This window comes from Phoca vitulina, unplaced genomic scaffold, assembly GCF_004348235.1.
Source record: "Phoca vitulina isolate PV1807 unplaced genomic scaffold, GSC_HSeal_1.0 scaffold2, whole genome shotgun sequence".
In the NCBI taxonomy this organism is placed as follows: domain Eukaryota; kingdom Metazoa; phylum Chordata; class Mammalia; order Carnivora; family Phocidae; genus Phoca; species Phoca vitulina.
Genome location: NW_022589705.1, coordinates 73,850,474 through 73,982,003, shown reverse-complemented (window position 1 = coordinate 73,982,003; position 131,530 = coordinate 73,850,474). Strand labels below are relative to the sequence as shown.

General features: G+C 41.4%; 2 protein-coding genes and 1 pseudogene across 6 annotated transcripts in view; 2 read left to right on the top strand and 1 right to left on the bottom strand.

Annotated features, from left to right (window-relative positions):
• Positions 1-25,791: 25,791 nt before the first annotated feature.
• Positions 25,792-26,303, bottom strand: LOC116640446 (annotated as a pseudogene).
• Positions 26,304-32,520: 6,217 nt separating this feature from the next.
• Positions 32,521-69,601, top strand: LOC116621918 (protein argonaute-4). 3 transcript variants are annotated; one of them, XM_032387946.1, is made up of 18 exons: positions 32,521-32,598; positions 40,959-41,124; positions 44,814-44,934; positions 46,356-46,537; positions 46,726-46,862; positions 46,967-47,101; positions 48,043-48,130; positions 49,938-50,085; positions 50,556-50,675; positions 50,801-50,929; positions 51,182-51,315; positions 52,446-52,630; positions 53,642-53,801; positions 56,455-56,770; positions 56,910-57,044; positions 63,151-63,252; positions 63,522-63,721; positions 65,840-69,601. In XM_032387946.1, exons 1-18 carry the CDS (start codon positions 32,580-32,582, stop codon positions 65,946-65,948), a joined length of 2,586 nt encoding a protein of 861 aa, XP_032243837.1. In that variant the 5' UTR covers positions 32,521-32,579; the 3' UTR covers positions 65,949-69,601. The 3 variants fall into 3 exon arrangements, with proteins under 3 accessions (XP_032243837.1, XP_032243829.1, XP_032243847.1); XM_032387938.1 differs by having other exon boundaries at positions 32,574-32,652; XM_032387956.1 differs by lacking the exons at positions 32,521-32,598; positions 44,814-44,934 and having other exon boundaries at positions 41,058-41,124.
• A 26,762-nt stretch (positions 69,602-96,363) lies between these two features.
• Positions 96,364-131,530, top strand: part of AGO1 (argonaute RISC component 1) — a 37,278-nt gene continuing 2,111 nt past the window's right edge. The window contains exons 1-19 of one of the 3 annotated variants that reach the window (XM_032387895.1): positions 96,364-96,575; positions 101,758-101,941; positions 104,976-105,096; positions 105,529-105,710; positions 106,107-106,243; positions 106,468-106,602; positions 106,741-106,828; positions 107,483-107,630; positions 111,224-111,343; positions 111,710-111,832; positions 111,972-112,105; positions 115,206-115,390; positions 121,929-122,088; positions 122,274-122,364; positions 123,437-123,631; positions 125,741-125,875; positions 126,423-126,524; positions 127,235-127,434; positions 127,670-131,530. The exon at positions 127,670-131,530 is cut by the window's right edge and continues 2,111 nt beyond it. In XM_032387895.1, coding sequence (XP_032243786.1) covers positions 96,551-96,575; positions 101,758-101,941; positions 104,976-105,096; positions 105,529-105,710; positions 106,107-106,243; positions 106,468-106,602; positions 106,741-106,828; positions 107,483-107,630; positions 111,224-111,343; positions 111,710-111,832; positions 111,972-112,105; positions 115,206-115,390; positions 121,929-122,088; positions 122,274-122,364; positions 123,437-123,631; positions 125,741-125,875; positions 126,423-126,524; positions 127,235-127,434; positions 127,670-127,778 — 2,574 coding nt within the window. In that variant the 5' untranslated portion in view covers positions 96,364-96,550 and the 3' untranslated portion in view covers positions 127,779-131,530. Of the gene's footprint in view, positions 96,576-101,757; positions 101,942-104,975; positions 105,097-105,528; positions 105,711-106,024; positions 106,244-106,467; positions 106,603-106,740; positions 106,829-107,482; positions 107,631-111,223; positions 111,344-111,709; positions 111,833-111,971; positions 112,106-115,205; positions 115,391-121,928; positions 122,089-122,273; positions 122,365-123,436; positions 123,632-125,740; positions 125,876-126,422; positions 126,525-127,234; positions 127,435-127,669 lie in introns of those variants that run through there. The other 2 variants (XM_032387903.1, XM_032387909.1) reach the window with 2 other exon arrangements.

Below are 131,530 nucleotides of genomic sequence, written 5' to 3'. Positions count from 1 at the left end.
ATCCCACCTCCTGAGATACTCAGTCCCAGGCAAACCAGGATAGTTAGTTACCCTTATCCACTGGCCTCCTCTTCCAAGTTTCCAGCTCTAGCGGGTTCAGATAAACGTTCTCTTTCCTCATCTTTATTTCTTTACCTCCTCACCACTTCTCAACTCACTTTTGCCCCCCCCAAGATCCCATTATCTATCTTCTTCTCTCCCATCCGTCTAGCCACATTTCTACCCACTTCACTATTTCTACATTGATGATTTCCAAATATACATCTATAGCACTCCTTCATATATGGAGGGCTAACGTTTATCGGGGGCTTACTCTGTGACAGACACAGTTGCAAGAATTTTGCAAACATCTTATTTAGCCTTCAGAGTAAATTTGTAAGGTAAGTAATATATTATCTCCATTTTAGCAGGGGACTAAACCTTTAAAGGTAGTAACTGGTGGAGCCAATATTCACACCCTGCTCAATCTGACTCCAGAGCTCATACTCCTCAGGGAGACTTTGCCTGAGCCCCTTCTCCATTCTCCCTCCATCCCCTGTTCTGCTTTTCCCAATAACATCTCTGCCTGAAATTTTATTTTTATCTATTTGGATATTGTTGCTCCAAGAGGACAAGCGCTTTGTTTCCTTTAACACCATATCCTCACTATCTAGAATAGTTGTTCTCCAACTTGAGCATGCATTGGAATGATCTGAAGAGCTGGTAGAAAGGTTGTTGAACCCCACTCCCAGAGTTTCTGATTCAGTATGTCTGATGTGAGGCCAGAGAATTTTCCTTTTTTTTTTTAAGATTTTTAAAAAATTTATTTATTTAAGAGAGAGAGCAAGAGAGCACAAGTGGAGTGGGGGAAGGGGCAGAGGGAGAAGCAGGCTCCCAGCTGAGCAGGGAGCCTGACACAGGGCTGGATCCCAGGACCCCAGGATCATGACCCAAGACCAAGGCAGACGCTTAACCAGCTAAGCCACCCAGGAGCCCCAAGGCCCGAGAATTTTCATTTCCAACAAGTTCCCAGATGATGCTAATGCTGCATCGGTATGGAGACCACACTTTGAGAACCAAGGGCATAGAACATACCTGGCTCATGGTAGCAAATTAATATTTGTTGAACTAATTTGGTCACTTGACAACTATACTATTCTTGAACTCCCTTTGGAAGTGAATAAATGAGATAATACTCCTGATATTAGCATTTTCAGAAGTAATTGGCATTTTCCTTTCTTTGAAAAACACCTATTTAGTCACCAGAAAAACAAAGAAAGAGAGCTCTGATTTGGACAATGAGCGTAATGAGTGAGTTAGGAAGGGGAAACATTTTACTCTATACATTAACTTGTGCTAATCTAAAGCGAGTCTGATTTCTGCAAAGACATCCAAATGGACAACAGACACATGGAAAAGTGCTCAACCTCACTCGGCACCAGGGAAATCCAAATCAAAACCTCAATGAGATACCACCTCACACCAGTCAGAATGGCTAAAATTAACAAGTCAGGAAACGACAGATGTTGGCGAGGATGCGGAGAAAGGGGAACCCTCCTACACTGTTGGTGGGAATGCAAGCTGGTGCAGCCACTCTGGAAAACAGTGTGGAGATTCCTCAAAAAGTTGAAAATAGAGCTACCCTACGACCCAGCAATTGCACTACTGGGTATTTACCCCAAAGATACAAATGTAGAGATCCGAAGGGGCAAATGCACCCCAAATGTATAGCAGCAATGTCCACAATAGCCAAACTATGGAAAGAGCCTAGATGTCCATCAACAGATGAATGGATAAAGAAGATATGGTATATATATACAATGGAATATTATGCAGCCATCAAAAAATGAAACCTTGCCATTTGCAATTATGTGGATGGAGCTAGAGGGTATTATGCTAAGCGAAATAAGTCAATCAGAGAAAAATAAGTATCATATGATCTCACTGATATGAGGATTTTGAGAAACAAGACAGAGGATCATAGGGGAAGGGAGGGAAAAATGAAACAAGACGAAACCAGAGAGGGAGACAAACCATAAGAGACTCTTAATCTCAGGAAACAAACAGAGGGTTGCTGCAGTGGAGGGTGGTGGGAGGGTTGGGGTGGCTGGGTGATGGACATTGGGGAGGGTATGTGCTATGGCGAGCGCTGTGAATTGTGTTAAGTCTGATGAATCATAGACCTGTACCCCTGAAACAAATAATACATTACATGATAATTAAAAAATTAAAAATAAATAAATAAAGGAAGTCTGTATTTGGAATTAGCAATCTATATTCTCAATTTTGGTGGTTAGCACGATAATCCATCACTCACCAATTTAGAAACCTGGGAGTCACCTTGACTCCTCTCTGTCTCTTGACTCTCAAGGTTAATCATCCAACAAGCTCTGTTTATGAAGTTGATGGTAGTAAGGGAAATCTTTGCGGTGTTCACTTTGCAGAGATTAGCCTGAACCTGTCCAATAAAGGGCTTTGTAAACTTAGGTAAGTTGTTTAGCTTCTCAGAGCCTTGTTTTCATTATTTATAAGTAGAAAACACTGGATTCAATCCAATCAGATCAGATGGACTCTCAAATGGGTTTACTTGGCAGTATGGACGTATGGTAGTCTAAAGGAAATATTTTGCAGTACTGACCACACCTAATCTGGTCATAGAAATTAGGAAACATTTTCACTACTAGGATTTATCCTTATGTCACACAAAATCAATATAAAAAAGGAATTCTGAGATTACATGTCTATGAGAAAATAAGCCACAGGATTTAACATGGTCAGCCCATTCCGAAGTTATATTTATATTTGCTCGCTGGAAGACAAAAGCAGATTCCAAAAGCTTATGAAAGTTTGGAGGAGAAAGTTGATTAAATTATATATTTTGTTTCACCTTTTCTGCAAATTGAGAAAGCCTCCCATGTTAAAGTTTTAGTACTACGATTCTTCTGGAGTTGAGTGTGAGGAGTAGCTTGCTTTTCTCAAGTCCTGGGCCGCCGAGTCTTTATCCTTGGAGCAGCACTGCCACCATGTGGCAGTCCTTGGTCATGTCATTCCATCTATTGCCTGTAGCCACTCTACCCTAAAAAAAATTGTTGGATTTTTTTGTTTTTTTTTTTTTCATTTTAAAATTATTCAGAATTGTCTAAATTTTCCTTTGGTGTGGTGAAATAATTGCATCTCCCAGAATCTGCTTTCAAAAATAATTTCATGCCGGGGCGCCTGGGTGGCTCAGTTGGTTAAGTGACTGCCTTAGGCTCAGGTCATGATCCTGGAATCCTGGGATCGAGTCCTGCATCGGGCTCCCTGCTCGGCGAGGAGCCTGCTTCTCCCTCTGACCCTCCCCCCTCTCATGTACTCTCTCTCATTCTCGCTCTCTCAAATAAATAAATAAATCTTTAAAAAAAATAAAAAATAAAAATAAAATAATTTCATGCCGTAACTCCATACAGTTTAATCTTCTCCTGGAGAGTGCCCCATTGTAAGGCCAGGGCTGTTTTTCTGGCTTAATTTAAGTACCCCCTGACCTTTAAAAATGGCACAGGACCTGACACATAAGGGGTGCTTACTACATAATTGTTGAATGAATGATTAAAATACCGTGGCCTAAAAAACAAAACCAAAAACTCAGGGCCTTTTCCAAGGCACGACAGCACACACGCTCTCCACTATTTTGTATGCAGAAGCTCTTTTACTGCAACTTTTGGCAAGTTCAAGTATCTATCCAATATTCATCCGCTCATTTAACAGACCTTGAGCATCTATGTTAAGCCTAAACACGGAGACTATGAAGATAAATAAAACACAGTCTTGTTCTTGGAGAACTTCCCATTGTTGGTTGGAGACAGGCAAATAAATACGCATGTGTGATAGTAGAAGTGTGTACAGGTCGCTGTGGGGCCCTGAGAAAGGCAAGTGACTTTGCCTGGGGTGAGCCATGGGGAGATGACTCCTGAGCTGAGTTTTAAAGATGGATTGCAGCTCTCTGGGCTGGCAGAGGGAGGAGAAGGCGCTTAGGTATGCACAGGGGCTTGATAAAGCGTGTTCCGTTTGGGGAGCTGAAAGTAGGTCAGTATGACTAGAGCCCAGGGTATGTGTTTGCGGGGGGAGGGGAGAATGGCCAGAAAGAAGGTTGAAAGTTAAACAGGGGACAAAAAAAAGTCTGGCATGCTATGCTTACAGTCTAGTTTTTAGGCAAATATGAACTGGCCATCTGGGGTTGAGGGTGGGGGTTGTAAAGAAGGAGAGCAACGTGGTTCGATATGTGTTTGAGAAAGATTATTCTGACAGGGTATGAAGGCTGGATTGGAAGGGGATTAGACTGGAGGCAGGAAGACCAGTTGTCTAGGTGGGAGATTAGAGGGACCTAAACTAGGTCAGTGATAGTAGCAATGGAGAGAAGGAGATGGATTGGGAACAAAGAGCTTCCTAGCTCCCCCCTGTCCACACATTGTCCACATTGGAGCTCTCTCTCTTAGCTTTCCTGGTGGCTGAAGAGGTGCCCCCCTGGCACAGGCTCCTCTCTCCATTCCATTTCCAAACTGCTCTCTGTGAAGTACCCGGAACCTCAGCTCAGCAGCTTTTTGTTTCCTGTTAGTATAATTTCTCCTTAATTTTCTTTTCCTTTCTGGCTACATACCCAAGGGGGGGGGGGAATGTGTAAGAACAATTCCTCTGCCCTGCTTTATTGTCTTTTTTTCCTCAGGCTTTTGGCTTCAGTTTTTGTAAAAACCCAAGTATTTTCATGACCCAACCCTCCCCTAAAGCCCTAGAGACATTTAATTGCTTGGTGGTGCGAAGAGTGTTTATTTAGACATCAGCATCCTCAGCACTTGGTCAATTATACTTCAATCACATATTTCTCAACCAGTCTAGGGAGACTCTACGCATATATGTGTGTCTAGGGAAGGGGATTCCATCACAGAAGGACAAAGGTGATCTGCTCCACTCCTGCTTTCTATTAAATTTCAGCACCTGCTTTTGGGTAGGCTAATGCCTACTTGAGACATGTCAGATAATTGGACTGTACCTAGAAGGACAGAATCTTATAGTAATATAGTAACTCCTTCAAGCACAGTATAGTTGGGAAAGAAGCACTTCCTAAGACAGGAGATGGTACTGGACAGACAAAACAACATTTTTCCCACTATAAGCCCAAAAATGGTTTTATTAGTGGTATTCAACCAGGGGATTTATCACAGTTGTTATAATGCCCCCCTGGAATTTAGAGGGTAGGGCCAAGGTGGCTAAGTGAAATAAGCATAGAGGAAGAGTATTTTTTTTAAAGATTTTATTTTAAAATAATCTCTACACCCAACATGGGGCTCAAACTTACAACCCCGAGATCAAGAATCTCATGCTCTACCAACTGAGCCAGCCAGGGGCCCCAAAGGAGAGTATTTTCAGCAGGGAAGATGGAACGGGTAAGGGCACTGAGACAGGAATGATGATAAGATTTTCAGGGACTTGTTCAATCAGTGACTTCATGATGATGGAATGGAAGGTAGGGGATAGGATGTCAAGATTGTTGAATTAAATTCAACTCAAGGATCTATAGAGTGTCTTTTTGGAGACTGAATATCTGTTGGATACACAGAATATATGGAGAGAAAGAGACAAGGTAACTTCCTTTGAGGATAAAAAACACAGAGCAGATTGTGATGAGTGTTACGGGAAAGATATGAAATCTGTGCTCTGGGAAGTGTGATCACAGCAGAACTTGAATATGAAGCATGGAACTTCAGACAGTCATTCATTCACTCCACAAACCTTTACTGAACATTGTGATGGATTGCTAGAATAATCACAGCTCTTTGTGTCCTCTCCCTTCCTCAATGTGATTTTGCTAGACCTCCCATCTAATTCTCAGTCTCTTAAATCTGCCTGTCCTTGTTACTTGCAGTGATGAACAAAATATAGGGAGAGTATCATTGTATATAGAGCTTCTGAGACTAAGCTTTAAGGAACTTTGCAGGTTTTATTTTCATTATCTTAGAACACTGTGGCTACCATTTAAGAAACCTCAGGTATCTTAGTGTATGGGCCTCATAGAGGAGAATAAAGGCACTTCAGCCAACAGCTACCTGCTAGACTTGACCATCTTGGACTATCCAGCCCTATTGAGCCTCTAGATGAATGCAGCCATGTGAGTTACCAAAGATGAGACCAAGAACAGAACTGATCAACTAAGCCTAGCCAAATGACAGAATCATGGGCAAATAAATGAGCCACTACATTTTAGTATGGTTTGTTATGCAGTAATAGATAATTGAAACAAGCCCCTACCATGGGTCAGGCATAGAAGATATGTATTTAAACAATGTTTCTGCTCTTATGGAGATTATATTCTTGTAGCAGAAGATAGATAATAAACAAATAAGCAAATATAATGTCAGGTAGTCATAAATGTTTTGAAGAAAAATAAAGGATGATAAAGGATTAGAGAGTAGACCCCAAGTAGCCAAAGCAATCTTGAGAAAGAAAACTGTATTACAAAACTATTATAATCAAAACAGCATGGTATTGGCATAAAAACAGACACATAGATGAATGGAACAAAGTAGAGAGCTCAGAAATAAACCTATGAATGGGGTGCCTGGCTAGCTCACTTGGTAGAACATGTGACTCTTGATCTTGGGGTCATAAGTTCAAGCCCCGTGTTGGGTGTAGACCTTACATTAAAGGGGGTGGGGGGATGGAGAGGTAGAGAGAGACCTGTGAATATATGACCAATTAATTTACAACAAAGGAGCCAGGAATACAACAACAAGAAAGGACAGTCTCTTTAATAAATGGTGTTAGGGAAACTGGACAGCCACATGCAAAAGAATGAAACTAGACCACATTCTTACATTGTACACACAAAAAAAATGAACTCAAAATGGATCAAAGACTGGAATGTAAGAAACCATAAAACTCCTAAAAGAAAACATAGGTGGTGAGCTCCTTGACATTGTTCTTGATTATTTTTTGGATCTGACACAAAACCAAAGGAAACAAAAGAAAAAATAAAGAAGTGGGACTATATCAAACTAAAAAGCACAGCAAAGGTAATCATCAACGAAATGAAAAGGCAACCTACTGAATGGGAGAAAATATTTGCAAATCATATATCTATAAGGGGTTACTATCCAAAATATATAAATAACTCATACAACTTGATATAAAAACAGAACAAAAAATCCAATTAAAAAATGAGCAGGGGGCACCTGGGTGGCTCAGTCATTGGAGCATTAGACTTTTGATCTACGGGTTGTGAGTTTGAGCCCCACACTGGGTATAGAGACTACTTAAAAAATAAATTAAAATTTAAAAAAATGAGCAGACAATCTGAGTTGACATTCTTCCGAAGAAGACATACAGATGGCCAACAGGTCCATGAAAAGGTGCTCAACATCACTCATCATCAGGGAAATGCAAATCAAAACCACGATGGGATATCACCTCACACCTGTTAAAATGGCTATCACCAGAAAGACAAGAAATAACAAGTGTTTGTGAGGATGTGGAGGAAAGGGAAATTGTTCACTGTTGGTGCAGCCACTTCCTCAAAAAATTAAAAATAGAACTAGCATATGATCCAGCAATTCCACTTCTGGGTATTTATTTGAAGAAAATGAAAACACTAACTTGAAAAAATAGGGGCGCCTGGGTGGCTCAGTTGGTTAAACGACTGCTTTCGGCTCAGGTCATGATCCTGGAGTCCCGGGATCGAGTCCCACATCGGGCTCCCTGCTCAGCAGGGGGTCTGCTTCTCCCTCTGACCCTCTTCCCTCTCGTGCTCTCTGTCTCTCATTCTCTCTCTCTCAAATAAATAAATAAAATCTTTAAAAAAAAAAAAAAAAGAAAAGATATATGCACCCCCATGTTCATTGTAGCATTATTTAGAATAGCCAAGACAGGGGCGCCTGGGTGGCTCAGTCGGTTAAGCGTCTGCCTTCGGCTCAGGTCATGATCCCAGGGTCCTGGGATCGAGCCCCACATCGGGCTCCCTGCTCCGCAGGAGGCCTGCTTCTCCCTTTCCCACTCCCCCTGCTTGTGTTCCCTCTCTCATTGTGTGTCTCTCTCTGTCAAATAAATAAAAAAAAAATCTTAAAAAAAAAGAATAGCCAAGACATAGAAACAGACTAACTTTCCATTGATGGATGAATGGATTTTTAAAAATGTGATACACATACACACACAGGAACATTATTTGGCCATAAAAAAGAATGAAATGTTGCCATTTGCAACAACACGGGTGGATCTTCGGGGCATTATGCTAAGTGAAAAAAGTCAGAGAAGAACAAATACCATATGATCTCACTTTTATGTGGCATCTAAAAAACAAATTCATAGATCTCATGGATACAGGGAACAGATTGGTGTTTGTCCAAGGTGGGGGCGGGGGAGTGGAGAGTGTGTGAAATGGGTGAAGGGAGTCAAAAAATAGAAACTTCATGGGATGCCTGGGTGGCTCAGTCAGTTAAGCGTTTGCCTTCAACTCAGGTCATGATCCCAGGGTCCTGGGATTGAGTCCCACTTCGGGCTCCCTGCTCGGCTGGGAGTCTGCTTCTCCCTCTGCCTGCTGTTCCCCCTGCTCGTGCGCTCTCTCTCTCTCACAAATAAATAAATAAAATCTTTTTTAAAAAGGTACAAACTTCCAGGGGCACCTGGGTGGCTCAGTCGTTAAGCGTCTGCCTTCGGCTCGGGTCATGATCCCAGGGTCCTGGGATCGAGCCCCGCATCGGGCTCCCTGCTCGGGAGAGCCTGCTTCTCCCTCTCCCACTCTCCCTGCTTGTGTTCCCTCTCTTGCTGTCTCTCTCTCTGTGAAATAAATAAAATCTTTAAAAAATAAATAAATAAATAAATAAATAAATAAATAAAAAGGTACAAACTTCCAGTTATAAAATAAATAAGTCTTGGGGATATAACGTGCATCACAGTGAGTGTAGTTAATAATACTATATTGCATAATTGAAAGTTGCTGAGAGTAGATCTTAAAAGCTCTCATCACAAGAAAAAAAATTGTAACCATGCATGGTGACAGATTGTGGTGATCAGTTCAAAATATACAATTGCCCACTGAATAATGTGGGGGGTTAGGGGTGCTGACCTCCCCATGCATTTGAAAATCCACATATGACTTCTGACTCCCCAAAAACTTAACTGTTTTTTTTTAAGATTTTATTTATTTATTTGACAGAGAGATAGCGAGAGCAGAAATACAAGCAGGGAGAGTGGGAGAGGGAGAAGCAGGCTTCCCGCGGAGCAGGGAGCCCGATGCAGGGCTCCATCCCAGGACCCTGAAATCATGACCTGAGCTGAAGGCAGATGCTTAACGACTGAGCTACCCAGGCGCCCCAAAAACTTAACTGTTGACCAGAAGCCTTACCAATAACATAAACAGTACATTAACACATATTTTGTATGTTGTATGTATAATGTGTTGTATTCTTTTTTTTAAGATTTTATTTATTTATTTATTTGAGAGAGAGAGAGAGCTCAAGCAGGGGGAGGAGCAGAGGGAGAGAATCTCAAGCAGACTCTGCGCTGAGTGCAGAGCCTATGTAGGTACTCTATTCTTACAATAAAGCTAAAGAAAAGAAAATGTTATTAAGAAAATCATAAGAGATAATACATTTACAGCACTCTACTGTAAAAAATGCACATATAGGTGGGCCCACACAGTTAAACTCATGTTGTTCAAGGGTCAACTGTATACAAATATTGAATCATAACACTGTACACCTGAAACAAATATAATGTTATATGTCAGTTAAAACTCAGTTTTTAAAAGTTTATTAAAAAGGGAGGGTTAAAGGATGACAGGTGTGGTTGGGGGATAAGGAGAAGAGCTGCTATTTTAGAAAAATAAATCTTTTGGTTGGGGGGGTTGTTTTCTTTTTGGGGGGGGGTTGTTTTCTTTCTTTATTTCTTTCTCTCTCTCTCTCTCTCTCTTTTTATTTTTTGAGAAAGAGAGAGAGGGTGAAGGAGGGAGAGGGACAGAGGGACAGGGAGAGAGAGAATCTTAAGCAGGCTCCACACTGGGCATGGATGATTCGGGGCTTGATCTCCCAACCCTGAGATCATGAACTGAGCTGAAATCAAGAGTCAGGTGCTTAACCGACTGAGCCACCCAGGCACCCCAGAAAAATAAATCCTTTGAAGAAAATTTGAGAGTGTTCTAGAAAAGGTTTTCATGCTGATGACCCTCTACCAACTATCAGTAAAGTCTTTTCATGATCCTAACCCAGATCCTTACAACTGCATTAAATTCCATTTATAGAATCATGGAAGGGGGGACACCTGGGTGGCTCAGTCGTTAAGCGTCTGCCTTAGGCTCGGGTCATGGTCCCAGGGTCCTGGGATTGAGCCCCACATCAGGCTCCCTGCTCAGCGGGAAGCCTGCTTCTCCCTCTCCCACTCCCCCTGCTTGTGTTCCCGCTCTCGCTGCTCTCTCTCTCTCAAATAAATAAATAAAATCTTAAAAAAAAAAAAAAAGAATCATGGAAAGGGCACCTGGGTGGCTCAGTCGGTTGGGTGTCTGCCTTCGGCTCAGGTCATGATCCCAGCATCCTGGGATCGAGCCCTGCATTGGGCTCCATGCTCAGCAGAGAGCCTGCTTCTCCCTCTCCCTCTGCCTGCCTGTCTGCCTACTTGTGATCTCTCTCTCTGTCAAATAAATAAATAAAATCTTTAAAAAAAAAAAAAAGAATCATGGAAGAAACTTTAGAAGTCAGTTCATCCTATCTCCTCATGTAAATAAAATGAGCCCTAGAGGAGGTTTTATGTTGTAATTTACTTATATTGAATACAATAAGATAGAATATAGAATATGATATATTATATATTAATAAGTGTTAAAATATTTCAGACTAGAAAGTTTGATATACATGTATATTAACTAGCTTTAGTGTAAACCTATTAAAGTGTAAAGCTATTAGTTAACATTGAAGTACCCTAATAAGAAATATACTTTAGGAGTGGTTAGTTAGTATCTGAGAATGCTAGTCAATCATCTACATTCCAGTAGCAGTTATAAGAACTTCCACTATCTCCGTCTCCAATCAGCATTAGAAACCGTTAAATACAGTTAGATGTTAGATACAGTTTCTCATGGGTGAAATGAGTGGTGTCAAGATATGTGATTCGGGTAGAAGTATTATATTGTACAAGCATCCCCACCCTTGCCTAACCAAGATATAAGAATCTAGTGTGCCCAACAACAAGGTTCCTTTAGAGAGATGTTATGGGCTAGGACCTATTCGGTTTTTTTCTTCCCATTTAGTGGAGGATTGTGTTACCTGATTCTGACTAGCATGTCAGATAAATCCTGCTGCTAGAATATTTTCTTATTTACCTAAAGTAAACCTTCCATGCCAAGGGCTTGGCAAAGTGTCTCAAAAGATCGGGAGCTAAGACTTCATTGAGCTAACAAGTTGTATGACTGGTTTTGCCTGCTTGTTAATAAATATTTGAGCATGTGGCAGATTTCAGTCTGAGACTTGCTTTCACTGTAGCACACCACTTGGTGGTAAGGTTTGAGGAAGGAACATGTGACCCATCTCTTCCTGTTGAAGGCTACTGATAGCTGCCCCTCACCCTTGCAATAAAAACAACCCCCCCAAAAAAACCCCACTCAATAGTTAATAGTTTACTAATAGAATATAATTAATAAATGAACAAATTGGCTTGGGTCAGTATGCAACAGAAGATGATTTGCCTAAAATCACATAACAAACTGATTCTTACCACCATTAAATACCAAACAATTTGGACCCACATTACCAAAGAGAAGCCAGCCAATGTTAAGTCAAGGTAGACATGTGTTTCAGGAAGTTCAGCTTGCTATAGCCTAGAGAATGGGCTGAGAAGAGAAATGCTGGAGATAGGAATAGCAATGAGGAGGTTGTTGCTATAGTCCAGGTGAGGCAAGAGTCAGAGGAAACAAGCCTGGGCCCTGGCATCAGAGAGATCCTCATTCCAGTACTGGCCCTCCCATTTATCAGCTGTGTGACTGCAGGAAAGTTACTTCCCTTTTCTCAGATTCAATTTCCCCCAAAAGAAATAATGATTATATGAAGTGGTATGTGCTCAGACCCCTAACTCGCTGGTATGCAGTAGGCACTAAATAAATGCTAATTCCTTCCACCACCATTAAACAAAATGGAATGATGTAATGGATATAGAAAGACTAGTCTAAGCCTAAGCCCATATTATGTGGGCAATAATATAAATTTGTGGTCCAAATCACCCCTACCTACTCCATATACATACTCTCTGCCCAAAGTTCCCAAATATTTTCCCTATATAACTCGGAGAATCCTTTTTATGACTACCATCACTTTTAGGATTTAATACAGTTGGGCATATTCCTCTCATGTGGCTATTATGGACATAGAAGGCTTGACAACATGGAGGAGTCAATCTGAGTTGGCCCCTTGGCAAGTAGGAAATGCCTCCACAGTCAGGTAGTTGGAAAATAGATGGATGGACCAGGCAGAAATACTTCTGGTCCAGTTCTAGCCTCTGGGAAAAAGAAAACAAGAGATACTCTGGAAGACCAGAGGCACCAAGAACTCTAAGGAATGTGGCTTCTCTAGGGAAGAACTCTCATCTCTTCTAAAATTCTGGTCCCAGAACCTAGGACATTGCTATACATTTGATGATCTCAAAATACTGTTGTTGAGAAGGAGAACTGGTAGTTTGAACACATATGTTTATCTCTTCTCCTTCTTGGAGCCCCACAAAAATGACAGCAAGTGAATAAAACCAGAATAAACCCACAAGGATAAAGAGAGTGGGAGAGGAGGCATCAGAGGATAAGAAGATGGAAAGCCAAGTGGAAAAATTAGCAGGGCTGAGAAAGCTGCATACCAAGTGTCTGCAGAGGTGGTGCTAATGAGAAGCATGGCATTTCCTGCCACAGAACTCCAGCTAAGCTCACGTACTAGAGAGGACCCAGAAACCCAGGAAGAAAGACCCAGGGAGAAGAATGGATTAAAAACAAAGGATTGGATGAAAGTCTCTATGATCCATTAGCCCTTCAGGTCCATCTACAATCTTGCACCTGTGAGATGTCTGCCCCTGCCCGGCAGGAGTCTCGAGGGTTAGTCTGTAGAGCAATTGAACCGGAGAGGTGCCTCACTAGAAAAAAGGAAACTCATTGGAAGTCTATATACCGCAAAAGAGAAAACACACTCCTCTGTCCACTCTCACCGCAGTCTCTTTATTTGGTAGCTAGGTTAATCCCTTCCTAGGTATGAAAATGGGGACACTTTCTCTGGAGAGACTGAACAAGTTGTAGCTGCTATTATAAAAGCCACTGAAACTCCACACATAGATACAGAATTCAAATCAACCTTTTAATACCTGACTCTTCAACGTGAGTGGACAAAAAGATCAGCAGACATTTGATGAAAGCCCCCCAAATAAATGAAGGAGACCCAAACAAACAAAAAATAAGAGACTAATATTTTTAAAAAGGGACTAATATAACACTTGCCTCCCTTCATTTCTGGGATTTCACACACCCTTCTTTTCCTCCTACCTCTTTGGCCATTTCTTCTCAATCTCCTTTGCTGGATCTTCCTCATTTCTTTGATCTTTAAATGTTACAGTGCCCAGGGCCCTATCAATCCCAGAATCTCTTTTCTTCTCCATCTACACTCACTCCCTTAGTGATATTATCCAGCCTCCTGGCTTTAAATAATATCCAAATACTGTTGACTCCCAAATATATATCTTTAGACCAATCTCTTCCCTGACTCCAGATTGTGTATCTCTGTGTCTACTAAACCTCTCCACTTGGTGCTCTAATAGGCACCTCAAAACTAATGTGTTCAAAATGTACTACTGGTCTTCCCCCCAAGAATCTGCACCCACCAAAGTCTTCCTCATCTTAATAAATGTCAATTTATTAATAGATAAACATTAATAAATGTCTTTCCCAGCTGCTCAAGCTGAAAACCTTGTGTGTTAGTTTGAGTTTCCCCAAAAGCCGACTCTGAGATAAGGATTCAAGTACAAATAGTTTATATTTTACAGAAGCAGGATTCACTAGGAGGAGAGTGGGGAAGTGATATATGGAAGAGAAGGTGGCCAATGAAGATGTGTTGTTCAGCCAGCTACCACTGATTGGCTGGAGCTTAATCTTGTGGGAACTGATATAAAACACATGTGTCAGAATTATCCCATCTGAGGGACTAAGGAGCTGGGGTATTTATACACCAATTCCTGAGAATCACTGGTTGACCTAGCTTTCCATGGTCAGGGTTAATTTCCCAGCACTTCCAATCTAAGGTAGGAATTGTTAAGACTGGCTTTTCCTTTGCACTTCTGGGAAAGGCCTCAGGCACAGAGATGCAGACATCTGGGGGTACTAACAGCACTGAAACCTTGGAATTATACTTAATGCTTCTCCTTCTTTTATACCCTATATCCAGTTGATCAGTAAATTTTGTCTTCAAAACATATCCAGAATCCACAGCTATCACCCACTATGATTATACTTCCTTTCCTGTTTAACTTTTTTGTTCTTGTTAGAGTTAATAATTGCCTTGTTTTTCATTTTAAATAGTTCTTAATGTGATTCTCTTCCCCTCCTCTAGCTTTATTGAAATATAATTGACAAAATTGTAAGATATTTATTTATTTTTAAAGATTTTATTTATTTATTTGTCAGAGAGAAAGAGAGCACAAGCAGGGGGAGTGGCGGGCAGAGGGAGAAGCAGGCTCCCCGCTGAGCAAGGAGCCTGAGGCTGGACTTGATCTCAGGACCCCAGGATCATGACCTGAGCCAAAGGCAGATGCTTAACTGACTGAGCCACCCAGGCATCCCAGTTGTAAGATATTTAAAGCATACATCATGGTAATTTGATATACATATACACTGTGAAAGGATTTCCACCATCTAGTTAATTAACAGATACATCACTTCACATGTTTATTTGCATGTGTGTGAGAGAACATTTAAGATCTACTCTCTTAGCAAATTTTATTTTATTTTTTTAGAGGGGGTGGGGAGGGGCAGAGGGAGAGAGAGAATCCCAAGCAGGCTCCATGCCCAGGCCCAGCACAGAGCCCAACCTGGGGCTTGATCCCACGACCTTGAGATCATGACCTGAGCTGAAATCAAGAGTCAGACGCTCAACCTACTGAGCCACCCAGGCACTCCATTAGAAAATTTTAATTATATAACAGTGTTATCAACTTTAATCACCATGTTTTATATTAGTACATTAGACCTATTCATCTCATGGCTGGACGTTTACCGACCTCTCCTTATTTCCCTCATCCCTCAGCCCCTCTAGTTTAAAATGCCATCTTTTTCATGTACTAAATTTCAATAGATAGATAGATACATACATAGATAGACAGGAGAGAGGGAGAGAGAATGGTCTTGGATGCTTTATTCTGTAGTAAAAATAAGGCAAAATTTAAACAAAAAATGTAATATAACTCTATTGGGAAAATGGAAGGAGAGAAGGGGGTGTCAATAACAGTATTAAATTCACATCTTCCACAATAGTCATTAGATAGTTTTAGTGATTAATTGAACACTATTATAAGCACATTACCTAGAAATATGGCAGTAAATATCCAAAGAAACACCCAAAAGAATTGAAAATGGTTGCCTTTGGGAAGCAAGACTCTTGAGATGTAGCGGTATGGAAATCTAAACAATGGTCATGTACTACATGAATAAAATTTCCATTCTGATTTTAGATGGGATGGCTGTTTCTATTTATGTTCCAAACTTTCTATAATTATCTTTCATTTTATTACTCTTTATTTTAGTGTTATGCAAATACTATATGAATACATTACCTTTATTTTAAACATTCTATGAAAATGAATAGAATAAAATGTATAGGGGCGCCTGGGTGGCTCAGTCAGTTAAGCGTCTGCTTTCAGCTCAGGTTATGGTTATGGAGTCCTGGGATCAAGTCCTGTGTTGGGCTCCCTGCTCAGTGGGGAGTCTGCTTCTCCTTCTCCCTCCACCCCTCCCCCTGCTCATGCTCTCTCTCGCTTGTGCTCTCTTCCTCTCAAATAAATCAATGAAATCTTTTTTAAAAATTAAAAAAAAGAATAAAGTGTATAGTCCTCTTTAGCTGCCTCCTAATTCCCTCATTGAGGTAACCACTATTAATATTTTATGTGTACATATAATCCCTGACATTTTTCTGTGCATTTGTAGTTTTGCATATACAAGTACATATTATATTTTATATTAACAAGATCGTATTGTACATCTTATCCTGCAACTGTATTTTTTCACCTTAAGAACACATTTTAGGGGCGCCTGGGTGGCTCAGTCGTTAAGCACCTGCCTTCGGCTCAGGTCATGATAAGGGTCCTGGGGTCGAACCCCGCATCGGGCTCCCTGCTAGGTGGGAGGCCTACTTCTCCCTCTCCCACTCCCCTTGCTTGTGTTCCCTCTCTCGCTGTCTCTCTCTATCAAATAAATAAATAAAATCTTTAAAAAAAGAATATATTTTAGAGATCCTTCCATGCCAATACATATGGATGTATCTCATACATTTTAATTGTTACTTATTATTCTATAATAGAAATGTAACCCACTTTTTAACAATTCCCTTTGGTGAATGTTAAGGTTGTTTCTATTTTTTCCTATTGCAATCAATGCTGTAATGAACAAACATCCTTGTATGTGTGTACAAAAGTTCAAGTTTCTCAAAACAAAGACCAAGAATGGAATTAAGTGTTTGAGGGAAGGCACAATTAAGTTTTTAATAGACACTGACTGACTACCTTCCAAAAATGCTGTCCCAATTTACAACCCCACCAACATTGTTCAAGAATAGTAATTTCACTCACTCTTACCAACTGGTTGTAATAAATTTTTAAGATATTTTTCAAGCTAGGAATTTATTTTATTTTATTTATTAAAAAACTTATTTATTTATTTGAGAAAGAGAGTGAGCGAGAGAGAGAGAGCACAAGTGGGGAAGGAGTAGAGGGAGAGGGAGAAGCAGACTGCCCACTGAGCAGGGAGCCCAATGCGGGGCTGGATCCCGGCACTCCAAGATCATGACCTGAGCCAAAGGCAGACGTTTAATTGACTGAGCCACCCAGGCACGCCTGAAGCTAGGAATTTTTAGAATATCTCATTTTTGTACTTTGCTTTTCTGATTGCTAATGATTGCACACATTTTCATATTTGTTAGCATTTGTATTTCTTCTGTGAGTTGCTAATTTTTCTGCTGTATTGTTAGTCTTTTTTTTTTTTTAAAGATTTTATTTATTTATTTGAGAGAGAGAATGAGATAGAGAGAGCATGAGAGGGGGGAGGGTCAGAGGGAGAAGCAGACTCCCTGCTGAGCAGGGAGCCCGATGCGGGACTCGATCCAGGGACTCCAGGATCATGACCTGAGCCGAAGGCAGTCGCTTAACCAACTGAGCCACCCAGGCGCCCTGTATTGTTAGTCTTAAACTGACTGTTTTGTAGGAGACCTTTATAGTTAATTTTAGGGTGTTTTTTGTGAGAAGTTTTAATTTTTCATGTTATTAAATCTGTTGGTCTTTTTCCTTATGTTTTCCAAATTTTGTATTTTGTTTAAGAATGCCTTTCCTACCCCCTCAAAATTTGGAAATACTTTTCTTTTAAAGGTTTATTTATTTATTTTAGAAAGAAAGAGAGTGGGAAAGGGGCAGAGGGAGAGGAAGAGAAGTAGACTCTGTGCCGAGCATGGAGCCTGACGTGGAGCTCGATCCCAAGACCCTGAGATCATGATCCGAGCTGAAACCAAGAGTCTGACGCCTAGGCGCCCCCAAATTTGGAAATATTCTATAGTTTCTAGTATTACTTTGTGTTTGAAGTTTATCTATTTTAATCAACCTGGAATTTATTTTTGTGTATGGTGTGAGCAATGGTTGGAGCATATTATTTTTCCCAAATGAATAGCCAGTTGTCCCAACAACATTTGTTACAGACAATATTTTCCCCTCTAATTTGAAATGCCATCTTTTTCATACCAAATTCCAATAGATAGATAGATGGGGAAGAAAATCTGGTCTTGGACACTTTATTCTTTTTATGTTCATCTATTCTTGCGCTAATAATATTATATTTGAATAATTATAGCCTCATAGCACATTTTGATATCTGATAGGGTAAGTCCTTCCTCCCATTTGGTCAACATTTTTGGCTATTCTAACATTTTTTTGTCAACCTGCCAAATTTCATTTTTAAAAAGATCAATTTGAGTAGCAATAGCATCTTTAAAATAAGTGGTCTCCCATATGTCTTTATTTATTTGGATATTCTTTTATATCTTAGAGTAAAACTTCATAATTTTATTCATATAGGACATTCACATTTCTCACTAAGTTTATTTCTTGGTTCTTTATAGACATTGCAGCAATTGTGAATTGATTCTTTTCTGTGACATATTCTAATAAGTTATTGCTGGTCTATAGGAAAGCTATTGATTTATATATGATACTTTTATATATAACTATTTTATTAACATTCATTCTAATAATTTTTCAGTTGGTTCACTTAGATTTTGTAGGCACTATCTTTCTTCTTCAAATAATGCTTTTATTGTGTCTTTTTTCCCAATATTTATACCTTATCTTTTCTTGTCTCTCAGCAGTAGTTAAGTACTCCAATGCATTGTTGACTAGTACAGATGATCATTGACATGCTTTTCTTGTACTTTAACTTAGTGGGGTTTGCCATTTTTATTTTAACAGGTAATTTGGTGGGTAGATTCTCAATTATCAGAAGCATGAATGCATTATCTAAACAAATTGTTGACTTAGAGTTGCTTCATTCAACAGAGAGCAAGACATCATGAAAGATATTCTGCAGCTGACTTCCCTTTGTCCGCTAGAAATATCCTGACAAAGGGAACAAAATGTTAACAGTTTATTTGAGGTGAGTTTCATGGAGACTAAAGACCCGCCCAAATACTTTCTCACTTACTCCTTGCATGAGTGGCACAATTTGTGCATATTATAGTAACATGTTCAACTTAATAGGATGCACCTGCATTTAATATAAAGTATTTAATTTGATAGAATGTATCTTTATATAATATTTACACATTTAACTTTGGATGATTGCCTTTATAGGGATCATAGTGTGGGCATCCCCTTATGTGGAACCTCTACTATAAGTACAATGTTTGCCTTTGGTTTCTGGTAGATACTTTTTATGACATTATCGAAAGATAATAATAATAGCAGAAGTTACTATATATTTGTAATAGTTACTGTTGAAATTGCTTCATATATTAACTCATTTAGAAAATTTCCTTCTAGGGGCGCCTGGGTGGCTCAGTCGTTAAGCGTCTGCCTTCAGCTCAGGTCATGATCCAGGGGTCCTGGGATCAAGCCCCACGTTGGGCTCCCTGCTTGGCGGGAAGTCTGCTTCTTCCTCTCCCACTCCCCCTGCTTGTGTTCCCTCTCTTGCTGTGTCTTTCTCTGTCAAATAAATAAATAAAATCTTTTTAAAAAAAAGAAAGAAAATTTCCTTCTATTCCCAGCTTACTAATAATCATGTGTGTGTGTGTGTGTGTGTGTGTGTGTGTGTACGTGTGTGTGTGTTAACAGGAGTGTGGGATTTTACCGAATGGTTTTTCAGCATCTATTGGGATAATCTTATGACTTTTCTCCTTTATTCTGCCACTGTAAGGAATGAAATCAATACACCTCCTAGTGTTGAATCAGAACCTCATGGAGTCCCTTAATCTATCAACATCATCACTTTTCACTAATTATCCCACTCTCCTCATATTCTCATTTTTTTTCTCTCCCAGTCTAGATTCCATGGTACATCACTGCAATCACAATATTGTAAATATTCATAATTCTCTTGTCGCTTTCTTTTCATTACATTCACTGACAGAACTCCAAATCCCCTTACACCCAATTCACTGCGTAGTCCACGTCTGTACCTGAGCAGCTGGACATAGCTGGAGAAAATCACTCACCTGTGCTGTCTCAACTGAAATTTCTGACTACAAACCTTAAATGAAACTCAATACTTCCCAGTAATGCTGCTATACTCCCCCTGGTATAATTTTGTTTCCCCACTGTCCAATATGACCTTTTCTACTCCCTTCAAACCTCCAACATACTCCGTCCCCCTTCACTCTCATATGACTTCAATTTATAATTCATTGAGAAAGTAGAAGCATTCAGATTCATCTTCCTCCCACCTAATCTACCAACTTTTCTTTCTTTCTTTGACACAGAGAGAGAGAGTCTACCAACTTTTCTGATCTGCATGAGGATCCATATTCACTGCTTTTTCACCTGGGTCTACACTCTTATCCCACATTCCTGTGTCTTCCCAAGGATCAAATTCCTTCCCTCTGCTGTACCATCAATTTCTCCTTCTCTACCAGATCATGTCTATCACCAAAATCACATGCCTAAGGATCTCTCATCTTAAAACACACATAAACAAAATTCTCCCTTGACAGCATATGTCTCTTCAGCTACCATTCCACTTACTCCTACTCATAACCTTTCCATAAGTCTTCAAACTTATGGGAAGGTTGTCTATATTTGCTTTCTCTGCTTCTTAACCTTTCATAATGATCCAACCAACCTTTTAACCTCTTCACTCCCTGAAGTTGCACTTGTCAAAGCTACCATTGACCTCTAGTTTGCCAAATACACTTCTCTGTTGTTCTCATCTTGACCAACTTCTATGAAGTTTTCAACATGGTTAACCACTTCCTTCTTGAAACACTTTCTTTTATTAGCTTCAATAATATACCACTCTCCTCATTTCCTTCTACTTTATTGGCTGATGCTTCCTAGTCTCCTTTGCTGGCTTCTTGTTAAGCCAACCTCCAAATGTTGAAGTGATTCAGGACTCCATTCTCTGCCCTCTTGTCTTCTCACTCCTTTGTTGATCTCATCCAGCTCTAGTGATCTAGTTTTCCTTTCTTTCTTTCTTTCTTTCTTTCTTTCTTTCTTTCTTTCTTTCTTTCTTTCAGATTTATTTATTTATTTGAGAGAGAGCAAGCACAGGTGGGGGAGGGGCAGAGGGAGAGGAAGAGAGAGAATCTCAATCAGAATCCCCACTGAATACAGAGCCTGATGCAGGGCTCAATACCGAGACCCTGAGGTCAGGACCTGAGCCAAACACAGACGTTTAACCCTCTGAGCCACCCAGGCGCCTCATGTGTCCCAGAGGTTTTGAACAGATGTGTTTTCATTTTCATTTGTTTCCATGATTTTTTAAAATTCTTCTTTAATTTCCTGGTTGACCCATTCATTCTTTAGTAGGATGCTCTTTAGCCTTCATGTATTTGAGTTCTTTCCAAATTTCCTCTTGTGATTGAGTTCCAGTTTCAAAGCATTGTGGTCCGAAAATATGCAGGGAATGATCCCAATCTTTTGGTACCGGTTGAGACCTGATTTGTGACCCAGCATGTGATCTATTCTGGAGAATGTTCCATGTGCACTTGAGAAGAATATGTATTCTGTTGCTTTAGGATGGAATGCTCTGAATATATCTGTGAAGTCCATCTGGTCCAGTGTGTTATTCAAAGCCCTTGTTTCCTTGTTGATCTGCTTAGATGATCTGTCCATTGCAGTGAGTGGGGTGTTAAAGTCCCCTACTTATTATTGTATTATTATTGGTGTGTTTCTTTAATTTTGTTATTAATTGGTTTATATAATTGGCTGCTCCCATGTTAGGGGCATAAATATTTACAATTGTTAGATCTTCTTGTTGGATAGACCCTTTAATTATGATATAGTGTCCTTCCTCATCTCTTATTACAGTCTCTCGTTCAAAATCTAATTGGTCTGATATAAGGATTGCCACACCAGTTTTTTTTTTTTTTTTTGATGTCCATTAGCATGATAAATGGTTTTCTACCCTCTCACTTTAAATCTGGAGGTGTCTTTGGGCCTAAAATGAATCTCCTGCTGACAGCATATCGATGGATCTTGCTTTTTTATCCAATCTGATACCCTGTGTCTTTTGATTGGGGCATTTAATCCATTTACATTCAGAGTAACTATTGAAAAATATGAATTTGTGCCATTGTATTATCTGTAAAGTCACTGTTTCTGTGTATTGTCTCTTTTCCTTTCTGGTCTATGTTACTTTTGGGCTCTCTCTTTGCTTAAAGGATCCCTTTTAATATTTCTTGCAGGGCTGATTTAGTGATCACAAATTTTTTTAGTTTCTGTCCTGGAAGCCTTTTATCTCTCCTTCAATTTTGAATGACATCCTAGCTGGATAAAGTATTCTTGGCTGCATATTTTTCTCATTTAGCACCTTGAATATATCATGCCAGTCCTTTCTGCCCTGCCATGTCTCTGTGAATAGGTCTCTGCCAGCCTAATGCTTCTACCCTTGTAGGTTACGGATCTCTTGTCCCAAGCAGCTTTCAGGATTTTCTCTTTGTCTCTGAGATTTGCAAGTTTCACTATTATATGTCAGGGTGTTGACCCCATTTTTATTGATTTTGAGGGGAGTTCTCTGTGCCTCCTGGACTTGAATTCCTGTTTCTCCAGATTAGGAAAGTTCTCTGCTATAATTTGCTCCAATATACCTTCTGCCTCTCTCTCTCTCTCTCTCTCTCTCTCTCACTTCTTCTTCTGGGATCCCAATTATTCTAATATTGTTTCACTTTATGGTATCACTTATCCCTCGAATTCTCCCCTCATGATCCAGTAGTTGTTTATCTCTCTTTTTCTCAGCTTTTTTATTCTCCATCAATTTATCTTCCATATCACTAATTCTCTCTTCTGCTTCATTTATCCTAGCATTTAGAGCCTCCATTTTTTATTGCATCTCATTAATAGCCTTTTTTATTTCAACTTGATTTTGATTAGATTTTAGTTCTTTTATTTCCTCAGAAAGGGATTCTCTAGTGTCTTCTATGCTTTTTTTCAAGCCCAGCTAGTATCTTTATAATCATTATTCTGATCTCTAGTTCCAACATCTTACTTATATCCATACTGATTAGGTCTCTGGCAGTCAGTACTGCCTCTTGTTCTCTTTTTTGAGGTGAATTTTTCTGTCTTATCATTCTGACAAGAGAAGAATAGATGAACAAGAGAACAAAATGTTAAAATGGCAACAACAACCCCAGAGAAATACACACCAAACAAATCAGAAGAGAACTGAAACTGAAAAAAAATAAATAAAATTTAAAAAAGAAAGAATATAGGGGTGTCTGGGTGGCTCAGATGGTTGGGCATCTGCCTTTGGCTCAGGTCATGATCTCCAGGTCTTGGGATCGAGCCCCACATCATGTCATCAGGCTCCCAAGTCAGCAGGGAGTCTGCTTGCTTCTCTCTCTGCCTCTCCCCCTGCTCATGCTGTCTCTCTCTCTCAAATGAATAAATAAAATCTTTTTTTTAAAAAAAGAGAGAGAAATTGGGGTGCCTGGATGGCTCAGTCATTGGGCGTCTGCCCTTCAGCTCGGGTCATAATCCCAGGATCCTGGGATTGAGCCCCGCATTGGGCTCCCTGTTCTGTGGGAAGTCTGCTTCTCCCTCTCCCACTCCCCCTGCTTCTGTTCCCTCTCTCACTGTGTCTCTCTCTGTCAAATAAATAAATAAAAATCTATAAAAAAAAAAGAGAGAGAGAGAGAATATAATCAGACAGGTTCAACAGAACAGAGCAATACACTGGATCCTGTGTGTATTTTGGTCTGTTTGTTAGAAAACTAGATCCCAAAATTGTAAAGAAAGAAAAACTTGTATATGTACAAAAATAAAATTAAATACAATGAAAGGATAGAATGTAACTGTAAAAATGAAAATTAAAAGACAAAAAAAAAGAAGGAATATAAACAGGTGAACAGAACAGAGCAATACATATATTCTGAGTGTATTTTGGTTCGTTTGTTAGAGGAAATTACATCTCAAAATTGTAAAGAAAGAAAAACTTATATAAATAAAATTAAATACATTGAAAGGATAGAATATAACTGTAAAGATGAAAATTTTAAAATGTCAACCAAAAAAAAAAAAAAGAAGAAGACAAAAAAGAGAGCATATGATCAGACAAGTGAAGAATACAGAGCCAAACACTAGATTCTGGATGTATTTTGGTTTGTTAAAAGAAACTGCATCCCAAAATTGTAGAGAAAGAAAAATTTATATATATATATAAAATTAAATACAGCAAAAGGATAGAACTTAACTGTAAAAATGAAAGTTAAAAAAGATTTTTTAAAAAGAGTTGATAAAATAAGAAAATGGTTGAAAAAGGAAAGAGAAAAGGGGTGCCTGGGTGGCTCAGGTCATGATCCCAGGGTCCTGGGATCGAGCCCGCATCAGGCTCCCTGCTCAGCAGGAAGCCTGCTTCTCCCTCTCCCACTCCCCCTGCTTGTGTTACCTCTCTCGTGTCTATCTCTGTCCAATAAGTAAATAAAATATTTTTTAAAAAGGAAAGAGAAAAAAATTAAAATTCAAAGACTAAAGAATCATGGGGAAAAAACCATGAATTCTATATACTATTTTCCCCTAGCACTGGAGTTTTACAGTTCTCTATGATTGGAAAACTTGGTCTTATCTTATTCTTTTGGTTTATTTTCTGTTCATTATTAGTCTCATTTCAAGACTGAACTGCATGAGGAGAGGAACCCCACTTCTCTGGCTCACCCTTGGATCCCCATTACCTAACCCAGGGTTTGGCACATGACAAATATTCAATAAATAGTTGCTGAAAAAATTCAGTAACATATAAGTCAATGAATATTTTCATATTAACTTAATAGACTCTAAAGAACCACAAAAGTCATCTGACCTTACCTTTTTCATCATTTCAAACTTGCTTCAATACCCTCAGAGCCTGGAGCTCACTACTTCCTGAGAACCCTTCCCTTTGGATAAGTCTGGGTATTAGAAAGGTCTTTCCAAAATCAGTTATTTCCCCCCAACCTATAGATAAAGAAAGCTTGTTCTGGGCTAGGGCGGAAGTCAAAGGGATTGGGCTTTTTTTGAGCCCTTAAAGTGCCAGGCACAGTGTTAGGTGCTTTTCATTCATCATCTTCTTTGATCATCTCAGTAACTCTAAGAAACCGTGTCATCTCCATTTCACAGATGAGAAAGCTGAGGTTCAGAGAGATGAGGAGACTTACTCAATGTCACGTGGCCTATAGAATTGAAATTTGAGAATTACACTATAGATTTGAAATTCAAATTAGATTTATCTCATTCCCTAATTCATTCCCTTTATTTCATCTTGAAGAAGAAAGAAAAAAATCAATTGTCCCAGTTAAAAAGTGTAGTAGAAACAAAGGCTGGAAGTAAAAGCAAACATATTAATTGATTTGTTTGTCAAAGCCTCATGCACTGCCCTCCTTAGTAGTTACGCCATCTCGTAAAGATGGCAAAATCAAATATAGTTGGCAAGTCTCTCTATTCCTGGCCCTAGATCATGGATATGTAGAAAGCTGCCTGCTTGCAAAATACAAATGAGGGCCACTTTTTTTTTTTTTTTTAAGTTCCAGGAGTTCTTTTATTGTTTGACTGACAGGACAACAAAACCAGTCAGAGAAGTCCCCAAGGAAATGATGGTCATGTTTCATTGTTGTTTGCCCTCTGGTCTTTCATCTTCTAAACATTTATTATTTTTCTTTTACAGATATTAGACATTTATTTTTATCACAAATGCAATCCAAGTGTGAATAAATAAATGTATTATCTTTTAACATCTGCCCCCCACCATGTTCCTTTAAATAGAAAAAGGAGCTAAGTGTCTCTTCAAAGCCTGTGTGGCCATGTTGTCCCACCTATGGTTTTAAAAACAGACCATAACTTACCTTCTGAAATCCCTTCTTGAACTACAGCTCATTCTGTTAAAGAAATCCTGGGAAAGAAGTCCTATTGATATTGTCAATAGTCTCCAAAAGGTGAGGATGGTAACTGGGCTGAAGGCAACTGAGAGGGGTCTTCAGCAAACTGAGGACCATTGGGAAATCGTGCAGAGGCAAATCTTGTCAATGAGATACCAGGTCCTATAATTAAAGCTAGAATGCCACCCATCGCTGCTGACCCAACCATGGCCACTGGTCCATTTCTTGCTGTCAGTATGGCTCCTGTTAAGGCAACACTTGTGATGGAGTTCGAGGGATCTTCTTTTGCTCTGACTTGAACCACAGTTCAGTCAGTCATGAAAAATAAACCTCCCCAAACTGCAAAGCTACCTCCCAACCGCGGAGCCCTGGTTTTAATAGCTGTGAAACTCCCTTGTAGTCTGTGGTTTACTCCCACTGGAGAATTGTGAAAATCTTTGAGTGCTTGAAAGATACCACCATCTATGGTATCCATGGTAAAGGCCCCACCACAATCATCCACAGTTCGCAAGGGCAAGGCTCTCGCATATATTCCTCCATCTTGACTCCACCAAAAAAAAAAAAACCTGTTTTTTTTCTTAAGTTTTTATTAAAATTCCAGTTAGTTAACATATGGTATAATATTAGCTTTAGGTGTACGAAACTGTGATTCCACACTTCCATACAACACCTGGTACTTATTACAGCAAGTGCACTCCTTAATCCCATCACCATTTCCTCCATCCCTGTCCCTCCTCCCCTCTGGTAACCATTAGTTTGTTAAAAGGGCTACTTCTTAAAAAAAAAGAGAGAGAGAGAGTCACTTCTATTCAACATGGTACTGGAGGTTTAGGGCAATTAAGTAAGAATATAAAAGAAAAAGCATCTGTATTGGAAAAGAGAAAGTTAAAACTATCTCTATTTGCAGATAACATGATCTTATATATAGAAGATGCTAAAAAAATCCACACACACACAAATTAACTGCTAGAGGTAATAAACCTATTCAGTAAGATTGCAGATGCAAGATTAATATAAAAAAATCAATTGTATTTCTATATATTAGCAATGAACAATCCAAAAATGAAATTAAGAAGACAATTCCACTTACAATAGCACCAAAAAGAATAAAATACTCAGGAATAAATTTAACCAAAGAAGTATAAAATTTGCACTCTGAAAACTACAAAACATTATTGAAAAAAATTAAAGAAAAACTAAAGAAATGAAAACATATCCTGTGTTTATAGATTGTGATATTTAATACTATCAAAATAGCAATAATCCTCAAATTAATCTGCAGATTGAATATAATCCTTATCAAAATTCCAACTGCCTTTTTTTTTGCAGATGCAGACAAGCTGATTCTAAATTTCATCTGGACATGCAAGAGACCCAGAATAGCCAAAACAATCTTGAAAAAGAAGAACAAAGTTGGAGGACTGACACTTCCTGATTTCCAAGCTACAAAGCTATAGTAATTGAGACAGTGTGATACTAGCATAACAAAAGACAAAGATTGATAGAATTGAGAGTCCAAAAATAAACCCTTACATTTGCAGCTGATTGATTTTGACAAGGGTTGTAGGCCATGGGGGAAAGAAGTCTTAAACAAATGGTGCCTGGACAACTGTATCTACATGCAAAAGAATAAATTTGAACCCTACCTCCCATCATATACAAAAGTAAACTCCAAATAGATCAAAGACCTAAATGTAAGAGCTAAAACTATAAAATGCTTAAAAGACAAGATAGGAATAAATCTTCATGACTTTGGATTAGGTTTCTTAGATATGATAGCAAAAAACCACAAGCAATCAGAGAAAAATTAGATTGTTGAAATTAAAAACTTTTGTGCTTCAGGGGCACCTGGGTGGCTCAGTCGGTTGAATGTCCAATTCTTGATTTTGACTCTGGTCATGATCTCAGAGTCCTGGGATTGAGCCCCAGGTCAGTCTCCACACTCAGTGGGGAATCTGCTTGAGGATTTCTCTCCCTCTGCCCCTCCTCACCTCAAATAAATAAATAAATCTTTAAAAAAAATAAAAAGAACAGAAGATTTGAATCAGCATTTCTCCAAAGTTATACAAATAGACAACAAGTACATAAATAGATGCTCAACACCATCCGTCCTTAGGGAAATGTAAACTAAATACACAATGAGATACCACCTCATACCCATGAGGATAGGTATAATTTTTTAAAATCTGAAAATAAAAAATATTGGCAAGAATGTGGAGAAATTAGAGCCCTCACACATTGCTGATGGGAATATAAAATAGTGTAGCCACTGTGGAAAACATTTCTTCAAAAAGTTAAACATAGAGTTATCATATAACCTAGCAATTCTCCTCCTAGGTATATACCCAGAAGTGAAAAGTTATATATCCACACAAAACTTATATGTATCCACACAAAAACTTGCACATGGGTGTTCATAACAGCATTATTATAGCCAAAAATGGAGACAATCCAAATGTCCTTCAACTGATTACTGGATCAACAAAATACGGTGTATACATACAATGGAGTATTATTCAGCATTAAAAGCAATGGAGTAGTGGGGTGCCTGGGTGGCTCAATCAGTTAAGCATCCAACTCTTGATCTCAGCTCAGGTCTTGATCTCAGGGTCATGAGTTCAAGCCCCACATTGGGCCCCATCTTGAGCATGGAGCCTACTTAAAAACAAAACAAAACAAAACAAAACAATGAAGTATTGATGCATGCTACAATACGGATAAACCTTGAAAACATTATGGTAAGTGAAAGAAACTAGATGCAAAAGAGCACATACTGTATTATTCCATTTATATGAAATGTCCAGAATAGGCAAATCCATAGAGACAGAAAGTAAATTAGTGGTTGCCAGGGGCTGGGGTGTAGGGTTTCTTTTTGGATGATGAAAGTGTGTTGGAATTGGATAGTGGTGATGATTGCACAACTTTGTGAATACACTAAAAACCACTGAATTTTACACATTAAAATGGCGAATTTTATCATATGTGAATTTTATCTCAATTAAAAAAATGCAAAAGAATGAGGCTGCCAGTAGGAGCAGGTGGGCAGAAATTCCATTTGGATGCCAGGTGGTGTCTCTTGGCAAGCTAGTCTGGTTCAGTAGTGTCCAGTGCAGGTCCCTGTCCTCCTCAGCCAAGTGGCTCCACTTCAGCTCCCACTTAAGATTTTTGTTTGCATAAGGGGTTCCCCAGCTAAAAAAGAATGAAAGCCCTTGGCCCAACTGATCAACTGCAAAGAAGTTCCTCCCCGACTTCTAAGCTCCAGACTTGTGCAATGTTAGTATGAGGAGAGGCTGAGGAGTCAAAACATCAACAGAGGCCAGTGGCCCAGACAAGGGTTGGAGTGTCACAAATAGGGCTGCTGGCTGGAACCCAGCCTTCTGGCACAGTGTCTGATAGGAAGGCTCCCTCTGGCTCCTTCTGGTCTCAGGGGAGCATTGACATATTTGAGAGGTTTAGTTTCATTCATAAACCTTGACTGAGCATGTTCTGGCTCTCATCCCCAGATGGGTGAGCCAAGTTCCTGTCCTCAGGTGGCTCAGGCACAGGATGTGAAAACATGCTCAGTCCCTGACAGTCCTCTCCCCTCTCTTGGACTGAGCTGAGATCTTGGGTTCACTGTCTCTCAAAGGACAGCAAGAGAGTGGCAGGGGAGCAGCTCTTAGCCCAGGGAAAGGAGGGAAGGGATGAAAATTAGTGACTATTGGGCACATATATTGGGCCAGGCACACAGGAACATGCGCATATATGACTTGACTTCCTCCTTACCGACTCCTTTAGCAGTAGGTGAAGGGACTTGTCCCAGGTACTTGGAGCTAGTATGCTGTAGAACTGAGATTTGAACCCAGGATCATCTGATTTGAAAGTCGGTGCTCTGGAGAAGCTGGAAGTTCACCCAGAGTTTTTCACCTAGGCCCCTCCATTGGACCATTTCTAGCTCCCACTATTTACACATTACTTGCTCATTCATTCATTCATTCATTCATTCCATAAATTTCCCTGAGTAGGCATTTGGTGCCACATAATGTGTTAGGCAACAGACACACAAACCTGAATACCCAAATAAGGCATGAGCCCTGCCTTCAAGGATTTATAATGCATTGGGAGCTAAGCCTGGACTGAGATATAAGACCAGGGGCTGAGTTAATTATACCACCAAGGGAGGCCCTATGGTGGTTTGGCCAGATGGCAAGTGGTTTTAATATGAGAATGAGAATTCAAGGTTTGGGACAATGGGGGCAAATATATTGCTGATTCTCTACCCAGCCCCCACCCTGTCCTGTAGATATGTGGGGTGTGGGAAAATGAGCAGCCTCCATCAGAGAGAGCTGAGGGGGAAGTGGTATTCTGGGGCATGGCTTCTACTCAGCCACAGCAGGAAGTGGAGGGAGGGCTTGCTGAACAACAGGCCAAGGCTTAGGGGACTTTACTGACTATAGAACTTTGGTTTGGGAGGGCTTAGAAGGGTCTTTGGGAAGGGGCCAGTGGGTGCTAGAGTGGGTTTGGGAAGGAGAATGTAGATGATCAGAGTGGTCAAGAATAACAGAGTGAGAGACAGGGGATTGAGGCATCGCAGTCCCGACTGAAACAAGGTAAATACATTTCATACGCAGGTTTCTGAGGCTATTTTTGGTACAGGAAACAAGCTATCATCCTTGCTCAGGGTACCAAATAGAACATGGGGGAAATTTGTTAGGAAGTGGGAGACTGAAAATCAGCCTCAACTCAGGCTGGAAGCCACCAGCACTGTTTAAACTATGGGAGGAATTTAGCCTGGAGTAGAGAAGAAGGGAGGTGGCTACTAGGTTTAACTCAAAGCTTGATCTCTAGTTGGTTTTTCTTATACTCTTAGCTGTAAACCTGTCTGTTCATTTAGTGAATACTTCCTCCTCTTCAAACTTGCTGTCCCCTCTTACTGTTTCCAGTTAATATCTGATTTAACAGAGAAGTATGGTGCTATGGAAAGAACTTCGAATATAGTATCCGTCACTATAGAATCTAGTCACTCAATTAAAAGTCCCACTTCCATAGCCAGTCAGCGATGGAAGCAGCCAGAACTAGAATGCAGGATTTAGAACTCCAATTTTTCCATCCTTCACTGCGGTATCATATAACGCAGAGCCTGACTTCCTTAGCTTCCCTGAACTTCGGTTTCCTTAACAATACCTACCTTATAGTCACTGTGAAGATTAAATGACATGTGAAGCCCATAATACAATGCCTGGCCATGGTATGCCCCTAACATTTTTTATCATTACATGCAAAAATTACCTGGCTCTCTGGCTTTGATGCTCAAATGAACATCTCATTATACATGTTACAGGCTGAACATACGAAATTCATATACTGAAATCCTTACCCCACTATCTCAGAATGTGACTGCATTTGGAGATAGAGTCTTTAAAGGGGTAATTACGTTAAAACAAAGTCTGTAAGTTGGGCCCTAATCCAGCATGATGGGTGTCCTTACAGGAAGAGGACATTTTTACACAGACATGTACAGAGGGAAGATCATGTGAAGACACAGTGGGAAGACAGCCATCTACAAGCAAAAAAGAGAGATCTCAGAAGAAACCCGTCCTTGGACTTGGACGTCCAGCCTCCAGAACAGCCAGAAAATTAATTTCTGTTGTTTAGGCCACTCAGTCTGTGGTACTTTGTGATGGCAGCCCTAGCAAACAAGACATACACATTGTACCCTTTTAACTGGTGGGCAGAAGACTCCCTCGTTTTGCTGACTAGAAACTGCTTCTTGGGCTGTAGTGCTATGCTCTCCAACTCAAAAGTTCCAGCTAAAAGCCCCAAAGGCGCTGGTCCCACTGGGGGGGCCATGCTGCCTTGGAGTGGGTGTTGCTCCCTTGGCTCTTGGCGGCTAAGAGGAAGTCATGTGAGAAAGCAAGACTTGCCCTTCTGAAGTGCTTGGTGACTTGCTGACCAGAGGTGGTTGTGGTGTGACTAGCAAGAGAATGCATCATGCATCATGGTCCATTCCCGGGGTGCTTTCAGGCTGCATGGGGAGGGAAGGGCAACTGGGTGTGCGATCTGGATGAAGCAATGGAGGAAAAGTGTTCCGTCTGTGGTGACCCTGGTGTCCTCTGTCCTAGGACAGTAGAGAAAGAGGAGACAGAGGAGAAAGAAGGGGTCTGAGGTGGGAGGAAGGAGGAGAGGTGCCTGATGTGAATCATAGGGCACTTTCCACCGCCAGAAGTGGTGAACTGTGTGGATCAGCGGGGTCTGGAATCCCGATCTTTTGCGGGGTACCGTTTGCCGGGAGGCTCTGGGACCACCGCACGAATCACCCCCCGCCCCGCCAGCCTTTTGCCGGGTTGGCGGTCCTGGGCGACTGGGCAGTGCGAACGGGCGCGCGCGCACCCGACACGTCCTCGGGGCACTGCCCCCTCCGGGCGCGCGCGCGCCCCCGCCCCACCCCGTCCCGCCCCCCGCCGGGCTCCGTGGACCGGGCGCCCGGGGCCGCGCACGCCCCCTCCTCGAGCCGGGACCCTGGGTCGCGCGCGCCCCGCGCCTCCTCCCCGCCCGGCGGGCGCGCGCGCTGGCTCCCGCTCCCGCTCCCGCTGGCAGCGGCGGCAGTGGCGGCGGGGATTGTTTTTGTTGTCGCTGAGGCCGGAAGAGCCGCGGGAGCCGGGTCCCTGTCCCCGGGCCGGGCGCCGCCGCCGCCCCCTGCCCAGCGCCCGCGTCTCCGCGGCGCCCCCCCCCAGCGCCAATATTCCGGAGATCAAGCGTTACGCGGCGGCGGCGGCGGCGGCGGGGCCCGGAGCGGGAGGCGCCGGGGACCGGGGCGAGGCGGCCCCCGCCGCCGCCATGGAGGCGCTGGGACCCGGTGAGGAGCGCGCTCGGGCCGGGGCCGGATTGCGGCCCCGGGACTGGTGGGCGGGTGCGTCGCTCCGGGTCTCCCCCATCGGCTCTTGCTTACCTGGGTTCGGGCCGTCAGGCGTGGGGGAAGGGGATCCGTGCCCCATAGCACAGGGCGGAGGGAGCTGACCCGGGCCTTGGGGGGCGGAGACCGCGGTCCAGCCTGGAGAGACGAGGCAGGGCTCGAGGTCTAAGGGAGGCAGGCCCAGGGTGGTGACCCCCGTCCCCAGGGGGACGGGAGACCTAACCGAACCTCCGGGAGGTGGTCTGTGCTCCAGGGTTGAGGCAGGCCAGTTCGGGCCTCAGAAGGAATGATCTGTGCCGAGTGCTCAACTGAGGCCTGGCCTCTACTGGCCCGGGAAGGACACCCTCCTACTACCAGGGGACATTCTGGGCATGGGGCCACACCCGTGTTTTTCTTTGCACTGGTAGACGGTCCAGAGCCCTCAGATAAGGAAGAAGAACTTCCCCCAAACACTTCTCATGACCCCCCAAAGGCCAAGAGGCAAAGTACCCACCCTCTCAAAGGCCCTGAAGTCTCAGGAAATATGGTCCTATGTCTGTCAGTCTGTGCAACAGTCCGGGAGTGATCTGGGCTATCGCCTTAGTGACAGGCAAGTGTCCAGTGAGCCCCTTCTAGTATAGGCTTTAATGCCCTGAGTGCTCTTCTAACTGGGTTATCGTTGGTTGGGAGGATTAAATGAAGGTGAAAGTGCTTTGGAAACTGTAATTCCCCATCTTTTGGAATGACCTCTGTTTATCTCTCCCAGTCGGCCCAAACTAGAGGAACCATTCCAGGTTGTAACAAATGCTCTGCAGGCTGGGAACCTGGTGCTCCCTCCTCAAACCCCAACAGGTTTCTAATGCCTTCGCTAAGCAGGGTTTAGAGGCTGTGATAGAATTAACTTTATATCAAACCTTATCTACATAGTGGACTTAGTTGTAGGGCATTTCATTTTTTTAGTGTGCAGAAAATTCAGTTTACCATTTGAGTTTGGAAACTTTGCCGGTTTGTTTACTTAGAACTTGTTTACAGAACTGAATGATTAAAACCCACTTTAATTTGCTGCTTAAAATATTTTTTAAAGGCCCCCATAATCAAATTTCGCATGCCTTTTAAAAATAAATTGGTTTCGTGACACTAATATTATTTGATAAACCTCAATCTGAGTATTACTCTGGGTTTCTTCAGCTATGTCCCCCAGCCAAAGGCATGATCATGTCTTTAGGAATGTAACAGACTTCTGTTCAAATCCAATCTAGTAATTTAATAGTTGTATAACCTTGGGCAAATTACTTAATTCCTTTGAACTTTCATTTCCTCATCTATAAAATGAGGGTAATAATTATGTACTGCAAGATTGTTGTGAGAATGAAATGAGATAATGTATATGAGGAGTCTTATTGTGGAGACTAATGCTTTGTAGATATTCAACAAATGTTTCTTCTTCCCTCCCAGTTAGTAATTCATAATTGAAGCAACTGTTGCATTTATGAGCTGATGCTGGAAGAGACTATGTAACTAACTGTGTATACAAATTGAATTTCATGGAAAAGATCAACCTGGTAGTTAGGAACCTCCTAGGGACTTTTGGGGGGGCGGTGATTTTAGCTTTTGCAGATTTGAAGACTTAGCTCAGGATTGTAGAAAATTAATTCTCACTAAGCACAGTTTGAAGACACGAGTGTATAAATCAAAATGTCACATAGATCTTTTCTGTTAACTAGAATATTTTCTTGTCTACTGTCTAGCAAACCCCTTTTCAGGTGTCACGGTACCTTGGAAACCCAATTAATAATAAGCCGCTTGCTGAGCATAGAATTGGAGCAAAGGGAGTTGATAGTCTTGTGGGATATTTTATCCAGGCTGTTTTAGAACTTAGAGAAGCATTTCAGCTTTATTGAAGCACACCACTCTAGTGCTTTGTGCCCTCCTCACTTGAATAATCACTGACATATTCTTAGTCTTGCTGTGCTCTGTCCTCACCCCATTTTGGTTTCTGACAATAATAACTTAGAAATATAGTTAGTCAGATTACCATTTATTTTGGCTATATTAATGATAACTTTTATTTTTACAGGGCTTTATAGTTTGGAAGGTGCTTTCATAGCTCTTAGCTCATTTGATCTTCTGTGAGGTAGGCAAGGTAGCATTAGCCCCATTTTACAGATGAGTAAAGAGATTCAGAGAGCTGAAGTGACTTCAAGATCTCAAGGCTGAGTGGTGAAATGCAGATGAGTCTGGGTCATCTGAGCCCTAGTCTATTGCCCTCTTCTTCATTTAAGGCTGACTTCTTCCAATCGGTGTTGAGTAATATTTGTTTCCTTTTTGGAAGATGTAATTTTCTGACTTTGTCACCAACTTTTGGAGATATGCCCATTATAAAGCCCAGGACCTTTGAGCACTGACTATAACATTTCATGCAAGTACAATCATAATAGCTAACATTTATTGAGCACTTACTATTATGAGGCACTGTGTTAAGCTTTATGTATACATTATCTCATGGGATCTTCACAATTGCTTTATGAAATAGATGCTATTATTATCACACCTCCCATCTTTTATAGATGAGGAAACTGAGGCACGCAGTGACTAAGAAACTGGGCCAAGGTCATGCAGTTAAGGAGTGCTAAAACCAGGATTGAAACCTACACAGTTTGGTTCTGCCTTAGCCACCTTGCTTTATTTCTTTAAGTAGTTTGCTGAATTCAAAGAAACCAGCTTTTGGAAAATTTTAGATTATATTTTTCTAAATAAATCTCCTAAACTTACACAAAGAAGTGACCACTCACCTTCTAACTTTTCTTTCATATTACCAAAGAACAGGCACACACTACTTACATTTCTCCATCAATCCCACTTCTTTAATTTCCTCTGCCTCTGTCCCTTTGGCATCAAGTCTTCAGAGAGGTATAGATACCTTAGGATTGTGAAGTATGTTGGGGAAGAAAAAGCACTGGGCTGGAAATTAGGAAACCTAAATTCTAGTCACAATTTAAAATCAAGTCCTATGTCCTTGGGCAAGTCATTTGCTCCAAATTTCTGTTTCTGAATTTCTATCATAAAGCTGGATTTATGATACAATGATTGTTTAAATGTACCTTAGACTGTGCAGGGCTAACTTGTCCATATGATTTGATGGGGTTAACTCAGTACGCCTATCACCTCTGATATTATTTATTATTTACCTCTTACCTTGTTTTTAAATGTCTTACCACACCCAGAGTAGATCCCTTGTACACCAGAAGTGGAACTCAATTCCAAGCAGTCATATTTTTGGTATAAATTATGTGCTTTTGCTTAAGTGAAAAATAAGAGTCAATTCTTGGGTTTTAGGAATGACTGGGTTTCTGTTTGGTCTCTATCTGGGGCTGCTACAAAGATGACTGACACAGGCATACCCTGGGGATATTGTAGGTTCAGTTCCAGACCATCACAATAGAGTGAATATCACCATAAAGAAAGTCCAATGAATTTTTTGGTTTCTCAGTACATAGAAAAGTTATGTTTACTCGATACTGTAGTCTAAGTGTGCAATAGCATTAAGTCTAAAAAATGTGCATACCTTAATTTTTTTTTAAAGATTTTATTTATTTATTTGAGAGAGAGAGAGAGCACATGAGAAGGGGGGAGGGTCAGAGGGAGAAGCAGACTCCCTGCTGAGCAGGGAGCCCGATGCGGGACTCGATCCTGGGACTCCAGGATCATGACCTGAACCGAAGGCAGTCGCTTAACCAACTGAGCCACCCAGGCGCCCTGTACATACCTTAATTAAAAAATACTTTATTGCTAAAAAGTGCTAACCATCATCTGAGCTCTCAGGGAGTCATCATCTTTTTGCTGGCGGGGGCTCTCACTTTGATGTTGATGGCTGCTGACAGATCAGGGTGATGTTGCTTAAGTTTGAGGTGGCTGTGGCAACTTCTTAAAATGAGACAATGATGAAGTTTGCCACATCAATTGACTCTTCCTTTCATGAATGATTTCTCTGTAGTATGCAGTGATGTTTGATAGCATTTTACCCACAGTAGAACTTCTTTCAGAATTGGAGTCTATCCCCTCAAACCCTGTCACTGCTTTATCAACTGAGTTTGTATATTCTAGATCCTTTGTGCTCAGTTCAACAATCTTCACAGCATCTTCACCAGGAATAGATTCCGTCTCAAGAAACTGCTTTCTTTGCTCATCCAAAGAAGCAACTCCTCATCCCTTAAAGTTTTATCATGAGATTGCAGCCATTCAGTCCCATCTTCAGGCTCCGCTTCTAATTCCAGTTCTCTGGCTGTTTCCACCACACCTGCAGCTACTTCCTCCACTGAAGTCTTGAACCCCTCCCAGTCATCCAGGAGGGTGGGAATCAGCTTCTTCCAAACTCCTGTTTGTGTTGATATTTTGAGCACTTCCCCTGAATCTTGAATTTTCCTAATGGCATCTAGAACGGTGACTCCTTTCCAGAAGGTTTTCTCTTTGCTCAGATCTATCAGAGGAATCACTCTCTCTGACAGCTATAGCTTTACAAAATGTGTTTCTCAAATAATAAGTCTTGAAAGTCGAAATTACTCCTTGGTTTATGGGCTGCAGAATGGATGTTGTGTTAGCAGGCATGAAAACACCACTAATCTCGTTGTACACCTCTGTCGGAGCCTGTGGGTGACCAGGTGCATTGTTCATGGACAGTAATATTTTGGAAGGAAGCTTTTTTCCTGAGCAGTATGTCTCAACAGTGGGCTCAAAGTATTCAATAAACCATGTTATAAACAGATGTGCTGTCATCCAGGCTTTGTTATTTCATTTATAGAGCACAGGCAGAATAGATTTAGCATAATTCTTAAGGACCCTAGGATTTTCAGAATGAACATTGGCTTGAACTTAAAGTCACCAGCTGCATTAGCCATTAACAAGAATTGGTCCGTCCTTTGATGCTTTGAAGCCAGGCATTGACTTCTCTCCAGCTATGAAAGTCCTAGATGATCTCTTCTTCAGATATAAGGCTGTTTCAACCACATTGAAAATCTGTAGCCAGATTTTAATTATCTTTAATTATCTTAACTAGACCTCTTGGAGAACTGGCTGCAGCTTCTGTATCAGCACTTGCTGCTTTGCCTTGCACTTTTATGTCCTGGAGAGGGCTTCTTTCCTTAAACCTCATGAACCAACCTCTTCTAGCTTCAAACTTTTCTCTTTCTTTCTTTCTTTCTTTTTTTTTTTTTTTTTTGAGAGAGAGAGCGTGTGCGAGAGAACACAAGCAGGGGTGAGGGGGCAGGGAGAGAGGGATAGAAAGAATTTCAAGCAGGCTCCGTGCTCAGCTCAGTACGGAGCCCAATGGGGCAGGAGGTGGGAAGGTTCCAATCTCAGGACCCCGAGATCATGACCTGAACTGAAATCAAGAGTCAGATGCTCAACCGACTGAGCCACCCAGGTCCCCCTAGCTTCAAACTTTTCTTCTGCAGCTTCCTCACTTCTCTCAGCCTTCATAGAATTGAAGAGAATGAGGTCTTGCTCTGGGTTAGGCTTTGACTTAAGGGAATTTTATGACTCATTTGATCTCTCCAGACCACTAAGACTTTCTCCATATTAGCAATATGGTTGTTTTGCTTTCTTCTCATTTGTGTGTTGGCTATAAAGCACTCCTAACTTCCTTCAAGAACTTTTCCATTGCATTCACAACTTGGCTGACTCTTTGGCCCAAGAGGCCTACTTTCCACCTGTCTTGGCTTTTGACATGCCTTCCTCATTAAGCTTAATCATTGCTAGCTTTCGATTGAAAGTGAGACACATGTGACTTCCTTTCACTTGAACACTTAAAGGTAGGGTTATTAACTGGCCTAATTTCAGTGTTGTAGTGTCTCAGGGAATAGGGATGCTCAAGGAGAGGAAGAGAGACAGGGGACTGGCCAGCCAGTGGGGCAGTCAGAACGCACAACATTTATGGATTAAGTTTGTTGTCTCATATGGCTGCAGTTCGTGGCACCCCAAAACAATTACAATAGCAACTCAAAGATCACAAATATAATAATAATGAAAATGTTTCAGATATCGTGAGAGTTACCTAAAGGTGACACAGAGACGTGAAATGAGCAAATGCTGTTTGAAAAATAACACCGGTTGCTCAATGCAGAGTTGCCACAAACCTTCAATTTGTAAAAAATGCAGTATCTGCAAAGCACAATAAAGCAAAATGCAATTAAATGAGGTATGCCTGTATTGTTCAGTTCAACATTTATTGAATTCCTACAATGTGCTAGTCCTTGAATGAGGTATTGAGGAGATAACAATGAAACGGAGGTCCATTTCTTCTAAGAATTTACAGTCTACTGGATCAGACAATAACTAAATATTGTTTCTATGTGCTTGTGCTAAGTGCTCCCTTATACAGAGGGTCTTGGGTACACCAAGGATGCATCTTCCAGTCTGGGAGATTCCAGAAAGGAAGTCACACCTAACCTGAGTTTTGAAGGATGAGTAGAATTTAGGGAAAGATTAAACAATGAATTTAATATGTGAGATTTTCAATAACTTTAAGAATTAGTATATGGAGATCTGTCAACACATGTCTCATTAAAGTGTTTGCTTTGATTTTCCTAAGTGATGTTGGACTAGAATAGCTTCTTGCTTCAAAGTTTTCTCTCCTTAGTGAACTGTCTTTGTTCTTGGCAAAATGCTGTAGCAATAAGAACCTGTTGTAACTTTCCACTGTAATCACAGCCCACTTTACTCAACACCTATTCATAGCAGAAAAGATGTTTATTTTTTAGGCCAGTATCTACTTGACATTATCATCAGAAGGAAGTAAGGTTTTCTAGAGTCAAATATTTCCCAGTCTGTGTTTCCTCAATCCTTATCTCCTGAATATTGGTAGATATTTGATTCTAAAAAGAGAGAGTTTAGGGGAAAAAATAAGTTGGGTTAAATGATTAGTTAAATAGATTTATTTATTATAAAACTCATTAGAGAATTTAATACAATAATGTACATTGGAATTTTGAGAAGGGGAGAGAATACGCAGTTTCTTTAGCTTATTGATCCTTCCTTTTGTGGAATATTTTATGAACCCTCAGTGGAATAATTTGGAATGACTGCTCTGTCTAGACCAGGGTTTCTCACCCTCAACACTGTTGATATTTTGGATAGATACTTCTTTGTTGTGGGGGGCTTTCCTGTGTACTGTAGGATGTTTAGATGTATCCCTAGCCCCTAACCACCATATGTCAATAGCACCCTCTGAGTGGTGACAACCAAAATTGTCTCCAGACATTTGTCAGATCCTGGGGAACAATATCTCCCCCAGGTTGAGAACCACTGGTCTAGACTGTAAGTTCTTTTAAGGCAGAAGCTCTTTTTCCTGAATCTATAGAGCAGGTTAGACATGTAATAAGTGAATAAATGTTGAATAAATAAACAAGACATTATGATCAAGAAATGTCACATTGGGGACGCCTGGGTGGCTCAGTTGTTAAGCATCTGCCTTCGGCTCAGGTCATGATCCCAGCGTCCTGGGATCGAGCCCCGCATTGGGATCCCTGCTCCGCTGGGAGTCTGCTTCTCCCTCTCCCACTCCCCCTGCTTGTGTTCCCTCTCTCACTGTGTCTCTCTCTGTCAAATAAATAAAATCTTAAAAAAAAAAAAAAACCCACAGAAATGTCACATTGTCCAGATTCTACAAACATTAGGTTATAAACGATAAAGTCTAGCATTATTGGTATTGTTTCACTATCTAAATTAGCAAGTAAATTAATAAATGTAGCTGCTGTTAATCTCCTCCTGTCTGTACAAATTTTAATAATGTAGGCTAGTTTGTGAAGGATTAATGGATCTTCTCCAGCCTGAGCATGGTGATAGTCCCTAGAGCTTAGAGATGGTTTTATTTTAAAATGCATATAATTTTGGGGTGCCTGGCTGGCTCCATCAGTGTAGCATGAGACTCTTGATCTCAGGGTTGTAAGTTTGAGCCCCACATTGGGTGTAGAGATTACTTAAAAATAAAATCTTTTTTAAAAATGCATATAAATTTGTAAGCCTAGCTATAGATCTACTGATGCTCATAAGAGGTTTTCTACAGTAGCTTATATCTGAGAGGAGTTCATCATACTGTCTATATAATTTTAATGTCCCCCAGATTCAAAAGGATAGCCACATGGCAAAATATTTAGAAATCTAGAAAACCTTAGGTTAAAAGATATCACAAACTCTTTATATCAGAATATGTTCAGTGAATAATAAGATCTCAATAATTATATCTGTTGTTGTTATCATCATCATGATCATGAAGGGAATATTATCCTTTATGACCAAATAGTACATCAGATGTCTTTCAATCTCTTCAGGACCTCCAACCAGCCTGTTTCAGCCACCTCGTCGTCCTGGCCTTGGAACTGTTGGAAAACCAATTCGACTGTTAGCCAATCATTTTCAGGTTCAGATTCCTAAAATAGATGTGTATCACTATGATGTGGATATTAAACCAGAAAAGCGGCCTCGGAGAGTCAACAGGTAAGGATTAGAAAAAGTAGACTTCTATATATTTAAATGCATATAACTTATTTATTATGTATCATATTGTTCTCTAAATTCTTTCAACATGTAGGCTTTGTTTTCTCTCTAACATGGTAAGTTTCTTGATAGCAGCTTTGTTGTCTCATACTTGGTTATCCTCCACAGATTCTAGCAGAGTGCTGGATACATCATTGTTCAATAAGTAAATACTTATCAAATGAAGAATAAAGTCACTCTTATTGTCCAATGGTAGCAGAAATTTAAATAATAAAATAAATAAGTAAAAATAAGTGAAGTGTTAGTATCTGTGGGAAATTAGAACTATCTGAAAATTCAGGGGCATCTGGCTGGCTCAGTTCGTAGAGCATGTAACTCTTGATCTCGTTGTTCTGAGTTTGAGCCCCATGTTGGATGTAGAGATTACTTAAAAATAAAATTTAGAAAAAAATTATCTGTAAGTTCAAATTTTATTATTAAGTATTAGTATTGGACATGAGAAAAATATAAGTATAAAGGCAGAAAAATCATCTTGGAATATTGAAAAAAGTAAGCTCAGAGAGAAGCTCTGTTTAATTCTAACATTATCCAAGAGGGGTCTAGATGAGATGATTTAAGCCTTGTGGTCTGTGTGGCAGGAATTTACCAAGTGTGAAGACATAGTCCTGTAGTAGATATTTTTACAATGCTAAGAACACCTACTTACCTTTTCTCTGTTTTTATGCCATGATAGTTAAGCAGTCCTTAATATTAAGATTCTTGCTTTTCTTTTTTTTTTAATGAGAGCAGTTATTTTTTAAAGATTTTATTTATTTATTTGACAGAGAGATAGAGAGCACAAGTAGGCAGAACATCAGGCAGAGGGAGAGGGAGAAGCAGGCTCTCCGCTGAGCAGGGAGCCCGACGTTAGGCTTGATCCCAGGACCCTGGGATCATGACCTGAGCCAAAGGCAGCCACTTAACTGACTGAGCCACCCAGGCGCCCCAGATTCTTGTTTTTCTTAGAATGCCTGTGCTGTCAAGTACAATATTTTATGCTGCTTGATTTTTGTTTCTCATTATAGATCAATAATACGGCTTTCTGATACAGTTTAATCTCATGCAAGCCCATGATTGCTTGGCTATTGTATAACTGAGATCAATTGTAATAGAAATGGTGTTAATGGTTAACATTAATCCATTCAATGAATATTTTATTGAGTGCTTCCTATGTACCAGGTATTGTTCTATGCCCTGAGAATACAATATGAACAAAAAAGGCAAAAGTTTCTACCCTTGAGGAGCTTATATTCTAATAGGGGAGAAGACCAAAAATAAATGAATAAGCAAACAAAACATATTACATGTTAGTTGGTGATAAGTGCTATGAAGAAAAATAAATAAGGGAAAGAAGATAGAGAATGGGGGTGAGGGGAGCCACTGAGATATTTTTAATAATTTTTGGAGGTAGTGTCAGCAAGATGTGTTGATGGATGGAACATGGGGTATGAAGGAAGAAATGAGTCATGATCGATCCCAGGGTTTTTGTCCCATGCAAATAGAAAAATGGATTTGCCATTTATTGGGATGGGGAAAACTATGGGAGAAGTCAACAGGGCTGGCAGATCAGGAGATCTGTTTTGGACACATTAGGGCTGAGAGGTCTATTAGACATCCTAGTAGAGATGTTGAGTCGGGGGGGAGTTGAACAGATGAGGTTGGATTCAGGGGAGTGGTCCACGCTAGAGACAAACATTTGAGAGTCATCACCATATTGGTGGTAAAACCATGAGCTGGGTAAGATTATATGGGAAGTGAATGTGGTTAGAGAAAAGAAGACTCCAGGACTGAGTCCTGGGGTACCCCAATATTTTAAAATTGGGGAGGTGAGGATTATTAGCCAGGAGACTGGCATGGAGAGGCCACTGGGATAGGCAAAAACCAGGACTGAGCGAGGAGGCAAGGGAAGATGTGTTAAGTTGGAAGAATTTATCATTTAATGTTCAAAGAGCACTGAATTTAGGATTGTGGAGCCCTCTGGGGACCTTGGTAAGAGTAGTTTTGATGCAGGGAAGGTGGAGAAGGTTTAAGAGAGATAGGAGAAGAGCAATTAGAGACAACTCCTTTAAGGGATTTTGACACAAAGGGGAACAGAGAAGTGGGAGGTTCAAATGAAGAGGAAGTCGGGTCAGGGAAGTTTAATTTTTTTGAAGATGAGAGAAACTATAGCATATCTGTATGCTGAAAGAAATAATCTAATAAAGAGGAAAAATTTGATAATCCGGGAAAAAGGAAAATTCTTGGAGTCATATCCGTGAACACACCAGAGTAAGTAGGCTTGTTGTGTGACAAGCACTGTTCTAAATATTCTGTGTGTATTTATTCACTTAATACAACAAACTTTTGTAGTAGGTATTATGATTATTATAATTTTACAAATGAAAAGAAACAGATAGTGGAAGATTCAGTAACTTGTCCAAGCTCTGCCACTTAATCACTCTGTGACCAAGGGCAGATCACTTGCCTATTCTGAATTTTTTTTCTTCTTTTTACTATGGAAACAGTAATCATCAGCCTATTTGTCTCACAAAGATTAAGTGAGAATAGATGTGAAAATATCTCTTCACTATAAAACTATGTATGGTTATAATTTAAGAATATAAGATGAGAAATTATCCTTCCAATATGAAAATGTATTATTCTTAAGATAGTTTTTTTTTAAATTGGTAACATATGATACTACACTTTTCCATCAATTTTTTCAGTTGTGTGATTTGGTTTATAAATGTGTATCTTTTTCATAGATTTTATTTGCAGAATATTAATGCCTTAGCTAGTTGTGATATATTTTGGCTTTTAAGATACAGTTCCTGCATGTAGCACTCACTAAACATTGGTAAGATACAGTTTTCTATTAACTCTAGCATTCCAAAATCTCACAGACTCAGATCTGTCCATCTTAAACCATATACTCTAGTTATCCTGCAACTGCCTTTACTTCAGAGCCTGCATACGGTGTAGTCTGGCATATAGACAAGAACACTTAGGTAAAACTGTGCATGCTTGATTGAGGGAAAGGGCTTTCATTCCAAAGAAGAAACTACATTGGTAATCTTTATGGAATGACAATATTTTACATTTCCTTCTCTACACTGCTCAGGAGCACTTCGGAATAAAACAAGACAGTATGAAAAATAATAAATTACCAGCATTAGGCAAAGGGGTTGACTTACTCCTTTGTGTATGATGCAACTTGGATTTATTGGCCCTCACATTTCTGAATTTCTGCCTACTCTCTTTTCTGAAACCATGATACTTGAATGAGGATGTTTATTTGCTAACAAATTTATCATGGTTCAATTATGAATATTCATGCCAAACTTAGATACCTAAAATAGGTTATTCTGGTAAGGCTATATTGGTCATGGGAGAAGACCGTGAAAGGCAAGAGTTTGAGAGGATGCCGTAAGTGTTATGCTCTCTTTTTATTCCCTGCTTTTCTTATCATCTCGTAGCTGCTTTTGTTCTCTCGTTGCTACCTTTCTTTAGTTGACTGTTGTTAACTATTTTTTTAATTACTGAAGTCAATTTTAACTATAACTCTTACTTTTTCCAAGTAGTTTTGAACTCAGTTTAGGTGAGTAAGGTATGGTGATAGTTTTCTTACTGCTCACCATTTCTCAAAGCTAACTGCCACTCTCTCTGTTAAGAGAGGTAGTAGATACAATGGTGCGGCACTTCAAGATGCAAATATTTGGTGACCGGCAGCCTGGCTATGATGGCAAAAGAAACATGTACACAGCACATCCACTGCCAATTGGACGGGATAGGGTAAGTGTTAACAGCCAGAAGTGCATATTAGACTTAGGTCACTTACATAGGACAGAAATGTTTCCCCTTCCAATAGCAACTTGATTCTTAGAGTTGTTTCACATAGTGATGATAGATTTGTTACTGTGTCCATATTCTCTTGTCCTGTAGTTAATCAACAGTTGAAGATGAGATTAGCATTAGAATTTAGGTTGATTGTGATTATTAGAATTAGATTAGATTAGTTTGATTACATATATTCTGGTTTTCACATTGCTAATGTACTTGCTATGTGAATCTGAAAAATGGAGTTTTTATAGGTTATAGAAAATTATCTAACACCCACTTGTGGAAATATTCATAATACCACAATAACTTTTTCTTTTACAAGTTTAGTTTTTAAATTAGAAAAGCAATATGTAAACATATACTCCTTATAAACTTACTTAGACATCTAGAAATACTGTGATTTCCTGCCTCCCTACCTGCCTGCATCCCCCAATCCCATTTTCCTTTTTAGAGGAAACTACTCTAATAGTTTGGTATGTATCCTTTCAGATATTTTTATGTGCATTAGCTATTTATGCATACACCTATGTATATTCTTACTTGTTTGCACATCATTCTAGGATTTGCTTTTTCATTTAACAATGTGTCTGGGAGATCTTTCCATTTCTGTACATTTACATATAACTTATTATTTACTTAATTCAAATTCTTTTTTATTTGTGGTAAAATATGCATAACATAAAATTTACTATTTTAACCATTTTTAAGTGTACAATTCCGTGGCATTTAGTGTATTCACGTTGTTGTGCAATCATAACCACTATCGATCTCCAAAATTTTTTTATCATCCCAAACTGAAAGTACATAGCCACTAAGCATTAAGTTCTCCCGTCCCCTTCCCCCAGTTCCTGGTATCCACTATTCTACCTTAGGTCTTGGGGAACCTGGGTGGCTCGGTTTGTTAAGCATCTGACTCTTGATTTCGGCTCAGGTCATGATCTCAGGGTTGTGAGATCGAGCCCTGTGTTGAGCTCCGTACTGTGCGTGGGGCCTGGTTAAGATTCTCTCTCTCTCTCTCGCTCTTCTTCTGCCCCTCCCTCTTTCTGTCCCTATGAATTTGACTATTCTAAGTACTTCATATAAGTGGAATCATACAATATTTGTCCCTTTGTGTCTGGCTTATTTCACTTAGCATGATGTTTTCAAGGTTCATCCATGTTGAAACATAGACCTTTATTTTCAAACTATTACATAATAGTTAATATTATATTATTCCCTCTTGATGGACACTTAGGTTGTTTCCAATGCTTTACAATTACAGAAAGTCTTAAAAATAAATATGCTTATGCATATACTATGTTGAATATTCCTGGGATCTTTCTTTCATACTCTGTAAATATATATGTGTAACTATGATTTTTTTTTTTCCTTAGGTTGATATGGAAGTGACCCTTCCAGGTGAGGGTAAAGACCAAACCTTCAAAGTGTCTGTTCAGTGGGTATCAGTTGTGAGCCTTCAGTTGCTTTTAGAAGCTTTGGCTGGGCACTTGAATGAAGTCCCAGATGACTCAGTACAAGCACTTGATGTAATCACAAGACACCTTCCCTCCATGAGGTTAGTACCTTCGTTTGAGTTCGTTCCCACAAGTGTCAGATTTTTTTGGTAGGTCGCACTGGAGCCATTGAAAAGTTTCTGCGTAAGTCACAGTTTAAACTTGGTTTCAAGTTTGTTTATAAAGTTGAGAATAAAACGAAAGACCTTTTGAGTTTTTGATGGTGAAACATGCAAACTCATTTCTTCAGGTACACTCCGGTGGGTCGTTCTTTTTTCTCACCTCCTGAAGGTTACTACCACCCTCTGGGAGGGGGCAGAGAGGTTTGGTTTGGCTTTCATCAGTCCGTGAGACCTGCTATGTGGAATATGATGCTCAATATTGACGGTACGCTAGAATGCTCCTTTCACTCTTTACTCTTTTGGCTAGTTTTTTTAGTGCTTCCCCTTTCTCTGAACTGAAGCTAAGTATCCGTCCTCTCTGTTTGTTAGTGTCTGCAACTGCTTTCTACCGGGCTCAGCCTATCATTGAGTTCATGTGTGAGGTTTTAGACATTCAGAACATCAATGAACAGACCAAACCGCTAACAGATTCCCAGCGTGTCAAGTTTACCAAAGAAATCAGAGGTAGGTATTTGCATTACCGTAGTCTCAGCAAGGCAGCTCAGCGTAGTGCAGGGAGCAGGGTCTTGGAGTCAGACACACCTGGGCTTCCATCCCATCCCAGCCAGTTCTATCAGTGGGACCTTGGGCTAGTTACTTACTCATCATGAGTCTTAATTTATTCATCTCTAAGGTAAAGAAAATAATGTGTATCTTTAAGTTTGTTGTGAGAATTAAAATGCAATTAGATGTATAAAGCTTCTTGTCCCATAGCTGGCACCCCTCAGGCATGCTTACCCTTTACCCACTTAAAAACTTCCATTTTAGGGGCGCCTGGGTGGCTCAGATGGTTAAGCGTCTGCCTTCGGCTCAGGTCATGATCCCGGGGTCCTGGGATCGAGCCCCGCATCAGGCTCCCTGCTCGGCGGGGAGCCTGCTTCTCCCTCTCCCTCTACTGTTCCCCCTGCTTGTGCTCTCTCACTCTATCAAATAAATAAATAAAATCTTTAAAAAAAATAAAAAATAAATTTAAAAACTTTCATTTTATCTTATTTATGTATTTTATTATTTTTTTTTAAAACTTACCTTTTAATAAAGTAACACAAGTTTATTCTCCTTTGGAATTTCTTTTCTTCTTGTTATTAGCTGTCTTCTCTCACTACAACACAAGCTTCATTAGGGCTATCTCTAGACCCAATAATAAATACCAGAATTGTTGGGGTTTAGTAGATATTTATTGAACAAATTAATAAATTTATGTAGGTTGCACATTTTAAGTCATCTGGGTTCTAAGTTTTTCTTCTTAGCTGAGACTTTTTGCCTATACATGATGAACTTGTTCTCATATCCTTGCAACCTTAGTCCTGTACAATGCTGAAGTTCTGAAGACATTTGAACCTGTTTTTGTCACTATGATTTTAATTAATACCTGATGTTTTGACTTTTTTTTTTTTTTTTAACTTCAGGTCTTAAAGTTGAGGTGACCCACTGTGGACAGATGAAACGAAAATATCGAGTTTGTAATGTGACTAGACGGCCAGCCAGTCATCAAACGTATGTTAACCACGTTGAAAATGATACTGTTACATTTTTGGTAACAGAAGAAGCTGCTATGATTTGAGAAAATGGTATCCCATATTGCAAGTTTCAAAATCACTGAGATCATCCGTTTTAAGCCCCAGAGCTTTAAAAAGTGTTTTAAAAATTTTTGATAGAGACATTTAAAAAACATATTTCTTGCCTTTGATTCATTTCACCTCTTAAACAAAGGATGCCAAACACAGATCAACTTTTATATAACAATGCAGAGTCATCATTATAAGCATCATTTATTATACTGTTATAATTCTCAATGCATGTCCCAAAGGATCTGTTAAGTCCTATAAGTCATATAAGGCTGTCATGAGAAGATATTGCTTTGTGTTTTGTTTGGCTTTTTCTCTTTTTTGTAGCTGGCTGCCACTTCTTCCAGCTATCAGTATGTACGGCATGTCTCTAGCAGCTACTCATTTCCATTTTCCAATCTTATTTTTCTAATCACCCGACTTCTAATCCACTGTGAACTACGCAAAATGAGAAAATATATATGAAAGTATATATTTACTATATATGTAAGTTTTGTTCTTGTAATCAAGATTAAACTGATGTCTGACATAAATAAATATTGGCTCCTCCAAGTAAAGGGCATGAACTTAAATATATAAACTTTACATTATTTTGGTTAGTCAGAAGCCTTTTGTTTGTTTATATTCTAGTCTGACTTTGTTTTAGTTCCACGGTTCTCAATTTTTAAACTTTAGTGTACATCAAAATCATCAGGAAAGCTTTGTTCTAGATAGTAGAAGTTTTTGGGTGACCTCTGGATAAATGTGGTATAGTAATTCAGTATGATTTGAATAAATTCTTCAGTATGAACCCATATGCACCTGATGTAAATTTCTTAAGAGTTATAAAGTGATATTCCATGTATTCTTCATATTATACTATTGACTTCATTCTCTAGGAGGAAAAACATTACTGAAACCTTATGAAATCACTATTGAGAAGTGTAGCTTTTGTTTCAAGAACTGTATCTTTTTCATTAATTACTTCACATAACCCTGGAAAAATAATTATACTTATAGATTTGTATAATCTTTGCATGAAAATTAAAAGCACGTAGATTTAAATATCACATAGATGATCCTTGCTGCATTGTTATTTTGTGGGGCTGTAACAGTTAAGAAAGCAGGTTAAAGTTATTATTGTACTAAGTATTTAAGATAATTTGCCCACTGAAAGAACCAAAGAAAGAGAATCTCTTAAATCTTGTTCTCCAGTTTATATCAAATATCCTGGCACAGTCTCAGTTTCATGTGTTTGGTCTTGTTGCCTCTAAATCCACATATATTTGTCCTGGTTTGGGGATCTGGAAATGTGGCCCCAATAACTATGTTACACTCATTTTAACAAAAAGTTCCCTTAAGCAGATAAAACTCCTCTGTGGATGATCCCAAGTCCTTATTTGATTTTAATAATTTATAGGAAGCCAGCTAGAGATTATATATGTATCTGTAGGTGTAGATTATATATGTATCTAGTGAGTTTGTATTTTCCCATTCTGCAGCTTCTTCTCGTTTTAACTTCTTTTTAAGTTTTAATTTAATATTTTTCTCATCCTAGCTTCAACAAACATGGAAAATTCCAAGAGTCACTTTTCTCATTAAATACTAAAATGACTTAAGTGAAACTGGTCAAATAAAGATTGACCTTTGTTTTTTAAGTGACTGATCAAGGTAGAAAATGTTAGGCTTTTGTTTGTTTGCTTGTTTAAGAAAAAAAGAACTTGAAGACATTTCTAAAAAGGTATTCTCTCCCATAGTTTTCCTTTACAGCTAGAAAATGGTCAAGCTATGGAATGTACAGTAGCTCAGTATTTTAAGCAGAAGTATAGTCTGCAGCTGAAATACCCCCATCTTCCCTGTCTCCAAGTGGGACAAGAACAAAAACATACGTATTTGCCACTTGAGGTAAGCTAAACTGAATCTTCTTTTGCCAAATCTGCCAATCTCTTGAACGAGTTAAAAAAAAAAAATCATGTTCTAAACTAGTAGTAGAATTTAGTATTAATTTCTAAATTATTTTGGGCAGGGGCACCTGGGTGGCTCAGTCCATTGAGTGTTTGACTCTTGGTTTCAGATCAGGTCATGATCTTGGGTTTGTGGAATCCAGCCCAGCATCAGGCGGGCTCCTGGCTCAGCAGGGAGTCTGCTTCTCTCCCTCTCCCTCTGCCCCTCCCCGCTTTGCATGTTCTTGCTCTCTCTCTCTCAAATGAATAAATAAATCTTTAAAAAAATAAATAAAATATTTTAAGCAGGTAGCTTCCCTAGGTAATAGCATTTTCATGTTTTGGGGAATGGAAGAGGTAAGATACAGTTTAGCAAAGGCTTCCTATATAGAAACCCATTACACAAACAAATTTCTCTTTGCCTCTCTGTAGGTCTGCAATATCGTGGCAGGACAGCGATGTATAAAGAAGCTCACAGACAATCAGACTTCCACAATGATCAAAGCTACAGCAAGATCGGCTCCCGACAGACAGGAAGAAATCAGTAGACTGGTCAGTAAGGCATGGTCTTCACGATACGCTATAGCTTTCAGATGAGAAAACAAGACAATAGAAAACTCCTGGTAGGACACAGTTACTCTTTGGTTTTTATATGCGCAGGCTTTCCTGTTCTTTAGGTGAAGAGTAACAGCATGGTGGGTGGACCGGATCCCTACCTTAAAGAATTTGGTATTGTTGTCCACAGTGAAATGACAGAGCTCACAGGCAGGGTACTTCCGGCACCGATGCTGCAATATGGAGGCCGGGTAAGCTTTTTCTCTCATTCAGCAAAAGCTCCTTCCAACAACCAGTCAACAAGAGAATAATCCAGGGTTTCTCCACCGCACCGCACTGAATTTACCCGTAGTTTAGCTCCTTATTGCTTTTTGTCTTTTGGCTAATACCAAATAGAGTTTTGTTTATCCCCTCATCAACATTAACATGGCCTTAGATTGTAATGTCTTTTCTCTTTTCTTTTGTTTCTTTTCTTTTCTTTTCTTTTTTTTTTTTTTTTAAAGAATAAAACGGTAGCCACACCCAACCAGGGTGTCTGGGACATGCGAGGAAAGCAGTTTTATGCTGGCATTGAAATTAAAGTTTGGGCAGTTGCTTGTTTTGCGCCTCAGAAACAATGTAGGGAAGATTTACTAAAGTGAGTATCTTCATATTTTCAGCTTAGTAATATCCCTTCCAGATATGAAAATACCATCATGACGTGAATGTGCTGTGCACACTGGCACTAAATCCCTGACTCTTAGAGTGACGCCATCTGGCTGTAGGAAAAAGACCTTGTATTATAGTAAATTGCAAACTTGGGAATGACATTAAGAATCTGACTCAGCTTCCTTGCATTTAGAGCAGAAATCTGTGACTAACTAAAGGCCGAAGCAGAGACAGTTGGCAGACTCTTGAGTTCTTAGTGAAGCTTCCTTTGGTATTAATTGTATCTTTTCAGCTGAGATAAAAAAAAAAACCTCCTCTGTTTTTAATCATTGTAATTTACTAGCGAGCTTGTTTTCCTGCAGGGTCACTGACTGAGAGCATTGGTTCATATCTTCCAGATGCAGAGCTCTATCTATAGAAAGGAAGTTAGTGAGAAGGGTAGAAATATCAAGGCAGGAAAAGGGAACTGGATGGAAAAAAGGAATCTTGCAAAATATTTGGCAAATGCACAAAAATTATTCTGAAAGCTTTATACATAAAGTCACTTCTCATATCCAGAATTTAAAACTTCACAATGAATTTTGTTGTTTTTTTTTTCAAAGTGATGGTTTCTTTTGATATTGTTATTGAATCACGTAGGTTACAAGTTTGAACGTAATCCTAAATATGCCAATTTTGTGTTTCCAAGTTCTCAGCTGAACACAAGCTTATCCGACCATTCTTGTGCCAGGCTTACCAACATACACATTCTCTGAAATTTTGACTTTGCTTTTCTTTAGTTCAGAATTACGGACTTGAATGTTTAAAAAAAAAAAAAAAGAAATCTTTGAACAGAAATGCTATTCTGGTTCCTGGGGCCCAGTTGAGGCATAATTCTTTAAAAATTCAAAATGTTGATCTGAGAGCTTAATAATACAGATTCTTGTGCATTATAATCGCAGTGATACAATTGCCAGCCCATCTTTGGCAACCAGTTAAAGATTTTTTTCTTTGTTTAGTTGTTTATTTTTAATTTTGGCTAAGAATGTGCAGAACTAAAAGAAGTATCTTAGTGGAAAATAAATGCTAGGAACATACTCTGAAATGAAAGCATTGTGCCACTTGGTTCTATTTTAACAGGAGTTTCACTGATCAGCTCCGTAAAATCTCTAAGGATGCAGGAATGCCTATCCAGGGTCAGCCCTGTTTCTGCAAGTATGCACAAGGTGCAGACAGCGTGGAGCCCATGTTCAAACACCTGAAAATGACCTACGTGGGCCTACAGCTAATTGTGGTTATCTTGCCTGGGAAGACACCAGTGTATGGTATGGACCCCTTTAATATTGAACGAGGGATGATTTCAAGGAGTAGGTCAGGATAAGCTAGGTTATGCTGTAGTCACAAACAACCCCAGACTCCCGGTGGCTCAAAGCATCAAAGGTTGATTTTTTGCTTCTGCCGTGTGTGCATTGAGGTAGACTGTGGCCCCTGTTCCATGCCATCGTGTCATTTTCCCTCTGGGACCCAGAGGGAACAGGCAGTTGCTATTGGGAAAGTTGCTGGCCCCATGGCAGAGAGAAAAGAGAGCTCTGGAAGGCTCTTAACATTTGCAGCTTCTTGACCACAACCAGCCACATGGCTCTTCCCAACCTTTGTGTGGGGATCGAGAATGGGGGGGCCGGGAAATGCAGCGGGAACGAGTGTGCGGCATACAGTGGAATTCTACCATAGTCCTCAAAGCAGGAAGAACTGGAATGTTTGGTGAAAAGCACTTAGGAATATCAGAGTGGGGAAGAGTGGGGGAGCCTACCACTTCCAGAAAAGAAGCTGTTCAGTTTGTGTCTATTGTAACAAGAGTGATACAAAGTTCTTTTGGCTATCATCTAAATAAAGGATTTGGGAACTACAGACCAGCTGTTTGAACTTTATAAAACGTCTTCAACGCCTTCTGTAGTTGTTTCTTTTGTTACTGTCTGTTTATCTCTCCTGTTTAGAGGAAAAAGAGGGGGAGGGTGGGAGAAAAATACTTAAAAGTCAAAGAGCTGGCATGTATACTGAGAGGGAGGAGCTGAGAGATGGATTCCTTTGCCAGACCAGTCCTGTGGAAAAAGTAACCTCAGGGGACTGAGTTAGTGGCAGCAGGCAGCATCCAGGAGTAAAGGAAGTGGGCTACCTTCAATGCTTGCAGGAGGGAAGAAAAGGAAAAATTGCCCTGGGGGGTTAGCAGATAAAACCACCACTGTGTAAATGTTTATGTGTGGATTTTGGCCTCTACTCTTAGTAATTAGGAGAATATTTAACCATTTTTAAATTAATTAATGAATTTATCCTTGTAGCGGAGGTGAAACGTGTTGGAGATACCCTCCTGGGTATGGCCACACAGTGTGTCCAGGTAAAAAATGTGGTGAAGACCTCACCCCAAACCCTTTCCAACCTTTGCCTGAAGATAAATGCAAAGCTCGGAGGAATTAACAACGTGCTTGTACCTCATCAAAGGTAAGATTTTGAACTCTGTTTTTTCTACTTTTTTTCTCTACATTTTTATTAAGATCAAATGTAACGTTATTTACAGTAAAGCACACAAATCTTAAACATGCATCTCAATTACTTTTTCTTATATATGTATACACTCATGTAACCACACTCAGGTGAAGATCTAGAACATTTCCAGCACCCTGTCAGGCTTCCTTGTGGCCCCTCCCAATAGATAACCCCCAAAGGTAACCACTGTCACCATAGATTAGTTTTGCCTCTTTTTGAACTTCATATAAACGGAACCATACAATATGTAATATTTTGTGTCTGTTTTCTTTTGTTCATCCTTATGTGTCTAGAATTCATTCATGTTACTGTATTAAGTAGTAGTTTATTCATTTTCATTGTATATTATTTCATTATATGAATATACTCACAGAATTTTAATCTATTCTACCATTGATGGATATTTTTGTACATTCATTATACAATTTTTCTACATTTTTGGTGGATGTAAGTACTCTTTCTCCCGAGTATATATCCAAGAGTAGAATTGCTAAGTTACAGAGAGTATGTGTATTTAGCATTGAGAGATACTGTCAAATAGTTTTGCCGGGTGGTTGTACCAGTTTACATTTCCATGGAGGTTTCTGGTTGCTCCATATTCTCACCAACACTTGGTAGTATCAGTCCTTTTAACTTTAGCCATTTTATTTGGGATAATAGTATCTCATTGTGGTTTTAATTTGCATTCCCCTGATGATTAATCATGTTGAACACAAATTTCATATGTTTATTGGCTATTTGGATATCCTCTTTTGTGATGGGTTTTTCAGTTCTTTGCCCATTTCTTAGATTGGGTTGTCCATCTTTTCATTAATTTGTATTTTCCCTATCTATTGAGATAATATCTGACTTGCTAACTCTAAAATGCTTTCATGTGAAATTCTACATGTGAAAGTGATTTGAAAAGTTCAATTTAGGGCTGTGGTATTAGTGATTTCTATACGTGACAAGAATATGAAATTGAGTGCCTTGCTCTTATACAATCATATTCCAATCTTAATTTGCCCTTGAATAACATTTATAGGTAACAAAATCCTTCCTACACCATTGATGAATGAGGTATACAGGCCATATGGGAAGTTAACCTAAAATCTGAAATCATTTAATTTTACCCCAAATGTTTGAGACAATATAGCATAGTAGTTTAGGATGCATACCTCAGTGTCTGACACCCTAGGTTTGGATTCCAGCTTTCCTGCTTCCTAGTTATGTAAGCTTGGGCAAGCTCCTTAACCTCTTCTGTCTCATTTTTTAAATCTGAAAAATTGAGATAGTAATTGTACCACGCTCATGGGATTATTGTGAGGACTAAATGAGTTAATACAGGTAAAGTGTTTAGCACAGTGGCTGGTACATAGTATATGTAAGGTGTTATTATGTTATGCATATGTATGTTACAGATGTATGTTTGCTGTTGTATGATGATACATACAGAGAAATATAACACAGCCTCTGCCCTCATGGAGATATCTATTCTATTATAGAGATTTTCAGATTTGGAATGTCTCCTATATTATACTCTAAGAATCAGTACTCAGTTCCAAATCCTACTTTTAAGAATTTGCCAGAGAAGCATGCATGATTTTACCCCCCTTGATTCCTTAGAAAAATCAGTGCCAAATAAATGAGTTCATTCTTTCAACAAATATTTATTGAGTGCCGGCTGTGAGCTAGGCAATGTTCCAGGCACTAGGAATACTGCAGTGAATAAGACAAAACAAAACAAAATTCCTGCCCTTGTGGAGCTTACACTCGTGTGTGTGTGTGTGTGTGTGTGCGTGTGGAAAATAAATACAATTTAAGTTAAGTGGGGTGCCTGGCTGGCTCAGTCAGTAGAGTGTGTGACTCTTGATCTTGGGGTTGTGAGTTTGAGCCCCACAATGGGGGTAGAGGTTACTTAAAAATAGAATCTTTAAAAAAATAATTAAGTAAAATATGTGGTATAAGTGATGAATACTATAGATAAAAATAAAATAGGGAAGTAGGTAGACTCAATTCTCTTCTCTAAGCCTCACATCTTAAAGAGCATTGGGGGTTTTGTCCCCATTCCATGTAAATTCTGCAATTCTATATCTGTTGTAAGAATCCTAGGATCCCAAGAGAGTTCATTCTGGGAAAGTCTTCCATTCACACATAGAGATTTTATTAAATTTGGCTCAGGTCCTCTTTTTAAAGTCTTCCCTTCCTGCTATTATAGAAGAACCATGTTGATTTCTTTTTTAATATTTTATTTATTTCTTTTAGAGAGAGAGAAAGACAGCAGGGGGAGGAGCAGAGGGAGAGGGAGAGAGAGAGAATCTCCAGCGGACTCCTCACTGAGCGCAGAGCCCAACACGGGGCTCGATCCCAGGACCCTGAGCCAAAACCAAGAGTCAGACGCTTAACCGACTGAGCCACCCAGGTGCCCCAACCATGTTGACTTCCTAAGTCAATTCAGATTCATTGCAAAAGAGGCACAGACACTCAGTGGGCCTTAGAGTTCTCACCCAATGTGTCTAAGTCTTTATTCTGTCTTGTAAAACTATATCTGTGATTATATCTGGTGAGCTTGAAAGTACAGATTTTCATCCGTATGTCTGAGTGTCAGTGTCTCCTTCCATCTGAGCAGGCCCTCGGTGTTCCAGCAGCCTGTCATCTTCCTGGGAGCGGATGTCACGCACCCCCCAGCAGGGGACGGGAAGAAGCCTTCCATTGCTGCTGTCGTTGGCAGTATGGATGGCCACCCCAGCCGGTACTGTGCCACTGTTCGGGTGCAGACCTCCCGCCAGGAGATCTCCCAGGAGCTCCTGTACAGCCAGGAGGTGATTCAGGACCTCACTAACATGGTGCGAGAGCTGCTCATCCAGTTCTACAAATCTACACGCTTCAAACCCACTCGGATCATCTACTACCGTGGAGGGGTGTCGGAGGGACAAATGAAACAGGTACTCTGATGACCCGTGGTTGCCTTTGGGGTTCTAGGTGTCCGATGGAGCTTCCTCCCATCTGCCACTCCAGGTAAACCAGATCTGAGAGCTGCAAAGTGAGTTCTCAATCAAACGTCATTCTGTTTCTAACTCCTAGGTCGCCTGGCCAGAGCTAATAGCAATTCGAAAGGCATGTATTAGCTTGGAAGAAGATTACCGGCCAGGAATAACCTACATTGTGGTGCAGAAGAGACACCACACACGACTTTTCTGTGCAGATAAAACAGAAAGGGTAAGAAACTATGGCAGAAGCCTCATTAGCTGATGCAAGTGAATATGATTTCAAATGGGCATACATACAATTTTTTTTTCCTAAAAACAGGAGTGTAATAATAATTTAATAAATATACTAACTCCAGTTGAACATAGATGATCACTTCTGAATGATACAGGTTTCAAGACTGAATATTTCTCTTGTGTGACAGGAGTGCTGGCTTCTGGAGTTTTTAAGGGCCTCAAAAACATGCCAAAATACACGATGGTGATACAGGCAAATGCCAAAGGGATGGTTTATCTGTTTGGACTTTATTATCATTTGCTACTTTTGCTACCAGTTCCTAAGGCGTGGCTCTGGGAAGAATTTCTCTTTCAAATGATTTTGTATCAGTGCATATATCAGCGCAGGGGATTCTTGGGGTACACACTTTGACCACTTATAATGTCACACTTACTAACCATGAGCAAGTTAGCTTCTCTAAGCCATAATGTTCTCATCTGTAAAATGTAGTAAGAACAATACCTATCTCACAGGGGTGTTGTAAGGATTAAATTAGTAAATGAATATTAATTTGGGGTATAATTCCCAGCTTTTGATAAGAGGCATTTTGTATAATTGATTTATAATCTGTTATTTATGTATAAACTAGCTAAATTATAGGTACATAATATTGACTGACTTTGCTTCTATAATATTTTCTATGATGTTATTTCATCTTTTGCAGGCCCTCCCTGATCCACCCCCAGAGAGACCAGTTCTTTCTGTTGCTTAATCTTGTAATTTTGTGTGTCACTCCCATTATTTTCTAGTACACCTTTAGTTTTTGTCTCTAATCCAAGGCTGAGCTATTTTTTGTTTTGTTTTGTTTTCAGAATCATTGGAAAACTAAGGTTTTCCTTGGGCTCCGGTTCCACCAGTCAACTCAGATTCCAAGTGTTGTCTTCTGAATTGCCCAAACCCTGACTCAGTAGTACTTCTTAGACCTCCACTGATACAAATTCTCCAAACTCTTGCCCTCGCTCTGGTCACAGAACACCCTGCCACCCCCTCCTTAACTGCATTGTCACCTCTCCATCCCTCCATCAAATTGCTGTCCATGTAGCTCTAGGAGCTGGATTATCTTCCTAAAACCAGGCTATCTCATCATTTTGTTCTTTACCATCCCATGTCACTCCTGACCTTCCAGAGATTGATAATCCCGGTCCTTGGTCTGCCCTGCTCCCTTGACACTTACCAGCATCTCCAGTTCTCTAATCATGCCTCTTGCCAATGTCCAACTCTGGATTGGTCCACTTACCCATTTCCTTTGCTTCGACCCTTAGGCCAGTGGAGATTGCTGAGGAAGAAAGTCATTTGTTTAATGATGAATGATATTGCAGATTCATGATAGCAAATCTCAGCCAGCCTTTGACGCCGCAGTTTCTCCATTTATCCAGGTCCCCGTAGCATGTGTTCCAAACCTTCACTCCTCAACTCCCAGCCCACTCTGTGATGCCCTCTATTTCCCCAGAAAACAACATCGAGAAGGCATGAGTTTTCTCAGCTTCCTCTCCTCTTTTTTTTTTTTTTTAAGATTTATTCATTTTAGTGTGAGAGAGAGTGCAAGCTGGGGGGAGGGGCAGAGGGAGAGAGAGAAGCAGACTCCCCACTGAGCGTGGGGCTTGACACACGGGGGCTTGATCTCATGACCCTGAGCCGAAATCAAGAGTTGGACGCTTAACCAACTGAGCCATCCAGGCACCCCTCTCTCCTCTACTTTCAAATGTACTGAAATGTGTTTTCTCCTCTCCTTCCTCGCACATCTCAGAGGCTAATCTCTCCACCTATGCTTTTGTTCCTAAAGGTACGCTTCATTAATTACCCTTGGTTTTCAAAACTCCAGTTCCTTCTCCTCACCCTCTAAAGTTCCTCAACTCTTCCTAGATCACCCTAGTAAGCTTCCTTTTACTCTGTTTCTTCCTCAGTCTACCTGCCACCTTATCTTTGTTTTCTTTCATAACCAAACTTTTAGAAGAAAAATGACTTGACTTTCCATCTGTACCTTCTCACATCAGATATCCATTCTCTGGAGCCTGACTTCAGTTTCAATGATTCTACTGAAGTTGTTCGCTCAGTGACTTGCTCATTTCCAATCTAGTGCTATCTTGTCAGGTTCTTACACTGACCTCTTGGCCTGAACAATAATATGACTTTCCAGATTCACTACCCTCCTCTATAATCAGACTTTCTTTGACTTCTCTTCCTCCTCTGGCCATTAAATACTGATGTTTCCAGGCATTCCATACTTTTCTCTCCCTCTTCTCTTCTGAATTTCAACTCTCTTTAGTCTCACCCACTTTTCTGCGTTCACTGATCTGTTTATAGATTCCTAAATGTGTATTCCCAGCTGCAAACATTGCTGTGCAGTTCCTGATCTGCACCTCCAGTTGTCTACCAGACGTATTTACTCAGATGCTCTTTAGACATTGTATCAGTAAGATAGGTTAGGCCATGCTGTGGTAACAAAAAACCCTCCAAAGTCTTAGGGGCTTATAAAGATGCATTTCTTGCTCGTATTACACATTCACTCCACAGTGCTCCACTCTGCTGCAGCTGTGACCCTGATGTCCTCCTTTTGGAACCTAGGCTGACAGAGAACAATCTATCTGGAACATCACCAGTCGTTACAGCAGAGGGAAAGAAAGATCCGCACAATCCATATGTTGGCTCTTAAAGCTTCTGCCCAGAAGTTACACATTTCAGGCCACGCTCTATCACCCGAAGCACGTTACATGGCCACTCCTGAGTTAATTGGGTGGGGATATATAACCCTCCCACAGGGAGGGGCACGGGAATATTTGGCCCTAGTGATACAATCTACCACAGGCATTTCAAGCGAAACACGTCTAAACCTTCTACTTACTGTTCTATCCCCATCCAAAGCCTATTCCTCCCCCAATTTTCCTTTTCTTCTGTGACTTGGCATCATTGTATATTAAGTCAGCCAAGCTAGAAACTTCAGAGCTGTCTTTAAATTCTTCCCCCTTCTTGTCCCCCCATATCCAGTTCAAATAGTCTTCTGTGTTCTGCCCTGAACTCTCTTGTCTCAGTTCTTCCTCTTGTGTGTTACCTCTGTCCTCGGCAAAACCTCCTATATCGCATGTGACTCTTGATCTTGGGGTTGTGAGTTCAAGCCCCACATTGGGCTTAGAGCTTACTTAAAAAAAAAAAAAAAAAAATGCATATCTTACCTTGCCACTCCTTTATTCAGAAACCTTCACATATCCCCCATTGTCTACCAGATACTTCCCTTTGGTGGTCAGTGTTTTCCTAAGGTAGCCAAAACATTTTAGTTTCATCCTTCTACCATGCCCTCATACACTTTCCATTTCCCATATATATTATGGATTTGAATTCCCGAGATGACCACATCTGTCCCCCTCTTTTTCCCCCCACTATTCTTATTAAGGTATTATATAGATAACAGTAAAATCCACCCTTTTTAATGTACTGTTTTGCACGTTGTGACAAATGCATATAGTTGTGTAACCACCATGTCTATGAAGACATGAACAATCCATCATGCACACACATTCTTCCAAGCCCTCTGCAGTCAACCTTTTCTCCCTCACCTACAGCCCCTAGCAACCACTGACAGGCATTCTGTCCTTACAGTTTTGTTTTTTTCCAGAATGACATATAAGTGGGATACCATAGCCTTTGGTCTGGCTTCTTTTACTTAGCATAATGCATTTGAGGTTCATCCAAGTTTATTGTGTATATCACCAGTTTATTCCTTTTTATTGCTTAGTATTTCATCATATGGCTGAACCACAATTAGTTCATCTATTCCTGACTTTAGGGGATATTTGGAGTGTTTCCGGTTTTCATCCCATCCCCCCTTTCAACTCCTGCTTATCCTGCAAAGGATGGCTCAACTATTTCCTCCTACCAGCTTTTTCCAGTGCCTTCCATAATGCTCTTATCACACTACATTGCAGTTCATTGTAGATGGTGTTCATGAAGGGCAGGAGTGCAGGTTCATTAGTTCTCTCTGTGCCTCTATCTCTCATCAACATCTGCTGCAGAGCCTTCCTCACGGGTGCTCAAGTGGTAATTGTTGAAATGAACATGCCTGGATCTCTTTTTCCCCAGGGCATCATCTCCTTCCGTTCTCATCTGTAGATTCTAAGAGATTTGCTTTAAAAAAGATTCCATGCTGGGGCAACTGGCTGGCTCAGCCTGTGGAGCATGTGACTGTTGATTCTCTGGGTTGTGAGTTCGAGCCCCACACTGGGTATAGAGATTACCTAAACATAAAATCGGGGCACCTGGAGGGCTCGGTTGGTTAAGCGTCCATATCTTGATCTCAGCTCAGGTTTTTATCTCGGGGTTGTGAGTTCAAGCCCACATTGGGCTCCACACTGGGCATGGAGCCTACTTTAATTAATTAACTAATTAATTAAAATCTTTTTAAAAAAGGATTCTATGGTCAAATAAGTTTGGGAAATACTATTTACTCTATTTACTCCATCTCGCTCTTAAAGATTATACATCACTGAATAAAGGTTCTGAGAAGTCATACAATAGAAAAACTTTTTTTTTTTTTAAGGATTTTGTTTATTCATTTGACAGAGAGAGACACAGCGAAAGAGGGAACACAAGCAGGGGGATTGGGAGAAGGAGGAGCAGGCCTCCCACGGAGCAGGGAGCCCAATGTAGGGCTCGATCCCAGGACTCCAGGATCACAACCCGAGCCAAAGGCAGATGCCTAACGACTGAGCCACCCAGGCACCCCTAGAAAAACCTTTTTAACTTGAGTTCAACCCAGTGTTTCTCAAATGTGTTTGACCATAAAATACCTAAACACATCCTGCGGAACTAATATTCCTGAAGAACACACTTTGGGAAACGATGCCAGAACTATTATAACTCAGTTACATTTCCTCTTGTCCAGGTAGGTCCCCAAGTTCACATTTGAATTTGATGGAATGAGACTTTTCTGTACTCATAGATGTTCCTGTACGCATTGGTGCACAATTCAGCTGAAGGTAATAGTAGTTAGAAGGGAGCCAAATAAGCTCCTACCAAATTCATTGCCTCTATACGAAATAAAATTCCTCATCTGGAACCCTGCTGTACGGCACAAGAGGATGAAAACTGACCAAATAGCAAGGTTTAATTCCTTTCCTTGTAAATGCATTTCTGAAGTTCCCTTCTCTGCTTTCCTAGAAGGTTGATTTTAGAATTTTGACTGCAAGTGAGCCTTACAATTTCTGATTTTTTTTTTAAAGATTTTATTTATTTGTCAGAGAGAGAGAGAGAGAATGAGCAGGGGGAGCAGCAGGCAGAGGGAGAAGCAGGCTCCCCGCTGAGCAGGGAACTGGATGCGGGACTCTATCCCAGGACCCTGAGATCATGACCTGAGCCAAAGGCAGACACTTAACGGACTGAGCCACCCAGGCATCCCACAATTTTGGATTTTAAAAGTGTAAATGAACGTCACCTAGTTTTATAGCTGATCAGATTAAGACCCAAAGATATTAAGCTTTGTTAAGGTATGTAGTTGCAAGACTAGGCTTAGAACTGAAACCCCGGGTTTCCTAATTCCCATTTCAGTGCACTCTTCCTGATAATGCATGTGCTGGTGACTTCTTTTATTGATTCTATAAAAGCATTAATTTTGTTGAGCCTCGTGTACCAGTTCAAAGATTTATTCATCTTAACTTTTACTGAAAGTTGTGTGTATCTTTTTACTCCAAGTAAGGAATAAAGTTGAATTTTTTTCTCGGGAAGCTTATCCATTGTAAATGCCTTTTTTTCCCCCTCTGTGAACAATGCCGATATATCGTCTATAAATAGATGACAGTAATGCAACCCAGGTAAAATAATTATTTGTCTGGATTCCCCTAGAGAAACCACGGAGTATATTTGTTCGAGAAAATACTTAAGGACAAAGTGGTTGGGCTAAGAAACGTTACAGAAAATTCAACATGTTGAATTAAACTGATTTTCAAAACTTCACTTAAGAACAGTTTGCTAACTTGTTACCAATTAACACATAAGAGGAAAATACGGCCTGAGCTCAGTCTGGCATTTTGATGACTAATTATAACTACCCCTGCACCCTTTTTTTTGGTAGGTGGGGAAAAGTGGCAATGTCCCAGCGGGCACTACAGTGGATAGCACCATCACACATCCATCCGAGTTTGACTTTTACCTCTGTAGTCATGCAGGAATTCAGGTAATTTGGAAACTGGTTCAGATCTTCGACTCGATAGGGAGATGTTTGCAAATTCAGCAACTGGCTTGACTAGACTTGTTATTCAACACTGTACATTACTTTGTTAATTTAGTGCTTGTATTCCAGAACTGTTATCTTTTGGTCTGGGTATCTGCTGGTAGGTGGGCCAGGCAGGAATACTTCTGAATTTAAGGAGTGGATTTCAATTCTCTGCTCTCACATAGTCAACCCATGTCAGAAACATCCTAATCATAAAAGTCTCTCTGCAGGGAACCAGCCGTCCTTCACATTACCAGGTCTTGTGGGATGACAACTGCTTCACCGCAGATGAGCTCCAGCTCCTAACTTACCAGCTGTGTCACACGTATGTGCGCTGCACGCGCTCAGTCTCCATTCCAGCCCCTGCGTATTATGCCCGGCTTGTAGCTTTCAGGGCAAGGTATCATCTGGTGGATAAAGATCATGACAGGCAAGTTTCTCAGGCACAGTGAAATCTCTTTTTGTCTGAATTAGCAACATGTTAAAAAAAAAAAATGAGCGACTACAGAAAACTTTTTAGAAGAGGTAAACTTCCTTTTAGGGTTTAAATTTCAAGAAGCGAATAAAATTGAATGTGCCTTTGAGAGCTTATAATTTGACTTTGGGTCCAAGAAGTGCTCAGGCTTGCTCATACTTGCATGGTGTGTCTATAGTCTGCCCAAGGAAAAAAGTCTAATTTGGAGCTGCCTGTGGTTTTCCCATAGAGCCAAATGCATTCAGTTCTGCTCAGGAGTCCTGAGCATCCTCAAAGGTGGCCCACACAGTGCCCTGGCTCCAGTCCGAGCAGTCACGGGCCTGTGGATTCCACTTCATGCGAGGGGAAGTCCTGCACAGCTCACTTTGTTTTCAGTACAATTTGGAAGAATGCATCAGAGTGAATCTGGGGCATGTGTGTGGGAGAGGAGAGGTGCCAGACCATTTTCACCCCCAAATAGGGATCTCAGAAGCATCAGACATTTTGACCTGTTACTGAGCATGATTAAATAGCCGAACAAGCTCTCTGCATTAATTTTCTTTTCCAAATGACCATCTGTGAAGTGTAGCAGTTTCTGGGCTCTTCCCCAAGTCTGAATTCAGCTGCTAAATAGTAGACATTCCATTGCAAGTCTATTTCTGTAAGGGTTGAAAATACGCTATTATGGAAAATGCCCAGCTGTGGCTTTATACCTTCCATTCTGTAATATACGTTCATTCATTCGACACATTTATTAGGTATTGACTGTGTGCCCAGCACTGTGCTAGGTACTAAAAGTCCTAAGATGAGGAAGACCTGTTTCCTGGGATTTTCTGTTTCCGCATAGCAGACAATAGAGGCAAACTGAGCACTGACAATTAGCCCAAGGGAGTACAGGCGGAGGTGTGGTGGGACTTCAGAAGAAAGGTTGTTAGAGACGTTTGCATTGCTGGATGGGTGGGATTTGGCTCTAGAAAGAAGAAAAAAGGATTTTCCAGGCAGAGGGGAACAATGGACATAAAGAGAAAGCAAGTGACATGTTGAGACAATACCCAGTTTTCTTTGGCTGGAGTGTATGAAAGGGGAAAGCAGGCACGAAGCTGGCAAAGTATGTTAGAGCAGGTTTTCTTTGTTAAATGTAAAAGGCTACTTGGGGGATGAAATAGACAGCCCTTCACCGTTAGTTGGGTGTGAGTGGGAGAGAAGAGGATGAAGTGAAAGATGACTCAGATTGTGAACTTAGATGGTAAGGACAATAATAATTTAAGTAATAAAATAATTAAGTAGCAAAAGTAATAATTTAAGTCAGAAGAGGGATGGTGATTTACAGTTTACCAAGCCCTTTATATCCTATGGTACCCTTAAGAGGTATGTTCAGAAGTTGTTACTGTTAACCGTAAAAGACCGAAGTTTGAAGGAATTGTTACAACTTCAGGGTTATGTAGCCAGTGAGGAGAAGATGAGAAGAGACTCCTGGCACAGTAACATTTGCACAGCAACATAGTACGCTCAGCATTAGATGAGGTACAGGAATTCATTCAACAAATGGTTATTGAGACTGTACTATGTGCTGGGCACCAGGGGTTCAGTGGTGAGTAAGATAGACAAAGTCACTGCTTTCTTGGAGTTTACATTTCCTGGGGGGAAGGTATAACTATCCAATTAATAATTTACTTTCAGTCGTGTTTAGTACCATGAAAGAAAAGTAGAGGATTCTGTGAAAGTATGTTTCAGGTGGCTCTGACCTGAACTTCGGAAGCGGAAGATTTCTTTGGGGGAAATGACATTTGACTGAAGCCTAAAGGCCAAATAAGCAGTAACCAGACATAGCAGGCAGTGGAAATCCTAATGTAAGCACTGTTAAGGATTTGGGTCTTTGGAGACATTATTCTATTTAATTATTGCAACAGCCCATTCAATAAACTGTATGCATTTTTCAGTTGAGTGAGCTTATGTTTAGAGAGACACAACAAATTATTTAAGGAACCACAGCTTGAGCCTAAGATCTTCAATCCAGTAGTCTTTGTGCTATTTGAAACATGTGAAGTTTGAAGTGGTGTTTGTTACACCTGGTTTTTTGCATTGTCTTTACAGCGCGGAAGGCAGTCATGTGTCAGGACAGAGCAACGGCCGGGATCCTCAGGCCTTGGCCAAGGCTGTGCAGATCCACCATGATACCCAGCACACGATGTATTTTGCCTGAGAGTCTCAGAAAAAGAACTCAACCAATCTGGCACCCCCATGCAGCCTCAAAATGTTTCAAATGCCTACCGCCTCTGGAGAGAGCCAAGGTGACTTCAGGTGGTCTTCTACCAGCAGCTCGGAATAGTTGCACTGAATCTATACTTTGCAGCACTGTCTGATGCATCAACAAAATTGAGCCATTTTTTAAAAGTAATAGATACTCATAGATTGTCTTTTCTGATGCACTGGACTGAATTTTTACCTCATCATGCAAAGGCTGATCAGCCTGAACTTCCTTAAGGACTTTACAAGAAAGGTTTCTATGGAATATTTTGCTAGCTGTGGTGTTCACCGCATCCCTCTAGTCTTATAAGAGAAGATTATTCCTTGTTTTCTGTACTCATTGAGTGGGGTGTATGCATAAGTGGGAGAGAAAAACCAAACAATCTACTTCAGTTCAGCGTAACTTTTTAATTGTGTGGGTCCATAGACTTTTTAATGGAGATTTCTGACTTCACCACTGTAAATGCCTTTAACGAGCATTCATTTTTGAAAGTTTTACAGAGTTTTATTAGTTTTCCTACTTTATCTTCTTGATCTCTACAGACCTGAGCTGGTGCAAGTACAGGCTGCCAGGCAATTGCACTGTATTTGGTTGCAGATTCAGACCGGCAGTTCTCTTATTTGGTCGACTTTCATGAATGTGTAGCACAAACAGATATAATGCATGTCACGGTGACAGATAACACTGCCATGGTAAAAGTACTCATGTTTCCCCCTCTTTGAAAAAAAAATTAGCTTTTAGTATTTTTCAAAGTTTTCAAAAGTGCCCATTTTATGCTGCTCTGTGGTTTGTTAGATCTAAATGATTTTTAAACTCTTCTCATAGAAAATTAACTTTGGCAATAAGCATTTTTTTAAGGTCCCCTCTTTTCCTCCCCCAACAATGTAGTTTTCTAGATGAGATTTCAGTATGATTTTATCAGCTATTTCTTATAGATCATAATCTGGCAATTTCTGAAACTGGTCAGAAAAGACATATATTTCCATGACTTTAAAGAATTATTTTTATCTGTTTTGTAGTCACAGTTGGTGTCCTGTCACTATGTTTTAAAATAAGCTAGGACCATGATGCTTCCTTATCGGATGGGCTTTGCCAATCCTTAAGGTACATTGAGCGATGCTGCGACCTGCACAAATGTACCAGCATTTAAAACTTTTTTTCCCGGGAATCAAGGTCACTCACACAGTCATGTGCAGTGCAAATTTTTTTGCTTCTCTTTCAACCTGAAATGTACTTGGTGGGGTTTCCTTCCTTTCACTAAACTAAAACTGCATAGAAAAGGTTAATCTTTCTTAATAGATTCTAGATCCCACTCACAAGGAGACGGGTTCCTTTCTTGTCCAAACAAAAGGAGCTGATCTAAAGCAAGCATCAGTGAAAATGTAGGGGAAAAATGTATTTTGTATTTAGTGTAGATAACACTTTGTGAATGGACAACAGTTACATAGAGTCTTGGTAGTTCCAGCCAGTGTTTCCCAGCCCAGATTTTACTGACTTGTGATTCTCTATCCTGGAACCTCAGAAGTGAGAGCTGGAGAAGGAGATAAAAGCCCCAGAGCCACAGTCCATATGGCTGAGGAAAGTGCTGGTGGAAGAGACAGACACAATGTGGGAAAACGATTTTGCCCCTTCTGTCTGGAAACTGCTGGTGGGGAAACACTGGATCTGATGGTGAAGGGTGTTTGCTTGAACTCATTAGCCGGTCCAAATCTCTTAAACTAGCCTTCTCAAAATCCCAGCAATACAAAGCACTGTTTTTCTTCAGTCTTTCAAAGAAGCTTGTAAATACATTGAAGTTTACATTTCCATGTGCTGTTGATCAGCGGCGCCACCCGTGTTTGCTGAGACTGGTCTCTGAGAGTTCTATAATGTATATTGAGTCCTGTAGCTCATTAAGATGACTGCAGACATCCTTATTCTCCGCGTATAGTGGGATGAAAGCAAGCTCTGTAATTGAGGCACAACACAGGCAGGAGTGAAGAGATGGCAGATGTTAATTTCTTACGATTTTCCTTTTCTGCAAATACCTCACTTGGATACTACAAATCAGGACATGTTGGTTAGCCAGAGCTGCTGCTTTTATTCACACTTGTTCAGGGAGAGCTCAGAAAATACCCTTCAGCATGGCCGCCCTGGACCCAAGAGGAGGAAACAACAGAAGCTTCTTTAGGAGAAGGAGGACTGATTGGCGTCCAGGATGTGAAGAACTCTTGGTGGCTGGCTGGCTGGCCAGCGGGCACCACGCCTGCACTTGAGTGCCTGGGGCTTGCTTGTTCACGCACAGAAGTTCACTTCTCATCATCTCCTGGCACGTATGGAGCAGGGAGCAAGGCGGAGTGCCAGGAGGCCCTGATTCGTTTGCCGGCAGTTGGGCTATATGCTTGACCTTGAACTATATAGTTTGTACAACCTCAGTCAGTCCTGTACACTGGGGCAAATCAGCGTGGTGGTGGAGGAAAAGCCGGGAGGCCTATTTTTTATAGGAAACAGTACCTTTAAGGGGGCAAATGCTCTCATTTTGGATGAAAGGAAAGAAATATGGAAGAACTAGGATTATTGGGGGGAAAAAAAAGCCTGCTGAGGGGGTGAATCTTGAAGAGGTAATCACTACAGAATCAGAGTTGCAGCAATACCATTGCAAGCAAGTCTGAATGCATAATTTCAGTTTGGCTTGATGATTTGAATACCATAACCCCTTGGGACTGACTGAATCATTATGCATGTGTCAATCAATGGGAGGTGTGCATTCTCTAGAAGTAGATTTAGGCTGTTTGGTTTTGTTGTTGTTGTTGTTGTTGTTGTTTTTTAATGCAGCCTGTTCAGGCACTGTCATGTGGTGTGAAAGATTGAAGTATAGCAATGCGACAGAATAACAGGGGATGGGAAGCGGGGACATTGGGAGAGTGGTGAAGACCCAAATGTTGAACCAATTATGTTTTCTTACTGTCGTTAGCTGTTGAACCCTGAGTGGTTTCTAAAGTGAACTAGCTGGCCCAGTGCAGCTAGAGTCTGGGCAGGTAGAACATATTCATTCTTACTATAAATTTCATTTGCTGCTTCCAAAGGTAATGATTTACAGGTTCTATATGGTCTGTACTTTAGGATCTGGTGCCCAGCCTACGTCAGAGCTTCCCTACCTGGCTCAGCTATCTATCCTGCCTGTGGGAAAAGGCAACCCGCTGTATAGGAAGGCTCACCCTCTCCGCCCTGCCCTAGCGACCCTTTGTGGATGTGCTGTAAGATTTTCTTGCTCAATAGCGAAGTGGGAGCTCTGCTTTCATTTTAAGAAAGTGGAGGCTGAGGGCATTGTATCAATACTGCTTGAACTCCAGGGATTTTTCCTTGTCGAATTAAAGGGAAGATCTTGTTACTGATTAACCATTTTCTTATCCCGTGCTATTGACATTCATGCTCTTTCTATGTCTAGTGGCTGAAAATGTTTGCATTTGTTCATTTGACTAATGGTGTAATTTTGGTTTCTATATTGTTAGACCTGTAATGTTCTAAAAATGTATTTTATTAACTTTGGACTGGATGTATGTCTCTAGCAATACGAGGTACTTTCTAAACTATTAAAGGAGGGGTGGTATCCCCATGTTGAGATATGATGATGGTTGTTTAAATTTTGCGATTTTTTTTTTTTTTTTGGCCTGCAGGGATATTTTGTGTTCTTGTGTCCAAAAGAGAATAAATTGGCATTCTTGTGCCAAAAGTTGTTTTTCTTGTCAATTGTCTGATACATATGGAGTATACTGTACTTGTAACATGCATGGTTGCTTTTAAAAAAGTTTCCTCTATTTTAAGAAATTTGAGAAAAAACAGAGAGGAAACTTGGTGTTTTTAACTCCTGGGTCTCCTTATCTTTAGAAATTGATATTTGGGAATTTTGGAAGAGCTTCTTAGCAAAATTTCACATATGAAAACTTTTACAAGATTCATCAGGGTTCTGGGTATAGCTCTTAATGGGAAGATCTATTTAAGTGAAGTTTTGAGAAAAATCTGCAGTCTCCAGAGGGCGGTATGGCCCACATACTTTAAGACTGACTTCTCCAGAGGAGGAGCTCCCTAAATTCACCCAACCTGGGGCTATCCAGTCTCAAGTCTTTAAAAAATTCTCACCACATCAGGGTGAGTCACGGCAGAAATAATGCAGAGATTTACACTGTATAGCACTTATCCTCAGGGAATTTATGGTTTACCAGAGAAGCACGTTCTGCATACAACTAACTTTACTACAGGTAGTTCTTTTTTCCATCAGTACAATATCCCCCTCCTGTTTATCCATTGTCAAACATTTATCACAAACCCACTACATGCCAAGCTCTGCCTAGGTGCTGGGAACATAGAAGAGTAAAATTTTTTTTTTTTTTAAGATTTTATTTATTTATTTGACAGAGAGAGACACAGCGAGAAAGGGAACACAAGCAGGGGGAGTGGGAGAGGGAGAAGCAGGCTTCCCGCTGAGCAGGGAGCCCCATGCGGAACTCGATCCCAAGACCCTGGGATCATGACCCAAACCAAAGGCAGACGCTTAACCAACTGAGCCACCCAGGGTCCCAGAAGAATAAAATCTTAATCCTTCAAAGAGTTCATTCGAATATGGCATGGGGCAGGGAGGCAGTGAGATTAACATTGCCCGAGTGCCTAGTATAACCAGTCAATTTATATTGACGTCTTTAATCCCAGCGACAGTCCTCTGAGGTTGATAATGGTATCCCCTTTTTAAAGATGAGGAGCCCATTTCAAAGGGGTTAAATAACACAGTTTCTGGATGGCATAGCTGGCATTGAACCCAGGCCTGTCTAGTTACTACCCCTGCGGTTGAGCACAAAATGATGGGAACTTAGAAAGGGAAACAACTTCAGCTATGGGGAGTCAGGAAGGATTTTACAGTGGTGGTGAATTTGGGGATAGGTGAGTAGGAGTTTGCCGGGTGGACAAGGAGAGGATAAGGGGTTGCTAAACACACTATCCCTTTACAGTAGATTGTGGTAACTACAAGTTTTGTCTATCCAAATGCTTTCCCTTCTTCCTCCTTTGGGTGATTGAATATCTCTTACAGGAATCTCATTTTTTTGTGTGTTTCAGGTGAGTCTAAATGACCTTCCCGCCTTGTCCCCCACCATGTGTGTCATGTTCATGTCCATCCTTGAATCAGTCACTGGGGGATGTGCACCAGCTAGGAATGACTCGTGTGTCCATGCCTGTGAGAGTGTGTGTGTGTGTGTGTGTGTGTGTGAGGGGGTATGGCCAGCAAGTAAGGGAGACACAGACTGATCAGTACCGTTACAATCCATATGCCTCTCTCTTTCTCCATCTCTTGGCTCGAATTTCCTCTATGTTGACTTTATTCTCCAGAGGCTAGTGGCAAATATTTAAGGAGAAAAGAGACAAAGGCAGATGAGGAAAGTAGCAACTATATTACAAGTTGACTGGAGAAGAAAATAAATTAGTTTAACAAACATTTCTGGAGCTCCTATTATGCAGTAGGAACCATAAAGATGAAAGACACAAGTTCTGGCCGTGGAAAGGTTCATTTGTAAACTTGGGGCCACACATGTAACAAGGTAGCTTTGAGAGTTAAGTGCCATGAGAAATATACACATGGAACCATGGGATCACTTGGAGAGTTTCCTAACCCAGGTGGGGGATAAAGGAAGGCTTCTTTGAGGAAGTGATGACTGAGCTGACCCATAAAGAAAAAATACAAGTTTTATAAATGAACAAGGTGAAAGAAGGCATTCTAAGAATTCTTGTCATGGGCAAAGTCACAAGAGAAAAAAGAGATCATGACTTATTTGGATGAATTACAAGTGATTTTAGTACTCTTAGATTATAAAGGGTGAGGGAGGAAGAGGGGATGATAGGTTGGATGATGGAGGCAAGCACTAGTTCCTGACAGAACAGGACTTGAACGGCATGCTAAGGGGGGGCGGGTAGAGTTTATCCACACATGCAGGGCTATAACGCAGTCTGATTTGAGTCCGTTATGCCAGCAACAGTGCTTCGAGTAGGTTGAAGCTGAAGTTTTGCTGAAGGGAAGTCAGAGTTTTATTGTAATAGCCCAAGCAATAGATGATGAGGCTTGTACTTGAGCAGTGATAGTGCAGTTGGAGAGAAGGAATGAACAGAAGAGATATTCGGAAAGTAGAAAAAGTAGAACTTGTTGAAAGTGGACATAGAGAGTGAGAGGAAGAAGGCAGATTCCTTAGGACTCTCAGATTTCTGGCTGGCATAGCCCAATAGATAATAATGCCACTGAGAGAATGAACACAGAAGAAGCAGCAAATTTGTGATTTTTGAGAAGGAGGAAGGTTTTAAGTTCAGTTTGGGACAAACTGGATTTGAAAGCAGTGCATGCAGACTGGAGGAAGAGTTTGGGAGCCATCAGTATATAGGTGGTGATGAAAACCATTCATACATGTGTTCAGGGAGATTATTCAGGGCAAGAAGAAATGAGAAATATGGATTCCCAGGAAAGACAAATATTTAAAGGGTAGACACAGGAAGAAGCACATCCGAAGGGGAATAAGAAATGCACAAAGAAATGAAAGAGAACCAGTTGTCCTAGAAATCAAAGGAAAAGAGCATTTCACTAAATATACATAGGATAGGAAGTTGCTGTATGACACTAGACAAGTTACTTAACTTCTTCTAACCTCAATTTTCTCATTCATAAAATAGAAAGTACTAGTACTTTCATCCTGGGGTTTTAAGTATTAAATGAGATAATATATGTAAAATCTTGGAAGCACTTAGGTGTAAGCAACAAAGAAGGAAATGATCAACTATCCAATATCACATTGCAAGACAAAATCTGAAAAGTGTCCATTGACATTTGTAGCACGGAGGTCATGGGTGACCCTGGTGGGGTCACCTGGTGGGAGCACCATCTGAGGGTGGAGGGAACAGAAGCCCAAGCACAGAGATCTGAAGAATCTATAGAATATACCTTCTAGCTAGCAGATTGGATGTATGGGGGGAAATGAATTCTGATGTTGCCTGGAGTGAGAAGTATGTTCATTTTTCAGAATAGAGATTTGAGCACATTTACACACTAGGCAAAGAGTCAGTGGAGAGGGAAAAATTGGCAATATTGGAAAGAGAAAAGATGCATGTTGAAGGGAGAACTGGAAGGAAGTAGGAGGGAATGAGATCCAATGTACAAGTAGGAAAAACTGGGAGAGGGAGGAAGCCATACTATATAGTCTTCTGTAACTTTTTGGAGTATAATATAGTAAAGTATCCAGGTCTTAAGGGTATGTAGCTCAAATTTTCACAAAGCAAACACATTCATGTAACTCTGACCCATATTTAAAAACACAAGTTTACCTGTGCCCCCGAAGCTCCTGAAGACCCCTTCCTAGTCGTTACCTGAGCCCACTCTCCCCAAAGATAATCACTGTCTTGACTTAGATAGTTCTTCTTGTTTTGGAGTTCATATAAATGGGATCATTCAGAGTGTACTCTTTTGTTTCTGGCTTCTTTTTCTCAGTTATGTGTTTGTGATACCTATCCGTGTTCTTGCACATAATAGAAATGTGTTCGTTTTTTATTGCTGTGTAATACTCCATTGTAGGAATATACCACCATCCATTAGCCAGGTTGTAGACAGTTGGGTTGCTTCTCCTTTTTGGTTATTGTGCATAATGTTGCTATGAACATGGTTGTACAAATATCTCTTTGAGACCCTGCTTTCAATTATTTTAGATATATACCCAGAAGTGAAGTTGCTGGATCAGATGGTAATTCTGTGTTTAATTTTTTGAGGAACTACCATACTATTTCCCACAGCACATGGACCATTTTACATTCCCACCAGCAGTGCACAAGGGTCCCAATCTCTCTACCTCGTTTCTCTATTTCTCACTCCAACTTCTCCATTTCATCCTTATTGGGGACACTTGTTATTTTCTCTTTTTGTTTTCTTTGTTTCTTAAATAACGGCTATCCTAATGAGTATGAAATAGCATCTCATTGTGGTTTTGACTTGTATTTCCTTAATGATTAGTGATTGTCGAGCATCCTCTCATGTGCTTTGTATATCTTCTTTGGATAAATGTCTATTCTAGTCCTTTGTCCATTTTTGAATTGTGCCATTTAATTTTTTTAAAAGATTTTATTTATTTATTTGACAGAGAGACACAGCAAGAGAGGGAACACAAGCAGGGGGAGTGGGAGAGGGAGAAGCAGGCTTCCGGCAGAGCAGGGAGCCCGATGCGGGGCTCGATCCCAGGACTCTGGGATCATGACCTGAGTCGAAGGCAGACGCTTAATGACTGAGCCACCCAGGCGCCCCTGTGCCATTTAATTTTTGAAGGACAACTTTGATCGGTAATATATACTTTGATGAGTTTTTTCTTTCAGTTGTGAAGATGTTATTCTATTGTCTTCTAGCTTCCATTGTTCTGTTGGGAATTCAGCTATAAAAGCTGTGGTGGTTAATTTTATGTGTCAATTTGACTGGACTAGGGATGCCGAGATAGCTGGTAAAACATTATTTCATGGTGTGTCTTAAGGGTGTTTCTGAAAGAGTCAGCATTTGAATCAGTAGAATGAGTAAATAAATCTGTACTCAGCAATGTGGGCAGGCATCATCCAATATATTCAGGGTCCAAACAGAACAAAAAGACAAAGAACAGCAAATTTCCTCTCTTTCTTCTTGAGCTAAGACATTCTTGGACATAGGAGTTCCTGATTCTGGGGACTTACACCAGTGGCCTCTGGTTCTCAAGGCTTTAAGCTCAGACTGGTTCTTCAGCTTGCACAGGGCACATTGTAGGACTTTTGGGCCTCTACAACTGTATGAGCCCTACATTCCTATCATATATACAATTCCTATAATATATATAGTTCCTATTATACATATAATGCCTGTATTTATATCTCTCTCTGTATATCTTCCATTAGTTCTATTTCTCGGGAGATTCCTAATATAGTAGGTAACTGCCTTTTTTCCTCTGGCTGCTTTTAGTATCTTCTCTTTCTTTTTTATTTTCAATACTTTTACTATAAAAGGGCCTAGGTATCTTTATATTTAGCCTGCTTGGTACTTTGTCTTATTCATTTTTGTGAAATTGGCACATAGCGTCTGACATATAGTAGATGTTCTTTAATGTATGTTACACACATGAAACCCTCAGATTACCACAGATATTTAAGGAAGTAATACTTGAACACTGCTCCACCCTAAATTTTGCTCTCCCAGTGATCCTGTCTTATCTAATTCTGAACTCGAGTCTCTCTGATCTCTTTCCTTGACCCTGCTTCTGGCCCCTAGACTTGGTTGTCATTTGAACTTGGTTTGGTTTCTCTTATGTTTAATCTTGCTTTCTCCAATTGCCTTCACTTGGCTGCCCTCAGAGTCTCAGTGTCCTTTGTGACATTAATCCCCCACCCCCAAGCCTCTGTGTGTGTGTGTGTGTGTGTGTGTATGTGGCAATTCTGACATTAGGAATAATAGAAAGTTTTAAAATTCTTTTTTTTAAAGATTTTGTTTATTTATTTGACACAGAGAGAGACACAGCGAGAGAGGGAACACAAGCAGGGGGAGTGGGAGAGGGAGAAGCAGGCTTCCTGCTGAACAGGGAGCCGGATGTGGGGCTCAACCCCAGGACCCTGAGATCATGACCCGAGCCGAAGGCAGACACTTAACGACTGAGCCACCCAGGCGCCCCTAAAATTCTTGTTAAAAAAGATACCACACACCATGGCAATTTATTTCAAATATTACCTTTCAAGGCACACACATTTCTATATAGTTGTAATCTTAATGCATATAGGATTTTGTATTCTATCATTTCACTATTACATAACGAATAGCTTTTCTTTTTCAAAACTGAAGTCATGTCATTTTGCAGTCATAATAATTCATTTGGCAGACATTTATTGAATACCTACTGCTTGCCTGACATTGTGTTAAGCACTGGGGCTACAAAGATAAATAAAGTTCGGTGTTTCTTTATGCTTTTGAGAGTTTTGTTTTTCATGCTTTTGAGACTTTTATATGCTTAGAGGAGGGGGAGGAGGAGGAGGAAAGGGAAGGCTATGTCAAAAAAGGAGAGCAGCTAAGGGTTGCCACATATACCACAGGAAGTGCAACAGGGACACATAGGAGGGAATATCAGAAGTTGTCATGAAGGCAGGAAGCCTTGAGCTGAGTTTTGAAACACAAGTAGGTTTCACCAGTCAGATGGAGGAGACGTTGATGTTTTAGGGGGTTAATATATCATACCCTCTTCCCTACACCAGTTCAGAACCACCTGAAAGATGGACATAGATATCACATAGTTGGACAAAGAGTAAGGTGTCAGCTTTATTGCTGGTAAGACTTAGATAAGAGGCCTTGCTGAGAAGTGAGAACAAATGGGAGTGCTAACATTGCCCTTTATTTAACATGCTTACCTTCACAGCAAGCACAGGACAACCTTGGTTTTCCACACAAGGAAAGAGTCTACTTTTCCAAGTTTAGTGATTATAAACTTTAGAATAAAATTGAAATTAAAAAAAAAATCCCATTTAGGGCGCCTGGGTGGCTCAGTCGTTAAGCGTCTGCCTTCGGCTCAGATCATGATCCTAGGATCCTGGGATCGAGCCCCGCATCGGGCTCCCTGCTCGGTGGGAAGCCTGCTTCTCCCTTCCCCACTCCCCCTGCTTGTGTTCTCTCTCTCGCTGTGTCTCTCTCTGTCAAATAAATAAATAAAAAATCTTTAAAAAAAATCCCATTTGAACATCGTCAAAAATATAAAATGCTTAGGGATAAATTTGAAAAAAAGATGAAAAGATGTGCTAGATCTGTACATTGAAAACTAGAAAATATTGATGGTGGAAATTAAAGAAGGCCTTCATAAATAAAGAGATATATTATTATCATGGATCAGAAGACTTAAAAGACTCAAGGTGTTATGTGTACTCAAATCATTTTATAGCTCTAACACTATCCCAGTCAAAACTTGGCAGGCTTTTGGTAGAAATTTACAGCTGATTCTAAAATTTAGATTGAAATGCAAAGGACCTAAAAGAGCCAAAAACAATTTTGAAAAGAAAAACATTGTTGGAGGGGCGCCTGGGTGGCTCAGTCATTAAGTGTCTGCCTTCGGCTCAGGTCATGATCCCGGGGTCCTGGGATCAAGCCCCGCATCGGGCTCCCTGCTCAGCGGGAAGCCTGCTTCTCCCTCTCCCACTCCCCCTGCTGTGTTCCCTCTCTCGCTGTGTCTCTCTCTGTCAAATAAATAAAATTTTTTAAAAAAATTAAAAAAAAAAGAGAGAAAACATTGTTGGAGAACTTATGCTACCTGTGGACAATGGATTCTAAGATGGTCCTATGATCCCTAGCTCCTCATGTTCAGGTCTTTGTATAATCCCCTCCCCTTGAGTATGGATAAGACCTATAGCTTGCTTCAAACCAATAAAACATTGCAAAGGTGATGGGATGTCATTTTGTGATTTACATTAAGTTATATAAGACTCTGTCTTGCTAGCAGACTCACTCTAAAATGCTTCTCTCTCTGCCTCTCTCACTACCACCCCCCCCCCCACTGCTTTTAAATATGTTAGGAAAGCCCAGGTGGCAAGGAATTGTGAGGGGCCTCTAGGAGCCCATGGTGGCCTCTAGCTGCTAGCCAACAAAAAATGGAAGCTCTTGGTTATACAGCTGCAATGAACTGAATGCAGCTAACGAGCACAGAAGCAGGAAAGTAGATTTTTTTTCCTAGTCAAGCCTCTAGATGAGAACCCAGCCCTGGCCTATACTTTGCACCCTGTGAGATGCTGCTTAAGCAGAGGACCTAGCTAAGCTATGCCTGGACTCCTGACCCACAGAGAATTGAGAAAATAAATATATGTTATTTTAAGCCTCCAAATTTGTGATAATTTTTATGCACAATAGAAAACTAGTACAATACCTGATCTTGAGACATTATAAAGGTGCAATAATCAAGACAGTGCGGTATTGGCATCAAGATAGAGAGAGAGATACATGAAACAGAAAGAGACCCATATATATATACGGCCAATTGTTTTCTTTTTTTTTTTTTAATATTTTATTTATTTGACAGAGAGACACACAGTGAGAGAGGGAACACAAGCAGGGGGAGGGAGAGGGAGAAGCAGGCTTCCCGCAGAGCAGGGAGCCTGATGTGGGGCTTGATCCCAGGACCCTGGGATCATGACCCGAGCTGAAGGCAGATGCTTAATGATTGAGCCACCCAGGCGCCTTTTTTTTTTTTTTTTCCAATTGGTTTTCAACACAAGTGCCAGGACAATTTAATGGGGGCAATCTTTTCAACAATTGTATAGACTATTGGAAAAAAAGAAGAAGAAGAAGAAGAACCTTGACCTTTATTTCTCACTATATACAAAAAATAGCTCAAAATGGATCATAGACCTAAATGTAAAAGCTAAAAACTTCTAAAACTATTAAACTTCCGGAAGAAAACCTTAGTGACCTGGCATTTGACAAAGATTTTTTTTTAAAAGATTTTAAGTAACCTCTACATCCAACATGGGGCTTGAACCAACAACCCTGAGATCAAGAGTTGCATGCTCCACCAACTGAGCCAGCCAGGTAGCCCTTGGCAAAGATTTTTAAAACAAAATATAAGGGTGCCTGGTGGCTCAGTCGTTAAGCGTCTGCCTTCGGCTCAGGTCATGATCCTAGAGTCCTGGGATCGAGTCCCGCATCAGGCTCCCTGCTCCTTGGGAAGCCTGCTTCTCCCTCTCTCACTCCCCCCTGCTTGTGTTCCCTCTCTTGCTGTCTCTCTCTGTCAAATAAATAAATAAAATCTTAAAAAAAAAAAAACAAAAAATGTAAATAAATTGGATTCCATGGAAATTAAAATTCTTTTGCTCTTCAAAAGACATTGCTATAAAAACGAAGAGGCAAGCCATAACCTAAAGAAAATATTTGCAAAGCATATATCTGCTAAAGGACTTGTATCTAGAATATATGAGGAATTCTTATAGTTTAACAAGACAGATAACCCAATTTAAAAATGGCTAAAAGATTTGAACAGACACTTCACCTAAGAAAATATACAAGTAGCAAATAAGCACTTGAAAAGATGCTAAACATAATTTGTCATTAGGAAAGTGTAAATTGAAACCACAATGAGATACCACCACACTCCCACTAGAATACTAAAATTAGAAAGACTGAGCATACCAAGTGTTTGGGAAGATGTGGAGCACCTAAAATCCTCACACACTTCTGGTGAGAATGTAAAATAATGCAATCATTTGGAAAACAGTTTGGCTGCTTCTTAAAAATTTCTTTATGATTTTCTTTAAAAGTAGGGCACCCGGGTGGCTCAGTCTGTTAAGCATCTGACTCTTGATTTCGGCTCAGGTCATGATCTCAGGGTCATGGGGTCAAGCCCTGTATCAGGCTCTGCTCTCAGCGTGGAGTCTGCTCGTCCCTCTCCCTCTGCTCCTCCTCCTGCTCTCTCTCTCTCAAATAAATAAATAAAAATCTTAAAAAAAAAAAGATCTTGTTAAAAGTTATGCACCTGCATTAAGATCCAGCCATTCCGGGGTGCCTGGGTGGCTCAGTCGTTAAGCGTCTGCCTTCAGCTCAGGTCATAATCCCAGGGTCCTGGGATCGAGCCCCGCATTGGAATCCCTGCTCAGCAGGAAGCTTGCTTCTCCCTCTCCCACTCCCCCTGCTTGTGTTCCCTCTCTCGCTGGGTCTCTCTGTCAAATAAATAAATGAAATCTTAAAAAAAAAAAAAAAAAGATCTAGCCATTCCATTCCTAGATGTTTACTCAAGCAAATGTCCAAAAGACTTGTAGGCAAATATTCATAGCTTTTTGTTTGTTTGTTGTTGTTGTTTTTAATTCCAGTACAATTAAGGTACAGTGTTATATTAGTTTCAGGTGTAAATATAGTGATTCAACAGTTCTGTATGTCACTTGGTGCTCATCAAGATAAGTGTACTCCTAATCTCCTTCACCTATTTCACCCACCCACCCTATTTCACCACCAGTTTGTTCTCTATATTTAAGAGTCTGGGTTTTGTTTGTTTTTCTCTTTTTTCTTTGTTTTCCTTCTTAAATTCCACATATGAGTGAAATCTTATGGTATTTTTTCTTTCTCTGACTTATTTCACTTAGCATTATGCCCTCCAGATCCATCCATTTTGTTGCAAATGGCAAGATTTCATTCTTTTTTATGGCTGAGTAATATTCCATTGTATAACCACATCCTCTTTATCCATTCTTCTATGGATGAACACTTGGGTTGCTTCCATAATTTGGCTATTGTAAGTAATGTTGCAATAAACATAGGGGTGCATATGTATTTTTGATTTAGTGTTTTCATCATAGCTGTTTTATTTCTAATGACCTAAAACTGAAAACAACCCAAATATCCATCAATGTGTGAATGAATAAACAAATGGTCATATATCCATGTAATGGAATACTATTCAGCATTAAAAGTGGGGAATATTGATACAAGATGGGTGAATAGCGAAATAATTATGGCAAGTGAAAGAAGCAGCCAAAAAAGGAATTTTTTCTGGTTATATAAAATACTAGAAAATGGAAATGAAAACGTATGGTGACAGGAAGCAGATCAGTGTTGGGGTGGCAGGGAGGCCAGCAGGAATTAGAGGCAGCATTACAAAGGGGCAGGAGGAGACTTTTGAGGGTGATAAGATACATTCATTATCTGGATTGTGGTGACAGATTCGCCTGTGTATGCTTACATCAAAACTCATCGGATTGCACACTTCAAATATACGCAGCTTATTGCGTATCAATGGCACCTCACTAGAATGGGGTGGGGTGAGGGGGGATGCAAAAAAATCAAGCTTTCACGAGACCGGAGCGGCGGGAATTAGGGAATGGGGTGGAGCTAGGCCGCGCATGCTCAGTCCTTCCTCCTCGCTCACCAATCAGATCCCGGTTGGGCGACCTGGCACAGCTGCGGCGGTGTGCGGACGTGAGAGGACGCCATGGCGCGCGGGAGCTCTGCGAAGCGAGAGGTGCGGGGCTGCTTGAGGCCAGCCCGGAACTCGGTGGTCTTTAATCGTGAGGGCCCAGGGGAGCCATTGAAGGACTCCAACCAGGCAAGTGGTGTAACCTGTGTTCAGTTTGAAATGATATTTTGAAGCTGTGTGGAAAATGAGCTCAAGAGTGGGGAACAACTGGTTGTCGGGAGGCTGTGGTAATTTTTTTTCCTGTTGGTCTCCCCCTTCAACCATGAACTCGAGGGAAAGGACTGTTTCGCACTTGTCACCGAAGTGCCTCTTACGTGCGTCCCAGCCCCGTGGCTGGTGGTCAGTGAATTTCTGGTGAGGGCGTTGAAGATCCTCAGGTCGCACACAAATATAGCGCCTCCAGACCCCGAGGCCTTTCCTTCTAAGCGCGATGAAAAATCTGGACGATATTTGGGATTCATTTTGGGATTCATCCGTCTAGTCGATGCAACGACTTTTCCAGCTCTGAAATGCCTACCGTAAATCATGAGGGATTTCCGAGACGGTATGGAGGAGCTGGTGGATTTTGGAAATGACAAAAATTGAGTCAGCAATTATTAGGGCCCCTACTCTTTTCCAGGCTATGCGTTTGGCACTGAACGTGTCAGTGAGGAGGGTGGACATTGTCACTGCCCTCATATAAAACAGACAGTGTGAGAGCAAGATCTAAGCTCTCTTTTTTTCCCCTAAAATTTTGAAATTTGTGCTCTTATGCGAGTTTTTGTTTTGTTTTGTTTTTGTTTTTTTAAGTGGTCTCAGTGTGCTGAGCACAGAATGGCCTCTTTCTGGGCACTCGTGCCCTTTACTTATGAGAAGTTTTTTGTATTGGATCTTTGATGATTTCTTCTCCATTTTTTCCCCTCCTCCTTCCTCAGCTGGATCTTTTATTGTTCAGATGTAGGACCTAATGAATGGTTCTTCTAATTATCTTTCCTTTTTTAAAAAAAAATTTTAAAGATTTTATTTCTTTATTTGACAGAGAGAGTGTGCACTGGCACAAGAGAACATGAGCAGGGGGCGTGGCAGAGGGAGAGAGAAAGGGAGGCGCAGTCTGGCCCCTGAGCAGGGAGCTGGACTTGGGGCTCCATCCCAGGCCCCTGCGATCATGACCTGAGTTGAAGGCAGATGCTTAACCCACTGAGCCACTCAGGCACCCCTTAAACCACTATTCTATACCGCCTCATGTTTAAGAGTGAGACCTGGCTTCTGGTTAAAGAAGGTGGATTACACACACACATTGACCTGTTTCCTCAACTAACCCCACAAAAACAATAATAAATGGATTTTTTAAAAAAGGTACAAACCCATAAGGACATAGAGTAAAGGAGAGAAGAAAATAGAAACAAATTTTGGGAAGTTAGAAATCCTAGGGACCAGTGGTAACTGACTTTGTTCATCCTAGGAAGATAAATCCTAAAGCGATTTAAGAGAATCCCAAAAGGCAAACCAATTTAACCTGCATACCACATTCTTTCTGTCTCTCAAGCTCTTTCTTACACAGACATAGACACACAGAGGTTAGGAATTGGAGGCACATGGAACCTCTGGGCATGGATGTGAAGGTGGGGCTTAAAAAAGGAAGATATGTTGAAAGGATGGTAAAAGTCTCCCAGATCTTCTTCAACTTTACAGCAGTCAGCTGACTGCCCATTTGGGCTGTATCCAACCTGATAGAAGATTGAAGGTTTATTCTGGGGAGGATAAAACAAAATTTTAGTCTGGGAGATATTAAGTACATTTGAGGTAAGAAGGACCACACTGAAAATAGGCAGTGAGTGAATGTGTACACATTCAGTTGAGCCACTGCTCTAAGCATTTTATATATATTAAACAATTTCTTCTCCCAACTTCTGTATAGAGGTGGGTAATGTTTTTCTAAGATTTACAGATGAGAAAACAGATAAGGGACAGTGAGACTAAATTGGTTGTGTAAGATCACACAAATAATTATAAAAGAATATTTATAATGTATGGTATAAAGAAGAACGCTATAATGAACACCTATTACCATTTAGTTTATCAAAAAAAAAAAAAAAGGAAAAGAGGGAGAATATACTTTTACCTTGGTTTTTTGTTCTGTTTTGTTTTTAACTTACTCTTTCAAAATGTATTTCTTCAAAATCCAGTCCTATTTTTTCCTCTTAGATGTAACTACCATCTTGAAATTTGGGTTTACCATTCCCTTGCTTTTCTATATTGTTTAAAATATATAATTGTACCCTTAAACCATATAGTTTACTTTTGCATATTTTTATTATGTAGACTCATATTGTATGCATTCTTCTGCAGCTTGTTTTGTCACTAAATATCATGTTTCTGAGATTTATATATATATATCTCCTACTTTATTCTATGGATGGAGTTAGTGTTGTTTTAATATTTTGAATATTGAAAATAATAAACAGTGCTACTTAGATTCTTTTTTTTTTTAAGATTTTATTATTTGAGAGAGAGAGAGAGTGAGCAAGAGAGAGAGCACATGAGTAGGGGCAGAGGGAGAGGGAGAAGCAGGCTACCTTGCTGAGCAAGGAGCCCGATGCAGGGCTTGATCCCAGGACTCTGGGATCATGACCTGAGCTGAAGGCAGGTCCTTTTTTTTTTTTTTTTTTAAGATTTTATTTATTTATTTGACAGAGAGAGAGATAGCAAGAGAGGGAACACAAGCAGGGGGAGTGGGAGAGGGAGAAGCAGGCCTCCCGCTGAGCAGGGAGCCCAATGTGGGACTCAATCCCGGGACCCTGGGATCATGACCTGAGCTGAAGGCAGACGCTTAACGACTGAGCCACCCAGGCACCCCTGAAGGCAGGTCCTTAACGGACTGAGCCACCCAGGCGCCTTTGCTACTTAGATTCTTATGCATATCTCCTCTTGGTGAAAGCAGAAGTTTCTCTGGACCCAAACTGCTGGGTTGTAGGTTATGCACATTTTCAGCTTTACAAAGGTAGCGTGCTGGTTGTACCAATTCACACTCTCACCAACAGGATCTAGGAGTTCTCATTATTCTACATCCTTATGTTTTACCCACTTTAGTTAGGTGAAATTGATGTCTCACTATGATCTTACTCGGCATTTGCCTCATAAATAATGAGATTGAACTTTTTATATGGTTTTTCATTCTGCATGTTTCCTCTTCTGTGAAATGGTTGTGCATGAGTTTTGCCTATAAAAACATACACAGTTTTCTGTCTGTCTTATTGATTTGTAGAATTGTTACCATATGTTGGAAATTTACAATTTGATGGTTATATATATTGTAAATACTTGTTTTTGCCTTGTCTTCACTTTCTTTATAATGCCTTTTGATTCTTAAATTTAATCTAGTTGAACTCATACTCTTTTTTTAAAAAATGGTCAGTATGTTTTTAGTTACTGTTTTATGCTTAAGAAATTCTTCCTCTTCTCAAGTTACTTATATTTTTTCCTACACATTTTTGAAAGCTTGCCTTTCACAGGAGTTGATTTTTGTGTATGGAGTGAGGTAGGTCTCCAATTTTTAATTTTTCCATACAGGTAATCAGTTGTCCAAGTTCCATTATTATTATTATTTTTTTTAGATTTTATTTATTTATTTGTCAGAGAGTTAGAGAGAGAGCACAGATAGTCAGAATGGCAGGCAGAGGGAGAGGGAGAAGCAGGCCCTCCACTGTGCAGTGAGCCCGATGCAGGGCTCAATCCCAGGGCCCCGGGATCATGACCTGAGCCGAAGGCAGACACCCAACCGACTGAGCCACCCAGGCGCCCCGCCCCGTCCAAGTTCCATTATTGATTAGTCTTTTGCCTAGTGGTCCGAAATGCCATCTCCATCAGTACTGCATCCATACATGCATGGGTCTGTTTCCAGACTGCAGAGTTCTCTAACTTTAAGCCAATTTATCGAACCCTAAGCCCCTACCTCACTGTCTTTAATTACCACAGTTGTGTAATAAAACTTTGTTATCTGGTAGGACAAATTCCTCCACCTTACTATTTTTCTTCATAAGTGTCTTTGCTATTCTTTGGGATGCTATTCATCTATATAGATTTTAAAATAAGCTTTTCAAGTTATAAAACACAAAGTCACACAGATTTGATGGAACTTTTATTATGATTCTTCTGAATCTGTAGATGAGTTTGAGAATAAAATAATGAGACTTTCTATGTAGGGGCAGAGTTTTTTCCTCCATTTTTTAGGTCTTTTAAAATGTTTTTTAATAAAATTTTTATAATTTTTTTTCTATACAGGTCTTGTACAGCTTTTGTCATATTTATTCTTTGGTACCTACTTATTTCTGTTGCTATTCTAAGTTATTATCTTTTTCCTGTAGTGGATTTTTAAGAATATCAATCTCTTATTTATCAGTCTTGCTGAATTCTCCTTTTTTCATATGCTATAGTGTCTATAGATTATTTTTGTTTTTTTTATAGACAGTTGTATCATCTGTAGATAATAAGGTTTCTTTCTTTCTTTCCAGTCTTCTAACTTTTCCTTTGTTCCCGCTGTACTGGCTGGACCTGCAGTACAAAGCTGAAATAAGTAAGGGCCTATTTGTCTTGGTCCTGATTTTAAAGAGAATGCTTCTGATGTTTTACTATTAAGAATAAAGTTTGTATTTTGTAATTGTTATATCTGGATGATAGGTATATGATGGGTACCTGGGAGTTCATTATACTAGTCACTCTCAATTTGTGTATGTTGGAACATTTTCACAATATAATATTAATTTATTTTTTTTAATATTTATTTATTCATTTTAGAGAGAGAGAGCATGAGTGGGAGGGGCAGAGGGAGAGAGAATCTTCAAGCAGACTCCATGCCCAGTGCACAGAGCCCAGCTTGGGGCTCGATCTTAAGAACCTGAGATCACAACCTGAGCTGAAACTAAGAGTCAGATGCTTAACAGACTGAGCCACCCAGGCACCCCTATAATATTAATTTAAACAGTGTTTGTTTCAGGGGTTTAGTAGATACCTTAAAAAAAAAAAAAAGGCTCCACGCCCAGTATGGAGCCCAACATGGGGTTTGAACTCACAATCCTGAGATCAAGACCTGAGCTGAGATCAAGAGTCAGATGCTTAACTGACTAAACCACCCAGGTGCTCCTTGTTAGATACCTTTTAATTGTTTAAGAAACTCCCTTTTTCTTGGTTTGCTGAGATTTTTTAAAGATTTATTTATTTATTAGAGAGAGAGAGAGAGAGAATGCAGGGGGAGGGGCAAAAGGAGAGGGAGAGAGAGAATCCTCAAATCGACTCCCTGCCAAGCTTGAAGCCTGATGTGGGGCTCGATCCCAGGACCCTGAGATCATGACCCCAGCCGAAATCCAGAGTTGGTCGCTGAACCAGCTGAGCCACCCAGGCACCCCTAAGATTTTTTTTTAAATCATGAATAGGTGTTGAATTTTATTAAGTGATTTTTCTTTTCTTTTTTTAAGATTTTTTTTTCTTTTGGGGAGGAGGGGCAAGAGGAAGGAGGAGAGAGAGAATCTCAAGCAGGCTGTATGCCCAGTGTGGAGCCTGACGCTGGACTTGATCTCACGACCCTGAGATCATGACCTGAGCTGAAATCAAGAGTCAGTCATATAGCCTACTGAGCCACCCAGGCACCCCCTTTTTAAGATTTTTAAAAAATTTTTAAATAGTCTCTACATCCAATGTGGGGCTCAAACTCACAACCCTGAGATCAAGAGTCACATGTTCCATCCACTGAGCCAGCCAGGTGCCCCATTAAGTGATTTTTCTGCATCTGTAAGCTGGTCGTATTGGTTTTCTCCTTTAACCCAACATTTGCAGATTTTCTAATGTTAAATCACCTTGCATTCTTGGGATAAGTGCAATTTGGTCATGAGATACATATATAGAGATATAGATCTGGTTTCCCCCCTTTTTTTTTTTTAACTTTTACATTCTTGCTCATGACTGAGACTACCCTGTAATAATTCCTTTCCTGTGTAGCCTTTGTTGGTTTTGGTATCAAGATTATACTAACTTGGGGAGTATTCCATTTTTTCTTCTCTGGAAAAGTTTGTATAAGTTCAAAGGATCTGTTATTCCTTGACTGTTTGGCAGAACTCTCCTTTAAAACCATTTGATATATTTTTATTTTGTGGGAAGATTTTAAACTACTGACTCCATTTCGTTAATCATTGTAGAGGTATTTAGCTAATGGTTTGAATGTTCTCTTTCTATTCTATTCCATTTCTTTTTTTAATAGCTTTTTTGGGACATTTTACTATATATGCTTACCAATGTCTAAAGTGATTCAACACCTGTATCTTTGTCTAAACAGTAGGGATGCTTTAGAGTGCTTTAATTCTTATCACCGTGTCTCCAAACTTACATGCCAATGACCAATATTTTAGTTCTATCCTGTTAAAGAAATAACTCCATCTTTGTTGACAAGTGATATAAAATAGTCACCATCTTCTTTTATTATTATTGTGTCTTAGAGCAACCTATTCTTTTTGTTCAAAGCACTTATTTTGAAATATATATAAACTTTGTTTATTGTCTATGCCACTGTTTTCTTCATGAGAGCAAGGAACTACATGTTTACTTTGTTCACTAACTGGTAAGCATTGAGTAAATGTGTGTTGAATGGGTGAATATATGTTTGTATTTTGGAAAGATCACCCTGGACGCAATTAGAGAATGAATCTGAGGGTGCAAGACTAGATGCAGGGAGTTAGGAGGCTGCTGCACTTAATCTAGGCAAGGGTAAGTGGTGAGCTGGACTTGGACAATAGTCATAGAGATAGAGAAAAATAAAGAGGATTGAAAGATATTAGGAAGTAGAATCCATAGGATTTTATTACCATTTCAATATGAGGGCATGAATTAAGTGGTGTTTTTTAGGGTTTTGTCTTTGCTTTATTCTCTCTCCATGTAACATACTCTGAGAGTCTCATTGATGCCTGTGGCTTCAGTTACTCTCTGTATGTTTCTAACTCAAATGTGGATTTTTTTTTTTTAAGGTTTCAGATTAACTTTATTTGAAACAAATGTGGATCTTTTAAGTGTAACGTCTTTTCTGGATTCCACACCACGTATCCAACCAAGTATGAGACATCTGTACTAGGATATCTTGCAGGCACCCAAGCTCAATATGTCAAAAACCACACTAATATTCTTTTTTTTCCTTGTGCTTTTTAAATTTTTTTTTATTTTGAGATTTTTTTCTTCAGGAACATTTAACAAGAGATCCACCCTCACTTTTAACAAAATTTTAAGTGCACAGTTACTATTGTTAACTATAAGGATCTATGTTGTACAGCTGTTATCTAGAACTTATTCCTCTTTCATAACTGAAGCTTTATTTTTTTAATTTAAATTCAATTAATTAACATTAATGTATTACTAGCTTCAGAGCCACACTAATTTTCTTGCTAAACCTATTCCTCCTCTAGTGTTTTCAGTCTCAGGGTATGTCACCACCAACCTCCTACTTGCTTAAGCCAGAAACCTATTAGGAGTGGCTCCTGGAGCCCAGCCTAAGAGGAGATAGGGATATAAGTATCTGCCTTTTAAAGGGTGTGGCTCATTTTCTGTTTTTATTTACTTTCCTCTTCATTTTCCGTTTTTATTTACTATTTTTAAAAGGTTAAGGGAAAGTAAAATCATGAGAAAAGAAAACAAGGACCTGCCCCAGGAATAGAGCGGAGGATCATAGGACTTATCATATATTCAGCACTTATAAATACTAAGCTCTGTGTTTGGTGTTTGCCATTAATTAATTAATAATTTATAATAATAAATTCCCACAACTCTATGAGATTTGGTGTTTGCCATTTATTAATTAATTTAATTAAATAAATAAATAATTTATAATAATTCTAAATTAAAATTATATATAAGTATAAAAATTATAATAATCTATAATAATAAATTCCCATAACTCTATGAGATTGGTGTTTGCCATTTATTAATTAATTTAATTAATAATTTATAATAATAAATTCCCACAACTCTATGAGATTGGTGTTTGCCATTTATTAATTAATTTAATTAATAATTTATAATAATAAATTCCCACAATTCTATGAGATTTTTACAGATGAGGAAATTACAATTAATAATGGTACTATGGCTTGCTCAAGGTCACACATCCACATATGGTAGAGCTGAGATTTGACCCAGGTTTGTCTGATTCCAAGTGTTCAGTATGTAATTGGTGGAATTAGAAGTCAAAGAAACATCATTATGACTTGATAAATATTGCCAGATTGCTTTCCACAGGATCATACTGGCATAAAATGCCACTGTACCAGTTCCATCACAGTATCTTTAAGTAGGTAATAAGATTTTTTAAAATTGGTATATAATTATTATTCTATGTTGACTTTCTTTTGAATGAATGATAATTATATAGTCCTACTTGTACAGACTGTCTTTTCCTTGGCCCATTGATATACTGAGGCCATATTTACTGTAAATATTTTTCCATTGAGCCCCCTTGTGGATTAATGGAGGTGAAGGAAGATAGTGGGAATTAATTCTGCCCCTATCCTTACCACTAATCAACAGCTTGGTAACATCCACCCAGATAGATTCTGGGTTGAAAGTCAAATCGTTAGTTTACATTTTCTAAGAGGTAAAGATAGTACACCACAGGCTGACTACCATTTTCGGGGTTCATTTGTTATAGTAAATCTACATCTACTTTTATATCGAAGAGGACGCCTTTCTTGGTCATACCTGACTTCAGTATCCTAGAATTCCCTTCCCCTACTTGGATGTAGTTAAGATTCTCCAACCCCACAGGGCTAGCCTGTCCAAAGGGATCTCCTATTCTGCTAGGTCAAGTTTAGGTTTTGGGGACCTCCATCTGGGTCAGTTCACTTCCAACCTGGGTGGAAATGAACTCTGAGTCTGGGTGGAACTACATTGTGAGAACGCCTTGGGTGTCAGAACCAGGGACAGCTCCTCTGTCCCTCCCCCTACTGCCCCTCCCCTGGCTTGGGCTGCGGAGAGAGTGGGCATATTTGAGCATAGTATACTTCTCAGAGTTGCATTGAAATGGTCATGTGTTATCCAATATAATAGCCACTAGCAACATGTATCAAACACTTGAAATGTTGCTAGTCTGAATTGAGATGTGCTACAAATGTAAAATAAACACCAGATTTCAAAGACTTACATAAAAAGGAATGTAAAATATTAATAATTTTTTATATTGATGGCATGTTGAAATAATATTTTTGGATTAAATAGAATGTATTATTAAAATTAATTTCACTTGCTTCCTTTTTATTTTTTATAATGTGGCTACTAGAAAATCTAAAATTATATATGTATCTCACATATTTCCATTTGATAGCACTGATCTATATATTTATCTCTTCTTAGGGGGTAGGGACTGGCGGAATCCATCCTTATCTCTTTGTATTTCTGGAGTGCAATACATGGGGATGGGTGGGGATACCTGACGCTAGTCCTCAGAACTTGGGACTGGAGTAGCAAAGGTCTAAAAGACATTATTACATTATTTGGTTTTTCCATTCAGGAGCTTGGCCTCTCTCTACTTAGGCTTTTATATGTCTCTTTATTGCTTCTTATAGAGTTTCTCAATCGCAAATATATTGTATTAAATTTATTTCTAAGTATTTTGTTTTTTTCAAAAAAGAATTTATTTATTTGAGAGAGAGAGTGAGAGAGCATGAGCAGGGAGGAAGGTCAGAGGGAGAGGGAGAAGCAGACTCCCCGCTGAGCAGGGAGCCTGATGTGGAACTCGGATCCCAGCACCCTGGGATCATGACCTGAGCCAAAGGCAGACGCTTAACTGACTGAGCCTCCCAGGTGTCCCTTGAATTGGATGTTTTATCATTATATTTTCTAATTGTTATTACTTGTGTGAGCAGTGAATGCTACAGATTTTTGCTTATTTTCTTGAATCTTTCCACTTACTTAGTCTTACTAGTTTTAGTAAGACTGTATATTTTCTTGTTATATAATTGCATCAACTACAATAAAGATATATTCTTATATACTTAAGTTTATCTTTCTCTCTTCACCACCCTATGCCCCTCCTCTCTCTTTCCTGGCTAGAATATCTAAACCAGTATTAAAATAGTGTTAGTGAGGGGGAACTTGGATGGCTCAGTCAGTTAAATGTCCGACTTCTTGATTTTGGCTCAGGTCATGATCTTAGAGTTGTGAGATCAAGCCCTGCATTGGGCTCTGTGCTGGGCATGGAACCTGCTTAAAATTCTCTCTCTCTCCTTTTCCCCTCCCCTCCCTTCTAAACAAAAGAAATAAAATAGTATTAGTGGTATATAGTGACCTTGTTTATGCCTGTTTTAAAAGAAAAATATCTACTGCTTCCCCACTAGCTAAAAGTACTATCTTGTTAAGGATGAGTGATTTTAGTTATTAAGAATGGGTATTAAAATTTATAAAATATTTTTACCTATTACAATTATCATGTTTATTTTTTATTAATCTACCTTCATGGCATAATAAGGTATTTATTTTTTAACCGTCCCTGAATTACCCTTGTGTTTGTGTTATGCTTTTCGTTTAATAATGTCATATAGTGTTGTGGTTAAGAGTGTTGACCCTGGAACCCTCCAGCCTGAGTTAAAGTTCTGCTTCTGCTAGTTACAAGTTGTGTGATCTTTAGGCAAATTACTTATCTATGTCTCCATTTTTATTTATTTACTTTTTTATCTTTAAAGATTTTATTTAGAGAGAGAACATGTGCACAAGTAGGGGGAGGAGCAGAGAGAGAGGGTGAGGGAGAGAGAGAATCTTAAGCAGACTCCATGCCCAGTGTGGAGCCTGACATGGGGCTCTATCTCAGGACCCTGAGATCATGACCCAAGCTTAAATCAAGAATCTTATGCTCAGGGGCGCCTGGGTGGCTCAGTCGTTAAGCATCTGCCTTCGGCTCAGGTCGTGATTCCAGGGTCCTGGGATTGAGCCCCGCATCGGACTCCCTGCTCGGGAGGAAGCCTGCTTCTCCCTCTCCCACTCCCCTTGTTTGTGTTCCCTCTCTTGCTGTCTCTCTCTCTGTCAAATAAATAAATAAAATTATAAAAAAAAAAAAAAGAATCTTATGCTTAATCAACTGAGCCACCTAGGCGCTCCACTGTGTCTCCACTGTTAATAATAGTACCTGCCTATGCTGGTTATTTACCTATTGCTTCTCAGCCAAAACCCACCTATTTGTTCTATGATGCACCAGGATTTTTGTGAGGAGTATGTGAGTTAACATATGTAAAGCGTTGGAATCGTACCTGGAACTTAATATTAAGTAAATACCTAATAATGTTAGTTATTGTTGAGGCACCTGGCTGGCTCAGTTGGTAGAGCATGTGACTCTTGATCTCAGGGTTGTAAGTTCAAGCCCCATGATGGGTATAGAGTTTACTTAAAAATAAAATAAAAAAACAAAAAAATAATGTTAGCTGTTATTATAATAATTTTAATTAATTTCTTATAGAATTCTGTATGCTAATATTTGACTTGTGACATTTGCATCCTCCATATTCTTGAGATCTCTTTTTATAATATCATCATCTGATAAGAGATGAGATCTTTATCTACAACTGTGAACAAATTAGGAAAATTCCTCTTCCTCGCATGTCCTAGAACCATTCATATAACTGGAACAGAATTATTTCTTTCAGGAATGGTTGGAAGTATTTTTTTTAAAGATTTTATTTTTAAGTAATCTCTATACCCAACATGGCGCTTGAACCCACAACCCCAAGATCAAGAGTCGCATGCTCCACTGACTGAGCCAGCCAGGCGCCCCAGGAATGGTTGGAAGTATTCAACAGTGAACATTTTGGGCCAGATGTTCTTTGGTCGTTTTTGATAACTTTCTCAGTGTCTTCTATAATTGTTGCTCAATTTTTGTTTTTGAACCTTGTTTTTCATTTTTTGAAGAAAAAGTATGTATGTAACTTTAAATTTTACTTAGGGTTTCAAATTCATTAGTCTGTAGGTATGTAAAAAATTACCTTTTATTTATTCCTTGTAATAAGTTTTAAAATTTGAGAGTGGTAGATATGTTCAATACCCTGATTGTGGTGATGGTTTCACAGGTTGACACATAAGTTAGAACTGATTAAATTGTACACGTTATGTAGGTGCAATTTATTATATGTCATTTATAACCCAATTTAAAAAGAGTAATTTTGGGAGGTCTTCTCGGGGGGCTCAGTCTGTTAGGTGTTGGACTGTTGATTTCCACTTGGGTCACAATCTCAGGGTCGTGAGATAGAGCCCTGCCTCTGGCTCCGAGTTCTGTGCGGAATCTGCTTGAGATTCTCTCTCCCTATGCCCCTCCCACTGCTTGCATATGCACACTCTCTCAACTAAATCTTTTAAAAAAGTAATAATTTTTTAAAAGTCTACCAGTTTCATGTCTTTTTAAAGTACCAGTTGACATTTATTAATTCTAATGTTCATGATTTCTGATTTTTAAAATTATCTCCTGAAATATATGAGATATATTTTATTATAGGTAAAAAGAGATGGTGCATGCAAGAGCAGTTGGTGATTCATTTCCTGATAGTAGGGTATATGATTTGTTTTATGTCTATTACAATACCTTGATCTCATTGTTTTCAGACTGTTTTAAATATAAAAAGAGGAAAATATAGATGGACTTTGATCTCATTGTTCCCAGACTGTATTTTAGATATAAAAAAAGAAAACTATAGATGGAGATGCAATTTTTTTCCCAGGCCATTCTTGTTTTGTGGCCAGGAAACTCTGGCTGTAGAGAAGGTATATAAGTGGAAAGACCTGGGCTCTGGCCCACACAACAGAGGCCTTTGAGTGTGAGTTAGCGTGGACTGAGATGCAAGGATTGAACTGCAAATAGCCAAGGACCCAATAGCTTTCTGGGAAAAGTACATCAGGAGTTACTGGAAGAAGTTTGTGTGCATAAAAATACCAAAATGCTATGAGGATTTCCCTTAAACTCTACCTCTTTGCCTAGCCTAGAGTGAAATCCTTGATGATGGAGATGGTCTGCAGAAACAACAGACAGGCCAGGGCCAGGCTTGACTCCATTAGCCACTTTGGAGATGAGTCAGAATAGTGACCAATGCCTTTCCACAAAGTTAAGTGTGAGACTTGGTATTTAGAACAGGGGATTCCAACTCTTCTAGTGGAATGCTGAGCTTCTAGCTTAGTTATGCCAAGGCAGAGGTCCTGCTATTTCTGAGGATGTTTTGATGCCATCTGTTTGATTCAGATCAACCCATATTTACTGATCATTCTAGGCACAGCTTATGCCAGGCACTAAAAGGGGACGGAGATGCATCTGATTTGGTCTCTTTTCTTCGGGAACTTAGAATACAGTGCAAGAGGCAGATAGTGATTACAGTAGTGACTAATATTTTGTCTGCATTCTTCTAGGTACTGTTCTAAGGTCTTTATGTGTATTAACAGCAGACCAATGAGGTAGGTGCTATTTCTACCTCCTAAAATGGGGGAGGAGGAAATTGAGATACAGAGAAAGTAAGTAATTTGCCCGGTGTTACACAGCTAGTAAATGGCAGCACCAGGATTAAAGCCAAAACAGGCTGGCTCTGGAGTCTTTGTTCTTAACCCTATGCTTTAGAGCAGTAGTTCTCAAAGTGTGTTCCCTAGATCAGCAGCATCCGCCTCATCTAGCAACTTATTAGAAATGCACCCTGAAGGAAAAAAAAAAAAAAAAGAAAAGAAATGAACATCCTTGGGTTCTACCCAAGACCTACTGAATCACAAACTCTGGAGGTGGGGCTCGGCAATCTGTTTTAACAAGCTCTCCAGGTGATTCTGATGCTTGCTATTTGAGAACCTCTGCTAGAGAGAAGCAAGGCACACTATGGTAAGTGTCAGAAATTAATATCCCTGTGGGTAGGGACTGGGTATGATCTTTCTCTTAAGTTTCTAGCCCTCTGCACAGCATCTAGTGTAAAGTAGGCATCAAAAAATATATGTGGTTGAATACATACAAATATATGGGAAAGTGATGTTTGAGCCGGGTCTCTTACCACCTCCCAACTGCAGCAAACTGAATGAGAGAAATGTTCCCAGAAACTGTGAGACTAGCAAGAAAGTGGCTGTGTTTACTTTTGGCAAGGTATGCACCAGCATCAAGGCTCTGCAGGAGCACCAGGAGCCTGCAGAATGGTGGAGGGTCATGTGGGAGCAAGTCAGGAGGTAAACACGTCAGGACTTGGTGAACAGCTGAACGGGGGCAAGAAGCAAGGGAGAGAAATTGTCATTTCTGGAAACTGTCTCCATTTGCAGAGAAAGGAGGCATAGAACAAGTACATTTGTGGGGGAAAGATAAAGAGTTTGATTTTGGACTCCAAATTTGAAGTGCTGGAGATCCAGGTGGAGCTGTCCAGCATACACTTGGAAATACGAGTCTAAGACGTGGCTGGAGATAGAGATTTGGAGGGATAGTTGAGCTACAAGAATGGATGAGACCTTCATGGAAAAAGTAGAGGGTGGAATGAGAAGAGAGGTGGATTTGAAACCACAGTGAACACTGTTATTTAATGGGGCAAAAAAGCAACACGGGACCCTTGAAAGAAGACTGAAAAAGATTTAGGCAATAGGAGAGCTTAGAAAATTCTGAAGCCAAGTAAGGCTCAAAAAGGAAGGAGAGGTCAGTGCCACATGCTGCGGAGAAATAAGAATCGAAAATTATCCTTTGAATTTTGACACAAAAAGTATTTTAAGTGACGTGGTGAGGACAGAAGCAGATTGACAGAGTTCAGGGGTGAGCTCTGGATGAAAAAATGCAGGCAGGTGCTTCCCAGGTCCCGCAGATAGAACTCTGTAGCCGCACTTAAGTTGAGACTGTGACATCTTCCAGGGTAGGCAGGGTCTCTTTCGTCTGTGGTCCCAGCGCCCAGCAATCGGCCTGGAAGAGAGGGTGGCGTCAGTGAGTTCAGTGACTAGGGACGGAGAAAGGCTTCGCGGAGGCAGTCGCTTTGCAGCCGAGGCTTGAAGGATGAGGGTGATTGGGAGGAGAGGTGGGAGGCAGGGCCCCTGGGTGATGGGGCGCTCGGAGTGTGTGAGGGGGGTCTGGGAATGAGGTGGGTTCCTGTAATGTGCGTGTGGCTGTGCAAAGGGGGAAGGCTGTATGTAGGTTTGGAGGGACCTGTTTGGGGAAAAGACACACGGCCAAAGGCTGCTGCGGGGGGGTGGGGGCAGACCCCCCCCCCCACCGCCCCACCCCACTTACGCCGCTGCGCCGTTCCGCGGCGCCTCTACCGGAGCCCTCCCGCCGGGCTGCATGGCGACGGGTGACCGCCAGGGGCCGCTGCCTCGGGTCCCCGGTGCTCCCGCCCCTCTCCATTGGCCTTTGTTGCCGTCGGAGCGCCCCGCTTGACTCGTTCCCGTCCGCCCCCTGGGCCTGGCGGTCGCGCCTGCGCACTGGCAGCTGGCCGGGCGCTCGCAGGGGGAGCTGCTGCAGGCTCCGCGGCGGCGGCGGCAACGGAGGCTGCGGGGGCAGCGGCGCGAGCGGCCGGGCTTGGGGGGGGGTGCCGAGCCCGGCCCGGAAGCCCGAGCAGCTAGAGTGCGGGGTACCTAGGCCCCTCACTCTGGACTCCACAGTCTCCGGGCCGCCTGACCTCCGCACGGGTATATGGGATGGAAGCGGGACCCTCGGGAGCAGGTAAGGGCCCCCGGGAGTGGGGGACGGTGCGTGCTCCAAGGACCAGGGGACTCCCGCGTGAAGAACAGGATTTCCGAGTGAGGAAAGGCTTCCTGAGTGAGGAGAGGGGCTCTTATGGGATGGGGGGCCCAGTTTGAAGGGGGCTGTATGCAGTTCCGGGGGAAACCTTGTGAAGGAAGCCCTAAGAAGGGGGCTGTTTATGAAAGGAGACTGTATGCACTCCTGGAGGTGGGAAGTAATCTGGGAGAAGGGCCTGAACGCACGTAAGGACTCCCGGAGATCCCGGGAGGCCTAGGGAGAGGCCCGGCAGGTGGCAGGGGGCGGGCTCCAGGTGTCCAGGAGAGGAGGGGGTCGACACAGATGGGCCCAGTGCTGCTGCTTGCCGGGGGGCGGGGGTAGGCTAATGTCTCTTGGGAGAAGGCGCCAGAGCTGGGCTGTGAGCTCCGCCCCAGCCGGGCCTGACGCGGGGGCGAGGGTCAGGGGGCGGTGGGTGGGGATCCAGTCCCGGGATTCCCCCCCGTGAGTCTGGGGAGCTGGAGCGGAGGCGCCCGAGCATGCGCGGAGGTGGCAGCTGGAAGTGGCAGCCCGAAGTGGTGGGGGCGTGGCTGCCCGAATCCCCCCACCCCCCCACCCCGCCCGATTTGGCTTGGAAAAAGGAGCCCGCTGATGGGGCGCATTCTCTCTTAAGTTTAAGTTGGCAGAGTGCAAATAGAAATGGCCCCCTTCCCCATCTTTGGGGCTCTTACACTTGATCCTGGAAACCCTCAGTCACAATTTGCCAAGAAGGGGTTGAGAGAAACTGCCAAAATGCCGCCTTATGTCCCTGGGATGAGTAAAGACTGGGACCAAGGCAATGTCCTCCCCCTGAAGAGAGGAGTTAGAAAAGGTGTTGGTTACTGAGGGAGCAAGGCCAGGACCAGGTTTACCTGGAAGGGGTTGTCTACCTGGTTTCCTCATTTCTGGTCCAATACTTTGTAGAGATGGGATATTTTAATCCAAAGATAATGATTTTTCCATTGAAATGTCTCCTCAGGTGACAGCCTAGTCTCTTTCTATTCTTTAATATTTTTTGTGGGTCTATCCCCCACTAGGTATCTTTTCTTTTTCTTCTGTCTGCTCCCCAGAAACTGTCAGGGCCATGTTATTAGACCCAAGGTTGCCAAGTTAGCCTTTTGTCACAAGTAAGTTGTTTAGGGAAGGGGGAGCTTATAGCTTTCACGCTGGTGAGTCCCAGGTGATAGCTTAACTTCTTATTCACAGGCAATCAGAGAGAGGCTGGGAAAGATGAGAACAGAGGAGAGACTGGGTAGGGCTACCTCAAGATCAGAGTCTCCAGGATGGGCTGTGGGATGGTGGCACCTCCTGTGTCCTAGGTCTCTTACCCTTTGATCAGAGGAGCATTCTGGACCTGGGAATCCTTTAGGTCTTGTCTCACTACCTCCTTCCATTTGCTCTAGGGGTGGAAATAGGATTTCTTTTTTTTTTTTTTTAAGATTTTTATTTATTTATTTGACAGAGACAGAAAGAGACAGACACAGCGAGAGAGGGAACACAAGCAGGGGGAGTAGGAGAGGGAGAAGCAGCCTTCCTTCCCGCTGAGCAGGGAGCCCGATGTGGGGCTCCATCCCAGGACCCTGGGATCATGACCTGAGCTGAAGGCAGATGCTTGACGACTGAGCCACCCAGGCGCCCGGAAATAGGATTTCTGTTCAGGACATGAATTCCATTTCATTTGGGACATGAATTTCATTGCCAGTAGAATCATTCTTTTTATGCCAGATCTTACCCCATCCCCCCAAGGAGATAGTTCCTACCAATTTACTTAGCTCATCCTTTTAGTGATCTATAAGTACTTAGTGACTACTTTTCCCCAAACAAAAACGACCTTGTAAAGGCTGTGTAGGTCTTCATGAAGAGCACAGGGAGCAAGTGACTTCAGAAAACCATTTCTCATTCCCTTAGAATTCTTTCTCCATTCTAGGAACTCTCCTGGTTTTCTAGGCTGGAGACTATTTGAGCAACCTGTGTTCTAGATAGAGTAGGAGTAGGTCACAGAGGTCCAGATGGATTGCTAGGAGCCGCCACCCGTACTAGACTGCTAATGATTTCATTCTGATGAATTCCTAATGGACTGGAGGGATGAATAAACTGACTTTTTTGCTTGTTACAAGAGATAAGCTTCTAGGGAAGGGACTAGAGCCTGGTATCTGGAGTTGGCTGTAGCCTAATGGGACAGGCTTTGCGTCGTCAAAAGGTGTAATTGGAATTCAGTCTGGAAGCTGTGAATGGAGGGACCCCATAACTGCCTCCTTCCTAGGCCCAGACTATTGTCTTGGAAGTACACAAAACTAAAGGTACTGGTGGTGGCTTCACTGGGCTATGTCCTGATGTGCCTTCTGTGCTCAGGGGTGTTCTAAGCACATATACTGGATTGGGAGCTCCAGGAGGGTAGAGGTAATATCTAATTTATCTGTGGAAACAGTGAATGTCTAGGCCCTGACACAAAGTACACATTTAGTAATTGAATTGAATCACATTCCAGTGTAAACATAAATGGTTAAGCACATATATGGATATTTAGTAATTTTTGTATACTCACGTGTGGACAAATTTTTTTTAGGAGAGGTTGGCTTCTTAGTCTCTCCTTACCGGACAGCTAACCCAGCCTTGAGTTTGTGTTTTGAATAGGCAGTCTGGCTCCCAAGGAGGTATGTGGGCCTCAAAACTGCAGGGAAGGAATCCCTGAGCCAGGCCTTTCAGCTCTGTTACTTTTCCTTCTCAGGCCTGGTTGGGGATGGGGGAGGGGGAGTGTCTTTTTCATGGCCCCTCCCTCCATGCTTTTGTCTGCAAGGAAGGGCCCCGCCCCTTTCCCCCAAGGCCCAAGCTTTGTCCTCAGTGCTGGGGCCCTCATCTGCATCACAAAGTGGCCGTCTGTCCCTGTCTGGGTTTGAAGGGAAGTGTCTCCCTTTCTCAGACTAAAAGCTGGGGGCAGGGTGGAGTAAGGAGGTGGGGGGAACTTTGTACAGCTCTAAGGCTTGCAGGGGGATGGGTTGTGAGAGAGGTTCTCCCTTTTGCCTTCCCTAGTTTGGGGATGAAGGGGAAGGTGGGGGTTCCCCTGTTTTCCCAAAGCCTCCTTGGAGTGGAGGGTGCCTAAGGCTGAATTTGATGTGTGGTCCTATTTCTGGGGAAGGGAAGCCTTTGAGGTTAGAGTGTTTGTCCCATCCCCCATCATTTCTACCCACCCCCGAGCTCTAGGGGATGTCTTTTTCCCAAGAATTCAAACGATTATTCAGCCTGGAAGGCTAAGGAGGTGAATGGAATGTAAAAACTTGGGGAGGGGAAGGGTATCTCTTATATCCACCAGGTTGTTTATCTTGTGCAGGGTTTATAACTGTTTTTGAGCAGTTTGCAGGTGTTTGTGTGCTGTGTATGCATGTGTGTTCTTTGTGATGTATCTGTGGATCTTTTTGTTCATTCATTTAATATCTGTATGTTGAACACCTCCTATATGCTAGGAGGCAAGATACAGTCCCTGCTCTTGAAGAACTCACAATCTAGGGCGGTGAGGGGTATGTATATAAAGGTAAACTATCTAGGTCTAAGTGTGTGTTTGGGTGTGTATGACAGGAATGTGTCTCACTATGTGTTTTCATCTATCTATTGCTTGTGTGCAATTTCTGTCCAGCTCTTTCTGGGGTAGGCACCCAGGTGCTAGTAGTTAGGCTTTCACTTCCCCATGTAGCTGAGTCCTTGAAGGCCTTTTCCGCCCAGGCTGAGCCTCCATTTCTGTCTGCGTTTCCCTGTCTGCAGAGTGGGGCTGGGCTTGACAGGTGGTTAGAAGGAGATGTAGCAGCTTAGCTCTGGGAAGCATGCCCCTCCCGTGAATGGTTCTGACCTCTTCCTGACCCCCCAGCTGAGGATATGCCCCATCCCCCAGCCTGGCGGACTGTGAAAGCAGAGCTACGGTGATGGGAGGTTCTGGGCTGGTTTATCCCTCTCTCCTCCCACCTGGGCTGGTCCTCTACTGGCAAGGACAATAGTAGCTATGGACAAAGGCTTCTCTTAGTGTCCCTTTTTCCTCCCTTTCCCCTCAAGCTAGAAAATAAAACTAGGGGCAGCAATCTAGCTGGTGGCAAGAGAGGAGAAAGTAGTAGAAGCTGGCTCTGCCCTAGCCTTTTCCCAGGGGCCTGCTCTCTTCTTGAAATTGATCCCTTCTTTTACTATCCGTGCTTTCTGTGTGGAAGGAACTGTGGCTGTGCAGAGTACCTTATTCTTCTCAGAGCCAGTATCTCATTCTTCTCCAGCATGCTAATGGCTGCCTCTCCTTCCCAAGTCCTCTACTCTAGCCTATTCATGGCTCATTCTCCTGTCTTCTTCCTGTCTTCATTCCCTAGCTTTTTCTTCTTCTGAACTTTTTCTTGTCTCCCCAATTGCAGCCTTGCTTCTTGCTCAAGCTCGCAATTCTAACCTATATGTTGCCCAGTCCTTAACTCCAGCCTTCCCTCCGTCCTAGAGTCCTAGATCAAGCCTCTTTCTGCTGTGATTTCCAGTTGTGGCGTCTTTGTCAGCTCCCTGTTTCAGCCTCTCTCCTTTCTTTTGTCTCCAAACTTTATTTTTTAAGCCTTTTCTACTTTTCTGTCTCTCCAACCTCAGCCATTCAGTTGCCTTAATCCTTTCTAAAACATTGTCTCTCTCACATTCCCCCTAGCCTGATCTTTGGATCTTCCTCCTGCCTACATTGCATAGGAGCATTAAGATGTTGCTATTTCATGTTCAGGATGGTGATGAGTGAAGTGAGCATCTGGCTGGCAGAGAAGAGAAGCATACTTGGTCTGCTAGATACCTGGTGGAGGCAGGTGTCTTAATCTAGTACAAGAAAGAAAGTTTTATTATTGGGAGCCAGATTTAGTTCCTCTACTTAACATGTAATAGAAATGTATTAAGTATTCACTTGATGAATTGAAGAGAGACAAGAAGGATAATTTTCCTAACTGGAGAGAGGTTTGAAAAAAATGAACGTGGGTTGTCTGAGCCAGTGGAACCCCTCATTTGGGTTGGGTAGGCAGGAAAGAGCCTTCCCCTATACTCTGCTGTTCCTGTTCTGGGAGGCCTTGTGCCTTCTCTGATCAGAATGATAAGGAGATTGCTAGACTCTGCCCTCACCAGCCTCTTTATCTTGTAGCTGCGGGCGCCTACCTGCCCCCCCTGCAGCAGGTGTTCCAGGCACCTCGCCGGCCTGGCATTGGCACTGTGGGGAAACCAATCAAGCTCCTGGCCAATTACTTTGAGGTGGACATCCCTAAGATTGACGTCTACCACTACGAGGTGGATATCAAGCCGGATAAGTGTCCTCGCAGAGTCAACCGGTAAGTGATGGACATCTAAGCTACGATGTCCAGGAGTCTTTTTACTTTCCTGAGTCTCAGAATCTTCAAAGAGTATCCAGAGAAAACTGGTAGAGGGTGGTATCACCAGATTCAAGGAAGTTTTTGAGGAGGAGATTCCAGGTAAGGTAAACACTGAAAAATATCATTGAATTTGGCTACTAGGAGATAATTGGTGCCTTTTGCAAAGCAGTTTCAGCAGAGTAGTTGGGCTAGTAATCTAACTACAGTGAGTTGAGGAATAAGTAGAAGGTAAAGTGGTAGGGATAGTGAGAGCAGGTAGCCTTTTCTAAATAGCTTGACAGTGAAGCATGAGGAGAGAGAGAATATGTTGGTTACAGAGGATTTATAGGGGTCAAGTACAATGCATTGCACATTGCAATATTTGTTAAAATGAATGAATGGAAAGTTTTTAAGAATGAGACATGGATATGCTTATAAACAGGAGAAGAAGCTAGCTAAAGGTACAGGACAGAAAGAAGAGGAATGCGTTCCCACTCATTGCTAAGGCAGGAAGAAATTACAGGACACATAGTTGGAGGAATTAGCCTTAGAAGAAACAATATTTCTTTCTTTTTGTTTTTTTAAAGATTTTATTTTTAAGTAATCTCTATACCCAACATGGACCTCAGACTCACAACCCCAAGAACAAGAGTCACATTCTCTTCCAACTAAGCCATCTGGGTGCCCCAAAGCAATATTTCTTTTCAAAATTAATTTATTTCATTATTACTTGAAAACTACATATGCACAAAATAAAAATAAATAAATAAAATATTACAAAAAGAGCAGCAGTGAAAAATATCTCCTGTTACCCTGGTCTCCAGTCCCCTAGTCCCTTTCCCTAGAGGCATTCATTGTTACCATTCTTGAGTATGTTTCCATATATTTTTGTTTGCATATGCAAGCATATGTGTATATAAAACATTTTTAAAACGCACAAAATAGGGGCGCTGGGGTGGCTCAATCGGTTAAGTGTCTGCCTTCGGCTCATGTCATGATCTCAGGGTCCTGGGATTGAGCCCCGCATCGGGCTCCTTGCTCAGTGGGGAGCCTGCTTCTCCGTCTCCTTCTGCCGCTCCCCCTGCTTGTGTTCTCTCACTCTCTCTCTCTAAATAAATAAATAAAATCTTTAAAAAAAAACAACTCACAAAATATAGAATTCTATATGCCTTGTTCTGTACCTTTTTCCCACTGAACAGTATATATCAGATCATGCATATCTGCCTCAGTCTTTTGCATTGCTTGATAGATATTCCATTGAATGGATGTATTATAACTTATTTAATAAATCTATTGAGGAACACTTAGCTTTAACCTAAACTTTTGCTACAAAAAGTGAAACTGTTGAATATTATTAAATGTAGATACATTTTTGCACTCAAATATGAGTGTATCTATAGGATAAATTCCTAGGAGTAGAATTGCTGGCATAATACATTGAAAAATTTGAGATATTACCAGTTTTTTTTTTTTTTAAGGTAAGTTGTACCAATTTATACTCCCATCATCAGAGTATCAGTGCCTCTTCCCCTGTCTGTACCACTCCAGTGTATTGGATTTTTTGACCTTTGGAATTCTGATAAGTAGAAAATTATATCTTGAGCTAATTTTACTTACTTATTTTTTAATTTTTTTAAAGTAAGCTCTGTGCCCAGTGTGGGGCTTGAACTCACAACCCTGAGATCAAGAGTTGCATGCTGTACCAATTGAGCCAGCCAGGTGCCCCAATCTTGGTTTAATTTTAAATTCTGTTTCTCTATTGAGTGAAGTTGAACAAATTTTCATTTATTTATTTATTATTATTATTTTTTTAAGATTTTATTTATTTGACAGAGAAATAGAGAGCACAATTAGGCAGAGCAGCAGGCAGAGAGAGGAGGAGAAGCAGGCTCTCTGCTGAGCAGGGAGCCCGATGCGGGGCTCCATCCCAGGACCCTGGGATCATGACCTGAGCCAAAGGTAGACGCTTAACCGACTGAGCTACCCAGGCGCCCCAAATTTTCATATATTTAAAAATTATATATGAAAGGGACATTTCAAGTGTGAGGGGAAAAGAAAAGAGGTGTACATATATAAATATGTTTATTCATTTGTCTGGGAACTTGAAGGTGGCCTTGCCTATCTTGCGCTCTCTTTTTAGAGTCATTAGAGTTGATTTTTGATTGGAGGTAGGAATGGGTTCTGCAGTTAGAGGGTGGAGGAGAAAGTTTGACACAGTCTATGAGGGATGGAACTGATCAGGGATATGGAAAAGATTGCTTGGTAGGACTAAAGCCTAGTTGGGATTGAAACCACGTGTTTACAGTTATTTACAATGTATAATTTGAGTTTTTTAAATCCAGTAGTATTCAAGAGCTTTGAAAGTGAAGAAGTCAGATAGTTGGATGGAATGGTATTTTGAAGGATAAATGGACATTCTGGGATCTTAGTGGCAGAGGAGAGGAAGTGAAATCAAGAAAGAGATGATAACGGAGTGATAATGGGGTGGTGGGACTAAGGGCTTCAGAGAGATGGAAGAGATGGGGTTCTTCTTCCACAGTTTATTCCTATTCCAATTCATATCTTTTCCTCATCTACCTTCTTTATGTCTCAGCTTGGGGATTAGAGCAGCCTGGATTTTGTTCCTGATTCTAGATAGACCCTGGGAATGAGTGCTTTTCCTCTCTGTGCTGGCCCCACCCCCCCCACCCCCCGCCCCCCGCTCAGAAGGCACATGTACCTACTCTTTCAGATCCTTTAGAGTCTTGGTGATCTGAGAACCAGAAGCATCACTTGATAGCTTGTTAGAACTGTAGAATTTTAGGCTTTGCTCTAGACCTGAATTAGAATCTGCATTTTAATAAAATCTCCAGGTGATTCATATGAATGTTGACGTTTGAGAAGCACTACCATAGAGTAGATGAGATTAGAGTAGCTGCTAGGAGGGGATGGACATTACCTGAACATCGAATTGCTTCCAAAAGCTTGAAGTAGTAGTCTCTCAGCTCCTATAGGCTGCTCCTATCCCCCACAGGGAAGTGGTGGAATACATGGTCCAGCATTTCAAGCCTCAGATCTTTGGTGATCGCAAGCCCGTGTATGATGGAAAGAAGAACATTTACACTGTCACAGCACTGCCCATTGGCAATGAACGGGTAAGCTGGGAGTCAGGCTAGACCTTTGTCAGGTGTCTGGGGTGGTACAGAACTCATATAAGCCTATTTGGACTCTGGCAGTCCAGAAATTCCTTTCATCTTTTATGATGAGGAAGTGTGTTTTAGGGTGAGGGATGGGTAGATGCTGATGTTTATTTAGCCTAGTGTATGTCTGTCCCTGTCCCAAACAGACTGAGATAAGACTTAAAACAGACCTAAAGGACTTCTGCTAAGTTGAGAAGGATAGACGTACTGAGCTAAGGTAGCTAGAGACTAAATGTCTGGATTTCGTGTGAAATCTTCTTTGTGAGCCCCTATCAGTTTAAGGAGCAGGTGCTTGGCAAATCTGTGTTGTGCGGGACAGCTGGGACAGGGCAAGGAATGTTGGACTGTGGGAAGGCATTGGCAATCTTTCACTCCTTTCCTCTGAAGGTTGACTTTGAGGTGACAATCCCTGGGGAAGGGAAGGATCGAATCTTCAAGGTCTCCATCAAGTGGCTAGCTATTGTTAGCTGGCGCATGCTGCATGAGGCCCTGGTCAGTGGCCAGATCCCTGTTCCCTTGGAGTCCGTGCAAGCCCTGGATGTGGCCATGAGGCACCTGGCATCCATGAGGTACTGGGTTTAGTTAGTATCTGGGCAACTAGTGGTGGCAGAATTGCTATGTGGGGAGGTGGGGAATGAGCACATACTAAGGTCCCACAGTATGCCTTTCAAATAAAGCATTCATTGAAGCCCTACCATATGCCAAGCAGTGTGCATATACATTTAGGTGGTTTAAAGCCTTGGCCCTGGCCCTTATAGATATCTTTGGACCTTCACCCCATCTGTCCCTGCAGGACAGAGAAAAGATAGACTTGCACAAGGTCAGTCATACAACTAGTAAAGGATCAGAGCTGGAATTAAAGCCCTGGTGTCCTGCCTTCCAGGCCAGGGCTCCTCCGTGCCCAGGATGCCTCACAGGGTGGGGGCCTGTGCCCGAGGGACCAGTTCTCTGCCTGTCCCTGCCAGGTACACCCCCGTGGGCCGCTCCTTCTTCTCACCGCCTGAGGGCTACTACCACCCGCTGGGGGGTGGGCGCGAGGTCTGGTTCGGCTTTCACCAGTCTGTGCGCCCTGCCATGTGGAAGATGATGCTCAACATTGATGGTGAGTGGGGAGAGCTATGGAGCCAGGGGCACCCTGAGTCCAGTGACCACACTCCCAGCCTCATCCCTCCCAGCTCTGCAACCATACTCCTAGTCTAATCCCTATAGCCCTGGGACCCCTCTCCCATCCCAATACCCTATAAGGAAGAGGGTGTGAAGAGCAGTGCCTCCATTTATTCTGGAAGACCAAACCTGAGCTGAGCTATACCTGCCCTGTCCCCACAGTCTCAGCCACTGCCTTCTACAAGGCACAGCCGGTGATTGAGTTCATGTGTGAGGTGCTGGACATCAGGAACATAGATGAGCAGCCCAAGTCCCTCACAGACTCTCAGCGTGTGCGTTTCACCAAGGAGATCAAAGGTGAGGACCCAACCAAGTGGGGAAGGGAAACAGCACCATTTTGTCTTTAGTCCTACTTGGGATATGTCCAGGGGAGAGGCCAAGCCTGGGCGCATGAGCAGCCTTTTCCAACCCTGACAAGCAGTGTGTGTATCCCAGGCCTAAAGGTGGAAGTGACCCACTGTGGACAGATGAAGAGGAAATACCGTGTGTGTAATGTTACCCGCCGCCCTGCCAGCCATCAGACGTGAGTTGACAGGCTGCTAAGCCATACCTTGATAGAAGAGGGCTGATATTTCAACATACTTCTTTCACTCCCCTCCCTCTCCCCAACCCCTACCAGCCCTGAGGATGAGCCCTGTTTTCAAAGATAAGCTGTGGGAGTTTGGTATCCCTCCTCCAAACCTCCCAGATCCTTAATACTCTCCTTAATGTTTTTACCTTCTTGGTCTCCACCTTTCCTCCTTGGGCCTTTACTGTAGATCAGGAGTCTTCTCCGGACTGCTGTCTCAGTTCTGTAAATGTTAGGATCTCTCACAACTTATTCTTCCTCCTGAAAAAGAAAGCAGGGCTCCTGGGCTAGACCTTGGGGAAACTGTCATTGATTCCATCTACTTTCTTGACCTCAGACTACTGGACTATGAGTACCTGCTGTGTGTTGGACTTTATGCTCAGCCTTAGAAGTGCATATGTCAGATATGGTCTTGAATGTTGTGGAACTTGCCTCTCAAATCTTTTGTCTTCACTCTGGGAGCTGTGTATTGCCTGCTTTCCCATGAGTGGCAGTGCTCAAAGAGGCTGGATAGGGATGAAGCCAAGTCTGGGGCTTCCCATGGTTGTAAGTCTAAAGAGTTGGGATTAAATGCTGGGCTCTGACACTTCTTTCCCTTTCTCCAAACAGGTTTCCCTTGCAGCTGGAGAGTGGACAGACTGTGGAGTGCACAGTGGCACAGTATTTCAAGCAGAAATATAACCTTCAGCTCAAGTATCCCCATCTGCCCTGCCTGCAAGTTGGCCAGGAACAAAAGCATACCTACCTGCCCTTAGAGGTGAGGCTGCCAAGTAATGGCTGGGTTGGAGAACAAACATTGTACCTGCACACTGATATGAGAGGTCTGTTCTTCCATTCGTAGTCTCTCATTCTCATTTTGAAGTTTGGAAAATTGATGTTCTGAGAGGTATGAGGTCATTCTGTGAATTGTAGGCCTCATTCTTACCTGCTAATTTCTTTCGTTATTCCCCATCCTGCTCTCATGTTCTTTTAGGACTGCCAGGCAAAGGTGAAAGCTGTATTTATGTTTAATAAATAAGTAGTTTGTTCATGACAGATTTCAGATATCCACATTCATTTTAATTTTTATTTCTCTTACCGTGTCTTAACTTTTAATTTTTCTTACCTGCAGCTGGGGATCCTAAATGACCTAGAGATACAAGTATACCTTATTTTCCAGAAAATGGGAGATACCTGTTAGCTATAATGTGAATCCTATTCATGTTATCAATGTGATGATCGATGTGTTCTTTTGAAAAGGTTTTAGGCCCAAGATTTATCATAGTTTTATGCTTTAGCAGACCTTTAAAATCCTGCAGTTAAAGAACAGAAATGCTGTTTAAGTCATAGAATATAAATGCAGAACCATTGGGGTATATTTGTTTTGGTATACACTAGCCAAAATGTCTAATGAGAAACTACTGCTGACTTCTTCATTGTTTAGTCCAGTACTACTCCAGGTGTGGTCAGTAACAGCAACAGGTATTACTTGAGTGGGACTTGTTTGAAATGCAGAATCTCAGGTTCCACCTAGAACTATTGAATCAAAATCGTCTTTTAACAGAATCCAAAGAGGATTCATATGAACATTACAGTTGGAGAAGCACTAACCTAGAATAACATCTTGCTCTGTTTCCACAGCAGGAGTCAGACAGCTGGGACCAAAGCTCAAGCCTTCCGTGAGCTTCTGGGATTTCAGAACTAACCAGGGGGAATTAGGCTGAGGGGAGATAAGATCCCAATACCCAAGAACTCTGATTTTAGTTAATAGCTGTTGATGCATGGAAAGTGGGATGAAGACAGTATGTTCTCTTGAAGTGTAAAAAGGAGTCTTCAGGGACAATCCCAGCTAAGTAGATAGGCTTTAGTTAATATCTACTGCAAGCTAAGATTTTTAGCAAATTAACATTACTTCTGTTTAAGCATTAGTTTCCAAGGTGAATAATTTACATAATGACATATTTTTATTCTTACTATCATTTGTTTATTTAACAAATATTAATTGAGCTCATGCTGTGTGTCATACGCTCTTTTAGGTGCTGGAAATGCAGAGATTAACAAGACAGAGAAGGTCCCTGCTGTCGTGGAGCTTACATTCTAGAAGGGGGAGATAGACAATAAATAAATAAGATAGTTTCAGATAGTTGTAAATGGTATAAGAATAATAAAACAGATTAAGGGGACAGAAGTAAGGGAGGAGGGGTTTGGAGAGCCACTTTAGTTATTATGGTCAGGGAGGGTCTCTTTTAGGAGACATTTGAGTCCTAAATTATAGAAACAACCTTTAATAACTTGAGGGAAGATCCTTCCAGGCAGGAAGTAAATAGTAAGTACAAAGGCTCTAAAGCAGCAAGGAGCTTGGATTTCTTAAGAGATAAGAAGGCCGTATGGCTGGTGTGTAGTGTATGAGGGGAAAAGCAATAGGGGATGGTTTCAGAGAGAAGTGCAGGGTCTAATCATGTAGGCTATTATAGCCAGGTGGGACTTTTTTTTGTTTTGTTTTGCTTTTTAGAATAACTTTATCAAGATATAATTCACATACCATAAAATTTACCGTCTTAAAATGTACAATTCAGTGGTTTTTAGTATGTTCAGAGTTGTATAAGCATCACCATTATCTAATTCTAAAACATTTCGTCATCTCCAGAAGAAAACCTATACCCATTAGTAGTCACTTATACTCCTCCTCGCCACGAATCAGCCCTTAGTAATCACTAATCTATTTCTGTCTTTGTGCATTTGTCTATTCTGGACATTTCATATGAATAGAATTATATAATATGTGGCTTTTTTTGCCTGGCATATTCCACTTAGCATAATGTCTTCAAGGTTCGTTATATTGTAGCATGTGTCAGAATTTTCTTCCTTTTTAAGGCTAAATACTATTCTCTTGTACATATATACCACATTTTTTTAATCCATTCATTCATTCATTGATGGATACACTTAGGTTGCTTCCACTTTTTTAGCTATAATGAATAATGCTGCTATGAATATAGGTGTACAGATATTTGTTCTAGTCCCTGCTTTCATTTCTTTTGAGTACATACTCAGATATGGATTCACTGAATCATATCGTAATTATGTGTTTAATTTTTTGAGGAATCACCATACTGTTTTCCACAGTGGCTGTACCATTTCACATTCTTACCAGTAATGCACAGGGTTCCAATTTCTCCACATGCCTGCTTTAGTTTTTTCCTAATGTTGATTCTGTAGCTGAAATTATCTGTCAAGAGTGCTACAACTTTAAGGTGCTTTTAAGAGGGCAACCTCCTAAATTAACAATTCTGGATTTTTATTAATTGAATCGACTAATTTGTATATTCTTTGGGATATGGAATTTAAGAGCAGGTGACCTTGTCCTGGTTTTACCTACCATTTTTCAAAATAAAATTTGGAAATTAGGAGGAAAACCAGTACTTACATAGTGTTGGCCCTATGGGAACAAATTATGTATTTCATTTTGTCTACCTCCTCACAACAACCTCATAGACAGCTAGTGTTTTATCCCATGACTGAAATTAAAGAAGCAGAGTCTCAGAGTAGTTAAGGGACCTGCCCAAGGTAATATCACCTAGAAATGGCAAAGCTGGACTTCAAACTCAAGCCTTCCCAACCTACTGGCTTTCTCTATACTCTGCCAACAGACTTCCTGTTCATAGCATCCTGAATGTAGTATATTGGGGAATGGAAGTCTTGTACTTTACTAGAAAGTCTTTTCTGATTTCCATTGTGTTCTCTTGGGCCTAAAACAGGAATGCATGGCAGGATGTTCCTCACACCAATAGAGGACGCTGTCAGACAACACAGACTGATTTTAGGGCTTAGTGATCATCTGTAGGCTGGGGCTCAAGAGTTAAGAGCCATCTCCAGTTCTCCTGGTGGGTTGCAGAGGAGCAACTGACTGCTTGTCACTATTTAAGAGGGCTATCTACTACCTTAGGAATCCAGTTTGTGTGTATTGAGTTTTTTAGTATCCAGAAGAGCTCTATAGTGGGTCCTTTGGTAAATAATAATTTATGCTAGAGTTTACTGAGTGTTTACTGTGTTCCAGAACTGTACACAGTCCTTTAAGTGCTTTATTTTATTTAGTCTCTGAACAACCCTATGAGATTGTTACTTTTCTTCCCAGTTAACATGAGACCTGAGCCCCGATCTGGCTCTGGATCCCAATCTGTTAATGACAAAGTGGCTATATTGCCTTTCGTATTGCACATGGATCTTTTCTAACTTACCTGTCTCTGCACAAGAGATTTTGCAGTCCCCTTCCCAGGGCTGACAGCCAAGGTCTCTTCCCTTATTGTGGGGCTCTGGGTACAGGGTGGACTGTACTCAAGCCAGAGCTACCTGTCCTTCTCGTTTCCTCAGGTCTGTAACATTGTGGCTGGGCAGCGCTGCATTAAGAAGTTGACCGACAACCAGACTTCGACCATGATAAAGGCTACAGCTAGGTCGGCCCCAGACAGACAGGAGGAGATTAGCCGCCTGGTCAGTAGGGCTGCAGAGAAATGTATGCTTGGTTGCTCAGTCATTGGGGCCCCTGGTAGCATAGATGCTTTTCTGCCTTGGCAGGATCCTCAGGAGAACACAAGTCTGGATTTGTTGCCTGGGATTCCATAGGACTGCTCTTGCTCTTGACCCTGTAGCTACTTGGCTTCCTATTTCTTTTTCCCTCCTGTATTACTTCCCTGTGTTATCCACTCCCGCTTACTTCACTTTCCACTTTCCCACCTTTTTTTAGGGCTATTACTTGCCAGCCCCAGCTGCTCTTCAGGGCTTTCTCCTTGGGACCCAGAGGGTGAGCAGTATTGCCAAGCTGCTACTCTCCTGAGATCCCCTTCTTTTGTCTTGCAGATGAAGAATGCCAGCTATAATCTAGATCCCTACATCCAGGAATTTGGGATCAAAGTGAAGGATGACATGACGGAGGTGACGGGGCGAGTGCTGCCGGCCCCCATCTTGCAGTACGGCGGCCGGGTGAGCAGGGTCAGGGCCAGACAACATCTCTAGGGCATATGGGAGGGGGGAATTGGGTTTATATAACCAGGGGCTTTTGCTCCCCTACTCACCTGGCTCTGCTGAGGCTCACCTGGGCAACCCCTCTGCCTATCCCCAGAACCGGGCCATTGCCACACCTAATCAGGGTGTCTGGGACATGCGGGGGAAACAGTTCTACAATGGGATTGAGATCAAAGTCTGGGCCATCGCCTGCTTCGCACCCCAAAAACAGTGTCGAGAAGAGGTGCTCAAGTAAGGAGGGTTGGGTGTATGGGTGGAAGGGTGGGAAGGACCCTAGCTGCCTACTTTCCCCTACCCACAAGGGACCAAGATTTGATCTGTGGTCTCTTCTTTCTGACTCTTGACCCTGCTTCCCTGTGCTTCCTGGCTCAAACTTCTGCCTATTCCTTTTCTGTCCATCTGTGGTCAGAAGGCTTGATAAGAAGCTGTATTTGCGTCAGAAATGATGATTTCAGGACATGAATCTCCTAAGGGAGGCCTGAATTATTTTATTGTTATAATTACTAACATTGGTAGTAAATAGTATAGTGATGACTATAATGTTGCACCAACACTCTAATTTTATGTTCTCTCATTTCATCTTCATAGTGAGTACTTGGTGGTATTTCCATTTTCAGGAGACTGAGACTCAAAGAGTACCTTGTACAAGGTTTACATATCAGGAAAGTGTCAGAGTTGGGATCAAATCAGATCTGAGGCTTCAAAGCTTATATTCCTCATTGGAAACAAAAGCTCAGCTGGTTCTCTGCACTGTCCTGTCCTGTATTATATACAGAATTTGTTCATTCAGGTCCAAGTGACCTGAGTTAGATGAACATGAGTTGTAAGGGCCTCTTAGCTTACTTAGTGGCTGAGGGGCTCGGAACATATGACAGCAATGAAGAAAATGATATAGCCAGATGGTTTAAAGGAACACATTAGGGGAGTAATGGTCTTGAGCAAATGAATGAATAGTAAAGTAACTGACCCTTCCCCTGCAGTCTTTTTTTTATTGAGATATTTCAAATACCACAAAATTAACCCATTTAAAGTGTATAGTTAAGTAGTTCCTGTAGTCTTTTGATGTGGTCACTTCTTACTCTCTTTGGATCTAGAGTAGGGTCAAAGGATCAATGCCCACCTAGGCTGAGGAAGAGTTGGTGGAGCTGACCACTTTGGGTATTGACAAGGATAATAAAGCTGTGTGTTCTGGCAGGTTCAGCTGGCCTTAGATTTTCATAAGAATTAGTTACAGCAGCACCTGATGAATGTAGGGACTCCGGCTGCCCTGCCTGTCCTTCTCCCCTCTCCCCTCATAGATACACAACTACCACCATCACACTTAATAGTTTCTTTTAAGTGAGTTCCTCTTGTCCCCTTTCCTGCGTTTTGGGGATTTTAGCACCATTTAGATTAGGCCACTCCTAGCCTTGGCCTGCATTGGAGAGCTGGCCTTTAGCAATATTGGAAAGGCTCCCAGCTCTCTGCCTTTGTGTCAGCTTATTGGCTAGCTCTGTTCTCTGTATGCGTCTCTCATTCCCATGTTCTTTCCCTGTTCAGTTCTTTTGAGAAAATTCATTGTTTTTGATATTTTGGGGTACAGAAACTGATAAACCTAGATCTGTGCGTTGGGAGTCTATTCATCAGACATCCCCTTCTCCCAATGATCCCCAGATGCACGGGGTAAGAATATGACTTGTACACCTGGGTCAGTGGTACCCAGTTGGATGTTTGGTTCTGGGCTAAGGATTAAAATCGGAGTCTTCGGGTATGGCAGTGGATGAGATTGTCCAGGGAGAATGTACATGGTGAACAGAGGCTGAATATAAGAACTCTGAGAAACTGGAAAGTAAATAGAGCAAAGTTCATAAGTGTGTGTGAGGGGATGGGATCCAGAGCACAGGAAAAGAGATAGAAGAGAGAAGTGAAGGTGGCTGTGGAGGTTGAGAAATTGGTAATTGGGGATGGATGAGGGAGTCCTATGGTCAACCCTCAGGATTTTTCTTCTGGCTAAAGAAGTTCTGTTACCTCCACCATATCACTTTTAGGAGAGGATTTCAAGATCTTCCCCATTCTAGACTTCTTTCAACACGTGGCCCCCAGCACAGAACACAGTATGCTAAGTATGATCTGGTGGTAGAGAAAAGATTGGGAATACCACTTTCTTTGAAGTAGAGACCCACTTAATAAATTTGACTTACTAAATTTGATGTTCCTTTATATCCTCCATACTAGTTCAGTTCCTCCCTCTAATGTAGCCACTGTCATGAACTATTATGACCTTCCATCTAATTTATATGTTTTACACACCTATATACAAATGATTTAAATTTTATTTTTAAGATTTAGTTATTTATTTTAGAGAGACAGCACAGGGGTGGGGGGGGCGGGGAGGCGGGAAGGGGCAGAGGGAGAGGGAGAGAGAAGCCCAAGCAGACTCCAAGCTGAGTGTGGAGCCCAACATGGGGCTCAGTCTCACGACCCTGAGATCACAATCCAGCCAAAACCAAGAGTCAGAGTTCAACGGCCTATGCCACCGAGGCACCCCTCAAGTGATTTTGTATTTTACATAATAGTATCATACTGTATTTATCTTGTGGTTACTTTTTTTTTCTTTACTAAATATGTGAAAAAATACTTATTTTCTCACGATATAGACTTTTGAATCTATCATACTGGTATTTATATGCTATAGAATGTCCCCTAAATAATTGCTTTTATTTCCTATTTGTATATTGCTTTTAATCTAAATGTAGGATTTTCACAAGTTAAATTTTCTGCTATTTATTTCAGTCTGTCATTGTACTTAGGTAGCTGGATTTTTTAAATCTACTGCATATGTATCATTTCTTCCAACTTTGTCTTCCTTTCCTAGGGTAAAGCCCTAAAGCCAAAGGAAAGAAGCTTGTTTAATTATCTGCTCTTAGGCTTCAAAGAATCAGTAGGGGAGGAGGGAGCTCATTTTTACTGAGCACCTCCTGTGCTCTGATCACTGTTGGAGCTTATTTTAATATGAGCAGAGGCCTTTCTCTTGGGCATTTGCCTGCTGCTACAGACTCAGTGCACAGAAATCAGCTACTTGAGTGGGACAAAGTGGGGACTCAGAATTCCCAGAGGTCCCTTCTCTGGGCTCCCTCGGCTCTCTGCTTATACCATTGAATACTTAGCAAGTGTGATTTTGTCCTACTCAGTTATAAATGTGTTTTTTTTTATACTGGCTGTGATCATGTCTCATTTATCTCAGAATGTTTCAGTGGCTGTCCCAGAGCTAGGTACCTAAGATGGAGGCATTTGTTCAGAGGTATTAAAGTGGGACTCACTGCCTCCTGTCATGACCATACTTGTGCTGCAGGAACTTCACAGACCAGCTGCGGAAGATTTCCAAGGATGCAGGGATGCCCATCCAGGGCCAGCCTTGCTTCTGCAAATATGCGCAGGGGGCAGACAGCGTGGAGCCCATGTTCCGGCATCTCAAGAACACCTACTCAGGGCTGCAGCTCATTATCGTCATCCTGCCAGGGAAGACGCCAGTGTATGGTACAGTTCTCTGGGGACAGTGATAATGAAGATAGGACTCTTCTCAGGGTAGCTCCCTGGAGGCTCCTAGGGAGGACTCAGTGTGGGTTCTTTGCTCTAGCCAGAGTTCTTCCTTAATATCAGTATTCCTTTTGAAGGAGAAATATTAGCCTGTGTGAGCCATTGAGTTATCCTAGGTCCTGCTTACCTGCTCACACTCCATCCCAGTAATATTTACTGGGGTCCTCTGCATGCTGGTCTTTATGCCAGGCTAAGCTGAGCCAGATACAGATATGTGTCAGTCCAGATTCCTTCCTATCCCTAGGAGTGTGTTGACTGTCAGGACATTGTGCAGCACACTCAAGCAGAATTTGTGGTGGTTCAGTAAGTGGTTTGTTGCCTGGGAAGACTTGGACTTTCTGAGAAGTTTTCTCTCTCTCCCACTTCTAAGAATAGGGATGATTATATATATATCTCTGGCTCAATTCTTTTACTCTGTTTTCCCAGCACCTCTCCTGTTTCAAAAGAAGAGGTGTCCTTCCTCTTACCTTGTTCAACCCACGTATGCTCTTGTTCCCATCTCATCCTGCCACTTTTGGGACTTCATACCCCTTGACCCTCAAACTTGTTCAGATTCCCCATCCAAGAGTACATTACCACAATCATGCCATCTCCTTTAGCTTTTGTCTTCCTGTTTCTTGTTTTTCTTCATCATACTTTTTGAATGAGTTCTCCACATTTTCTAGACCCACTTCCTCACCAGCTGCTTACTACTTTGCCTCTTTCATCTGTCTTACCTCTAACTTTCTCCAAAACTTCCCCTGCAGAGAGCCGTCTGTGACCTTTCTCACTTCTCTTCGCTTGACTTTCTCCTGTCTCTCTTTAATTATTTTTGTTATTACCAGATATGCCTGGTATTTTCCAGATTTCTATACCCTGCCTTCTCTATCTTTACATTCTAATGAAATTTTCATTTATTTCAGTTGGTTAAATCATCACCTCTTACTAATATATGTTGTAATGTATTGTTAAATCTTGGTCCAACCCTTGACCTCTCCACTGTTCCCATCTGTCCCTTTGACCTTTCTCCCTTCTATAAGCATTTATTAATCACCTACTATGTGTAAAACACTGTGCTAGGTCATAAATACATTGGTGAATAAAACAGATGTAGTCTCTGCTCTTATAATGTGTTTTGATGGACATCTCTTTAGTAGCTTATCTTCTCTCTTTATCAGTAAGCTCTTCTCTTTACATCTTCTGTGTTTGGCATCGTAATTGCTTCTGGGTACCTTCATCCAAACTCTGGAGGCAGTGTTAACTTTGCTTCATCTCCATCATCATCTTTTTTACAGTCATAAGATCTGTTCTCTGCTCTCTACCCACACTTCTCAACTTAATTCTAACATTTTTTCTTAAATCTTTCTTGAATAAGAAAGGTTTTTCATTTACTGGATGAGACCTTTTGTAACTCTACTCCCAAAAAAACTTTCATTGGTATGAATTCACAAAATAAAAATTTTTCAGGGCCCTGATCTTAGTTTAATGTTTTCGACTTTATCTTGTACTGTTCCCTTTGCCACACATACTGGGAAGATCACTTGTTCTGGAATTAGATAGAAATGGATTTTAATCCTGGCTATGCCAGTTTACTGATTTAGGCAAATTACCTAACCTTTCTGAGCCTCATGAATTAGTTATATAAAAAGCAACATCTAGCACAGTGCCTGGCACATAGTAGATACTCTAAATCTCATTTCTTCTTCTTCTTTTTTTTTTTTTAAGATTTTATTTATTTATTCATGAGAGACAGAGAGGCAGAGGCAGAGGGAGAAGCAGGCTCCCGCAGAGCAGGGAGCCCAATGTGGGCCTCGATCCCAGGACCCTGGGATCATGACCTGAGCCAAAGGCAGATGCTTAATGGACTGAGCCACCCAGGCATCCTAAATGCTCATTTCTTGCCTGTGCTTTCTAATCTTTGGCTTTGTTTACATCATCTGCCTTTTTCTAGAATATCTACATACTCTTCTTCTTATCCCCCCATGTTGCCCTTAAAATTCTATCTGTCAAGTCTCAATTTAAGTGTACTTATTTCTGGAAGCCATCTCTTATCATCCTACCTAGAGGATAAATCTTTCTGGATACCTCTGGAAATTTTATCAGGCTGCTGATCAGTTACAACCTTCCTTGATATTATTTTGAGCATGGAGTAGATCTTATTTTGCTCTGAAACCTTCTTCCCCTCTGCACATACAAACTTAAAGTAAAGCCTTCCACTGACATGATACTCAGTAATTGCTTGTGGAGGGAAGTTGGTTGATCTCCAGTCCATGTCTCTGGGCCTTTATTGATAGCCCTTGGATGCAAAATAAGGATACATGTTAGGAGAACTGCCTTGAGTAATTATCCACATTTCTGGTTCTCTCCATTAAGGGGAGAATCCAGTATTGGTTTACTTGGGGAGTAGTATAGTACAGCATGCTGGGGGAAGGCAGTGCTTACTCAGAGAATTTCCCCCCATCCTGGGCTCAGTAATGCTATCCCTCTCTCCAACCTTGATTAGGACCTTGGGTTTCTTCTACTTACGTTCTGTTCCTTGATTATATGCCACTTGGACAATGAAAACAATTGCCTAGGAATTAAGCCAGCAGATAAGAGGAGCAGTTAGATTCTTCTAAAGACCCTCACCTTCCCTCCTTGGAGACCAAAGCAAGATCCAGTTGCATTGTGGTTGCCCTTAGAGTATAGAAGGACAGTGTCACATTTGTCCAGTTCTGATCTGGTACCACATCTCATCCTGTCCTTAGTATTTTTAACTCCTTCCTCTCCACTAAATTGATACTATTATCCTTTTTTTTTTTTAATGTAAACTTTTTATTGTAGTATACATATAGAAATCTTAAGAGTTCAGGGGCGCCTGGGTGGTTAAGCGTCTGCCTTCGGCTCAGGTCATGATCCTGGGGTCCTGGGATCGAACCCCACGTCGGGCTCCCTGCTCAGCGGGGAGCCTGCTTCTCCCTCTCCTCCCCACTCATGCTGTCACTGTCTCTGTCTCTGTCTCTCAAAAAAAAAAAAAGCTTAAGCGTTCAGTTCAATGAATTTTTACAGAATGTCACAATAGGGTAACCAGTACCCAGTTTTAGGAGCAAAACATTACCACAACCTCAGGCTGCCAGTCACTACAGCTCCCCATCAATGGTAATCACTATTTTAGCTTCTAATGCCATAGATTCGTTTTGACAGTCTTTGAACTTTATGTAAATGAATCATTTATTAGGTACTTTTTTTTTTTTTTTAAAGATTTTATTTATTTATTTGACAGAGAGATAGAGAGAACAAGTAGGCAGAGAGGCAGGCAGAGGGAGAGGGAGAAGCAGGCTCCCCGCCGAGCAGGGAGCCCGATGCGGGGCTTGATCCCGGGGACCCTGGGATCATGACCTGAGCCGAAGGCAGCTACTTAACCAACTGAGCCACCCAGGCGCCCCTATTAGGTACTTTTTTTGTGTCTGGCTTTTACTCAACATTATGCTTATGAGATTCAACCATGTTTATTTAGTCGTAGTCTGTTACAGTTTTTCCATTAGATGAATATAACACAATTTACATGTATTTATCCATTCTACCATTGGTGGGCATATTTGTGTTGTTCCCAGTTTTTACTGTTATAAATAAGCCTCAGTGTACATTCTTGTACATATCCTTTGAACATATATACCCATTTCCACTGGGTGTGTATTTAGGAGGAATTTTATTTATTTATTTATTTATTTTTAGAGATTTTATTTATTTGTCAGAGAGAGAGCTCAGGCAGAGGGTGAAGCAGGCTCCCAGCTGAGCAGGGAGCCTGATGCAGGGCTCGATCCCAGGACCCCTGGGATCATGACCTGAGCTGAAGGCAGACGCTTAACCTAGTGAGCCACCCAGGCGCCCCTCTAGGAGGAACTTTAGTGTATAGTTTACACTTCCACCAGCAGTGTATGAGAGTTCTAGATATTTTATATCCTTACCAAACTTGATATTGTCTCTTCCATTTTAGCTGTTTTTGTGGTGTCTGGTGATACTGTGTTGTGCTTTTAATTTGATTTCTCTGATGATTGATAAAGTTGGGTATCTTTTTATATGTCTGTTGGCTATTTCACTAGGCTCTTTTGTAAAGTGCCTACTCATGTCTTTCCCTTTTCTTTTTATTGCCTTAACTACCTTTTTCTTATTGATTAATTTATAGGTGATTTCTTACTGATTTATAATTCCTTCATTTAATATGTATGTGTATTATACATATATTCTCTGCTTTGTGACTTGCCTTTTTACTTTCTTAATGGAGTCTTTTGTTGAACAGAAATTCAAAATGTTAATGTAGTCCAATTTGTGTTATATTTTTTCTTTATGGCTAGTAAGTTCTGTGTCCTGTTTAAGAAATCCAAAGATCGTAAGATGCTAGCTGTGTTTTCTTTTTTTTTTTTAAAGATTTTATTTATTTATTTGAGAGAGAGAATGAGAGAGAGCGAGCATGAGAGGGGGGAGGGTCAGAGGGAGAAGCAGACTCCCCACTGAGCAGGGAGCCCGATGCGGGACTCCATCCCGGGACTCCAGGATCATGACCTGAGCCGAAGGCATTTGCTTAACCAACTGAGCCACCCAGGCACCCCTATGTTTTCTTTTAAATGTGTGGTTTTTTGTTTGTTTGTTTTTAACCTTTCACATTTAGAATTAGTCTGTCTCCTCCAGAAACTCTTGCTTTCTCCATCCCCTGTCAGTGGTTCCTCTGCTGGTGCAAAGCCTAGAATCTCAGCCTCCTGCCCACACCTAGAATCAGCAAACGTACCCAGGGTAAAAGCAGCTGCAGAAGATAGCTCACCTTGGTGAGATTCTCTTCCTCTCTGGCGTTTTTGCCCCTTCAGTTTTTGTCTCAGCACCTCTCTTTTGCCTTCAAAAGATGATTTCTGTATTTTGTCTGGCTTTTCTGAATGTTATCTGCAGAAGCATTGGTTGGTCACTAACTACTCCATCTCTCTTGGTAGTGGAAATGATCCTTTTAGCTTTTTCAACATGTTCAGGTCTCCCTCATTGAAAACATACTAAATCCTTCATTGATCTCACATCTCCTTCTTGGCACTTTATATCACCAAAATAGTTTTTGCCTCTATACATTAGTTTTTTGCCTTGATATCGATTCAAAGGACATTTCTGGGGGCGCTTGGGTGGCTCAGACAGTTAAGTGTCTGACTCTCTTTTCTTTTTTTTTAAAGATTTTTATTTATTTATTTGTCAGAGAAAGACAGAGCACAAGCAGGGAGAGTGGCAGGCAGAGGGAGAAGCAGGCTCCCCGCTGAGCAGGGAGCCCCATGCGGGACTAGATCCCAGGACCCTGGGATCATGACCTGAGCCAAAGGCAGCCACTTAACCGACTGAGCCACCCAGGCATCCCGTGTCTGACTCTTGATCTCAGCTCAGGTCTTGATCTCACAGTCATGAGTTTAAGCCCCACACTGGGCTTCACACTGGGCGTAGAGCCTACTTAAAAAAACAAACAACAGAAGAACAAAGGACATTTCTGGTCCTTATTTTACTAGATCTCTTAGCACTTGATTTTGTTGAACACTTGCTTCTAAACCCTCTCTTCCCTTGATATTCATGATACAACACTGTCTTCCTCCTAGTTTTCTGGGTATTTCTCCTTTGCAGACTCATCTTCTTAGCTGTTCATCTTCTTAGGAGTTCCTCAAGACTCAGGTCTAAGCCCTACTCCTTTCACCTGTTCTCTTCCTTGATGATCTCATCAAGATCATGCCTTTAATTACTATCTATACAAAATATCTAACAAATTTGTATCCCCTTTCAGACTGCTTTTGAGCTTTCAACTACTATTCTCATTGCTGAATTGACTTCCTCACCGGAATTACCAAAAAGCACTTCAAATTCAAAAGGTTTCAAGAACAGTTTATGACCTATCTTTTATTACAAAAGCTAGAAACTTGAAGTTAACTATAAAAATTCTTTTCCCTTACATATATCATCTCTGAGTCCCTTAAATATCTCTTGAATCTGTTTGTTTCTTTCCATCTAAGCAACTGTCTTCTTAGTACAAGCTACCTTCACTTCTTGTGGGATCAGTCCGATGACCACATTCTTTCTCTCACACCGTGGTTCCTTTGCTCTCCTTTTAGTTACTTTGGCCTTTCAGTTTCTCAAACATATTTCCTATCAGAGTACATTTTTGATGCTGTTCCCTCTGTCTGGAATGCTCTCTCCCAACTCCGCCTCTCTTCTAATGAAACCTTTGGGTTTCATTTCTATCATTACTTAGTCCATTCCTGGCTGGGTTATTACCCCCTATTAAAAGCTCTCATATCTTCATGAAGTTTTCTGTTGTAGCATTTATCATTGTTGTACTTTTCATGACTTTTAAGATTAGTCACTAGACAGTAACCACTATGATTAGGGACCCTATGTTTCTGGTTACCATTGTGTTCTTACCACCTCGTATCCTGCCTGACATCTAATCAGCATTCAGTAAATATTCGTTGAATGCACTAATTACATCTCTCCCTGCTTATAGCTGAAGTGAAACGTGTTGGAGATACACTCTTGGGAATGGCTACACAGTGTGTGCAAGTGAAGAATGTGGTCAAGACCTCGCCTCAGACTCTGTCCAATCTCTGCCTGAAGATCAATGTCAAACTTGGTGGCATTAACAACATCCTAGTTCCACACCAGCGGTATGAACTCTATTGCCCACTTGCCCTGTCAAGCAAGGTACCATGTCGGGGATTGACAAAACGACAGGACTCTGGCCAGGCAGAGTGAATCAGACACAAGGGGAGAGATGACCAGAATGGGTGCTAGATGGTGCCAGGAAGAGAAGACCCAACTCCTCACCATTTGTTTTCTCTTCTTTGTTTAGCTCTGCCGTCTTTCAACAGCCAGTGATATTCCTGGGAGCAGATGTTACACACCCCCCAGCAGGGGATGGGAAAAAACCTTCTATCACAGCAGTGAGTGATACTCTCCAGCTTCTTCTTAAGGTTCTCATTTTAGCTCTGAGCACCAAAGACTACATATAATCTCCTTTTCTCAGCTCTGACGCTTGACCCTTCATAAGAACTTTTTTTTTTCAGCTGATCATCCCCATTAACCACTCCCTTGATATCTTCATAAAACTAACTCTGTATGGTATCTATTTTTCAGAGAGAGCAGTGAGAGTGTAGGTGGTGGCCAGAGACTTTGCCCAGTCTCCATCACTCTTGCTCTGTGTTCAGATTTCTCTCTCTCTCTCCATGCCCACTTTTGGGATATGGGAAAGACCATGTCTCTTCTCTGAAATCCTTTTGAAGGTGGTTACTTAGTTGCTGGGACTGTCCTTTCCTCTTCCCCATCCCTACCCCTGATCCATCTAGTAGATTAAGTGTCTTTCCAGTCCCTCTCCTGACTTCTCTGCTCCCTGTCCCTAGAGGCTTCCGAATTGCTAGAAGGATCAGGCCTTCTTCCCACTTCTCTTTCCTCAACCCTCACATTTCTCTAGGCAGACTGGGCTAAGCACAGTAAATGTGGGGAAATCCTGTACTATGCTTACCCTTGTTTTCCTTGTGGCCATCCGTCCTAGGCTCTGGCCACTGTCCCCTTTGAAAATGATGTTATTCCTACCTCCTGCAGGAACACTCTTCACTATGGTTTCTGGGTAGATTAGTACTTGAATTGAGAAAAAGACTAACCTGTGGCTCTTTGAGCTAGTAGTGCCAAACCTTCACATGCCTTCCTGCAAGGGGTAAGAAAATTGAACTTACCAAGCACTTACTGTGAGCTAGGTCCTATGCAAGGTGTTTTATATGTACCCGAGCAGCACTGCAAGCAGGTGGCATTCCTACCTATTTGAGAGGAGGAAAAAGATCAGATGGATTAAATAACTTCTGCATGCATGATAGAGATTGAAACCAGGACACATTGAATCCCAAACCCTACTAACTCGTTTGCATAGTTTTCTTGCTAAGAAGCTTCCCCAAATCTACGTCCTAACAGTGTTGGGAGGGTGGAGATTCTGGAGGCTGATCCTGCCTCTTTGACTGTTAGGTAGTAGGCAGTATGGATGCCCACCCCAGCCGTTACTGTGCTACTGTGCGGGTGCAGCGACCCCGGCAGGAGATCATTGAAGACTTATCCTACATGGTGCGTGAGCTGCTCATCCAGTTCTACAAGTCTACCCGCTTCAAGCCTACCCGCATCATCTTCTACCGAGATGGGGTTCCTGAAGGCCAGCTCCCCCAGGTAGGGTCCAAAGTAGGTGGAGAAAACCTTCACATTGGGGCCAGAGGGCCTAATGGGTACAGAGAGTACTCCTCCCTTTTTTAAAGCTATTGGCATTGGGAGGTGGCACTTCTTTGAGAGCTTTGCTATAAATGGCGATAGGCTTAGGAGCAGAGATCTCAACTGAGGGTGGTGTGCACAGCATCTATAGACCTTTCTTGTGACAGAAGAGCCTCAGTGCGTATTTACTAGTTGGTTCATGTTGAAAACTGATCTTTAGACTAGTAGTTCGCAAAACTTTAGCATGCATCAAGATCACCTGAAGGGCTTGTTAACAGCAGTTTACAGGGCTCTAAGAAGTGCTGATTCATCTAGTCTAGGATGGTCCCTAGAATTTGTAGTTCTTTTTTTTTTTTCTTTTTTAAGATTTTATTTATTTATTTGAGAGAGACAGAGAGACAGAGAGACAGCATGAGTGGGGGGAAGGACAAAGGGAGAGGGAGAAGCAGGCCCCCGCCGAGCAGGGAGCCTGACGTGGGACTCGATCCCAGGACCCTGGGATCATGACCTGAACCAAAGGCAGATGCTTAGCTGACTCAGCAGCCCAGGTGCCCCTAGAGTTTGTAGTTGACAAGTTCCTAGGTAGGTGATGGTCTGGAGGCCACACTTTGAGAACTGCTGTTGACCTTCCTTCAGAATGTTCCTCCTATTCTTTGTCCCTGCCAAGCCTTCATATTTCTGTTGTTTAGAATATATAATGAACTGGTCTCCTTGACTACCATTTAATATTAATATAAGTGTCATTTATTGGGTATCTCTTATGTACTATGAATTGTGGTAAGCACTTCATATATGTTCTATTTAATGCTTAGAATAACCCTATGAAATAATAATTATCGCATTTGACAGATGAGGAGGCTTGGAAATGTTAAATGATTTCTTCAGTGTCAACCAAGCTAAGCAGTCATGGAACTGGGATTCAGACAAATTGGTCTGATTCGAGTTTATGGTCAATTTTCTCTAAGTCATCCAGTGTTCCCTAAAACAGCAGACAAATTTATCCTATCATTTCTCTGTTCAGGAATGTCTAGTGGCTTCACATAGTCTTGGGTTAAAATTCAAACTGCTTATTAGCAAAGCAATCAGCAGTTATTAAGCCCCTACTAGGTTTTCTATGCTTTTACTTAATCTGTTATACTTTTCACAACAGTTTTGTGAGGCTGGTCTTACTAGTAACTTTAGTAGATGTGGAGAAAATGAGACTTAGAAGGGCTAAGTAGCTTGCTTACAGGAATACAACTAGATAAAGCTTGGGTTTAAATCTAGTTCTAGGGGCACCTGGGTGGCTCAGTTGGTTAAGCATCTGCCTTCAGCTCAGGTCATGATCCCAGGGTACTGGGATCGAGCCCCACATCGAGCTCCCTGCTCAGCGGGGAGTCTGCTTCTCCTTTCTGCCTGCCACTCTCCCTACTTGTGTGCTCTCTCTCTCTGACAAATAAATGAAATCTTTATAAATAAATAAATAAACTAGTTCTAATTGATTTCCATTCTATATATTTCTGCCATACAGTTTTGATTCCTTATATCTGACTTCTAAGACCACAAGGCAACCATTGCGTATGGTTATTTACTTGTGGGTCCTTCATTAGCTAGTCCATATTCTTATAATCCTACTTCTTTGTAGGACTGAATTCATCTACTCCCACTGTACCAATTCCTGAACTGTGTGTCTGCTCTTCTCTGGTGGTCTCAACACTGTCTGCTTTTGGAGCTCACAGGGGAATTCCTGTTATCCTCCTGATCCTGAGATTGACCTTACTTTGGGCATTGTGATTTTAGTGAAGTCTATGTGCTTTGGTTCTGTGTCTTGATATTAGGGCTCTTTGTGCATAGGAACCAGGTGAGTGCTCTCTGCTGATGCCAAGCCTCCTGGCCAAGGTTTTATAGCAACATATGTGAACTGAGTATAAGGCTGATTTTGACAGAAAGGCTGTGTCATCTGTAATGGTTGGGTGTCTGTTTATAAAGAGAGACTGAGCAAAAAGCCGTACTACAAACAGCACCCTCTTAGTTGACCAAGATGTGACTCGAGGAGCTATTTCCCTGTCTCCCTCCTCGCCCTGTGCCTAGATCCTGCACTACGAGCTGCTGGCCATCCGTGACGCTTGCATCAAGCTGGAGAAGGACTACCAGCCCGGGATCACTTACATCGTGGTGCAGAAACGCCACCATACCCGCCTCTTTTGTGCTGACAAGAATGAGCGGGTGAGTGAGAGACTGAGGAAGCCACCCTTATCCTCATCCTATCTCCCTTCCCTTACTATGGAAGAAGCCCTTGAGATAAATCTGGGGATTTCGTCCTTGGTTTGTCTGTCCTCCCTACCCCCTTCCCCCAGCTCTTGTACTTCCTCTCCCTCCTCCTAGCTCCCTGGCCTATAGGCCCCCATATAGACCAGCTCCAGAGAAGGGAAAGGAAACTACTACTCATTGAACTTCTCTTGTATGTCAGACACTGTACCAGGTGTCTTCCTCACAGCAGCCCTGTGAGGTAGGTACTATTATTACCTCCAGTTTAACCTCAGAAATCTTAAACGACTTACTAAGGTCACACAGCTAATGAATAGTGAAATCAGCACTTAACCACAGGTTTGTGTGACAGTAGAAGCGCATTATTTCAAGATCTGGTACCCTCTGGGAACAGCAACTTCTGCTTTACTTTTGAGATTCTGGTGGAGTCAGAGTAGAATTGAGTTGGGGCCCTACTTAGGGCCAGGCAGATCTTGGGATCTTGTTTGTCTTTGTCTCTATACAGATTGGGAAGAGTGGTAACATCCCAGCTGGGACAACTGTGGACACCAACATCACCCACCCATTTGAGTTCGACTTCTATCTGTGCAGCCATGCAGGCATCCAGGTAGCTGGGCTATGTCCAGGGCTTTCCAATGGGTCAAAGATGAGTTGATTATTCCCACTGCCTTTAAAATATATCAGTTGTCACTGAGGGCATTCAGAAAAGGATTTTTCTCTTAATAAGCCCTTAGCATACTTGAACAGAAGTACATTTTGAACATCTTAGGCAGGATTGCCCATAACAAGGGTGTTTTATGACATAGGTGGCTTTGTGTTTGCCTTTTCGTGGGTGGGTCTTCCAACCCAACCACACTCTTTTTTTTTTTTTTTAAGATTTTATTTATTTGAGAGAGAGAGTGAAAGAGCACAAGCAGGGGGAGCAGCAGAGGGAGATGGAGAAGCGAAGCAGGACTCGATCCCAGGACCCTGAGATCATGACCTGAACTGAAGGCAGACGCTTAACTGAGCCACCCAGGCACCCCAAACGACACTTTTTTTTTTTTTTTTAAGATTTTATTTATTTGCCAGAGAGAGAGAGCACAAGCAGGGGGAGCAGCAAGCAGAGGGAGAAGCAGACTCCCCCACTGAGCAGGGAGCCCGATGTGGGACTTGATCCCAGAACCCTGGGATCATGACCCGAGCCGAAGGCAGACGCTTAACCGACTGAGCCACCCAGGCGTCCCCCCGACCACACTCTTAACAGTGATCCTGTTCCTTAGCATTGGCCATCCCTTCTGCCCAGCTTGGGGCCCCCTCATCTTCCTATCTTCCCAGGGCACCAGCCGACCATCCCATTACTATGTCCTTTGGGATGACAACCGTTTCACAGCAGATGAGCTCCAGATCTTGACGTACCAGCTGTGCCACACTTATGTACGATGCACACGCTCCGTCTCTATCCCAGCACCTGCCTACTATGCCCGCCTGGTGGCTTTCCGGGCACGATACCACCTAGTGGACAAGGAGCATGACAGGTGAGGCCTGGGATCAAGCTGGCTTCCCTTTTGCTTCAGCTTCTGGTACAGATCCTCTCAACTTTCCTTGGGCGGAAGGAAATGAATATTGTATCGTATGATATCCTTGGGCTCATCTGCCCAAATCTGGGTTGGGACTTTCTCTTAAGTTGGTATGGGAATTGGTACTCTGGATGGGGGAATGAATTAGCAGCTCAGTGCACCAGGAAGGACTTCTTTCATTTTTGCTTTTCAGTGGAGAGGGGAGCCACATATCGGGGCAGAGCAATGGGCGGGACCCCCAGGCCCTGGCCAAAGCCGTGCAGGTTCACCAGGATACTCTGCGCACCATGTACTTCGCTTGAAGGCAGAACGCTGTTACCTCACTGGATAGAAGAAAGCTTTCCAAGCCCCAAGAGCTGTGCCGCCCAAATCCAGAGGAAGCAAGGAGGAGGAGGGAGGGTAGGGAGGAGTTCAGAAGGCCTTGTTTCCTTCTACAAAGGGGGCTTTAAAAGGGTGGGGAACAGGGCCAGTAAGCCAGACCACCAGCCAGAAGTCTCTGATGTCCACCTCATGACCCCCACCCCTCACCCCATCTTGTCACATCTGGCCCTGACCCCACTGGACCAAGAGGGGCAGCACTGGTGCCCACCATACACACAGGTGTCTCATGTGACTTGCAGTGCTAAAGACTCATGCCTGACAGCTTGGTAAGGTCGGCTCTGCAGCCCCGCGGACAAAAGCTGGTAGGTTTGGGTTTGATAATTTAGATGGGAGAGTGAGGGGCTTGAGAAAGTGGGTGGGAGGAAGGAAGGATTTTTTAGGAGCCTTAATCAGAAAAGGTCTAGATTTGTTTAAGAGGAAAAACGAAACCAGACCCAGATCAATATTTTAGAATACTAGATGTTTTAATGGGTTGAAAATCCAGTTTGTAGGAAGATTTTTAATGCTAATGATTTTGGTTGCTCCTCCCCCAGCTGCCACCCCCCTTTCCCTTATTCCTTTCTCTCCACCTTTTCTACCCCACCTTACACCTCCTCCCTGACAGACATCCAGCCCCTAGTAAGACTTAAGGCACTATGGCACTTAGCTCTGAAGTGACACGACCCTGTCTTCCTTCCGCCTACTGGTGGGTAACCAGTGCCTTCCCTGTAACGGTAATGCTGCAGAACTGCAACCTTTTGTACCTTTCTTTGGGGGGATGGGGTGGGGGTGGGAGAGGAGGTAGGTGGGGAAGAAATACCCCTAACCCAACAAGCCTCCAGCCAGAGCGCCAGCTATTTTGCATTCAAAGGAATTGACTTCCATATTCATTGAGCTTTTAAAAAGATCACAACCTCAAGATGGTTAAAGTCCATTGACATTTGCACTTTCAGACATGATGTCTTGGAGCTGCTGAGATGACTGGCCCCTGGCCTTTCCACTTAACGCCTCCTTTTCTCCCTGTCCCCCCAGCCTCCCCACCTGCCTGGGTCTGGAGTTACTTTCATAGCATTTCTCATTCTTGGCTTCTTTTTTCCCCTGATGGTCAAGTCGCTTATGTTTCAATATTTCTTAACTGGGGTGTCTTATAACAAATGATCTTAAGTCTAAAATAAGAAAAAAGAGCAAAAACTAAATGTTATTTTTATACCGTAACTTGAGTCTATTGCCAAAATCTGGAAATCCCTCCCATGCCCAATAAGTTTACATCCCAGAAACATTGAGCCATCAGAAGGAACTATGTACCGGACTTGTTCTTTGGCCTGGCTCGGTAGAGGGTGGTTATCTCCTCACGGTGGAGCTCAGGCTCCATCCTTCCCCTGTGCAGATAATATCTTTTTCTTGCTATAGGCTCCCTCCTCTGCACTGCCCTGCACTCTTTCCTGCAAGTGCATCTTCCCTTTCTCTGGACTGTCCTCTGACACTTTGGCTCATCCTAGATTCCAGTGTGTCCTGTGGACAGGCTGGGGGATTTTGCTGCTCCCTATTGCTTCTGTTTACACAAATGAATTTTTCCCAGTTTCCCACTAGGGCATGTGAGTGGGTGGCATGGGCCTTTGTTTTGTTTTGTTTTTTGTCTCCCTAGATAAAGATGGGGTTTGGCTGTCTTGCAGAACTGGAAAAGTAGGGGGTTTCTAGCTTGGTGCCTGCTGGCCTTGAGGCAAGGCCCCCTCTTTCCTTAACTGTTCATTTTTTTCCTATCCCACTGCTTGGGATGAGGAGTTGCAGCTTCAGTGTGGATGTTCCTCTTTTAGAGGAGCCTGGGCTTGGGTTTGCCCCAATCTGGTGATGAAGCCATGACACTTTAGACCTAGCTCAGGCTTGGAGGCCGGTCTGAATCCTGGCCTGTGTGCTTAGAGCTACCATTTCCCCTCCCCAGCAGCCCTTGTACAGACCCAGATTCGCTATGCAAAACAGTCTATCCCAGGTTCTGTTCTGGTTGGCTACTTTGTTCTGCGACTTCACAAAACGTAGCACAAACATTGATTATGGAGAAGGCATCAGGACTGTTGAGTAACTCCTCCTCTACTTCTTTCCTACTGGCTATAGCATGGGATGCCCCATGGGTACAGCCCAGCTGAAGAATGGAATGGAGGGCTCTGGGAGGAGGCAGCTCACTGGAGAGCCTACATTCCTTACACAAGTGCCTAAAGAGAGTGATGCCAACACTCCATCTGCCCTGTCCATCGCCTTCATATACTGTCTACTTCGTGTTCAGTCACCCTTTGGGGAGGGGAGCTCTCTTGGGACAACGGGCTCTGCATGTTCTCTTCTTGGGTGCATTTAGGGGCTGGGATCAGGGCACTGTTCCTGGAGGGTTCAGTCATTCACCAGCATTTGCAAATATCCATAGGGAGCTGGTGGTAGCCACCTACTCTCAGCAACAAGTTTATGTTCTCTCCTTTTTCTCTCTTTGCCTCACTCTCTCCATTTGGGTTTTGAGCTGGGGCCTGAAATGCATTTTTTAGCTCTTTGGCATTGTACATGCCATTCAAGAAATAAAAAGCAAGAGAAGCGGTTTGGGCAATGGCAAGAAAATGACTTCTTGCTCTGATTTTTTTTTTTTTTTTTTTTAATCTTTGAGACTTGAAAAATACCCTTGACCTTGAGGATTATTCTTGTTTGAAAGATGGTGCATGTAGATTGAGAAGTGGTATTAGCAACAAGCTTTGGCTTTCTTGGATTTGATTTAAGTGGTGCTTCTTACTTGTGCTCTGAGGAAGTGTTGGGGGGACCCCAGCCTCATCCTCTTGGACAGGTCTCTTGCTCCCTTCGTTCTATTCTCTTGCCTCTCTTTTCTACTTCTCTCTTTCCCTGGCTCCTTTTCCTTTTTTCTTTCACTAAGCTTGTTTGCTGGCCTGCCTGCCTATGTGATGATGAATTCTCTGCATGGCTTTGATAATCCCACTGTTAGCTAGCAAGGTCAGGCTTAGCTCCTTGGCTGCAGAAGACCAAGAATCTGTTCCCCAAGCCTGGTGATGTTCCCTCTGGGCTGGACTGCCATCAACATTACACAAGGACAGAGCAGCAGGGCTGCCTACCTGGCATGAAATCAGGAGGGCTTCTGACAACTTGCACACCTGTCCACTCCTTGGAGTTGTTTTTTCTCACTGCTTTTTCTAGATCTGGTTCCATTTCTCTACCTGCCTCCCTTTTCTGAGGCTGTCCTAGGGTTGAGCTACTTGGTTTCCAGGGTTGGAGGGTTAGGGGATCGACTTGGGGGAAGAAGAGAGTGATGGGAAGAGAATGGAGAGGATTTGGATAAAAGATGGGAAAGAGCACTGTTCATTGATCATTTTCCCAGTCCAGTCTGACCCATTGGGGGTTGAGGTGCTACTGTTGAACTCGGGATAAGCCTGGGGCTATTGTTGATGGGAACTTAGGTTTAGAATAATGTTGACAAGGAAGATACCTAAAAGCATGAAACCTCCCTTAAAAGCTCCTGGTTCCCACCTACTAGATAGCTCCACTGCAGCCTCCTCTTTGGCTAAGCAACAATGTTCTTGCGTGGTTGTTTTTTTTTTGTTTTTTTGGGGGGGGGTCCTAGAATTCAGTAAATGAGGCTAGCACTCAGGATGGGCGGCCAAGGGGACATTTTGAATTCTTAGCTGGCCCATGGGGTATCTATCTGCAA

Excerpts from the sequence above, each read along its gene's own strand:
- LOC116621918 (XM_032387938.1), top strand. The coding sequence starts at position 32,580 with ATGGAGGCGCTGGGACCCGGTGAGGAGCGCGCTCGGGCCGGGGCCGGA. Across the intron at positions 46,863-46,966 it reads TATGATGCTCAATATTGACG|TGTCTGCAACTGCTTTCTAC; the intron begins GTACGCTAGAAT and ends TCTGTTTGTTAG. Across the intron at positions 52,631-53,641 it reads TGGGAAGACACCAGTGTATG|CGGAGGTGAAACGTGTTGGA; the intron begins GTATGGACCCCT and ends TTATCCTTGTAG.